We start from the raw sequence: 105935 nt of genomic DNA, 5'->3' as shown, positions 1-105935 counted from the left end.
TAGGACTATGTGGAGAAACTCTACATTAAAAAAAAAAAAAAAGGAAGCTGGGCGGTGGTGGCACATGCCTTTAATCCCAGTACTCAGGAGGCAGAGGCAGGTAGATTCGTGAGTTCGAGACCATCCTGGTCTACAGAGTGACTTCCATGACACCTAGGACTATGTGGAGAAACTCTACATTAAAAAAAAAAAAGAAGAAGAAGCTGGGCGGTGGTGGCGCACGCCTTTAATCTCAGCACTTGGGAGGCAGAGGCAGGCGGATTTCTGAGTTCGAGGCCAGCCTGGTCTACAGAGTGAGTTCCAGGACAGCCAGGACTACACAGAGAAACCCTGTCTTGAAAAAGCAAAAAAAAAAAAAAAAAAAAAGGATAACTAGTATTAGTGAATATTAGTGATTATCCTCAACCTTTCTGCTCAAACTCTAGAAGGAAAAAAATTTGGCAGGACACCCCTCCCCCGTCTAAACAATTATCCACAGTAATGAGACTGCACCATCAGCAATAAACAGATTAAGAATTTAAAGTGTATTGAGGGTTGGGCATATAGCTCAGTGATGAGTGTTTGCCTAACATACACTGGGCTGTGGGTTAAGCTCCCAGGATCACCTTTCCCCAACCGTCAAATCACTAAGTGTAGTATTGCGGGCCTATAATCCCAGCAAATGATAGAGGCAGGAAAACCAGGAGTTCAAGGCTAACCCTAAATACATAAAAAATGCAAGGCTAACCTGGGCTAAATGAAAACCCCATCTTTTTTTTTTTTTTTTTTTTTTTTTAAAGGAAGTTAGGGTTGTATCTGAATTGGGAAATGCTTGCCTACCAACCACAAAGCTCTGGGTTGGGTTAGCAGTACTGAATAAAGTCAGTGTAATGGTGCAAGAGGAAACTTCTAGTTCTGGAAAGTTAGTTGTGCCAAATGATGTTTTGCTGGGGCACACAGGTAAAACGATGTCTTGGTAAAACATAAGACTGTTTCTGGCTGGGCAGAGGTGGCACACGCCTTTAATCCCAGCACTTGGGAGGCAGAGACAGGCGGATTTCTGAGTTCGAGGCCAGCCTGGTCTACAGCGTGAGTTCCAGGACAGCCAGGACTACACAGAGAAACCCTGTCTGGTTCCAGTGAAAGGATGTTTGGATATAGCAGACACTTGTAAAAACTCTTGATGAAGGAGCATAAATATGATCCCACAGACAGTGGGAGAGGAGCTCTGAGCTTTGCTTTGCTCTGCCTCGCTATTCTTTACTAAAGAAAGACATGCACTTGTTTCCCTTACATAGTATTGTTGAGCTCACCTTGTGATAACATTGCCATTGAGAGAAACTCGCCAAACAACTGCTTGTGAGATTCCTATGGCAGCTTGCCGCTTCTGCGGCCTCACCTCAGGCTGGTTGGCAAGCCTGGTGCTTTCTTCAGGATTGAACTACAGCTGTCTGCTGTCTGCTTGCTGAAAGGACTGGTCTGCAGCTGCTGAATTGTACTTGGTGTTTGCTACAGAACTGAACTGCTGCCCAAGAAGATTGAGTTCGCCCCCAAAGAACTATTGCTGAATCAGTCCATTCCCCCATATCCGAATAACTTTTCTCTTCCACTACCTCTGCTGGGTGGTGGGCTAAAGGAGAGGTTGAACCCTTATTAAGAGTGGGTTGCAAAAAATTTATGCCTACAGGCACATGACTGTAATTACAGTACTTAGGAGATATAGTTCAGAAAGTAGAGATTTCAAGTTCAAGACCAGCCTAAACTACATCAGATTCTGTCTCAAAAACAATAAAGGTCCTGTGAAATGACTCAGTGGGTAAAAGTCCTTGCCAAGCAATTGTGCAAGCCTGTAACCTAAGTTTGATCCCAAGAACCCATATAAAGGTGAAAGAAGAGAACCAACTCTACAAAATTGTCCTCTGACCTTCCCTCTCTGTTGTAATGTGTGTCTGTGTGTACCTGCTTGTGTATAGAGGAAAGAAAATACCATGCCCAGTAAGTGCTCAGAATGATAGCAGCCTAGAAAAAAGAAGCCTCACTGAGATTCTCTTGCAGGCCAGCCAGGTGACCAGCACCTCGCCTCCCTTCATGGTTTCCTGGGGTTAGTATTGCAAACAAGAGGCCTAAGCCATCACAGCATTACCATGCCAAAATGCTCCTGCACAAATAGGCTCTCTGCCGGAAAGGGGCAAAACAGAACGCAGTGGCCTCGTTGCTAAGCAACCGACTCAGGAACCAGAGCTGGCTCGCTCTGGCACGCCCCTTCCGCTGACAGGAAGTGATACACACTCCAGGTGGGCAGAACTAAGGAGTGCCACCGCCTCTCTGGGGCGGGGCCTGTTGAGAGGCGGGCCTCCGGGGTAGGACCTGTGGGGGCGTGGCACACTGCCCTCTGGGCCGGGGCGGGCCGGGGCGGGCCGGGGCGCTCTAGGGAGGGGTGCTGCTCTTCAGCGTAGTCTATGCTCCTGTTCCGCCACTGTCCTCCCGAGAGACTTGGGAATGTGGATCCGGGACTCCAGGGACCGCAGTTGAACCGGCCTCTGCAGTCCTATACCACTTGCTGAGGAGCAGGATCTCGCGGACGCGTCCGAGAGCAGGTCAGGATCCGACTGGGTAACTCAACGCGCGAGCTGTTTGGGGCCAGAGCCGTCTGCGTTCGATCGCCGTCAGCTAGTGGGGGCCTGGAGCGGGTCCCGCCTCTCGGAATGCGTCGCACAGCTAAGGTCGGCCCCGCCTGAGTTCCCAGAGTAGCAGAGCACGGGGCCTGGCACCCTCAAGCGTGCGGAACTCGGCCAAACAAATCTGTGCTCCGTCGTGTCTGTTCCCTGGAGGGCGCTGTGGCGACCCGAAGCAACAGGGGTTGACATGCCAGAGGGACCCTGGGCTCCGGTGGACATGTGTTAATCTCGTGCAGTTCCTTATATCCTAACGCTCTTGGGGCCCCGCGTGTTTAGTATCAGTGATAATCAGTTCATGTTCTTCAAGTTCAGAGTCAAGGCAGTAAGGTGGGTAAGGTGAGGAGTGGTGATGGGGATGTCTTCATATTCCACCCTCACAGTTCTTTTAATGCAGCCACCTCCGTCTCCTGCTGCCTTGAATTGGAAGCAATCTTCCTGCCTCGGCCTCTCAAATGCTGGACTTTCAGGTGCTCCGTCATTACACCGAGCTGTTGTTTCTTCTGTACTGGCGTTTTTTTTTTTGTTTGTTTGTTTGTTTTTTTTGTTTTTTTTTTTTTCTCTCACTCCTTCCATTGCCTCCTTGCTCTGCTTTTCTGTTGCTTTATAACTAACGCGACGTTTATTGGTTGAAAACAATCTTTATCCTAGGTGTGGGGGTGCATACCTGTAATCCCAGAAGTTGAGGCTGAGATGTGTGAATTTGGAGTTTGAGGTCAGCCTGGGCTACAATATGAGGTCTTCTCCAAATAAAACAACCTTTATTAATCAACACTTTCTGTGGGTAGGGAAGGAGATGTAGCCCACCTAGGTGATGATGGCCCAATATCTCTTGCCAGGTTGGGGGTTCTAAATCCAAGATAGCTGACTCAAAAGACCAGTGGCAGGAGTCCTGGTTGCCTCTTTTCTGTTGGTTGGTAGCTGCCTTCCCTCGGAAGGAGTTATCTGTAAGGGAAGTGGAGTGATAGAAACCACTGTTCTTATGACCCAGTTTGGGAACTCTAACACCCTCCTCCACATTCTTTGTATATTACTAGGTACAAAGGAAGTAAGTACAGGAGAGCTTATGAAATGTGTGTGTGCATGTGAGTGTGAGTGAAGGTGTACATGAGTTACGAAAGACAAACTTGTAGGGGCTCTCCCTCCTCTATGCTCGTTCCAGAGAGTGCTCTCGTGACGTACGAATCCTCCAGTGCTGGAATTGTGTGTCACCTTCCAGAACCCTACTAACTGACCTAGCTCCCCAACTCTTCTTTTGGGAATGGAGTTTTTTGAGACAAGTTTTGCTTTTATCCCTAGCTAGCCTGGAACTCATGATATAGACCAGGCTGGCCTCAAACTAGAGGTGAGCCTCTTTGTTCTTTCAAGTATTGGGGTCTCAGAAATATGCTACCATGTCCAGCTTGTGAATGTTACAGCTTTTTTTAGAATTAGAATTCATGACTGTTTTGCCTGTGTGTGTGTGTGTGTGTGTGTGTGTGTGTGTGTGTGCGCGTGCGTGCGTGTGTGCGTGCGTGTGTGCGTGTGTGCGTGTGTGCGTGCGCGCGCGCGCGCGCGCGCACCATGGGAATGCTTGGTGCCCATGGAGGTCAGAAAATGGTGTTGGATCCTCCAGAACTGGAGTTAGATGTTGTGACCCACCATGTAAGTGCTGAGGATCGAACCTGTGAGCCACCTTTCAGCCCCTTCTGATTATATTTTAAACCATTTAAACCTTTTAAAATATATTTTATATTTTAAAAGAGGCAACCAGGACTGCAACCAGGTCCTGCCTGTGGGGAAAGGTGCCTACTTCCTCTAATGACAGTTGAAGTTTTCCACCTAACATTCACATGAGCTTTAATTTCTATGAGAATGACTAGTGGGTTGGTCTTGGTATGGGGCTTTTCCCTGGGAAGGGAAGCATTCAGCACCGGGATGACATTGAGCACTTGGAAGAGCAGACTTCCCTGTAGAAAATGGAACCAGTCTTACAGAGAAAAGCATGGTCATGGTAGTAGAAAGGGCATAGGTATTGTCACATCTAATTGACATTCTGTGCTTACAGTTGGCATTTAAAGTCACCTGATCCTGTGAGATTTCTTTAATGAACATACATGTTAGTAAATAACTCGTGTGTGTTTATGAGCACATATGCCAGTGAATAACTCTCCCAAGAGAGGCTGATGACCATATTAAGAACATTCACTCGGTGAGCACTGAAGTCTATTTTCTGCCAGCTACCACTCTGCTTTATCCTTGGGTGGGGCCAGGATTCTTAAATTTCTGGAAATCTCTGGGAGAGGACCCAGAGCAGTGTAAGAGGTGCCTGTAAAGCATCATGGGAAGTGTCCCAGTAGGTTCCGAGCACATCTGGGTTTTGCAGATACAGTAGGAGCAAGTAGAGGGGGAAGGGCAGATGAAGGGACAGGTGCAGAGCCGCAGTATGATGGGACAGGAGGAGGATGACACTGGACAGACAGGAACCAGGGATGGAAAGACCTGATGTTATTCAAGGTGTTGATTTTGTTCTGAAGTGGCAATGAGTCATTCTGGAGTTGTAAGAGGAGTAACATGACCAGCAGATATTTTGGGAACATTTGAGAAAGCTTCAGGATTCACTGTGTGAGGTTTTAAAATCTAATCTATGTGGTCTCTGGGAGGTGGATCTAGGGCTCCTGAGACAGCTCAGGGGGGAAATGCACCTGCCACCAAGCCTGGTGAGCTGACTTTGATCCTTAGATCCCACATGGCATGAGGAGAGAACTTCCAGGTGTACCTTATTCACACATTAAATAAAATGAAATAAAGAGGCGGAGCCAGATTGATGGGTTAGATGAGTTAGAATCTACAGGACCTGAGAAGCATTCCAGAATTTACCATGGATTTTACTTAAAAGTGATCTTGAAAGTGTTCTCAATCTCATTTGTAAACTCCTTCTTGGATCCTAGGTTGTCATGGTATAACACACAGAAAATGCTGACTCCTAGCTAAATAACCAGAAAATCAATCGACACTGCCAGCTGGTGTGACTCATCTCTGAAGTGGAGTATATTTTAGAATGTTCACAAGTTGAACATGCAGGAGAAGTGCTAGCTCATAGGTTTGGTTATCTGTTGACCTTAGTCAGTCTTGGTAATTAATTCACAGAGCTGGTGTTCTCTACTTTCGTGAATGAATCAATAATGTATACATTATGAAAGTTTTTTTTTAAAAAAATGATACAGCAGTCAGGCGTGATAGCACCTGCCTATAATCTAGCATTGAGGAGGTATGGGTATGAGTCTGAGGTCAGTCTCAGCCACTTTGGAAGTTGAAGGCCAGCCTGGATTATGAGACCCTGTGTAAAAAACAAACAAAAAATGGGAAACAACAAAAAAGATAAGAAGTAAATTGAGGCAAAGCTTCAAGCAAATTATTGCAAAATTAGTTAAAATTTACCTTAGTAGGGCTGGGCAGTGGTGGTGCACGCCTTTAATCCCAGCACTTGGGAGGCAGAGGCAGGTGGATTTCTGAGTTCAAGGCCAGCCTGGTCTACAGAGTGAGTTCCAGGACAGCCAGGGCTACACAGAAAAACCCTGTCTCGAAAAACAAAAACAAACAAACAAACAAAAAAAAAAACCCAAAAATTTTTATTTTAGTAGTCTCCCTACTAAATACAGGAATGAAAAGGAATAATACGGATTTATGGGGGAATTGCAGGAAATAAGTCTCATCTAGATGTCAGGGAAAAGTTTGTTCTGTGGGCTAATCTATAAGGCTTACCCGAGGCCATGAGCATCAGGTCTGCTTGTGCTGGGAAACTTTTTGTCTCTTTCAGGGAACCATGACCTTAAAATTTGTTCCCCTTTGAGAACTGGCTGAGGCTCTGTCCTTTGTTTTGAGATTGTGCTTTGTAGAGAGTCAATGGTGGCTTCCCTGTAAACGACTGAACACTAACTATCTTTGTTTCATATCTGCTTGGCTCAGCTAGAAAACCGGGTGCTGCCTAGCTGGTGTTTGTGGGTGTCTCTCAAGTGTCTCCTATCAGAGTGCAGTTGGAGAACAGGGGGCTGTCTGGAGGTGGCACAGGCCACACGGTGTAAAAGACATTCTTTGTTCTTTCCTTTGCTGCTTTTGGTTTTCAAGACAGGGTTTCTGTAACCTTGGCTGTCCTGGAACTCTGAGGCCAGCCTTGAACTCAGAGATCCACCTGCCTCCCAACTGCTGGGATTAAAGGTGTGTTCAGCTACACAGCTTGTTCTTGTTTGTTTGTTTGTTTGTTTTTCCAGATAGGGTTTCTGTGTTTAACAGAACAGGATAGTCCTGGCTATCCTGGAACTTGCTTTGTAGACCAGTCTGCCAGTCTGGCCTTGAACGCACCGAGATCAGCCTGCCTCTCCCTCTGCTGGGAATCAAGGTGTGTACCAGGATACCTAGCCTTGTTCTTGTTTTTTAAGACAAGATCTTGCTATATATACCCCAGGCTGAATTTCAACTCCCTATGATCGAGAGAGAGAGAGAGAGAGAGAGAGAGAGAGAGAGAGAGAGTGTGTGTGTGTGTGTGTTGGGGTCTTTCAATTACTGATGTATACCATCATGCCCAGATGGTAAATATATTTTTAAATTATTTGTGTGTATACTGTTAGGCTCTAGAACAAAGAGACTGAATTATCTTGTGCATCTTTTTGTCCAGAGACTTGCTCCTTATAATCTTGTGCCCATTATGGTTTCAGTGATCTTTGAGTATCCACTGTGTGTGTGGCTTGTGGGATACTGTAGATGTCTTTCTGCCATAAAACAGCTGTTGATCTGGCAGAAGATGAGGATGCACAGGACGCTTTGGATGGGAGATTTGCCTTAGTAATAGGATGCTGGCCTAGCATGTGTGAGGTTACACACCCACGAGCATGTGTGTGTGTGTGTGTGTGTGTGTGTGAGAGAGAGAGAGAGAGAGAGAGAGAGAGAGAGCATGTGTGTGTGTGACCGAGTATGTGTATGTGTCCCTTTACTTTTAGATATCAGTAAATTGGTGTTGCCATTTGTTCTGTCTGACCTAGGATTTCAGATTTCAAACCTTCCATAAGCATGAAGCAAACAGAATCCGATTGGTTTTTTATTTTCTGTTGTCACCGACTTAGAAACATAGAGCACTTGGGGAAAGGGGAAGCATATTTATTTCTTTTCTGCACCTGCCCTGTTTATGAGCTGAAGGAGCTGTTGCACAATTTTATTGTTCTGCCCCACAATCAACCTTTTCACTCAGGTCATGATAGCCTGTGTGCATGGACAGGCGTGGCAGCCCCAGGGACTTGATTGGAAGAGTGAACACTGTCTAGTTTCCTGATAGTCCACGGTGCCAGGGTGTAATCAGCTTCAAAGGCCGGCATCAGAACGATTGTGGTTTGTTTGCCCGCTTACATGATATCTAGCATAGGGTGGGGAGGTTGCTTATTAGATGCTTGTCTAGCGTGAACAAGGCACTGGTCTCAATCCTTAATTCCTAGTATTTCAGTGTGTATTTGTATACATATCTAACTATATATATTGTCTTCTGCATGTTGTGTATATTTGTACATGTTCATGAGTGTGTGCGTTCAGAGGCTACATGGACATCAAGGAATCTTTCTCAGTTCTTCTCTACTGTATTTTTTTAGATTTACTTATTTTCTGTACACGAGTGCTTTGTCTGTGTGTGTGCTTTTGTACCACGTGAGTTCCTGTTGCCCATGGAAGTCAAAAGAGTGTTGGATCCCCTGGGATTGGACTTACAGATGGTTGTGAGCTGTCATTCGTATGCTGGGAGTGGAGCCAGAGTCCTCTGGAAGAGGAGCAGCTAGCACTCTTAACAGTTGAGCCATCTCTCCAGCCCTGACAATAAATTGCTAAGAAATATATTTTAAAACAATTTTTGTGTACATGTAATTGTAGCACTTATTAAAATGGAGGCAAATTTGCATCCTAGTGAGACTGGTGTGCTTCTTTGTTTTTAACCTGTGATATTAAAGTTAAGCTGAGGTCACATGCCTTTAACCCCAGTGCTTCGGAAGTGGAGGCAGGGGCCTGTCTGTGACCTCAAGGCCAACTTGATCTACTTAGTGAGTTCGAGGCCAGACAGGGATGCACAGTGAGATCCTGTCTCAAAAATAAATATAAAAAAAATTTAAAGTAAAGACGAAGGTATAGTATCTGGTTTTCTTGTTTTGTTTTGTTTTGTTTTGTTGAGACAGGGTTTCTCTGTGTAGCCTTGGCTGTCCTGGAACTCAGAAATCCACCTGCCCCTGCCTCCCAAGTGCTGGGACTAAAGGCGTGTGCCACCAGTGCCCGGCAGTGAAGTATCTGTTAATCCTAGCACTCAGGAAGCAGAGGCAAGCAGATCCCTGTGATTTTGAGGCCAGCCTGGTCTACAGTGAATTACAGGACAGTCAGGGTAGACTGTAGAGACTGTCTCAATAAAGATTGAATATTCAATACACCAAACATTGCATCTTCAGAACTCACTGGGTTACATGATATTTTGATTTTGTAAATGCCGTATTTATATTTGCATAAATGCATAATAAAAATGCTAGAAGTATGTTTAGAGCCATCTAAGAAATTATAGAAATTTAGTCCTCATGTGAAACTGGGATTCTTTTGGGATTGTTTGTTTTCACTGTAGGGTCTTAATGTAGCTCTGGCTAGCCCTGAACTTGCTATGTAGCCAAGGCTGATCCCAATCCTTGTGCTTTCTGCCCCTATCTCCCAAGTGCTGGGATTATAGTGTTTACCACTGTACCTGGTCTTGTTTTTCTAATAACCAAATGTCCAGACTCTAGTTGTTAGTGTAGACCCTACCAGTGTCTTAGGGACCGTACCTGGCTCAGTTTCCCTGAGCTGGAATCCGTACCAGGTTTTCTTGGCAGCCAGACCTTGGGAAGCTTTGTCTGGTCCTCCAGGTATTTTTTAATGACTACAGCAAAGGAAAACATTAATACCTCCCTGGCAGTGATGAACACATCTTTGAACCAGTCTCATGATGCCTGTTTGCAAAGCCGAGTGAAATATGAGCTGGCTGGCTTTAGCTTTGTTGCTCTTGAGGTCTTTAATAACTGTCTTCATTTGTTGATGTCTGAGTAGAGTCCTACCAAGAAGGTCCTTAGGGATTTATATTATGGGTGCCATAAAGGAATTTCTCAGCAGTCCTTTCATTTTTCAAAGACTTTCCTTTCCAAGCTCAGCCTGCACTCACCCTTTCTGCAGCAGGGAATTAAATCCAGCGATGAACTCACCAACTGTCCCTTCCGTGTTTAAGCTGTCACCAGGGTCTGGCCTGAGTGATCCTTCCTTGGTGAGCTGTGGTCTTCCGTCTCAGCACTGAGTATCTGTGGGTCCCATTGCTGATGAGTTAGGCTGTATTGTTTTTCTCCACTCTGAAAAGGGAAGTGACTGCAGAGGGTGGCTTTCAAGAAGCCAGTAATTATTCAGGGATAAAGAGCTGTGGCAGGCCAGTGGCTTGGCAGTTCTTGGACTATGTCCCTGAGTTACTACAAAACCCCTCCATTAACGATATCCTTCCATCCACAAGCTAAGCAAAACAAAAGGTTCCTGTCTTTGGAGCAAAACAGCCTCATAGGATGGGGGCCTGGAGGCATTGGCTAAGGCTCCCAGGGCAGCTGCTGATTCCTCCTGAACTCGGGTGAACCTCTGACTCCACCTCCTCATGTGAAGGGTTTCCTTTACTTTTTAAAATTATGTTCTGTTTGGAACTAATTATGTAAACAAAAGATACCATAAAAATAGTGTAGTGGCCGGGCGGTGGTGGCGCACGCCTTTAATCCCAGCACTTGGGAGGCAGAGGCAGGTGGATTTCTGAGTTCGAGGCCAGTCTGGTCAACAGAGTGAGTTCCAGGACAGCCAGAGCTACACAGAAAAACCCTGTCTCGAAAAACCAAAAAAAAAAAAAAAAGCGTAGTGTTGTCTTGACTCTCCTGAACCTCGATGGTAATGTCGTGAGCACGAAACTGGACATCTTGCCTTCTACAGGAAGTCCTCTGTTGTACAGTGTCTGTTAATACAAGGACGGTTATTTCATCAGCCTGCCAGCCTGACTGTAGGTGGTACTGACGTGCCCATCAGGATGCCAGTCTGTACCTCAGGACACAGAGACACTCCCTGTCTCTTAAACATGCCCCTTGTGCCAGGCAGAAGAAGAAGAACTGTCGCTGGCCATTACTGTGCTGCAGCAAACAGTGGAATTGTGTAGTTCACTCTTAGAAACTCAGCCCAGGCAGTGATTCTGGGAGAAACGGGTGTTGAGCACTATTGTCTTGCAGTGAGGGGGAAGAAATGCTTCCTCTCTCCATCTGTCTGGCTCAGGGACATTTTAGGGATAAATAAATGATTTTATTTGATTTAGGCCTAGAGTCTCGCAGTGCTTGGTTCTTTAGTTTTCTCTCAGAAGAGAAACTTAGAAAGAGAGATCGCAGTGGGACTGGAGAGATAGCTTGGCGATGAAGAACACTTGCTGCTCTTGCAGAGGACCTGGGTTCAGTTCCCAGTACCCACATGGCAGCTCACCACCATTGTAACTCCAATTCCAGGGGATCCAATGCCAGCTTCTAGCTGTTGTGGGCATCAAGCAAACACGTGGTATACAGACATGTGTATAATTCATCCAAAATACTTACATATATAAAATTTTAAAAATATATTTTTAGTACTGGGCAGTGGTGACTCACGCCTTTAATCCCGGCGCTTGAGAGGCAGAGGCAGGTGGATTTCTGAGTTTGAGGCCAGCCTGGTCTACAAAGTGAGTTCCAGGACAGCCAGGGTTACACAGAGAAACCCTGTCTCAAAAAACCAAACAAACAAACTATATATATAAAATCGCATCTTTCACCAAGTATTTATCTTTTTACTTTTTATTATCCCAACACTTCTAGGCAGAGGCAGGTGGGCAGGTGGATCTCTGTGAGTTCAAGGCCAGTCTGATCCACAAAGTGAGTTCCAGAACAGCCAGAGCTACATGGTGAGAACCTATCTCTAAAAACAAACAAACCAGCAATTGTTGCTCTTGCAGTGAACCCAGGTTCAGTTCCCAGATCTCCCATGGCAGCTCGCAACTATCGGTAACTCTGGTTCCAAAGACTTGGACGCCCTTTTTTGATCTTGGTGCTCCATGGATATATCCATCCATTCAGATAGATGACACATATCCACATAAAATAAATCTTTAAAAAACCTTTTAAGCCTTAGAAGTTTATTAATAATTAGTAGGCAAGCTAATTAAGCTCTTGTTATCTATCTAGTGTGTGTGTTTAGGTGTAGAGGGGGCATATGTGTCATGGTGCACGTATGGAGGTCAAAAAGCCAAGGTTTGTGAAGTCTGCTCTTTCCTTCCACTTCCCGGATCCAACTCAGTTCTCTTGGGATACTCAAGGAAGTGCCCTTACCCACTGAGCCATCCCACCCACCCTTGAAGTTTTTTTTTACTTTATCATTGAGTACCTCTCAAGGTTTCTGTCCTGGCTCCTTTTCATGGGAAACCTTAAAATTTCCAAAGACATCCCAGGTAGAATTGAATACCTCTCTCCTGTGAGTCATTTGTTATAGACTCCAGTATAAAAACAGCTCTGTGAAGCTAGCCTTTGTCTAGGATGAGAGCTGTGGCCTTTGGGCATGGCCCTCAGTAAACCATGGAGGGCTGTGACCACATGGCTAGTCCAGCAGAACTTAGAACCCCAGGGCTGATATGTTTATATAGACCGTGACTTATTTGCAATAGCTCAAAGTAGAAACACTCAAATATCCCTCAGTGCACATCTGAGCAAACTGCAGATTCCATGGCATGGGCTGCTCAGCCCTGAAAGGAGGAGACTGCCAATCCCTGTGCCTACGTGGGTGGGCCTCATTATACTGAACAGAAAACAGCTTCAAAGTTCACATGCCATGATCCACTAATTCTCTGAAGACAATATTTAGAAATGGAGGGTTCAGCTGGGCATGATGGGCGTGCCTGCCTTTAATGGTAGCACTTTTGGCGGACCAGGAACTCACGGTCACCCTTGACTATACAGGCAGCTCTGGACTAGACTAACTTACTTTAGCACATTTAATTAGAGACAGACAGAGAGAGAGAGAGAGAGAGAGAGAGAGAGAGAGAGAGAGAGAGAGAGATCAGCAAGTAAAAGTTCCTGTCACACAAACCTGGTGACTTGAGTCTAACCTGTACAAGCCATAGGAAGAGAGACCCCCCCCTTTTTTTTTTTTTTTTTTTTTTTTGATTGTTTTTGTTTTTCAAGATAGGGTTTCTCTGTGTAGCCCTGGCTGTCCTGGAACTCGAGATATACCTGCCTCTGCATCCCGAGGGCTAGAACTGAAGGCTTTCGCCACCACTGCCTGACTCCTATTTTTTGGTTTTGGTTTCTTTCCTTTTTTGTTTTGTTTTTAATTAAAATTTATGAGACTGGAGAAATGGCTTAGTGGTTCAAAGCACCAGCTGCTCTTTCAGAAGACCCAGGTTTTATTTCCAGCGCCCACATGGCAGATTACACCCCGCCCCCCCAACTTCAGTTCCAAGGGATCCAATACTGTCTTCTGGTTTCAAGTGTATGTGATGCACACACTACAGGCAGGCAAACACTCATCCACATAAAACGTAGTTTCAACCTTTTTAAAAATGATGTGTGTTAAGTTTCAAATCTGGGACTAGTGGCTGAGGTGCTATCTAACATATTAAACCAAACCTGGCCTCCAGGTTCTCCCAGCATCCCTCAGTCCCTACCTGTTGCAGGGCACGGCTAGCATACCTGCCTTCTACCCTGTTCCCCTTCCCCAAGAGGCTCTTCCCTATGTAACCCAGACATTTCAGTTACCTACCCTTTGGTACCTTTGGCCTTTGGCTGCTGTATTTGGTTCCCCTCTGTCCTCTCTTCCCCTCTCCCACAGGGTTCAGGATCATGACCACTCTGGACTCTCCCTGCTGTCTCCACCTCTGGCTCTCCCACATATCTGTAATAAACTTTCTCCTCCATCATACCTATGAGTGGTGTGTCATTTCCTTTTCTTTTTATTTCCTTTAAAAAACAAACAAACAAACAAACAAAAAAAAAAAACAACTCAGTGTGTATGGGGTTTTTTGCCTGCATGTATAGCTGTGAACCACACACATGCAGTACCCAAGGGGGCCAGAAGAGGGCACTGGATCCCTTGGAACTGGACATACAGTTGTGAGCACCATGCAGGTGCTGGGAATTGGTTCTCTACAGGAGCATCAAGTACCCTTAACTGCTAAGCCATCTTTCTAGGCTAAGAAGCAATTCTTAAATGTTGTCTTTTTGACCTCTACATGCCTGCATTCAGACACACAACAATAATAAATTAACTAAAGAAAACACAGTTCTGATGTATACAAATCTAAATCAAAATTCAACAGTTGTGGATAGGATTCAATTATATATTTATCTAATCCAGCATAAATCCATGGGTTTACATAAATAATTTTAAATTAACGTTTAAAATGGAAATGTCACTGGGCAGATGTGTAGTTGAAGACTGTTTAGAAAATCAGAATCAAAAAAAGATAATCAAACTGTCAGATACAAATTGAGAAATAATTTAGACACAAATAAGGAAATAGAACAAGCATTGAAATGAAGAAGCATAACATTTTTTCCCACCTGCCTTAGCCTGGCTGATGCCTCTGGCTATGTTCTTTCACATGGCCGCCTCACAGTGTTACCATTCTGTGCGTGCGTGTGTGTGTGTGTGTGTGTGTGTGTGTGTGTGTGTGTGTGTATGTGTGTGCATGCGTTTATGTATATGTGCATGCAGAGACCAGAGGTCAGCCTCTAGTGTTGTTCTCCGGGAGCTGTCCTTCTTTTTAAGGTCATGACTGGGACCTGCTGCTCTCCATTTCGACTAGGAGCCTCAGGGCTCCTGACTCCACCTCCCTAGTGTTAGGGTTACAAAGCTTGCTTAGCTAGCATTTTACATGGATTTGGAGGGCAAACTTGGGACCTCATACTTGATTGGCTAGGCCTCTACTGACTGACCTACCTACCCAGTTTCCCCCTCCTCTTTCTTTCTTCCTTCCTTCCTTCTTCTTTTTTTTTTTTTTTTTTTTTTATTTTTTTTTTTAGTTTTTTTCGAGACAGGGTTTCTCTGTATAGCCCTGGCTGTCCTGGAACTCACTCTGTAGACCAGGCTGCCCTCGAACTCAGAAATCCACCTGCCTCTGCCTCCCAAGTGCTGGGATTAAAGGCGTGCACCACCACCACCCGGCTCTTTCTTTCTTTCTCTTTCTTTTTCTACTTTAAGACAGTCTCTCATGAAGCTCACTATGTAGCTCATAGGAAGGCATTATAAAGAGGAATCTGTCCTTGAACTCACAGAGATCCATCTGCCTCTGCTTCCTGAATGCTGGGATTAAAGGCATGTATGTGCCACCACAGGTGGCCTTTTTTTTTTTTTATTTTTCGATAGGGTTTGATGTATTTAGTCAGCCTTACGCTCATTGTGTGGACAAGAACAGCCGTGAACCTCTGCCAAGTGCTGGCATCTCGTGTGTCAGCCACGCCTGACTTCTCTCTTTGAGGAGGAACCATTTCTACAGTCATTTTGTTCCATAATCCCTACTCTGGTGAATATTTGATCCTCTTTGCTTCTGTCTCATCAGGATTTATTGAAAAAGCTGCTTACCCAGTTTTCAGTGGCCTTCCTAAATGCTGCCAAATGCCTTCTAGAGTGCTTTAATAACTGGTAGGGAAGTGTCTAGTTAAATTTGTTATTTGTTATTGTTGCTTTGTTTACAAGGCAATACACAAATAGCTTTCATGTCTGAACCAGTATTCCAAGTCTTGACCACACCCAGCTCGGCATTCACATCTCTGTGGCCACGCTCACACCCAGCTCAGCTCCCAGATGGAGGCTGAGTAACATAGAATCACGACTTTCTCTTTTTGGAGGTCAGGACAGGATTAAAGCTATGGCTTGCAGCATGCTAAACATGTCCTCTGTATCTCTAAGCTACATCTCCAGTGTGCCTGTGAGCTGGTGCTTGCTCTCTCTTTCTCTCTCTCTCTCTCTCTCCTCTCCCAGACCACCTCTGTGTTTCATTTGACTGAAGGCTTCCTGCACAAACCTGCCCTGTGAAGGAAGATGGTGCAGATGCTGAGTTCCTGGCTGCTTCACCTCCACCCTTCAATCACTAGGATTACAGACTCGCACTGTCTTATCTGGGCCATCATTGAGTTATTCAGTTATGTTTATATTTTATAGCTTTCTTAAATTTATATTTTATTTTATTGTGTATTGGTGTTTTGACTGCACATGTGTCTGTGTAGCACAAAAATACAGTGCCCATGGAGGCCAGGACCACAGCTGTGGCTCAGTGGAGCCCACTGGGCCCCTGTACAGGAAACCCTCGCTTCAGTCTCTAGTGTCACAAATAAAACGATAGGGCGTCCTTCCCTCTCCAGCCCTGCATTCCTTGTCACAAGCTTGCCTTTTGGTCCTGGGTTTCTAGGTCTGGTGGGTTCCCAGGTGAGGCTACCCTCACTGTACCCAAGAGTCTAGTGAGAAGGTCCAGCTTCAGCCTGGGAATCTGGAGATGGCTCATGCAGCCTTGCTGCTCCCTGGACGATGGCTATCAGCAGCAAGTGAGTGTGTCCTACTTTCTAGGCCTCTGTTTCCTATCTGTAGAGTGGGATGCCCTGCTGCTGCCGTGTCCCATCACCCGAGGGCAGGACAAAGCATGCAGTTAGCCTGTGTCAGGGACTCTCAGGACTCCTTCAATGCCCAAGCAGAGTAAGGGCTTACTTCCTCTCTGCCACACACACTGCACCAGTGCCTCCTGTAGAAACTGATTTTCACATAAGAATAAACCCTGCAGGCGAGTTGAAGTGCTGTCTTAATTTTTCTTGCTGTATCATCATCATCATCATCATCATCATCATCATCATCATGTGTTCACTTGTGCACCAGCCACAGAGCATGTGTGACAGTCAGAGGATGGGCTCCTCCCACTGTGGTCCAGGGATTGAGCTCAGGTCATCAGGCTTGTGCAGCGAGCAAGAACCTTTACCACAGAGCCACTTCTACAGCTGTATTTATGATTTAAAAAAAATACTTTTAAGTGATGAGCATTGAGCCCCTGGCCTCTTAAATATTAGGCAAATATTCTGCCATTGAGCCACAGCCACAAACCCCACACATTTTCCTTCTTTCTATTGGGGGAGGGGGGACTGTCCTGGAACTCACTCATTAGACCAGGCTAAACTCGACTGTAGAACTCTGCCTGCCTCTGCCTCCTCAGTGCTGGGATTGAAGGGTGAGCCATTGCATCTGTCTCTCTACGAATTTAGTATCTACGGTTTAGTATCTACAAATTTTTAAAGATTTAAAAATTTTACTTTGTGTCTGTGAATGTTTTGTCCGCAAAAACTGTGTGCGCCTGCTGGGTCCTCTGGAACTAGGGTTTAGACCGTTGTAAACCATTGTGTGGGCCAGGAATCAGTTAGGGCAGGCCACCTCTCTAGCCTGTATCAACAAGTTTTAATAGTAAATATATGATTACTGCAGAAACCATACATGCTCTTTTAATGTCACCAGTGTACCAGGTGTGGCACTCACACTTAATCTCCACACTCTGGAGGCGGAGACAGGTGGATTTCTGAGTTTCAGGCCAGCCTAGTCTTTATAGGAGTTTGCAGGATAGCCAGGGCTACATAGAAAGGCCCTTTCTCAACAAAACAAAACAAAAAACAAAAAACAGGGTGAGGAAGGGAGGGGAAAGGATATCAAGGATCAAAGAAAAGAAAGAAACTAGGTCCATCATGTACCTCCATGCCTTATTGTGGTTGATTTTTTTTTCTTGTGTGTGTATGTGCCATAGTGCATGTGGACACGTTTGCAGGAGCTTATCTCTTGTCCTGCTCTGTGAAGCCCAGGGATCAAATTGAGACTGTCAAGCTTGGTGGCAAGGGTCTGCCCGATGGGCCTTCTAGCAACCCCTATTTTTTTCTTTCTGGGATGGTGTCTTGCGTGGCCAGTTTAAAGCCTGGCTTTAAACTTGCTGTATAGGTGAGCGTGACTTTGAACTTGTGATGCCTTTGCTTCTGTGACCCTCCCCTGGATCACAGGCGTATACTTACCATGCCCAGTCCGTGTGGTGCTGTGCTGGGGATCAAACTCAGGGATTCATGCATCCAGGCAAACACCCTGCCGGTTCAGCTCCATGCTTGGCCTTTGAGTACCAATGTGCAACAAGGTCTGGGACAACACTTCGTGCTGGGCACAGGAGGAAGGTGACACGATGGCGGTGAAAGCTGGGTGGTTAACTGGTGGTATGGAGAGCCACTGTCATCTCAGGCACAGGGAGTTCCTGACTTTTTGCCAGATTTTCTTAATTCTACTTGTTGCCAGGAGGCCTTTCTGTCAGCCTCCTCCTCTGTTGCTTTGACTCCTCCTGCTGTTTCTACAGAAAGCTTGGTCTTCAGGGCCCCACAGCTCCTCCCCCAGACATTAATCCTCTGAATTTTGGAGTCAGGGTCTCTCTGTTGAGCAGGCTGGCTCCAAACTTCAGAGTAGTTGGGACTATTGCTGGATGCCTTGGTTCTGCCAAAATAAAATATTTTTATAATTTTCTAGTTTAACTGTCCTCTTTGTTAGCCATTTATTCCTAATAAAAAGGCATCAATAGTACTAAAAGGGAAAAAGAAAACTAAATAAACAAAAATGTTACTTACCTAGGCATAGTAGTGAGTACCTGTTTTCCCCAGCACCTGACAGGCAGAGGCTGGCAAATCTCTGGGTTCCACACCAGCCAGAACCCAGAGTTCTACATAGTGAGAACCAGCGCAAAAAAAAAAAATCACTAATACACATAATATGTTCACATTTAATCTCTTTGGAGTTTATGTTGATTGATTGGGATTTTATTTTATTGAGGATTTTTATTTATTTGTTTTCTGTCAGGATCATGCATAGCTAGCCTAGGCTAGCCTCAAACTCATTTAATAGTGAGGATGACTTAAACCCCTTACCCTCCCGATTCCTCCTCCCAGGCGCTGGGATTACACGTGTGCACTATCACCGCTGACTTTACTGAGAATCTTTAAGCTAGTTTTTCTTGTTTTGTTTTGTCTTTTCAAGACAGGATGTCTCTGTATAACAGCCATGGCTGTCCTGGAACTCACTTTGTAGACCAGGCTGGCACCTACCTTTAGCCCAGTACGCGGCAACAGCAGATGATTCTCTCTGAGTTTGGGGCCAGCCTGGTCTGTATAATGATACCAGGCCAGTTAGTATTTCATGTGAGACCTTGTCTCAAAACTACCACCCACTCCAAAAACAACCAAAGAAACAAATAAGAGGAAAAGAGGGGTCATGCAGTAGCTCAGTGCTATGGCTAGGGTAGACAAGGTCTTAGGGTTCAGTCTCCAGAACCTTTCGTGCGTGTGCACACACACACACACACACTATAGTACTGTACCAATGAGGATATAGGTCTGTACTTAGAGCAACAAAGTTTCCTGAGAATTCCTGCCAAAAAGACCGACTCCAGACACAAGTTGGGTGTGCCGATTCAAGGGAGGCCGTCCCCTCTTCCTCTGTGCACCTCTCCTGGTTGGCAGTAAGGAGATGAGTCCCCACTATGGAGTGAGGAGAAATGTATTCATTCTCTGATTGAATGAGCTGTATTGGCTAAATTGATGGTACCTAATGGGGCTGGACAAACAAGGGCAGGCCCTCAACAGTCCCTCTCCACCTGGCTGCTCCCAGAGACCCTGGAGAACATTAATCATGAGCCCGACTCAGACCCCACCTGAGGGGCTATTAGATAATATGCATCAGGTGGCTGTAGTGTGGATCGCTGTGGCAGGGCCTGCTGCAGCCATGGGTGACCTGAAATGCATTTACTGAAGGCTTTTTAACCCCTTAGGTCTGCCTGGGCTTATGAAGACAAAGACCCCCCAAGACCAATGAGCAGGTGTCCCAGCAGTTGGCCAAGATCGTCTGTTGAGCACGCCCTCAGGTGCCCCACCTACCAGGTAGGTCTGGGAAATGTGAACCTTGAGGACAGATGGGCTGTGTTTTCAAACTCCTAGCACCCTGGCTGACGTCCAGTGTGTGAGGCTTTTTGTTTTTGAGATGAGGTCTTGTTCTGTAGCTACTCTGGCCTTCTACAAGGACAGTCCCCTGCTTCAGCCTCCCCATGCCAATAGTGCAGGTATGAGCCGCCAGGCCTGGCTTGGTGCATGAAGCTTATCTACACAGCACCAAAGATGCTCCGGCTTCTGACAGGTGATGACGGCAGCCAAGCTCAGGCTGGCGTTTCCTGCACAGAGTGTGAGGCTTCCAGGGCTTTAAAGATAGAATCCGAAATGTTAGCATGTGGCATGTAACATTTGGTCCTCTTTGCTTTGCCAAAGACACACTTCAGATGTTCCTTCCCTGTGTTCGTGGTGCTGCTTGCTGAAGCTCTGCTTTTCTCCGGGCCTGCAGCTCACCCGTGGGCCCTGCTGTTGGCCCTTGCCAGGTGCAGTTGCTGACTTTTCCCCTGGTTATCTTTCCCTGTGGCCGGCTGCCCCGCCCCGCCCGTCTCAGGTGCCCGGGCTTAATGAGGTGCTAGGCATGACTCAGTGTTTGATTTTCCTTGTGTCCCGCTCATTACCTTTGATAGGAAAACCTCTTCTGACCTTCAAGAAGAGAGCACTCAGTGCTCAGGAGAGTGTACACAGTCTCGTTTGCGATGAAAGATATAACATGAGAGCACATGATTGAAACCCCCAACAGTGGAGACTGTGAGCTTGAGGCCAGCCTGAGTTGCATAGTGTGACCCTATCTCAGAAAACAAACCAAACAGAACAGAAGCCATGGAACTGGAGAGGTTGGTCAGCTCTTAAGAGCGGTTGCTGTTCTTCCAGAGGACCAAGGTTCAATTCCCAGCTGACACGAGATGTGTGCCACCACTGCCCAGCCCAGTATTAAAATAATTAGTATTATTTTAATATTATTTTAAGTTGGCACTGAGGAGGCACAGGCAGGCGGATCTATGAGTTCAAAGTAAACATAGTCTTCCATAGTGAGTTCCCAGCCAGCCAGGACTAAATAGTGAGACCTTATCTCATGAAAAGAGTTTCATTAAAATTGGAGTCTAGATCTTAAGTTGTTGTGTGTAGCTTCTGCTACCCCACCTAAACTGGGAACAGGCTGAGCTCCCAGCCCCCACCCAGCTTCCTTTGAATTCATGGATAAAAGGCACAGACACACACATTGTTCATTTTCAACTTGCCTTGGCACAATTGCTGGGCTTTATTAAACTCCCAAGGGCAGTGTGCCCTTCTCAACACTCTGAGCTCCGCACCTCCCACCTGCCCTAACTTCAGTGCTCAGTACATCTAGTCCCTGCTAAACAGCCCCGACTGCTCGCCTGTAGGAGTCTCTGTCTCCAGATCTCCCATGGCTGGTCAACTTTTCCATGAGAAGCATGGCGAACTCTGTCTCTCCTCCCTTGTATCGCTCCTCTGCTTACCTCCAGGGCCTAGAAGTCCTGTCTGTTCCCTTTGCTCGGCAGGTGGCTCATGGCTTCTTTACTGACAGATCAGGAATTAATTAGTGAAGACGACCTTAGCATTAGAACCGCCCTACATTATGTGACAGACTTTGGGGGAAACAGCTAAGCCCAAAATGGGGTGAACCAGTAAGTTTTTCTTGGTTACTAACAAGACTGAAAAGCAGATGAAAGCCCCTCCCTTCTCTCTCTGCCCCCCCCCCCCAAAAAAAACCCTCAGGCAGTGATACAGGGGAGCTCTGGCTCTGGAGAGCTCTCTGCACAGCTGCAGGCAGCAGGTCTGAGATTCTCCTGAGGACTTGCTTGGTTTTACCACAGTCATCTTCCCCAGGAGCTGTTTTCTCTTTCTGTAAAGCTCAGAGGAATCCTTCCAGAATCTTACAAATGTCCACTTTGCCTCCCCACCCCTCCTGAAGAGAATGTCTTCGTCTAGGTAGTCCATTTGTGAGGGCGTTGGCTCCGTCAGACCGACACACATCCCCTTTCCCATCTACATGTCTGACTTAGGAGCAGGTGGGACTTGGCTAGGGAAGGACGCTAGTGGACCTTTTTGTGTGAGGAAGTTGCGGTGTCTGGTCAGCTGGAGCTGAAGAATCAGGTGTGATTAACAAAAGACCAAAACCACTAAAGTAAAGTTAATTGTCCCCACTTTGTTTCTGGGGGACAATTGATGCTAGTTAGCTGGAGCTGAGCAATTAGAAGGAATTAAGAAGAGACCAGCCTCATTGAGTTAAAGTCTTCTGGGAAGTGTTACCTCAGGGTCAGCAATCAGAAGCTGGGTTCCAGAGGCAGCCAAGGAAGGTAGTACCTCAGGCTGGTCCTACTGAACTGAGTGGTATAAGAATCATTAAAGTGGAACTGGTTTTGAAGGCATCGAGGTCATGGAGGACAGGTGAGGCTTGGCACTGGAACAGGCCAGGAGAGGCAATCCATGAAAAGTGCGGCAGCCTTAGTGGCAGTTGAAGGCCCAGGACTGAAGGGACCATACAGAGAAGTTGAGGCTCCGCACCCTGAAGTAGCCCCAGAGGTTGTTAGTGAAAGTGCCGCCCCGTTGCCACAGAAGACCCCAGCACCCACAGAAGGCCCCAGCACTTTGGAGATGGCAGATGCAGTGGAGCCTGCCTGAGCTTAGAAGACAAGCTGTGTGCTGCAGAGGACTGCGCTGGGGAAGTGACCCAAGCCCCTTGCAGGAGCCCAGAAGAATGTGAAGGAATCCCAAACATTGGACTTGAGTTATTCACACTGGTAGTTTGGTTTTGCTGTGTTCAGACTGTGACTGTGCCCTGCTTCTTCACTCTTTTGTTTTGTTTGCTCGCTCACTTGCTTGTTTTATTTCATTCTGAGACAGGGTTTCCCTGTAGCCTTGGCTATCCTGGAACTCTGTAGACCAAACTGATTCTGCTGGGATGAAAAATGAGTGCTGCCCCCACCCCCCCCAACACACACACACAGGCACACTCACTTTCTTCCCTCTCAGAGTAAGAGGGCACTTAATTTGGTTTTGATTTTACAGGAGCCCACAGTTGAAAGATCTTTAACTTTTTAAAAAAATGGGATTTTGGAGTGTTTTTTTAGACTTATTTATTCATTATTGCATATGAGCACACTGTCGCTGTCTTCAGACACACCAGAAGAGGGCATCAGATCCCATTACAGACAGTTGTGAGCTACCATGTGGTTGCTGGGAATTGAACTCAGGACCTCTGGAAGAGCAGTCAGTGCTCTTAACCACTGAGCCATCTCTCCAGCCCGTGAAATGTTTTATGTTGTATGTTTTTATTAATGTGTAATATTTGGAGGTGATGAACAAGAAAGGAAAGGCTGTGACTTAACAGCGATGCGTTTGTGTGTCGAGTTGACAAGGAATCAGTTGTCCTGGATAGTTTTATGTCAAGGGGACAAAAACTAGAGTTATTGGAGAAGAAGGATCCTTAATTAAGGAAATGCCTCCTTAAGATTGGGCAAGCACCTGGTACATTTTCTTAGAGACTGATATGGGGGGGCCCAGCCCATTATGGGAGTTGCCATCCCTGGGCAGGTGTCTTGGGTTCTATAAGAAAGCAGGCTGAATGCACCTTTAATCCCAGCACTCGAGGTAAAGTCTAGTAGATCTCTGAGTTCAAGGCCAGTCTGGTCTACAGAGTGGGAGCAAGTTCCAGGACAGCCGGGACTACACAGAAAAAGCATCTCACAAACAAACAAACAAACAAAACAAGGAAAGGAACAAAAAGAAAGAAAGCAGTCTGAGCAAGCCATGGGGAGCAAGCCAGCAAGCAGCACCACTACTCCATGGCCTCTGCATCAGCTCCTGGCTCCCTCAGTGACCGGCTACAGTGCGGAGTTAACTAAGCCCTTGCCTCTCCGTCTTGCTTTTGGCCATAGTGTTTCATCACAGTAGTAGTAACTCTGACTAAGACAAAGACATCATCTCAAGACAAACAAAAACCAGACATGACAGGTGAGATGGCCCCAGGAGTTCGTTCCCCTGAACCCACAGAAGGTAGAAGAGAAGACCTGTCTCCACCGAGTTGTTCTCTGAGCTCCATGCTGTGGCAGGGCTGCATTCAGACACGTACAATAATACTAATTCATAATTTGTTTCCTGTTAGTAAAAGCGGGGTGGGTGGGGGGCGAATAACACTGTAATTTGCCTTGTGCAGCAGCTCACTGCCAGCCTTCCTCATCTCTTTTCTTCAGTGACTACAGCTAAGCTCTGGAATGCGCTCAGCAAGATGGACAACAAGGATTTAGAAGCTGAAATACACCCCTTGAAGAATGAGGACAAAAGGTCACAGGAAAACCTAGGGAACCTACTGAAAAACGACGACAACTTGAAGAGCAAGCCTGCGCCTTCCCGCTTGTCCCGTTGCCGCACGGTGGCATTTTTCCTTTCCCTGTTCATCTGCCTCTTTGTGGTGTTTGTCCTTTCTTTCATCATCCCATGTCCAGACCGACCTTCCTCTCAGGGCACGTGGAGGCTTGACTACAACAATACTGGTGAGCCTGTGGGGGTAGGAGAGGTTGCTTTCCTCATCGGGGTTCCAGACCCTTCCCTTGCCAGTACCATGACATAGCCTAGTCCGGTGGTCTTTGACTGTCAGCCCTAAGTGCCTCCTGGGTTTACCTCTGAACCTGGAGATTTTAGGAGCCTTTAGGGGAACTGGAAGCACTCTTGTGATCAGGTAGGTATGCAAAGGCAGGCTCACAGGCTTTAATGGAAACAGTTCAATGAAACTCAACCTGGCTGAGGGATTAGAGAAGGTGCCATCAGCTGTGAAGAACTGTGCCAGGCGGCTTGAGTGCTCCAGACACGAAAGCTGAAGCAAATTACACTTTATTTCCTGCCCATGAAGTTGGCCTTTATGAAAAAAACAACTGAAAACAGTTTTAACTTTTACTGTTTTTTTGTTTTGTTTTTTATTTAGAGACAAGTTCTCTCTTAGCCTCAGGTTGGCTTTGGATATACTGTATATCTGGGCTGGCCTTGAATTCCTGCCTCCCACCCCAGCTGCTAGGATTACAGGAGTGTGTGTGAGCCAGGGTCAGTAATCAGAAGCTTCACGTGGCCCAGGAGACTGAACCCAGGGCTCCTGGGATGCTGGGAAATCACTCTGCCAACTAAGCAACAGCCCCAGCCCCTGACTCCTGCTCTTTTAACAAATTAATTTATTATTACATTTATTCTTTCATTTGAAATTTAATATTTCAAACTATTCACTTTACTATAGTTATCAAGGGACTTTTTAAAAGATTCACTTATGAGCCGGGCGGTGGTGGTGCACGCCTTTAATCCCAGCACTTGGGAGGCAGAGGCAGGCAGATTTCTGAGTTCTAGGCCAGCCTGGTCTACAGAGTGAGTTCCAGGACAGCCAGGGCTACACAGGGAAACCCTGTCTCCAAAAAACAAACAAACAAAACAAAACAACAAAAAAACCAAGATTCATTTATGTATGTAATCTACACTCTCTTCAGACACACCAGAAGAAGGCATCAGATCCCATTACAGATGGTTGTGAGCCACCATGTGGGTGCTGGGAATTGAACTCAGGATCTCTGGAAGAGCAGTCAGTGCTCTTAACCACTGAGCCATCTTTCCAGCCCTACTTACTTATTTTTTGAGACAAGATCTTTCTTTGTAGCCCTTGCTGACCTGGGACTTTTCTGTGTAGATCAGGCTAGCCTCAAACTCACAGAGGTCTGCCTGCCTCTGAAGAAGCTACTTGGCCTAGTAAGAAAGATCCTGCTTTTATTGGCAACAGGAGACCTCACAGTGGCAAGCTGCACAGTGGGACAGTCAGTCAGAGCATTCAACCTGATCTTCCCAGTGACAGGCAGGGCCCACGGAGCGTAACTTGGAGCTTTCTTTTTCAGTCACGTATGACTTTCTGGCTTTGGGAGACGTAAACAGGGACAAGATTCAGGATGTCCTTTTCCTTTATAAAAATACCAACAGCAGTGATAATCTCACCAGATCCTGTGCTGATGAAGGTAATTCCTATTCTGTCGACTACAGTGGCCACATTGGAAGAGGGCTCTTTGTCCTTGTTTCTCATTTGGGGCATATGATATGGATGATGGGGATTGAGGGAAATGAGATAATACTGTCAGCTCCCTTACTCTACCTAGGGCCACCACCAGTGCCCCAGGCGGCCCGGGGATACGGGTATAATAGAGGAGGTGGGCTGTCATGTGGCTGAGGCACAGAATCAGAAAGACAGGAGGTGGCAGAACACTGAGACTGACCAGTGGCTGCCACCTCTACCCTCCAGGCTTTTCCACTCCCTGTGCCTTTGTGGCTGCTGTGTCAGGGGCCAATGGCAGCGTGCTCTGGGAGAGGCCTGTAACTCAAGATGTCGCCCTCGTAAAGTGTGCCATGCCACAGACACCAGACAGCGAGGTGTCCTCTGCCTGCGTCCTTGTGGGGAGACTTGGTTCTCTCATGGCAGTCAACTTCTTCACAGGTCAGCCACCTGGGGAGGGTTCTTGATGGTTCTCATTGGACGGGTCAGCCCTGGCGCTCACCCAGGGGTTGGTGATTAGGTAGGAACCCTCCAAGTGAGGGTGCGACCATTTGGAAGTCAATGATGTCACTTCTTTCAGTTGCTCTGCCATGTTGCAGCTGTGTCTTTGCATCCACAGTTGCGTCTTGTTATTGATGCTGGCAGAGACAACTAGCGTTGCCTGCTGTGAGATAACAGGAATACCTGTTTGGGCTGTGGAGGCCTTGGCTCCTGAGGGCTTGGAGGGCTGGACTGAGCCAGAGGAAGAAAAAGGCATGCCCACCTAACTTTTATGTGGGCTCCTGGGGATTTGAACTCTGGTCTTCACACTTGCCTGGGGAGTGCTTTAACCACTGAGCCATCTCCCTGCTTTGCTGCTTTTTTAGGGTTTTGCAAAGTCACACTGTGTAGCCCAGGTTGGCCTTCTACTTGCAGCAAGCCTTCCAAATGCTGAAGTTACAGGCATGAGCTGCTTTTCCAAGCGGCTGCCTGGTTGTGCTTGTTCTTTTTTTTGTTTGTTTGTTTTGTTTTTTCGAGACAGGGTTTCTCTGTGTAGCCCTGGCTGTCCTGGAACTCGCTCTTTAGACCAGGCTGGCCTCGAACTCAGAAATCCGCTTGCCTCTGCCTCCCAAGTGCTGGGATGCTTGTTCTTTTTCAACAAGGATCTTGGACTGCTTGTACACTCCTGTGTCTAAGTGGCCTCAGGGTCCCAAGGATGAATGCTCTCCTGTGGGTCTGCCATTCCTTTGTCATGGGATTTGGAGCCACTGTGTGTTTGGTTTTAGGAGAAACCCTGTGGAGCCATCCCAGCAGCTTTAGTGGGAACGCTTCCATCCTGAGCCCTCTGCTCCAGGTGCCTGACGTCGATGGTGATGGTACTCCAGACCTACTGATCCTCTCCCAGGAGGGACAGGAGGTGATCAGCATAGTTCTCAAGTACCCCAGGCCCACTTCCCTCCAAGCCCCTTCTCCGCTTCCTCACCCACTTCTTCCTGGGTGTGTGAGCACCCAGCAGTGGGTCCTCCCGGGGCCCTGTGTCCTGAGGTCCACACACACAACGTACTGTAGGCTCCTCCTCTGCAGGCAAGCTGCCTGGCCTTCCCCATGAATAGCAGAATGCACTTGGCCTATGTGTGGTTGGTGTGAGCTTTGATCCCACAGCCACCCTGCCGCCTTGTGCAGCCATGCAGCACAGTCACAGGTTCTGTGTTGGGCACTCTCTTCAAAGTACCTTTTCCCCAGACCCAGTGAGTGCTGACTGCCTTCTCCTCGAAGCTCCTAAAGTTCCCCTTGCCCTCCCGTGGAGCTGGTTCTGCCTCTCCCCTACTGCCCTTTGCTCTGCAGGTCAGTGGAGCCATCTATTCAGGTAGCACTGGGTACCAGATTGGCCACAGAGGCAACCTTGGTGTGGATGGAGATGGTGCCGCCCTCCTTCATGTGACCAGAACGGGTGCTCAGTATATTCTCCTACCCTGTGGTATGTTGGCTGCCACACTCTTGGGATGCTGGCTTGAACACTAGGTTTGGAGCTAGAGAAAGAAGCATACAAAGCAATTGGTGACTGTCCACCTTGCAGCCATGGTTCATGAGCTGACACTTAATCAGTAGTCAGGAAGCCAAAGGGATAAATCAAGTGTAGCACAACATGGTTCCAGAAGTGGGGCTGATGGATGCGCCTGGTCCCCATGGTGACACTGTCCTTCTGTGTTTTGAATAGCAAATGCCCTCTGTGGCTTCTCTGTGAAGGCTCTCTATGAGAGGATTACTGGGAGAGATGGCCATTTTAAGGAAGACCCCTCCTGGGAGAGCATGCTCAGTCGCTCTGCCCACAGGAGGCTTCTGCACAGGTTTGTTGGCATGTTTGTTTAGCTGTTTTATTGGGTTCTTGTATCTGCCACTGTTCCAACACTTATTCCACCCTAATCCCTTCCAACCCCCAACACTAGGTAGGAGAGAAGGAAGGTTAGAGGGGAAAGGGGCCGTATAACGCTATAGGCTACTTCCTGCTGACTAGGAGCGTTGGGTTCCTTTGGGTAAGTCCAATTTTTATCATCAGAATATCCCACGATCCAACAATAGAAACCAGCAATCCAGTCCATTGCAACAACAGGAACCAGCAGCAACAGGGGAGCAGCAGCCGCCACAGGCCCTCTCGAGGCTCTCCATTTATTCCCTCTCCAGAGTCCCAGAATTAAAGCATCTGCAACTGGCAAAAATCACGCCCCTGCTGGTGTATGAGGCAAATCATAGTCAGCTGCTGGGAAGCAGCCTGTATCCCACACCCGAGATAAAACAGAAAATATTCACACGCCGGGCAGAGGTGGCACACGCCTTTAATCCCTTCACTTGGGAGGCAGAGGCAGGCGGATTTCTGAGTTCGAGGCCAGCCTGGTCTACAGTATGAGTTTCAGGACAGCCAGGACTACAGAGAAACCCTGTCTCAAAAAACCAAAAAAAGAAAAAAATTTTACATAACTGGGTTTTTTAAAAAACCAAAACTTTTCACTGCACAGGTTTGTCTGACACGCAGGCCTTAGTTAGGGACAACCTGGTGTGAGGCACAGGTTTGTCTGACACACAGGCCTTAGTTAGGGACAACCTGGTGTGGGGCACAGGTTTGTCTGACACACAGGCCTTAGTTAGGGACAACCTGGTGTGGGGCACAGGGCAGACAGGCTAGGGCTTTGCAGTACTATGAGGTCTGCATTTGAGTTCATCACTCAGAAATGAGAAACGGGCAAACAAAGGCAGAGAAGGACCTGGCACAGCTGGGTGGCTCCGTGATGGAGTGCTTGCCCAGCACATTTGAGTCGCTGGCTTTCATCCCCCGGCCGTGAAGAAGAATATCAAATGGGAAGATCGTCCCTGCTCCACAAACAGAATCTCATTCTTTCAAGCCCAGGGGCTGAGAAAAGTGGGGACATACTACAGGGGCCTGAGGGAAGCCACCCCCAACAGGCCTGTCTTGAAGGGCCCATCCTAAAGACCACTTAAGTCTGCCTCCCTACACGCCCCCTCCTTGTTTAGCCCTGGAGCAGTTCGCTACCTGATGAATGTCCCAGGGAAATCTGGCCAGGACTTGCTTCTTGTGAGCTCTGAGGCCTGTATGTTGCTGGATGGACAAGATCTTGTGCCCAGGTGGACCCTTGGTGCAACTCAGGTTCTGAGGTATGTGTAGTTACTGCTGAGCTTGAGCAGGGCTACACCCTGCTCAGGGCCTTAGCCTGCCCTTCTGGCTGGCAGGGGTGATGGACCGGGGGTGGGGGTGGGGGTAGGCTAGAAGTCTGGTGTTTTCTCGCCTGTACTGGGATCTGTCCTTTATCCCTGAGGGGCTGCTGAAACTGCTGGTCATGGGTACCAGCCCCTCATCCTGGGTCCAGAAGCATACCACCCTGAAAACTTCATCTCAAATCCCTCTACCAAGACCTTCTATGAGGTCTTCTTCCTTAATCCTTCCAGAAAACCTATCCTTGGCCACTACAAACCAGACACCTTGGCTGTGGTAATTGAAAATGGAACCAGCATTGATAGACAGGTAGGCTGAACTTCACCACTGTGAATTGAGAGTCTCCCTTGTCCGTGGCTCATGAGCGCATAGTGCTGAGCCCGAGACTGCTGCCCTCAGATGGTGAGATGGTTCAAAGAGCTGCCTTTGTGGCTGGCATGGCTGGGCTACATTCCTATGTAAGCTGAGGCTGTCTGCCAATAATGTCCCCACCCTCCTCAGCTCCTACTTCTGGACCTCAGTACTGGGTCTATACTGTGGAACCAGCCCCTCCCAAGCCTGCCTGGGGGCCCACCATCCACAAGCCTGATGACTGCAGACCACCGCTCAGCCTTCTTCTTCTGGGGCCTCCATGACCTGATGAACGCTAATGAGATGGTACGAGGTCGCACGCATGTTGGGATCTGAGGCCAGAGGGACCAGACCCAAATTCCCCTGGAAGCTGCCAGGGCTGGGCCTCCAGAAGTCTGCTGACTTGTTCGGTGGGGGTGCGGGCCAAGGGGGAAGTATCCTGAAGGGCCCTGGGGCTACTGGAGAAGGGTCTTGGAAGTAGGAGCAGACCTCTAATAGGGAGGGCAGGTGCTGATAGACACTAGGCAGGACCAGGTCCAGGTGTGGGGAGGCAGGGGCTTGCAGGCAATCACGGAATGGGAGTTAGCCTTCTGGGGGACACTGATAGACATAGTTGTGAACAAGGTTACTTGCATAGCAGCTTCTGAAGGTAACCTGAGGGCTGCCCAGGAAGATTCCAGGAGTTCAGAGGCCTGCTAAGATGTGGCTGTGGTCCAGATACCTTGCTGTTCTCTCTTCAGGATCCCCATGACATGCAGCACAGCCTGTACATGTTCCACCCGACCCTGCCCGGCATCCTACTGGAGCTAGCCAATGTGTCTGCCAACATCGTGGCCTTTGATGGTGAGCATGGGCTCAGGCACTGGGTCCAGGTCTTCCCCTCCTCATTTGCTCTGGCTGGTCCTGAGCAGCTCTGACTGTCACCAACAGCGATCCTGTTTGAGCCAAGCCGCCACGCTGCCTATGTTCTCCTGACGGGCCCAGCAAGCTCAGACGTGCCTGGCCTAGTCTCTGTGACCAAACACAAAGTGCGAGACCTTGTCCCTGGCAGTAGAGTGATCCACTTGGGTGAAGGCAGCACAGACAGTGACCAGGCTATCCGGGACCGGTTCTCCCGACTCCGGTACCGGAGTGAGGTGTAGACGGTGTCTGCTGGAGCACATGGAGAGACTCCAACTGTGAAGACGAAGCCTCTTGGAAAATTGGCCTGCCCTTGGCCTTCACGCTGACCTCACTGCTTGCCCTGGTGATTCTGGCCCTCTGGGAGCCATGGCCTTACCGGTTCTACCCAAGGATGTAGGGGGGCAGCCTCCTGCCTCCTGCCTATACCATGTCCTCCCTCAAAGGTCTGGTCAAGTAACACTCCGTGGGCCAGCTCGGGCAAGTCAGCCCTGAAGGAGGCTCCTTCATCACTTCCTGTCCCCATACCCTCTCACAGGAAAAGCCACCACTGTGTGGTGTGCTGCTCCCTAGGCCCTCTCTGTCCAGCCTGGCTTTTCCCATGTCTGCACTGTCCCTCAGGGGTCATGAAGCTCAGGGCTGCAGCTGGAACCTGAGGCTCTGAAGCTGTTTCCCCAAAGCAGAAGGGAGTATGTCTCCCGGAAAGTGAGCGACACTGAGTTTGACCCTGCAGAAAGAAGCCTGTCCTGGGCCTCTGGGTGCACTTAAGGGATTTATAAACTGTGGGCCGAGTCAGTCCCTCCCCTCAGTACACTGGATCTGCTGTCTGCACAAATCTCTGCACCCTGGCACGGCGGGCACGTCCCTTTCCCTACTCTGGTGCTTACCTGATGAAGGTCTCACCTTGTGCCTTGTTGCTTCTGAAGCCCAGGGGCAACAGCAGCTTTGCCCAGACCACATCCCTAGCTCTGTAGCCAAAGCAGTCCCATGACCTGGCCGCCATGGAAACCAACACAATAAAGGATTTGCACTGATGGGGAAAACCCCCGTAGCCCAGCCCGAGCCTGCAGTCTCTCTGGATATCTCTCAAAGAAGGGATTATTCTAAGTCATTAGACTCTGGGTTCTGGTCTGGGGTGCGTTGGCTGCCACAGCACAGGAGAGCCTGAGGGCTTCAGGGCTTGGCCTGAGTATCAGTCCTCCTGAGAACACTTTGCAGTTTGCCAAACATAAACATGTTCTCATAACTACACATGCACAGAAGCCCTGAGTGTGCACAGGTGTGCCTGCGGTGTCACATGACGGCTGAGAGTGATGGGTGATGTTTTCAAGGCAGGGAGTTGGTCTCTTAACCCTGCAAAGTAAAGGTAACCCAGCATACATGTGGCCTGGAAGGAAAGGAGATGCGGGAGAGGGGTGTACAGCCAGATTCCTGGAGCCTGGCTCTCCACTGCACAGGATGAGGTGAGGGGTCCAAGGGTCCCTACGCTCTCAGTGCCAGGCTGGATTGTGCCCCACATCTCACTCACCACAGCCCATCTAATGGCTACTGAGGACAGTGACCTGCTTATGGTCATTAAGGGGCTGGATGACCCTCTAGCCTGCCATGGTTTCTTAGGGTCCCAGGGCTTGCTTTGGGTCACGCCTCCTGCATGCACCTGGGCACACCTGCCACAGGAGACACTGGACAGGAGGCAGCATTCTGCCTACCCACAGCTTCTCTCACAGGTTTCGGGCTTTCTGCTACACTCACATACCCGTCCTTGGTGCCCTTTCTCTCGAACTGGGCAGGCGCCGTCCACAGTAACCATTTAAAAAAACACTAATTTATGGGATTGAGTTCAAGTCAGCAGGCTTGACAGCAGGCACCTTTACCCACTGCATCATCCCATTACCTCCATGGTGGCTACTTTTTATACCAGTCTTCACACACAAACACACGCAACCCAATATATGACATATCCACACCACAGACGCCACACATCACATGCAGCCTGCACAGCTGCCACTCCTACTACATAGCACCCACCACGAATTATGCCACAGACACTCAAGCCATAGGCTCAGCCAAGCTAAGCCCACAGAAGACTGGACTATGCAAGGGCCTGAAGCTTTTATTTCTGTAGAAATGGGTTGTGATGGGAGACTAGAGAACTGCCCTGTTGGGAGCTGTATAGAGGTGCCGTCTTTATTTCTAACTCTGGGGTAGGGGTGGCAATGCTGGTGGCACAGGACAGCCTGGACAGGAGATCTGGGAGGCCTACAGTCAGCCCCAGCCCTACAGCTGGGCCAGCAGCGTGGAGTTGCCTTTCTGTAGATCTGATCAGAGGACGGGTGAAGGAGATGCCATGTACAGCAGTAAAATGGCACTTGCAGACATAGTCTCCTAAGAAGCCACTGGGTTCAGCCTGAGGAGTAGGATTACCTAGTGGAGAAGGCCTCCTGACTAGGATGACATGGCCAGAGACTGATAGCTCCTCATGTGTCACTGACTTGACATTCTAGAGTTGAGGATGGCCTCCTAGTCCTGAACTGAAGACTACAGAATACCAGGAACTCTGATTTTACCTTTTTTTCTAGAACAAGGTCTGTCCTGGCAAGGACTAGCCAATGAAATCTTGTCCTAGGAATCAACTGGGCCAATCTCTCCTAGGCAGGGGAGGGCTTACTTAATGGAGGCTAAAGGGCCTCATAGCAAGGCTGGGCCCTCTACACAGATACCAGTGCTGGGGGTATCTCCATATACCCATCAGGGGAATGTGACCCCACAGGGTGTCAGGCAGGTGATGGTAAGATGAGGTGTGCAGCAAGAGCCACCTACTCCTCCCCATCCCCATCGGCACCTGCAGGGGAGCTGGTTGCTGCAGGCTCCCTGGGCGTAGACTGGAGAGCAGGGCTGGGGCTGGACTGCAGAGGCTTCCGCAAGAATGGAAATGGCCTGGGGACAAGAAAGTGCTGAGGACACAGGTCTTTTCCCTGCAGGTTCCTCCCTGCTCAGTGGACATAGGGCAGCAGCTTGGCTTACCAGCGTTTTGTCTCCAGCGGAACCACAGCTTCCTCCAGCAGGCCCTTGTATATGTCAGACTTCAGGAACCTCGGATATGAGTCCTGCAAGAGACAGCGTCCAGTCTTTGACTCTTCACCTCATAGCCAGATCCAGTCAGGCATTGCTGGGACAACCTTCTGCTCATAGGCCCTGTAGGATAGAGTGCTGAGGGCCAACTATCCAATATTAGCTAGCCTAAACCAGGACCTAGAGAGACCTGACACCCATCTGGTGGAGCCACTAGATTGCAAAACATGGGCAAGAGACACCGAGTTCACACAGAGGGATGAGTCAGGCACCTCCAGCCAGGGAGGAGGAGCCAGAGTGCTCCTTTTGCAGAGGAAGGACAAGGATGTGGGATTTCAACGACACCTCTGAACAAGGCTGATGGTTCACACCTGCAATCCCAGCACTGGGGAAGCAAAGGAAGGGAGAGCATAAACTCATGGATAGCCTGGGCTTCATAGACAATAAATAAAAAGTAGCCATGCGCTAAAGGGCAGAGCACTCTGTAGAAAAATCCCGAAAAATTCATTAGAGTCCAGGCAGAGTGGTGTACACCTTTAATCCCAGCACTCAGGACACAGGCAGGCATTTTGAGTTCAAGCCCAGCCTGGTCATAGTGAGTTCCAAGACCTCCAGAACTATGTGGAGAGACCCTGCTCAAACAAAATAAGAGAAAGACCACACCAGAAAGCAGGACACCAAGGTCTGGGGAGATATGGAATGTGACCCTTAAGATGACCAGGCCAAGAGGAAGAGCTCACAAGTGAGGGTTAAGGGACATACAGAGACCTGCTTTTCTTTGTTCTTGTTTTTTGAGACAGGGATTCTCTGTGTAGCCCTGGCTGTCCTGGAACTCACTCTGTAGAGCAGGGTGGTCTAGAACTCAGAGAGATCTGCTTGCCTCAAGTTCTGGGATTAAAGGCATGCGCCACCATGCCTGGCTTTTGTTGTTTGTTAGTTTAGGGTTTTTGTTTTTTTGTTTTTTTAAGAAAACATTTTTTTAGATGGTGTGATAGTGCATGGCTGATATCTTGGCACTTGAGGGTGGAAACAGGAGGACTGAGAGTCAAGGTTAGCAAATTCAGGGCAGGTCTGAACTATGGCAGTTAGTTGCTGTAAGTTGAAACTTATTAAATATGTTGAAATCTATGATTTTTTTTTTTGAGACAGGGTCTCACTCTGTAATCCAGGCTAATCTTGAACTCACACAGATCCACCTGCCTCTGACTCCCTAACAGCAGGATTAAAGGTTTGCACTCCCATGCCCTAAGAATTCTATGAATTTATTATGATATTAAACAACATTAGGAGGCTGAGGCAGGAGGCTTGACACAAAGGTCAAAGGCCAGTCTGGACATTTATACATAGTTTGAGATTTCTGAATAAGACCCTGACTTAGACAAACTGAAAACCCCCATTAACCACTTGGAACAAATACCAAAGATCCAGCTAATTGTTTTAAAACTGATCAGTAGTGTAGAGCTTTGATTCCATCTGTCCCACCATATGACGGGAGGGTACACAAAGGGTGGGGCGGAGAAGGGACAGCCCAGTCGAGACAGTAGGCAATGGTGGGTTCTAAATACCACCACCACACTGGTTTACTGGTACCAGAGCAGCAAGTGACAAAGGCTGTACCCACTCCTGATGAAGCCAAACAGACCAGAAAACAAAAAAACCACCCAGAACTAGAAAAAGAGTGTGTGTGTGTGTGGGGGGAACTGTGATGGCTGAGACACCAGGATGTGATAGGGACCCTGATGGCCGGGACACCAGGATGTGCCTACCTTCTTCATGAGCATGTAGATGTGCAGCTGCGCGGCATCCAGGACATAGCGGTGTGGCTGGCGCAGCCCCTCCAGAGTCCACTCCATCGTCTTGCTGTCAATGTTGACCCAGCGGGCAGCTCCAGGGGCTAGGAACTGCCTGAGATACCAATGCTACAGTGTGACCCACGCTGGACCTAAGTGATGGCTAACTAGCTTCCAATCCACACACTTACTGATACACAGAGTCCACTAAGGTGGGGACCTGGGCTTGTCCGCCAAAGCGCAGCTCCTCACATGCCTCCCAGAAGCTGAGGTTTTCGGCTAAGGACAGAGCAGCAATCAGGGTTAAGGGTTCTCACTGAGCTGGCTAGAGAAAACCTGGGGCAGGGTCCCAGGTAGTAGCCTCCTTCCCTTGGGGGTGCCTACAGCAGGAAGGTACGCTTCTTACCACTGAATTCCTTCTGAAGAAAGTCCATGAAGTGGGTACGCCCCACGGGGTCATCCAGGAGCTCCCGGAAGCTGAAGCTCCATCGTTCAACACGGAGCTTTGTTGGGGCAGCCACGCTGGAAGGGAAGAGGTGAAAGCAAGGGAGAGTGGGCTATTCAACCTGTTAGCAGTCCAGAAGCATTTAACAAAGGCACCAAAAGACTAGGGGCTTACTTGGGGGCATTCATGGCCCAGTAGGTGACATCATCTGTGATCCAGGGGTTGCTGGGCAGGCACCCTGACATGATGGGATCATGTGGCCCATGCTGACTGCTGAACTTAAGGTACCTGGGCATTCCAGAGGGCAGTGCAGGGTGGCCTCAGGGACAAAGCTCTATAAAGGGTCTGGGTTGGGAAGGGACTTTTCCTGCCTCTTACTCACGCCTCGAGGCAGACAGAGGACTTCACCCGGTTCCTGCCCAGTGCCTTCCTGAAGCATTCGATCTAGGACGTCAGAACTTAGTCAGGACCCATGCTGCATGATGGGCACCCCTACCCCGAAAGTCCCTTAGGCCTACCTCACACTTATAGAAATCCGAGCTCTAGGTCTGAAAGACACAGTTGGCTTGGGTTACAAAGCAGCCTCCTGGGATTCAGAAACACCACTGTGTGTCCACCCAGGGCTGAGACCCTGCCCCACCAGATGTAGCAAAGAATGACTCAGACCTGCAGCCTGATTTGTAGGGCCCTCTCCTAGCCCTGGGGGAGGACTCTCACAGATTTTATCCAGGGACTCTGAGGCTGCTCCACGAAACCCTAAAGCTGTCTAGAAAATGCTCACTTGTTATTAACCGATGACTTCAAGTGTTTTTGTTATTGTTGAGACAGTGTTTTCTTTGGTCCGTGCTGGACTTGAATTCACTATGTAGCTGAGGACACCCTCATATTTTATGATCCTTCTGCTTTCACCTCCCAAGTATTATGATTAGATGTGTCTGTCACCATCCTTGGTACTTAAAATATTTTGGTTTTTTTGTTTTTTTTGTTTTTTTTTTTTTTTTTTTTGTGTGTGTGTGTGTGTGTGTGGGAAAGAGTGGGGAGTTGATTGGTTTTTTTTGAAAGAGGGTTTCTCTGTGTAACAGCCTTGGATGTCCTGGAACTTAGACTGGCCTTAAACTCACAGAGATCCACCTCTGCCTCCCTAGTGCTGGGACCAAAGTTGTGTGCCACTAAGCCTGAATGTTTGTTTTGAGACAGAATCTCTTTAGGTGGCTCTGGCTGTTCTGGAACTCACTCTGTAGACCAGGCTGGCCTCGAACTCAGAAATCTGCCTGCCTCTGCCTCCCAAGTGCTGGGATTAAAGGCGTGCGCCACCACCGCCTCAGTGCATGACTGGCCTTTTAAAGACATGTGTATTGAGAAATCCTTCTCTGGGGAGCCTAGTTTAGCTGAGTCACAGCCCCTCTAGACAGGTTTGTATGGCTGGACTGTAGGAGCCACCTGGGAGGCTGGCCAACTATTCCCCTGGGCATGGCGCTGAGGTAGGTGGGTGACGCCTCTGACTTCCAATATCATCCTAGCTCTTTGCTTTTATATACAAAACAGTTAGGGGCTGAAGTTATCAAGACGCTATGAAACAACAGGATCTGTTCTAAAATTTGGGTTTGGGTGGGAGTGGCTGTTTAGAGTAGGGGCATTGCCCCTACTGCTGTGTCAGCCAAAGCCTGTCTGTGCTGGGTCCCACCTTCTCCAGTTTGGAGGTTACCAAAGGCTTTAGAGGGAGGGGCCTATGGACCCAGAGCCCTCAGGCCAAAGCCTTGTGGTCATCACTTCACCTCCCTGGGAACTCTGCTGCTGTTTCAGCCTGGGGGAAGAGGATCCCGCCCTCCCCGGGACAGCCACTTACTTGCACCCAAGGCAGCAGGTGAGAGAAAAGAGGACAGGAGTCACTAAGGGAGCCAGCCTGAGGGTGGGGTCCAAGAGAAGCTGAGACCAGGAACATCGTAAGATAGGGACCTTGGAGAGGCTGCATTGGGTACATTTAGGTGGATCAGATAAAGGGACGAGTGAGTGGTCCAAAGAAACCGGAAGTGTGCTGAGTGGAAGGGTGGGTGTTAGAGTTAGGGTTAAAGCGGCAGCAGTTAGGGTGAGGGGGCGGAGCGTGACGTGCTTACCATCTGCACTTGACTGGGCTTGTAAGAGCCCCTCTCAGGACCCTGCTCCAAAACATTAGGTGCCCCAGGCTGCAGAAGGATGATGAGATGGGGGTGCTGAGCCCCCCACTCCTGCAAACTTCAATACCCTTAACTGTCTGGTATGGGAACTGACATTCCAAGGAACTTGGGAGCTGAACCCTGACCTGGCCTTGAACCCCGCCACCCCCCACCCCACCCCCCACCCCCGCCATCTCTCTGCCCACCCTGACTCAGGTGATCCCTTTGGATAGTAAGCTGACCTCAAGTCATATGCTAGGAACCTCAGTTTCTCAGCACTGCCCCTCCCCCAACCCCATCCTTCTGCTGCAGCTGAGATTAGCCTTCACCTAGTGTCCTGGGACCCTCAGCCCTGCCTTGGCTCTTGTGTGTCTCCCTTAGACAGAGGGGACCTGGCTTATTCCGTGGTCTGAAACTAGAGGCATCCTCAGACCTGACCATGTCACCTCTACATCGTCAACCGAGAAACAAAAACAAGTTCCCTGCCACCCACCTAACCCTGAAATCCACCTTCCCACAGCTTAAGAAAGCAGTTTAAGGGGTCTTTCAGTAAAGCACACAGACCCCTCTAGACTTCCACCACATGAGGACTCACAGGGGGCTTGTTCACCAGCCAGTATGTCTGCTCCTGACACGAAATGACCAGCCTGTCTCCCTTCCGGCGCCGCTTAGCTGCCCTGAGAAGAGTAGGCAGAGGTGAGAGGAAGCTGATCCTAAGCACTCCCCACACTCCACGGCAGTGGAACCTGTGATGTCATGCTCTTAGCCCCAAGGCTTCCGGTGGCCAGCTCAATGAATGTCCTGGGCATTCTGAGCTCAGTGTCCCACCAGCTGTGGAACTCACCGCAGCTGCTCCCGAGCCTGCATCAATACCAGATCCCACGTATGGTTGATCTTCTTGTGCAGCAGGGCATAATGTTCCTGGGGGGCAGCAGGGTATCTAGTGGGTGGAGTTGCTAATCTCCACACAGGCCTACCTCTGGAATATGGACCCCAGCTCCCAGAGACACTGCAGGGAGTTAATGGTGTGTCTCTACCTGGTACAGAAACCAGCCCAACCAATTGGGTCTTTTTTTTTTTTTTTTTTTTTTTTTTGGTTTTTTGAGACAAGGTTTCTTTGTGTAGCCCTGGTTGTCCTGGAACTCACTCTGTAGACCAGGTTGGTCTCAAACTCAGAAATCTGCCTGCCTCTGCCTCCCAAGTGTTGGGATTAAAGGCATGTGTCACCATTGCCCAGCACCCATTGGGTAGTAAACAGGGGCTGCTTCCCCTTCTGGGAACTCTAAGCCTCCCCCTGTAGGGGCTTTCCCAGTGAGGCTGCAGGGAGTGAGCAGGGGTATGTGTGCATTGTCTAGAGGCCTAGGCTGCATGTTCTGGCTCAAGGGGTGAGTCTGTGCTGGACTCAGCCTGCTGGAGGGCTCACCTTCTCGTAGTCTGCTAAGGCCCCTTGCTTTTGGATGTTCTTCTTAGCCAGGTAGATGGCTGGAAGGGTAGGAACATAGTGCAGAGGGCCATGACTGTAAACCCCATGGTCTTGCCCTGGGACCACCGTTCCCAGCCTGGATTTCCGTCCATCCCACTCACCATAATCCAGTTCAGCAGCTGGCCACAGAGTGCTCATCCAAAAGTACGGTGTCTTGTGTTGTGCAGGGAAAATGACGTCCAAGATCTTCCCATTTGCTCTCCCAGGTACCTCCCACCACCAAGTCAAGTGGAACAGGTGCGACGCCCCCACAGTGCGTCTCCCATTATCAGCAAGCAGTTTAGGGCACACCTGGAGCCCTGCAACCTTCCACCTGCTCCCTCCCTCTTGTCTGGGCAAAGAAGGTGCATCCTTATGTGGATGCACTGCCCATTCTTTTTGAAGGGGCGGGGATTGAGATAGAATTTCTCCGTGTAGCCCTGGCTATCCTGGAACTCACTCTGTAGACCAGGCTGGCCTCGAATTCACAGAGATCCGCCTGCCTCTGCCTCCTGAGTGCTGGGATTAAAGGCGTGCGCCACCACTGTCCATTCTTTCTACCTGGAACTTGGGGTCCTGTAAAAGGACTTCCTCCCTGACTCGGAATGCCAGTGGAGCTTGACAATCCAAGGATGGGATCACTGTCTGAGTATGGATTGGCCTGGACTCACACACTGAAGTGCAGGGATCCTATCACTACACACAGCAGATAATTTTTCAAGGATGAGACCTGCTGGGACTCCAGCTGAATGCCTTGTAGACATTGACCTTTGCGTGGATGCTGCAGCAGAAAGTTGAAGTTCCCTCTGTTTGCCTCAGTCTAGATTTTTGTGTGTGTGGGGGGGGGAGAAAGGGCGGGTCCAGTCTAGTGACGTCAGAACGTCCCGCTCCAACACCAGTATACTCCACCCTCCCCTAAGTGGGGGTGCATCCTGCAACCCTGGGCCTGACCTGGAACCTGTAGGGGGTCTCGTCTGGCCTGAGCGTCAGGTCTCGGGAATCACGCAGTGGGTAGATGTAGCCATGCTGAGCCAGGAGTGTGCCCAGGTGCAGGGCTTCTGAGGAGAACGAAAGTGAGCGCTCTGCCAGCCCCCACCCCAAGCCGCGATAAGCCGACTCTCACCCTCCTCCGAGATGCTGAACTTCTGGACCAGCCATTCCACGATGTCCCTGCCTGCACAGGAGAAGCGAAGTGGGCGGAGACCGTGGCGCCCTGCTCCCCCAGGGTGTCCACGAGCCTCACCCGCTACCGCATGGGGAATGACGGTGATCAGAAGGCGCTGGCTCCGCATCTTCACGCCCTGGTCAGGGTCCTGCATACTCACCACCACCCGCTCCATCTGAGAGCGAACGCGGGGGGGCGGGGGTGAGGGTAATAACTCAGATCGCGCACACTTCCCCCCTCCCCCCAGGTTTCCCAGGTCACCGCGCAGGGACAACAGACTCCGGGGAAGTAAAGGCCGGGACCCCAGCCACCCAGTGGAGAACTGGGGTGAACTCCCAGTGGTTTCCTGGGTCTCCCCAGGTCTGTTCACCCCCGTCACCTGTCGCGTTCCACGCCCCCTCTCCTACCCAAACTATGCCCACAGGCCGAGGGCCCACCTTGCTGAGATGCGGTCTCTGCATTCGGGAGCACCCGCCGTGGGGTGTGCAGCCCGCAACCGTGGCCATGGCGGACCTCCGAAGAGGTCCATGGAGAGGCCCCGCCCCATGCGGGCCCCGCCCGCTAAGGTTAACCGTGTGAGCCTCGGGGCACAGGTTCCCGCACCACAGAGACGCCTGAGTCCTCGCAAGCTGTGACTTGGGATAGTCTGCAGTGTGGGTAGCCTGAAACCTCAGATGCCTGCAAGGCAGAGGAGCCTGTCTTAGTCTGGTGGCTTACTTGCCGCAGGGCTTGGTTTTCGAGATGGAACCTGTCACTGACGCTCTGGAATAGGACAGAGTCGTAGACAGATAGATCAGGTTGGAAGCAGCGGTTTAGGGTCTTGGTAGTCACAGCTCCGTTCGTGGGCCATTAAGGAGTGCAGGGGTCAGCAGAATCAGGATTGTGTAGTCAAGGGTGTATCTTGACTTGGCCCAAGAGTATCTTTTCACAGATATGATGTGTATGGCCTGAGTGGAGCCATAGGGTTTGTATGATGTGAACCTCACCTGGCGGGTCATTGATCCATTTATAAAGGTCATGAATGGGTTGTTTCTTCTTTCCTGAAGATAGGGTGCCCTCTTTTTCTTCTCTACTCAAGGAATGCCAGGGGTCATCAGAGGAGCGATTGGCCTTACTGAGACCAGGAAGCTTCAACATGGCATTTGAGTTTATCCAATGAATCAGAGGGGCTGGAAGAGTGTCCTGCCCAGATATGGCACATCACCCAAAGATCCCAACCTTTTCCCAGTCCGACTTCACTTAAACACAAGGTCAGGCTGGTCCCAGGCCAGCTGTCCTCCCTGAATGAGTTGGCATCTCTGGAGGCTGCAGGCTGCTGGCAGCTGAAGCTATCCCCAGTGTCTAACATTACACACTCGCCAAAGGGCACGGATGAGTCTCTGTGGCATCTTGGGCCTCCTTGCAGGACCTTGCTTTGGAAAGGTAGAGGACAGTGTGGTTACTAGCCCAGTACCTTAGCATTAACGGTTGGCCTGCTACACAGCAAAGCAAAGGTGGGCCTGATGCCTGGATACGCCCAGAAATGCAAGACACTCCTCGGCAGTACTTCCTTATTCTGATCCAGGCCTTTGGTTCTGTGGTCCTCAGCTGAAGGCCCAGCTCACCAGTCACCTGATTTGGCTAACCAACATTCCCTTCCATCCCTAGGACTCCTCTGGATGTCAAGATTAAAAAATCCCTCAGCACCTACTTTCTGTTTGTTTCAGTATCACGAACCTGCAGAATTGTCTGCATCCCAGGTCCCCACAGACATCCCCCCCCGCCCCCACATTCACAGTCTGTACCAATAAGCTTTAAGAGATCTTGAGTCTGTGTGGCCCAGACTGCACTTCAGTGTGTGGGTACTAAGAACCAACAGGGTGTGGCCCAGCTGGAGGCTGAAAGGCCCCAGGAGTCCTCTTTGCCCAGACAAGAGGGAGGGAGCAGGTGGAAGGTTGCGGGGCTCCAGGTGTGCCCTAAGCCGCTTGCTGATAATGGGAGTCCAGGGATGTGGGGGCGTCGCACCTGTTCCACTTGGCGTCCCTGGCCAGCCCGCCCCGCCCAGGGGATCCCGGGGGACCCGACTCCACGTGGGGGTGGGGCAGCCCTGGGTCCCTGGCGACGCGTCCGGGCGCCGGGCGCGGCAGGGACGACCGGGTTCCGGCGCGGTGCGGACGACACGCGCGTCTCTGCGGGCTGCGCGGGGTCCGCGGAGCGGCTGGGGGCGCGCGGCGCGGGCGCGGCGCTGGGCGCGGGGGGCGCTCCCGGCCGGGATGAGCTCACCGCAGTCGCGCCGGGGCTGAGCCGAGCGGGCGGCGGCTCCGCGGCGGGCCGCGGCTACCATGCTGGGCCTGGACGCGTGCGAGCTGGGGGCGCAGCTGTTGGAGCTGCTCCGGCTGGCGCTGTGCGCCCGAGGTGAGCGCCCGAGTCGGGCGGCGGCCACGTGCGCCGGGGGCAGCCAGGGAGCGGCGCGGTTGGGGGTCAGTCCCCGCGGCAACTTTGGGGCGCGTGGGGACCTCGTGGCTTGTATGTATTCTGACCGGGCGTGGGACTTTAGTCCACGCAGACCCTTCTGGGGAAGGGAGCCAGGAGGAAAGGAGTGTGTCCAGCCGAGAGGCTGCGGCCTCTCCCGTAGGTGGGGCTGGGGCTTCTTCCGGTGAGAGGCAATCCTAAGGTTGGAGGGCAGTGGGCAGCATCTCAATGAGACCCCTGTCCCTAGACACCCAAAGGGACTATGGAGACCTCTAGTTTGGGGCACCATCGGAGGGATCTAGTATATTATGGGAAGAGCATACAGCTAGAGAACCCCTGGAGTACCCCAGGGCCACTACTTTCAGTAGTAGCTTGTAAGCTAACCAGAAACAAATTGGTCTCTCCAGGGTCTCTTAGGAGCCCTTTCCAGTCATAAGAGCCTCTTTTGAAGAGACCAAGCCTAGAGATTTCTAGGTTCTTGGGGGGGGGGGGGTGTCACTGTGTGCCCATGACAGCGTCTGTGGCTTCTTTAGCTCCACTGGGTAGCAGGAGGAACGCTGGTGAGAGAGTGTGGGTCCCAGCTCAGCACTTGAATGTTGGGGTCAGCAGGTGGCAGGCGCTTACATGCCTTCTCCTACTCACAGTCCTCTCGGCTGACAAGGATGGGGAGCCAACTCCATCAGATGAGGTGCTGGACGAAATTGTACCAGAGTACCAGGCCCCTGGGAAGAAGAGCATGCTGGCCATCTGGCAGCTGGACCCCGGGGACGTGAGCTTGGTCAAGTACAAGCAGGCGCTGCTGGGGCCCCTGCCACCCATTATGGGTATGGCCTGGGGCCTGGATGTGGAGGGCTGCAAACAGGGGGAGGGGACGGTAGGGACAGCAGAGCACCCCGTGGATGCTGTTTCTCCTCAGACCCCAGCCTGCCCAACGTGCAGGTGACTAGGCTGACACTGCTGACGGAGCAGGCTCCAGGGCCTATCATCATGGACCTTACAGGTAACCCCCTCTGCAGACCACAACCCATCTTTGGATGAAGACAATCCTTGGACCCTGTGCTGAATCCTAGTTCCTTGGGTGCATTGCCACAGACTTCATGGGCACCACCAGTCCCCACATAGATGTTTCTGTGGCAGGGTCTTGCGTATGTCTTGGAGATTTAGAGTGTACCTGTTAATTCCCTAACAGGAGACCTGGATGCACTGAAAAGCCAGGTGTTTGTCCTGAAGGAGGGCATTGAATACAAGGTGAAGATCACCTTCAAGGTGAGGGGAGCTGCAGTAGGGGCCAGCCATGTCCCAGCCTTCCAGAGAAGGCCCTTAACCCTCTCCTTTCCCCAGGTCAACAAGGAGATTGTCAGTGGTCTCAAATGTCTGCATCACACCTATCGTCGGGGACTGCGTGGTGAGGCAGTGTGGAGGGCAGGCTGAGTCTGGGGGAGGTGGGCAGAGGGTGGCTTTTGATGACCTTCCTTCCCACAGTGGACAAGGCCACCTTCATGGTGGGAAGCTATGGCCCCAGGGCCCAGGAGTATGAATTTGTGACTCCAGTGGAGGAAGCACCAAGGGGAGCATTGGCCCGTGGCCTCTACGTGGTCAGGTCCCTCTTCACTGATGACGACAGGCTGAACCACCTGTCCTGGGAGTGGTGCCTCCATGTCTGCCAGGACTGGAAGGACTGAACCCCACTTGGGGGTCTGTAGTCCCAATCTCTGTCAGTTGCAGAGACCTGCAAGCATTCCCTAGACCTCTCAGTTGGTGACCAGATGTCCCCCACTCTCTGCTGTGTTCCCCCTGCCTGGTGCCTATTAAATGTTACCTTGTCTTGCTGCCTGCGTGTTGCCTCTTTCTGCCTATCTCCACCCGAGGGGCCTTTCAGACTTTATCTCCTCTGAGACCTAGCCAGGTGCCACGTGGCTGTCCCTGCTTGGTCCCCGAGTCCTTTATCTGCTCCAGCCTTCAGGGCCCAGCACACCATGGATGATCGGTTTCTGCCAGTGTTGCTGCTCCTGCTGGGTGTCTCAGGCTCATGGGGACAGGGAGAGGAGCCTGGGGGTCCCTCAGAGGCGCTCCCTGAGGAGCCCATTGGGGAAGAAGTCCCCAAGGAGGATGGGATCTTGGTCTTGAACCACCGAACCCTGAGCCTGGCACTGCAGGAGCATTCAGCCCTGATGGTGGAGTTTTGTAAGTGTTTGGGCCAGTGGGCTGGAAACCATGGTGGCAGCCTAGGGGTTCAGGCCTCTACTTCCTAGATTTGGCCTTTCGTGTGGGCACCCTGCTCTCTGAGTCCCAGGATCTCTGAGAGGATGCCTGGACTGGAGACTGTGATGTTGACATGGGTTGGCTGTGGTCCAGTCTGAGTGGGAAGGAAGGGTGTTGGTGTAGTGGGTACCCTGAGGACACATGGACACTCAAAGCCCCCATGCTCTGTCAGCCATGACCACATAACTGAGGTTACTATCTTTGGGGCCTCTATTCCAAACAGCTGGTCACTGGTCCTTCTGTGACTTTCTCAAAATCTTTTTAAAAATTTAAAAATTTTAAAAATGTCAAAGCATGCTTAGCTGGTAGGCTTCAGAAAGTAGTTACTTGTAACCCTGGGAGAGAGGAGGCAGGATTCTTCTCTTCTCTACCTGGGATCTGGCACTTATGTGTAGCTGTCATCAGTGTCTAGGGTGGGCCTGAGGGAGGATGTGAACAGAGCATGCTCCCTGTTGGACCCGGGTTGCAGAGGACTGGTGTGCTCACAGTCTCATCCTTCAGATGCCCCATGGTGTGGTCACTGCAAGGCATTAGCTCCTGAGTACAGCAAGGCGGCTGCCCTGCTGGCAGCTGAGTCAGCTGTGGTCACCTTGGCCAAGGTGGATGGGCCTGCAGAACCAGAGCTGACCAAGGAGTTTGCAGTGGAAGGGTACCCTACACTCAAGTTCTTCCAGAATGGAAACCGCACAAACCCAGAAGAATACATAGGTACGAGGTGGGTATGGCTTAGGGTGGGCAAGTACACAGGTGTGGAGTGGGTGTGGCCTAGGGATGGGGCAGATGTCCAGTCTGGAACAGAGATCCCTCTGCAGGGCCCAAGAATGCTGAGAGCATTGCTGAGTGGCTGAGGCGGCGAGTGGGGCCCAGTGCCACACGTCTGGAGGATGAGGAAGGTGTCCAGGCACTGATGGCCAAACGGGATGTAGTGGTCATTGGCTTCTTTCAGGTACAATGGCAGGGCTAGACAGGCTGTGGGAACAGTGCTGGTGGCATCCATGTTTCTCATGGGGCTGGGCCTGTAGGATCTACAGGAAGAGGATGTGGCAACCTTCCTGGCCTTGGCCAAGGATGCTCTGGACATGACCTTTGGCTTCACTGACCAGCCACAACTTTTTGAGAAGTTTGGCCTCACCAAGGATACTGTGGTTCTTTTCAAGAAGGTGAGTTGGGGCTAAGAACAGGGTTGGGGGTCAGAGTCACAGCTCCTGCTAACCTTGCTGGTGTCCAGTTTGATGAGGGTCGTGCCGACTTCCCGGTAGACAAGGAGACTGGCCTGGACCTGGGAGACCTGTCCCGCTTCCTCATCACACACAGCATGCACCTGGTCACAGAATTCAACAGCCAGGCAAGTAAAGCTACAGATCACAGTGAGGTAGAGTACAGGGACCCCTAAGAGGTGGGAAGCTTGGCTGGGGTAGAGAGACCTTGGACTGAGGCCCTTAAACAAAGGTCCCAATAGAAGTCATGAGATTCCCACCCCTCCAGACATCACCGAAGATCTTTGCAGCCAGGATCCTCAACCACCTGCTGCTGTTTGTGAACCAGACACTAGCTCAGCACAGGGAGCTGCTGACAGACTTCAGGGAGGCAGCACCTCCATTCCGGGGACAGGTACTGGGGTCTCAGGAGGAGGGAGGGATGGTGGGGCTGAATGAGACCCCAACTTGGTATTCTTTTTGGTAGGTGTTGTTCGTGGTGGTGGACGTGGCCACTGACAACAGCCATGTGCTGAATTATTTTGGCCTCAAGGCTGAGGAAGCCCCCACCCTGCGTCTGATCAATGTTGAGACTACCAAGAAGTATGCACCTACAGCGGTGACACCCATCACTGCAGCTTCTGTGGCTGCCTTCTGCCAGGCAGTCCTCCGTGGGGAAGTCAAGGTCTGTAGCTGTTCGAGGGGAGGAGGAGCAGCAGTCCTAGGTCTTGGGCCCTGCACGCGACCCCAGTGAAGGCCTGTTTGCTTCCCCAGCACTATCTCCTGAGCCAGGAGGTACCCCCCGATTGGGACCAGAGGCCAGTCAAGACTCTCGTGGGCAAGAATTTCCAGCAGGTTGCCTTTGACGAAACCAAGAATGTGTTTGTCAAGTTCTGTGAGTGCTGAAGAGGGGAGAAGGGGGCAGGGGCAGGGGCAGGGGCAGAGGCAGATCCAGCTATCCAAGCTGACTCCTCCTCTAGATGCCCCATGGTGCAGCCACTGTAAGGAGATGGCTCCAGCCTGGGAGGCACTGGCAGAGAAGTACAGGGATCGTGAGGACATTGTCATTGCTGAGTTGGATGCTACAGCTAACGAGCTGGAGGCCTTCTCTGTGCATGGCTATCCCACTCTCAAATTCTTCCCTGCAGGACCTGACCGAAAGGTGAAGGGATGGAGGTGGGTGGGGAGTGGACTACTACCCAATAGCTGGCTCCTGGCTGGGGCACATGGCCTCAGGTCACCCTCTTTCTTCTCAGATTATAGAATACAAAAGCACCAGGGACCTAGAGACATTCTCTAAGTTCCTGGACAGTGGAGGTAACCTGCCTACGGAGGAACCTGAGGAGCCTACAGTCTCCGCCCCAGTGGGTACTCCATTCAGGACATCAGCCCCTCAACAGGTTCTCTCCTAACAAAGTGGTCAGAGGCAAGTCTGAGCTGGGCTTCTGTATTTTTCTAGGAAGCACAAGCCAATTCCACCTTGGGTCCCAAGGAGGAGCTGTAGCCATCGGGACACTATTCCAGAGAGTGGTGTCCTCAGGTGCTGGAGGGAGTTGTGTGCCATGAATAAACATGTTGTCCCAGACTGTGTGTGGTTCATGAGCAGGGCTGGCTGCTAGTCTGCCTAGCTTGGCCCTGGCCTTTATGGCTTCTCTGGGCAAGAATGGGGAATATGTTCAGAGGCCATCTTGCCTCCTTCACCATTGACTTGAGGGCTGAACAGCCACTGGCCCTGCCCCACTGGCAGCAGATAGTATATCACATATCCATAGGAGGTTCAAAAACGTTTTTATTTCATTATTATCCAAGTACCTTTGAAAAGATAATTGTACAAGTCATCGCATGAAAAATGGGCTCAGGGTATCCCCTGCTGGCCCTGGCCTGAGAAATGTACATATTTACATGGACACTTGGAAGGGACCAGACACGCCCCCCTCTGCTGAACCAAACTGGTGGCTGGAGACAGGCAAAGGGGCCTGAGATACTCAGCCGCCAGATTCACACAGTGGCAGGCAAGAGACAGCTATGTTGAAGGCACTCAGTGACATGTACAATATACAGAGGCCCCCACAGGATCCCCTGCTCCTGGACCTGAGCCCAACCAGGTGCAGTGGATAGGTCCCAGAGAGAGAAGAGGACACTGGGATACAAGCCCAGGGCAAAGTATCCCTAGGTCAGACTGTACTCAGAAGCAAGAGCTGCTGAGGGTCATGAGATGGCTCCTGGTATTGCTTCAGGGGGCAGTGTGGGGATAGGTGGGGCTTTCCTTTTGAACAGCAAAACAGAGAAACCCATGGAACCACTCAGTAGGATGAACCCCCCACCCCCACTTTCCCAGAGCCAGAGGGATGGAGGCTGGCAGACACCGGAGGCCCCCAGCCTCACCCTCTGGAAGAGCTCGTGACACAATCTTGTGTTGTTCCTCACACCAGGCTCCTGAGGACAAGGCTGCCCACTTGGCTGATGGCAGTGCACAGTAGTGACGGTGTGCGCTGGGTGTGCTGCCCAGTGTTCAGTCCACCTTCTCCACCTTGCCGATGATCTTTTCTTCAAAGACAGGCAAGACGGCCTCATCCTCCCGTACTTCCTCAAATACCACACCACAGTCAAACTCGTCACTCACTTTCTTAAAGTAGTATCTAGGGACAGAAAATTGTGGAGACAGTGAGAAAAGCCTGCTCCAAGAGAGGAATGCCTGCCTGTCCTTGACCCCCTAGAAGTTCGACCACCTGAGATTGCAGGCGTCCCCTAGACATCGAGTTGGGCTCTTGGCTGGTGCCTGCTGGGCAGTGTTAACAGCATGTTTGGAATTGTCAAAAACACAACAAAACAGAAAACCCAAGAGCCCCAATCCTGATAGGTTTCTTATTCAAAGAGAGCAGAGGTCTTGGGGCCCCAGCTCTGCCATCCACATGGGCTGACTCCGGTAGGGTTGACAGGTTCTCATGTCACTCAGGTAGCAATAATCTGTTTATTGGAGTTTCTGAGTTGGCTGACATGGAGGGAGAGGTCTAAGGCTAGAACAAAGGGCCAATCTGGCTGAGGCAGGGTCCTGATGCCATCACAGTGGTGAGTAGAATCCATGGCTGAGAGAAGTAGGGTGAAGGGGTAGTCAATGGGACAGAAAGCTTTTCCCTTCTGCACTAAACCAATAGCATACTAGACAAGTCTGCTCTACGGCTGCAGCTTCTCTCACCTGTAGCTCCCCTTCTTGGTTAGCAGCTCCTTGAACTGGCCGAGGGTAACGGCACGGCCCCTCACCAGAGTCCGGTAGGGGATGGGTTCCCCACAGAAATAGTAGGCCACAACGATGCTGTCACATGGTGGTGCACTTCCGCCACCTGCCTTTCTTTGTGATTTTGTCCTGGGGCAGAAATAAAGTGGTAAGTAGTGTGCTCAGGACAAGGTCACAGAGAGAGTACCTCAAAGGTACCATCTACCAGCAGAGGACAAGACACCCCAGGGTTAGCACCTCATTCACCAATGAGGTATTCACAGGCCCTGCCACCCACCTACCCGAAATCTGGGTGCCAGTCCTGTGTGAACCACTCACTAGGAAACGAAATACGGGTCTAGCTCTAAGAACCCACCAGAGCACGACCAGGCCAGGCATACAAAGTCCCATCTCCAAGGTTATAAAGGGAGTCTGTTCCTAGACCCTGTCAAGTTCCAACCTCTACAAACTTCTCTAAGTCTCAAGGATAGACCAATCAGTGCTGCACAGATCTCGAAGGGAAGTGTTCCTAGGGCCAGGATGGCCAGGATCTCCAAAGACAGACTAGAGGTCTGAGCCATTTCCTGCTCAGGTCCTCAAAGTGCTGTGAGGCTGTTCTGCGTCTGCATGACAGGCAATGCTCCTGTGCTCCTGTATCCTTCAATCACCCAGAAGCTTCCACAGCTGGCCTTGCCCATGGCCACAAGGGGGCCATTTTGGCTGTGAGCCCATCTGGCTTCTTGGACTTTTTTCCTGCAATGAGCTTCTGGAGCTCTTTGGGGATTTTCCAGAACAACTGGAGGACCACCTGCAGAGACCCTAACTACAGGCTCTGATGATACCCTCTCTTATGAAGTGAGTGTGATGGAGCTTGGACTGAGTCGGCAGCAAGGCTCATCTTCCTACCTTGAGTAGAAGTACAGGACGGACAGTCAGGAATGTCCCTAACCTACATGTGACATGACAGAGGAGATGCAGAGCCTAAGTCATGGCCGCAGTCACACTGTCCAGATCCTACTAACTCCTGGTGCTATTTCAAGGGGACTGGGACTGTGGACCTGGCGATCCTTAAACCTCGCTGAGAAGCTCAGGAGAGCAAAGACAAGATGAAAGGCAGGCTGTGATACCTGCAGAGCCTAATAATCAAGTCACCACAACAAAGAGGCATGATCTCCATTGGGAGACAGGATGGAGAAGCCCCAGCAGGCCTTTCTGCAGCTCTGGTGCTTCCTGGCTCAGCGACAAAACCTATCAAAATAGGTGGTCCACTTTGGAATTTGGCCTGGGCTGGGCTGGGCTGGGCTGGGCAAAACCAGGAGTACCCACAGGGCGCACATACTCTGTCTCGGAGAGTTCCAAGTCCGACACGGCTGGTACCACACTCAGCACCGGTGCACATGCTGGCCTGACACAGGTGCGTCCCCGCTGCATGACTGCCTGCACATACCTAGGGAACAACCCGCATCAAAGAGGATGCGGCTCAGCCAGTGTTGTGGACAACAGGCACAGAAAGGATGAGCAGCAGGACCGAGCTGTCAAAGAACTCCTGCTCACACATTATCAGAGGCCCTACTGTAGCTATCTAGACGCAGGGTCAATGTCAGTCTGTTCTTTGGAATACACTCTATAGAACTGCTCATCTAGGTGCTATAGGATGTCATTTCACCCCTTGCTCAGATGTCTTCTCCAGGATAAAGGTTCTTAAAGAGGATCTGCCAGGACAGAATGTGGCTTTTTCTTACAGTTTCATCACAAACTTCCTCAAGATGATGTGGATGTCAGACATGAATAGTAGCAGTGGCTCTGCTGTACAGTATCTTAGGGAATTCTTAGTGCCATGACTGAGGCATGTCCCAGGGTCTCTGCAAAGCAGAGCCTTTCTAAGTGACCCTCTCCCCAGGGGTATGCCACTGTGGGCTCCTGACAGTGACTTTACTTTGACCTGCCAATACCTAGGGCTTTTACTCCATCAATCTACACTTGCTTACACAGCTCCAGACCAATAGGTTTAACATGATCAATTTTCTCACACATGAAGATTTTGGAGGCACCAGTTAAGATTTGGTTTGTGTGTGTGTGTGTGTGTGTGTGTGTGTGTGTGTGTATACACGCGTGCGCGCACGAGTACTGGTGATAGTTGTGGTGGTATTATACCCCAAAACATAGACCAGAGGGATTTAGCTGATGCTACTGACAAGAGAAAACCACAGCCTCTGCCATCTTGTGGGGCTTGGCAGGTGCTGGTACCCAATGAACAAATGTAACGTCTCATCACAAGAGAATTCTAATTTGCTCCATAAGAAAATCCTGCCTCCTAGGAACACTTGGATCCTCCGACAGCACTCTGCCCAGACCACTGAGGGCATCAGTCTTAACAGATCCCACATGCTCTGACCCTTGCCAGATACACACAGTATTTCAGCACCAGGAGGAACACTTCCTGTACAATACAGGCAGCACAAGAGCATGATGTTGTTTACAGTAGGTGGCAAAGTAGTCCCTTGTGTTCAAGGCAACTGTAACTTCTTTTGGAACCAAAACTAGTATAGGCTCAGAGCCTGGTGTGAACCCATGGAGATCTCTTGACCAGGGTCATGGTTAAGCTTCCAGGGCAACTACAGCTTGAGCCTGCTAGAGACCAGAAGTGCAGAGCCTGCTAGTCATGAGCCATAGCATCTCAGGGAGTAAGGATCCTGACTCCAGAATCCATACATTCCAAGCTGAATAAAGGAGCTGACAGTTTTAAAAGGGAACGGGTAAGAAACAGATCCTAAGCCCTCACGGACAGTATTACTCATGTGGGAATTGCAATCAGCCAAGATGTCCAGGAAACTGATCCAAAGCCAAGATAAAAGGGTCAGAGAAGACATGTTCTGGCTCCAAGAATGTTGCTACCCAAAAAAGAAATCTCTTGAGTTGGGGCAGAACACACTCCCCAAGAGATAGAACAGGCTTGCTGAGCTGTGGTGATAATGGGGCTGATACTGATGTTCTTCAGGTCGAGGAAGACAGGGAGAAGGACTGGGAGCTGTGGTCTCTCCAGACAAGTCCTACAACTGCCTGCACTTCAGAACTGTCCACTATCTCCCTTGGCTGTGCTCTGTGTGGCTGTCATCAGAGATGGTCAGGAGATCTACCACTAAGCCAGGCATGTCCAGAATGACATCTGACCACGTGCCTGCTAACAACATTCACTTCATAGCCCTCTGTCCTGCAGCAAGGCTACCTCTGGGATTCTCAGTGAAGAAGCAGTTCAACATGGCTATCTTCCCTGAAGAAGTTCAACATGGCTATCTTCCCTCTTTAGGCCTTAGAGCCATGGTAAAGTCACCTTATACCACACAAACCTACCTCTGCTTGGAGGGCAGTTTGTTTGCTCTCTTTTCTTCTTCCTCCAATCGCCTGCGGGCCTCTTCCAGCTGGGTTAGGGGATTAGGGGCTGGATTGGGTGGCATTGTGGGGTCTTGGATGAAAAGATGAGAAGGCTGGACAGAGTTCCGAAGCTGAGCACTAACCCAGGGGTGCACGGCCCCAGGGCGCTCAATGGATAAAGGCCTGGAGCTTTCATGGGCCTGCTGCTTCCTCATCCCAGAAGACCTTGGGGAATAAGGACAAGTGACTCCGTGAGCAGTAGGAGCAACCAAGTGTGTCCACACTCAACTAAAGGAGCCGTGGGGATACACAAGACACATGCCTTCCCTTCCTAAAAACTTTTCTTTTTGTGTATGACTTGAGACTGAACAGGGTTTCTCTGTGTACCCCTGGTTATCCTCAAACTCAGAAATCTGCCTGCCTCTGCCTCCCAAGTGCTGGGATTAAAGGAGTGCGCCACCACTGCCTGGCCCCTTTCTTACTTTTTAAAAAATGTGTTCATTATATTTTGTGTGTGATACAAACATACATGTAGCACAGCCTGTGTAGGGATGTCAGAGGACAATGTAAGGACATTTGTACCATGCGTGCCCCACAGATCAAGCTCTGATTCTTACACTTGGCTTTACCTACTGAGCCATCTTGCTATCTGCCTTTATTTTTGGGAAAGGTCTTCTTCCTAAGCTTCCAGGCTGAGCTGGATGTGATAGCACATGATTATAATTCTGGTACTTGGGAGGTAGAGAAGGGAAAAATCAGAAGTTCAAGGTTAGACTCATCTGCACAGCCAATAGGCCAATAGGGACCAATGATTCCAAAGACAGTCTTTCTGCCTGCAAAAGAACAGGTTCAGGTATCAGGATGCCTACTGCCTAACTTATATTCTCCTGCTCCATAGGAAGGTAGCCTCCTAGCCGCTGTTCCCAAGGGCAGGGAGTGAGCAGGCAGCACATTAGAGTAATCTGGGACTGAGAAAAGGAACCTGTCTCACTCCTGGATTCCCCTTATATGCTCAGATATGAGCCATACAGAGGATCACAAGGATAGCACCTCTCCCTGTGGAGCCAGGAGTCTGTGTAAACACACAAGCAATATGAGACAAATGAGACAAGATGGACGAGAGCTATCTGGAAAGGTCACATTTGAAGCTGAATAGCCTCAAGCCCTCAGGAGTGAAGAAAAGTAGGTATAAAAGACAGAAGGCTCTTCCACAGCTGCCACTTATGTCAGTTCATAGGTGACAAGGAGTGAGGTGAAGTCATCTGACCTTGAAGCCAGAAATAAACTCCTAAAAGCAAGGGTGTTGGCAACAAGACGACAGGTGGCCAGCTGCCCGGGCCAGGACCCTGCAGTGTCCTTACCCATGGCCTGCCTTACGGTGTCTGCTGATTTCCTTTTCGCCCTCAATGATCCACTGCATGATCTTCTGGTTCTTCTCCGCGTCTTCTGTGGTACTGGGTACCTCAGCACTGGCATTCTTCCCAGATTCAGCCTTCTTGGTGTTTCTTTTGGAGGGTGCACTAGCTTTACCACTGAGAGAACAAGACATATGAGGTCACTCTGGTCTTTCTTGCTGCTTCCTAAATCCTCAAGTTCAACAAGGGGGCCTGTAACCCACTCCAAAGGCAGTAGCCTCTGTGAAGGTCAGTTGCCTGCAGTTTGTTTTACTATGGTGGGAGAGCCATGCTGATCAGAGCCCAAGACAAACCTAAAGCCCGCCCCTCCTCATCCAGTCATAGCAAGTCCTGGAGCCTGACTGGCCCCTGACCTGGTGTTGTATGACTTTTACTGGGGAGGATCAGGTCACCACAGGGCCATGGACCCCCTGAACCATGACTTGGATACAAGGACACAGTGGAAACATTAAGAAGGCTAGATCAGGACTCACCCAAAGGCCAAGTCCCCAGCACTGGGGGTGGTGCCTGTGTTCTCTGAATAGGTCCGGGGCTTGGCATGACCATGTGTTTCTGGGCCCCATGAGAAGCTGCTCTGGATCCTGCGGGCAGCTTCAGCCTCTGTTTGTTCCTTAGGTCTAGCTGAATTATGGTGAACATGGTGATGCACATGCCTGTGGTGGTGCAGGCCAGGTGTATCCAGCTTCAACCCTAACTTAGGAACATGCTTCCCATGCCCGGAGGCTGTACCCCCTAGCACTGCAGTCTTGGCCACATGCCCACTGTCAGGAGAGCGGTGGCCTGGGCCAGGTGACTGGCATCCAGGTGTCCTCATGACCCTTTGCACATGCTCATCCAGGATGCTCTCAGGATTCTCCTCATGGGCATCCCGAAGTCCAGAGCAGCCCATGTCTACATAGCGGGGTGGGAAATGGTGCCAAGCTGGGACAGAAGGCAGCTTGTGACTTGCCATGGGGCCAGAAGGCATTTCACCATCCTCCCCTTCTTCCTCCTGTGGAGAAATGGCAGTACTGTCAGAACAAGAACGAGGACAGACCTGGAAGTGAGCCACAGTCTGACAGTCAAGCCAAAGACTGCCTGCGGTGTGGCCAGGTCAAAGAGAGGTGTTGAGTCCTAGATACCCTGTGTTCTCTCTCTTATGTTTCCCTTTCTTTTTTCCCCTCTCTCTTTTGTTCTTGTTCCCCCCCTCCCCCCCTTAGACAGGGTTTCTTTATGTAGCTCTAGCTATCCTGGAACTAGCTCTTGCCTGGCTTTATTTTTTTCTTTTAAGGTCCCGGTCTTGGTGTTTCCCCCACCCCCGCCCTCTGTCTCTCTCCCTCTCCCTGCCCCCCTGCATGCATAAGCTCACTTTGTACATATATGTATATATACACATACACACACACACACACACACACACACACACACACACACACACACGCGCGCACATGTATGCATTCAGGCAGTGACAGGTGAGAGTGCATGATGCTACCCTAGTCTTAACCTGGAATTGTTATTTTGTTTTTGTTTTTCGAGACAAGGTTTCTTTGTGTAGCCCTGGCTACTCTGGAACTTGCTCTGTAGACGACGCTGGCCTTAGACTCAGAGAGCCCCCTGCTTCTGCTTCTTGAGTGCTGAGATTAAAGACCTGTGTAACCACTGCTCAGCTCTGACCTGGAATTTGTAAGGCATCTCACCTAGCACATGGGCTGAAGAGACTATCAGGTACCCTCACATTCCTTAGAAGCAGGGTCTCTTGCTGACCTGGGACTTACGTTTTCTCAAACAGGATGGAAACCAGAAAAGCCCGGTAATCCTCTTCTCCCAGCTGGAGCTATATGCCTATAGGAACACCTAGCTCGATCCATGGGTACAGAATCTGAACTCTAGTCCTGATGAGCATGCCATTTCTTCAGACCTGTTCACAAGTTTTATTTTCACAGGTTTTGAATAAAAATAAAAATGGGTAATTATAGCCAGGCAATGGGGTGCACGCCTTTAATCCCAGCACTCAGGAGGCAAAGGCAGGTGGATCTCTGAGTTTGAGGCCAGCACGGTGAGTTCCAGGACAGTCAGGGCTACACAGAGAAACCTTATCTTGAACCACTCCCCCAAAAGAATAAAATCTATTTTATTGATAAAATGTATCAATGTATGCAAGCTACAAAATTCTATGTATGTGATTACACGGCCATCCACTCAACAGAGACAACAGCTCAGGACAGGATGGCACAACAATAAAGGCTGGAGGATACATGGCAGCCCATCAGGCTGGATGGGTTCTGCCTACAGATTATTTCCTCAGCTGATAATAAAAGAACCACTCAGGGCTTTTCATTTTAGTGTTCTCTGTTAGATCAAAACAATAGCAGCACCATTCTCACCTGTGGCACTGACCTAGCCTCTCTTCTAGAGACCTGTAGTGTTAGCTCTTAGGACACTACTTTACACTATTGCTGCTAGGAACTGGGCCATTCTATCTGGCACTCCACAGAGATGGGGGAGTTTTAAGGCTCAGACATCAAGAAATCACTAACACCTGTTCACCTCTGCCTTGAACTAGTGTTATCCTCTTTGGGAACTGACCAAGAGCTGCTGTCCAGGTGAACTGAACAGGATGTGCATGCCAGCCCTAGAATAAGCAGTTCCTTAGGGAGCTGTTTACAGAGTTATCCACATCACCCATAGCCCACCCTCACAGAAGAGAGGAAACCCTCTGCTCTATACATATGTATATATTCACACACACACACACACACACACACACACACACACACACACACACACACGGTCATTTGGGTCACAATAGGCAAATAAGTTAGGACTTAGCACTTGAAAAAAGTTCAGTGTTTCACATCAATACAGCTCCCATTTTATTTATTTATTTATTTATGAACACTATCAGAATGCTAAAACTATGTGGCTCATAAAATGGCTTCAGTCTGCATACTTTTACTGCCCAGCAGATGCCTGACTGACTGCACACCATGGGGTACCTGTCCTATGCAATAACGTGCCACTCAAAATAACATTAGGCCCATAAACTGATGTCTCACTACAGCTCACCATTGTCCCATGGTTGGATAATGCTGCACTGTCAGCCATCACACAACTGCTAGTGGGTGGGTAGCCATTCCAACACAGGAAAGGCAGCCTGACAGTCTAATAAACATCCCTCCTGTTACCAAAAGGGACACAAGAGAATGCCGCTGGTCTCAGTGACAAAACAATTTAAGAGAAAGAGACCATTCATCTTAAAATATTTTCACATAAACTCCTTGGAAAGTTTTTTTTTTTTTTAAAATAAAATTTGAAAAATTTCTTTTTTTCTTTTGGTTTTTCAAGACAGGGTTTCTCTGTGTAGCCCTGGCTGTCCTGGAACTCACTCTGTAGATAAGGCTGGCCTCGAACTCAGAAATCCTCCTGCTTCTGCCTCCCAAGTGCTGAGATTAAAGGTGTGCGCCACCACTGTCAGCATAAAATTTGAAAAATTTCTAACAATAAATTTTTATTTATTTTATGTGTAAGAGTATTTTGGCTTCATGTATGTATGTATACCATGTGTGTACCTAGTTCCTGCAGAGATCAGAAAAGAGTCCTACATGTTTGTGAGCCATCATGTGTGTTCTGAGAACCAAGTCTAGTTCTCTGCAAGAGAATAAATACTCTGAACTGCTGAACCAACTCTAAAGCCCCTGCCTGTTTTTAATCTCAGCCTCTGGTCTGTAAAGATTATAGCTGGCATGCCATCATCCCCACCTCTAGGGAGCCTGAGAGAGAAAGAGTGGACCTGGAGCGGGGTTCCAAGTTTGAATAGGGCTGGGTTCCATGTGTCAAGTAAATAAAAACATTAGGTGAGCAATGGAGAAATAACTACAGAAGAACACTGAGCTTTGAATATGAAAATTCATATAAATAAAAATGCTTGATCCTATTCAGGCAGTGGTACACACTTGTAATCCGACTTCTGGGAGGCAGACATGAGGAATACTGCTGTAAGAGGTTACCTTGGGCTGCATAGGGAATGTGAGGTCAGCCAGGCTACAGTGCTGTGTGTCATAAAATACTTTGGAGTGAAGGATAACACATATGAGGATTATGGCCCTCCATAAAGAAAGTTTTCTACGGCAGTAGTGGGGAAAAAAAAAAAAAAAACATAAAAATAAAGTGGTTTCTCAGCCAGATGGTGGCAGCGGTGCATGCCTTTAATCCCAGCTCTCGGGAAGCAGGGACAAGTAGATCTCCAAGTTCCAGGCCAGCCTAGTCTACAGAGAGAGTTCCAGGACAACCAGGTATACAGAGAAACTCTGCCCCGAAACAACAAAAGCAGTAGTTTCTCAATAAACCAAAATGAGCTCCGAAGGGGTCACTATAGGCACTCCAGTCTGTAGTGTCCCCTAAGTGAACAGGGAAGGAGCCTGCACCTGCCCAGCTTTCATACCACGGCCCCATTATGCCTTGGCTCAGTTCCTGCTACCTGCCAAGGCTAGGCATTTTGTCAGCTTCCTGTCTTCTCCTAATGTTGGGGGCTCTGGGAACTTCCTCCTTCCTAGGCATTTCCTGCTGGGAAAAGGGATTGCTGGAGGTAAGCACTAGGCTCAATTATTAGTAAAAGAGACAGAACAAGGCGTAGAATATGAAGGAAGGCCAGAGGAACAGTGACAAGCATGCTGAACAGAACACTCAGAATGGAAGCATCCCTAAATGTAGGACTTATAAGCCACAAGAAACAGCAGTCCTAGCACAGTCTACTCACCATGCGTACTCGCTTTAGCCGTTCCTCCAGCTTTTCTTCAGCCTCTCGAGTACGCTGGACAGCCTCTAGACGGTGAATAAGCTCTTCAGCAAATTTCTGTGGCTCTACCCGGATCTCCTTTGGCATTCGGTAAGTGCGCTGTGGAGAAATACAGCAGTTAGTAGATATAGCATCTCTTACCGAGCAGCACAGTAACAGCCTTCTAGTAAGTGATAGGGAAACTTGAACTTATTTAAAGTTTTTAAATAATATATTTACCCACTAAGTAACCTTGCTGGTTATATCTTTTAAAAAAAATTTTTAAAAGATTTTTATATTCATTTTAGGTATTAATGCTCTATCTGAATCTCACCTGTGTGCCAGAAGAAGGCATCAGATTTCATTACAGATGGCTGTAAGCCACCATGTGGTTGCTAGGAATTGAACTCAGGACCTCTGGAAGAATAACCAATACTCTTAACTTCTGAGCCATCTCTCCAGCCCTAGTTATAGCTTTTTTAAAGCAAGTGTTTACTGTTCCTTTTTACTGGGACACTAGCGTCCTCCCTGGCTCCCTCTTCTCTTTTACTGACCTGAGCACTGACCTAAAGAGGTAGACTGCTCCCTAGGCATTCATAATTACATTACTGGGGGCCTGGGCAGGGTCCTGGTATGTATAGGCTGTGGCACCCCTGAGTGTTCAGGTGTACACACACCCAGACAGGTGAAGGTCAACGCCTTGGCCAACATGCTCTACACTGAATACTCCCAGCTTGTCTGTCACAGAGAAACAATCGTGACATAGATGGGGAATAGCTCAGTGCAAACAGCACTAAGAACATAGTATCAAGATGAGTAAGTACAGCATTGGTCACTAGAAGCTCCTAGGGTGAACTTGATAGCCATGGCACTCCCCAGGTTTACACTTCTTCAAAGGAAATCCTGGAGCAATGCCTGGTCCTGATGTACACTGAATGTAAGCCGGGTGGGACTGCACTCAGGAGGGTTGGAACTTTCAGCTCTGTCACAGTGATGGGAGACACAAAATTCATGATACACAGAACAAACATTATCTTCTAACCACAAATGTCTATTTCCTAAAACTGAAGATACAGTCAATAAGTTGAAAGATTCTAACTAGGAAATTCTGATGAGGTGGGGAATGAGAGTGCATACTGTTTATCCCAGCACCCAGGAGGCAGAGGCAGAGGCAGAGACAGGAGGATCTTTGTGCGTTCAAGGCTACTCTAGATTACATAGTAATCTCAGAGTCAGCCAGAGCTGCATAACTGCAGTCTCAAAATAGCAATAAAACAAATCATCCTCCCTATACAGGCTCTGTAAACAGCATGCAGAGAAGGAGTCACGGGTGGAGGACACTGCCACAAGCTCCCCAGCCTCTCCTAGAGGCTGTCCCAAGTCCATGTGCCAGAAGAAGGAATAATTGTTCTATATGTCACCAGTGGTCAATGTTATGCACACTAGCTTAAACGTACAGTCAACAAAGCCTTATTGTCCAAGTTCAGGAAAGTCTATTGTTATCACCCAAGAGGCAAAGCTGGAACAGCTCCTGACCTAAGATGTCCACATGGCAACACCCATTGCTCGGCCAGAAAAGGCACTCATTTCTTAAATCCTTCACCCCCTGATGAAGCATGTGGCTACTGACCATCAGGGAGATATCTCATGTTACAGGGAGGATGTACCTGGAGGACTTCCTGTTATTTTGCATAAGAAGCCTTCTACACTTTGGGAGCTACCCTATACTATCTACTGGGATGGCTATCTCTCACCCCAATATCACTCAGATTGTTTGCTGAGCCCAAAGATAAGCTGTGGTTCTAGGAAGTCCACCAGGTGCCTCTCCCACTGATTGGTGCCATGGTGGAAACCAGTTAGGCACCAGGAGAAAAGACAAGGTGCTGTTGACTATCTGGTACTTACAGGAATGTGAGGTAGAGGTACCCGCCCATTGACTTGGACACTCTCCTGCATCTCCCTTCGGTGCTGCTTACGGATCCTATATGGGGGGATTCCATCCCTGCATAGACAAAAGATGTAGCCATTAGGTCAAGCAGAAACAAGGCATACAGTAGAACATCATATAGTTACCAGCCCATGGTCATTACTGATAGTACATGTACACATGAAACTATATATGCACGGACACAGATATACTTACATACACTACATGACACATGCACATAACTCAGATATGCTAACAAAGCCCAAGAACTCAACCATGGAATGTTCTTCCATCTACTATTTACTAAGCATTTCAACAAAGATCAGCTGCCCTTTGGTTATGGATCTCTGAGTCTACAAAGTCTCAAATTTTGTAGCTAAGAATGATTTTCTAACTAAAATAATTTTTGTTTTACACACACACACACATACACACACACACACACACACACACACACACTCACACACACATCATGTAGTTTATGCACATATGAGTGAGTACATGTGCCATAGTACGTGTGGCGGTCAGAGGACAACTTCGAGCATGTGGATTCTAGGGCCTGATTCTAGGTCACTGTGAGCCTTTTAAAAGACTGAAAGAAACACGTAAGGCAAACTAGAAACAGCCTTTGGTAGCTATAAATCCAAGGACTAAGGTCACTAAAAGGCCAAGCTGTTTTTTGATCATTTAAGACAGATGCTGTATCTAACTGTCAAGCCTCCATCCCATGGTTTTGGAAGCTGCTCTAGAAATAATCATTGCAGTTTCTGGAACTAGCAATCCAGAAAAGACAGGCTGACTAATCAAAGTGCTGGGTGCTCTCACTACAGCCCTCTAGTGACATGAAAACAGGCAGGTGGGGGACTATAATCACCAGGCTGAATGGGATGCATTTTTAAATTATTTTACTAATGAAAGATTCCACAGGGCACTTAAGGGATGTGGTCTGTATACCCTGCCCCGAAGAAGGTGGGAAGCCATCAAGGACAGTAGAACCCCAACAATATTACTCTAGGCAGCAGTAAAAAAACAAAGTGCCAATCAAGGGAGGGTTGCCCCAGCAACCTGCCCAGGCAGTTGGTGTGCCCAGACAAGAGGGTAGTATTACAGTGTTTTTGCTTTTATAAACAAAAAGGGGGCACAGAGGATAGAGGAATGGGAGTTTAAAATTCATATGACTTGGCTTCCCAGGCACTCAGGATAGTAGGTGGCCTAACGCCAACAGCGTTTCGAAACCTGTTTCTTTTATACTTAGATACAACACTTTAAAATCCCCAGCATTTGGGGCTTAGGCTTGTCCTCAAAGTCTACATCTAAGGATGGGTGACATACTAGGAAACACCTTGTTGAACAGTTGTGTAATTCAACTGTGACTTCAATGTAGGAAACTCGTGAGCTTCCCAGCAGATATGGTCAGGTGCACCATTTCATTTCTTTGCCTCAGATGTTTGTTCTAATATAGGTGGTGATTTTGTATCCCAAATTCTTAAATCTCCCAATAAAATCTAAGATGAATAGATTGTCAAAGAAAGCTTGCCTATGCTTGAGTGTGGCCATAGCTCAGGTGACAGAATGCTTGCCTAGCATGTCTGAAGGCATGGGTCTAAGCTCAGCGTTGCATTAACTGGGTAGAGTGGCAGATGCCTGGAACCTCAGCCCCTGGATGGCAAAAGCCAGCCTTGTTTACATGAAACTCTATCTTACCCCTAAAACAAGAAACATTTACATGGAATTTAACTTTCTCCATTTGGATAACATGTTTTCTTAAGGAAATATTTGGGGTTTTCAGAAACAAACTATGATGGAGGTTAAGTTTCATCAATTACAAGGATGAGGAAAATCAGGTTCTACAGACACAGCTTGTTGTCTTCTGATGGGGCTGTGACTGGCAAACACTTTTTAAGTGAGAAGCCACAAAGAACTCCAAAAACTTCAAAAAAGTGTTGCTGGAAATGCCATCATTTAAAGGTTCAAAACTGAAACAAAGCTAAGTGTGGTGGCACACGTTTAATCCCAGCACTAAGGTAGCACTGTGCAGGCAGTAGATTCTGAATTGGAGACCAGCCTTGTCTACATAGTGAGTTGCAAGCCAGCAAGGGCTTTTTAGAGTAAGACCCCATCTCAAAATTAATTAAAAGAGAATAAAATGAGACATTCCTCAGATATAACAAAACCCAAAAAGATACAGGCTACCCTCGTGTTAATATCCCATGGTTATTGTAGTAGAAAATTAAACACCCCAATACATGCAACATGGTACCGGCCAAACTGGCTTCTGAGCAGCAGAAGGTGGCATGTTGTTTGCTTGGTTGGTTGTTTTGGTTTTTTTTAAGACAGGGTTTCTCTGTGTGGAAACCTGGTTGGGCACAATCTATTTTTAAAAGTCAAGAGTTGGAAGAATGTAAAAGGGCAGGCAGATGAAAAGAACCAGCCAGGAAAATGACACATAGTGGGCATGATGGCACATGTCTTTAGTCCCAGCACTCAGGAGGCAGAGGCAGAGGCAGAGGCAGAGGCAGCAAGATCTTCAGTGAGTTGAGGCCAGCCTGGTCTACACAGTGAGTTCAAGGACAGCCAGGGCCACACAAAAAGACCTTATCTCAAAGAAGAGGAACATAAAGGGACCATCCTCTACAGATACACATTCAGTGAGTGTGGTGTCTTAGTCTGGGTTTCCACTGCTGTGAAGAGACATCATAACAAAGACAACTCTTATAAAGAAAAACATGTAATTGGGACTGGCCTACAGGTTCAGAGGTTCAGTCCATTATAATCACGATGAGAAGATGGCAGTGTGCAGGCAGACATGGTGCTGGAAGAGCTGAGTTCTGCATCTTGATCCAAAGGCAGCAGGAGTCTATGTGCCACACTGGGTGAAGCTTGACCATAAGAGACCTCAAAGCTTGCTTCCATAAAGACGCACTTCCTCCAATAAAGCCACATCTACTCTAATAAGGCCGCACCGCCTAACAGTGCCAATTCCTTATGCCCAAGCATTCAGAGTCAAGACAGGCCATACCTATTCAAAGACCAAATGTGGTGACAGTGAAATGGAGGTGAGTGCCTGGCAAGGGGTCCAACTGTGCTAGGGACAGAGGAGATGGTATGGAGATAGGAGGGAACAAGACTAAGGTGAACTACCTCAAGTCATGGATAAATGAGCTTCCAAAACCCTCCTACTGGCTGAGTCTTCCCTCAGCTTTGTTCTTCTGATCTGGTGCTGCTACACCTCTCAATCTGACTTGTTTGCTGAAATGTTAACTTGACTTCTGGAGTGAGTCCTGAAAGCTACTACAGACTTCTTGAATAAAGATAGAATTTCTAGCAGCAAAATTTCAAACCTCTAGCCTTATTTTTTGTAAACACTATACCATACTAAAATAGTATCAACTATTTCAAAAGTGTTTGTGTGTTTGTTTTCCCCTTTCCAGACAAGATTTCTCCATAGTTCTGGATGTCCTGGAACTCTTTGGTAGAACAGGCTGGCTTTAAACTCAAGAGGTCTGCTTGCCTCTACTTCCTGAGTGCTGGAATTAAAGGCATGTACCACTACCACCCAGCTCAAATTTGTCTTTAATACTGACTTAATTATGAATCAATACAACTATAGCCAAACCATATATTTTTTTAAATAATGCCTATAAGAAATACCTTAGCAAAACCAGTGTGGAATTTACTCATGTAACAGGTATTGGGCCCTTCACTATTAGCCAGACAAAATTTTAGACTCAGCAATATCCAAAAGTAAAAATCATTCTGTAATATGCTTACTTTCTTTATTATTGTTGCTTTAAAAATATGCTACTTAAAAAGAACTAACATCTAGGGTTGAGTAGCTAGCATTTAATCAGAATACAGTGTGATGGTTTGTATATGCTTGGCCCATATTACGAGAGGTGTAGTCTTATCGGAGTGGGTGTGTCACTGGCATGGACTTAAGATGCTCACCCTAGATACTTGGAAGTCAGTCTTCCACTAGCAGCCTTTAGATGAAGATGTAGAACTCTCAGCTCTGCCTGCACCATGCCTGCCTAGATGCTGCAAGGCTCCCACCTTGATGATAATGGACTGAACCTATGGACCTGTAAACCAGCCCCAATTAAATGTTATTCTTAAAAGTTGCCTTGGTCATAATTTCTGTTCACAGTAATAAACCCTAAATAACACAGAAGTTGGTACCAGGATTGTGGAAGTGCTGTGATAGGCCTGACCATGCTTTTTGGAAGAATGTGGATTTTGGGACTTTGGATTTGGAAAGCAATAGGATGTTTTAAGTGGGGCTTAATGAGTCATACTAGTAGGAATATGGAAGACTTTGTTGTTGAGTATGTTTTGAACTGTACAGACCTGGCCCGAGAGGTTTCATGTATTTCAATATGTGGAATAGAGACTATTTTTGTGGTATTTTGGTAAAGAATGTGGCTACATTTTGCACTTGTCTGAAAAGTCTTCCTGAGGCTAAGGTAAAGAGATTAACATTAATTGCATTGACAAAGGAAGTCTCAAAAAAGCCCAGCAGAGACTTTGCTCTCTGATTAAGTCTCATGAAGAGCATTTTGAACAAGCATAGCAAGCTTAGAAAGGACAAATGTAAAATATATGGTTTGAGTATTAAAGGGACACCAGGAAGTGAAATGGAGCCTACTCCTGTGTTATAGAAGATTAAGGGAGTGGGACTTTGGGGCAAGATCTTACCCAGCTAAATTTAGATCCAGGCATGGTGGTGCATACCTTTAATCCCATGAGACAGGCATAGAGATCTTTGAGTTCAAAGTCAGTCTACAGAGCACGTTCCAGGACAGCTAAGCTTAGGCAGTGAAGGAGTTAGAAAACAGAAAGCTGGTGATAGTGCAATAGAACAAGGGGGCCATGTTCCAACCCTGGCAAGCAGCAGAACTTGACAGCTTTGGCCACATGGCTCTGGCTTTACAGTCAAGAATAGAAGGGACTACTGGGACAATTGATGCTGGTTAGCTGGAGCTAAGAAATTAGTGGTGATTAAGAAGAGACCAGCACCACTGAGGTGAAATCTTCTAGGAAGTGTTTCTAAGAGCACAAAGAAGCTGTGTTCCAGAGATAGCCAAGGTTTTACCTCGTGCTGCAGCTGTACTTGGTAATGTGTAAGAGTCACCTGGTTTTGAAGGCATGCGGGAGTCATGAAGAGCAGCTGAGGCTTGACTCTGTGAGAGGCCATGGAAGGCCATTGGTGAAGGTGCAGCCTCAATTGCACCTGATGGCCCAGGACTAAAGGGGTTGTGCAAAGGATGTGAGGATTGGCACCATGAAGAAAGCCTAGGAGAGGCGAGTGAAGCCTAGGTGCAGTGGAAGACCCCAGGATATTTGAGATACCAGTATCATGGGATGATGGCCAAGAACAGAAGCAGCAGTGGAATGAATCGACCTGCGCTTAGAGGGCTACAGAGGACAGAGCTGGAGAAGTGATGCCAGCCTTTTGGAGGAGCCCAGAAGATCATGTATGGATCCCAATCATTGAAACAATAAGCTGTAACATTGAAGTTGCCTTGGAGACTCCAAGATGTTTGAGATGCCAGAGTCATGGGCTATCTGCTGAGGAAAGCTGCTAACAGGGAGTGCAAACAGCCCAGGAGAAAGAAGTTTGTTGCAGTCAACAAAGATGAAAAAGGAATTGGAGAGCTAAAGACCACTTTGACATCAGACATTGATATACAGAGTTTGGAAGTTTGCCCAGCTGGTTTCCTGTCCTGCTTTGGGGATTATAGTTAAGTAATTGGGTGAATCTCAGAAGAGACCTTGAACTTTGGACTTTTAATATCCTTGAGATTGCTATAGACTATGGGGACTTTGGAAGTTGGACTTAATGTATTTTGCTTGCATTATGGTATGTTTAGGTATGGCCCCCATAGCCTTATATGTTTGAACAAACCTATAGGGGCCAGGGAGTGGAATGTGATGGTTTGTATATGTTAGACCCAAGAAGTGGCAATATTAGAAAGTGTGGCCCTGTTGGAGTGGGTGTGCCACTGTGGGCATGAAGATGCTTACCCTAGACACCTGGAAATGAGTCTTCTACTAGCAGCCTTCAGATGAAGATGTAAAACTCTTCTGAGAGCTCTGCCTGTACCATGCCTGCCTGGATGCTGCCATGCTCCCACCTTGATGATAATGGGACTGAACCTCTAAACCTGTAAGCCTGCCCCAATTAAATGTTGTTCTTTGTAAGTCTTGCCTTGGTCATGGTATCTGTTCACAGCAGTAAAACCCTAACTAAGACATACAGCTATAGTAAGTACTTTGAAAACTATTCCTTCTAGCCCTAAGACTTTATATAATGCGTAATTAGAAACTGGCTCCTTGGATTTCTGCGTTCGAGGCCAGCCTGGTCTACAAAGTGAGTTCCAGGACAGCCAGGACTAAACAGAGAAACCCTGTCTGGAAAAACCAAAAAAAAAAAAAAAGAAAGAAACTGGCTCCTATTGGTATCAATGTTATTCAATATATGAGGACTATCTAAAATATTTAGGTAATATTCTCCTTTATAATTAAGCCATTACAGTTGGCAAACTGCTAATAGTTTTGTCTTCAGGATACTGCTGCATTTTGATTAAATAGAATGTTTTGTGAAAAGCAACTGAAGCATCTAGATTAGAATACAGGAATGAAATGACTCTATAACCAGACTATGTGACCTGTTGTTCTGCAACTTACTAATTCTTCTTCTTCTTCTTCTTCTTCTTCTTCTTCTTCTTCCTCTTCTTCGTCTTCTTCGACTTCGTATTGTTCTACTTCTTCTTCTTCTTGTTCTTCTGCTTCTTATGCTACTACTCCTTCTTCTGCTTTTTTTTTTTTTTTGGTTTTTCGAGACAGGGTTTCTCTGTGTAGTCCTGGCTGTCCTGGAACTCACTCTGTAGACCAGGCTGGCCTCGAACTCAGAAATCCGCCTGTCCCTGCCTCCCAAGTGCTGGGATTAAAGGCGTGCGCCACCACCGCCGGGCACTAATTCTTCTAAGAAATGTTTACATGAATCAATGACAACAAAATCCAATGACTATACATCCGGTTTAGATCCACTTATCTGGGGAGATAAGATGGCTTAGATGTGAGGTGCTTACATCCCAGCATTCACTAAAAAAAAAAAAAAAAAAAAAAAAAAAAAAAAAAAGACAAAACTGGGCATGGTAGTATATTTCTATAATCCTAATGGTGAAAAGTCTCTGGTGCTCATTGTTCAGCTAGTTTTACTGAATCAGGGCCTCCAGACTCAGTGTCAGCAAATGGGTAGAAGCCCTTTGGAGCACAATAAGTTTGATAACCTAAATTCAATCCCTGGAAACCACAAGGGACAGCAGAGAACTAACTCCCTATAGTTGCCCTCTGACCTTCACATGTGCTATGGCACACACATGCACCCATGTACTCTTTTTTTACACTCACAATAAAATAAATTTTTTAAAAAATTAAGGGGGTTGTGGAATCAGCCTTGTGTTTTAAGAGCTCTTCCAGAGGACCAGGAGATAAGACATTCTGATCTGCCCTGCAAGGTACCAGACACACATGGTACAAATACATACATGTAGAACAACAACAAAATGAATGTATGTATGTATGTATGTATGTATGTATGTATGTATGTATGTATGTATTTTGAGACAGAGTCTTACTATGTAGCTCTAGCTGTCCTGGAACTCACTGTGTAGACTAGGCTGACCTTAAACTCAAGAGATCCACCTGCCTCTGTCTCCCAAGGGCTGGGATTAAAGGTATAGGCTACTATGCCTGGCCAAAATAAATTTTTTTTAAAAAAAAATTACATTTAAATCTGGGCAGAACTGTTGAGCTGAGCCAAGAACCCTTTTGGGGACCATATGCAGTCGTGAATTAAGAGTAGTCTAGTGGCAATCAGAAGACTTAGCTCTGATGACAGGTAATGAGCAAAACCTTGCTCTAACACTAGGTTGCTGTTGGAGGAAGCCCCAGGTATGGGGGTAAACTCAGCCCAAACATGACCCAAGTCAGAACCCCAGGAAACTCCAGGCTGGACAGTCAACTCAACAAATTCAATTACTCAGTTTAATTATTCAATATGTACTAGGGATACAAAAATATGCATATTTAATATGCACCCACAGGGGGTGGTTTATAAAACAAGTCCATCCCACAAGGGCTTTTGGGAATGTGACCACACTTGACAAAACAAGGTCCTAATTGTGAGCACAATATCAGAGAGGTGGAGGCAAAGATCTGTTTCCACAGCTTGGAATTTAGGCCCTCAGGGAACTGGGCCTTAGCACAGAACGCAGGCTCCCCAGCTCCTCCAGACTATTCAAGATATATCAAGAGTCTGTATCATAAAAAGGTCTAGGGCAAAACAACATAAGTAAGAAATCCATTTACATAGACTAATGGCTCCCAGGACTGTCTCTTATTTGTCATCTGGAGAGAAGATTGCCTGTCTGATTGCTCCCTGTATCTGTCTTCACACTGAAACCCACATTCTGTAGCTAGGAGAAATCAAACCTCAAGTTTCTTACATGCAGCTCGAAGTCTGAGTCCATTGCTCTTAAAAGCAGCAGGAAGCCTTGGCCTCCAAGACAGTCGGCTAATACAAACTTCATCTCTAGGTTAGATTCTGTTCCAGGACTTTTAAACAATTTTTGTTGTTGTGCTGGGGACTGAACCAGGGCCTCCACTGAATTATACCTTGGCTTTTGGGTTGGTTTTGAAGAATAACCACTTACAGGGCACTCTGTCATCTTTTTTAGGGTTTTTGTTTTGGCATAGTCTCTTTCTATAGCCTAGGTTAGCCTGGCACTCATGGCAATTCTACTTCAGCTTCCCAGGTGCTGAGATTACAAATATATTCTACCATGGCCAGCTCCATGTCTGCTCCTTAGGAACAACTCAGTCAAGCTCTAAGAGAATCAATCAGTAAGGACCAGTTTGTTAGATCAGCAAAGAACACTGAAACACACAGCAAGCATGGGACTTACACGCTACTGTCCGTAAGGGATAGAGTGTCAGCATCACTGGACAGGCTCTGCTGCTCACTGTCATTGGCACTGGTGGCTGGGGCCAGGGCATAGCCAGAGTTGACGTAGTAGGGATTGACGGGCTCCCTCCAAGATCCATACCTGTGAATAAGAAAGGCACGTGAGTGGCAGCAGAGAAATTATTCTCCTGTTTTAATATACACTGTTAGAGTTATCTAAAAACAGAGTGGAAAGTCATGTGCCTCCATCTCCATCCCTTTCCTCCTCCTCTCATTCCACCCTTCCCAATTCCAAGGGATGGGACGAAAGAGGGTCTAAACTCTTTCTAGATGTTTCCTATTTTTTAAAAGGCATTAAGTACATACACAGAATATCATTTGGGTAGCAGACAAATGCTCCATCTTTCTACTAAAGAGCACAAGAAGAAAGAAACTATCATCCTTGTTACAACTGTTTTTCTGGATCAGCCAGCCAGAGCCACCAGGACTCTAATTCAGGTCCTTGGGTGTCAGGCATCATGATGCTCCATGGACATAACACACAAATGAAATCTGCTGCTGGGTAGGTTTGGAGAGAAAGGTCAAAGCCCCATTGCTAGAAGTAGCAGAGTCCGTTGGCATGTGATTAGCCAAAAACAAGAAACATAACCTACATTTTCTGTAAGGGCACTTTTGTATCCTTGTTTGTTTCTCTCTTCATCTCTTTATAGCATTTGGCCCTTGCCTACTACGTGATTTGTTATGTTTTGGGGTTTTTATTTTGTTGTTGTTTTAACACTTTACCAGTTTTCAAATTAAAAGAAAAAAATTAGCTGGGCATTGTGGTATGTGCCTTTAATCACACAACTTGGGAGGCAGAGGCAGGTGGATCTCTTGTGAGTTTAAACCCAGCCTGGTCTACAGAGTGAGGGCTACACAGAGAAACACTGTCTCAAAAACAAACAATTGCCTTTAATCCCAGTACTATGGAGGTAAGTTCAAGGCAAGCCTGGCAAGCTCTGTAGAGAGCTAGTTCCAGGATAGTCAGGGCTACACAAAGAAACCATGTCTCAGTCAGGTGGTGGTGACACACATCTCTGAAGCAGAGGGACATGGATCTCTGTAAGTTTGAGGCCAGCCTAGTTTACAGAGCAAGTTCTAGGACAGTTATGGCTACACAGAGAAACCCCATCTCAAAAACAAACAAACAAAAAGAAAGCCTGTTTCAAAAAACAAAACCAAAATGTTATTTTACATTTGTGTTTGGGTGTTTGGCCTACATGCATTTTCCTATACTACATGAATGCCTAGTGCCCATGGAATCCAGGAAAGGAAAGAAAAAAAAAAAAAAAAGAGTGCTGGATTTCCTGGAGCTGGAATTATAGGCAGTAGTGAGTTACAGTTTAGGTGCTAGGAACACAGCCAAGGTTGCTCTTAGCCACTGAGCCATCTATCTCTCTAGTCTTCCAGACATTTTTACTGTGTGTGTGTGTGTCTGTATGTGTGTATAATACACTCGTACATGCAAATACACTTATGTATATATACTCATATATTAATATCTATACAATATAAATAATGCATACAAAATATTTTCTCCATAAATATTCTTTTTCTTACAATCAAGGCTCTCTTACTTTGGCCACTTGAATGCATGACCCTGCCTTAGTTTCCCTGAGTAGTGGGGATTACAGGACTGTATCACCATGTAACTCTTTGTATTGTGCGCACACAAGCCTTTTCATCTTAGGTCATAAACATATTCTTCTATTATTCTTTAAAACAATTAAAAGATTTTCTTGAGGCAGAGATTTAGCTCTGGCTGACTAATTTGCAGTGATATTATCTCTGCTTTCCCAAGTACATGACCTATCATACCCAGCTTCCAGTAATTTTCTGCTGTGTTTTAAGAAGAGTATCACTATGCAGTCCAGGCTGGCTCATTGCCTCTGCCTTATCTCTTCAAATACTAGGATTACATTTATGTGTTACCACCTAGGCTTCCAATAGCAACCTTGAGAGTGTTCTTCAGCAGACAATCCATCTTATTTTGAGACAGGTTCTCTCACTGGGTCTTAGGGCTTGATGATAAGGCTAGAACAACTACCCAGCAAATCCCAAGGATCCTGTCTTCATCTGCCCTGTGTTGATTATTACATCCGGCTTTTAACATGGGTGCCAGAAATCAGACTCATGTCCTCACACTTGCGTAACAAGCCTTTAATTGACTGAATTAGTTGATCCTCTGACCCCACAATGGATGGCCAATTGGTAGCACTAACATGATCAGTAATTAAATGCTACTTTTAGCCACATTCTAACCTGACTTTTAACACAGGAATTGGATTCCATGGTGCTGTGCTAAGGGATAACCTTGTAGCAGCTGAACATCCATAGCAGTGGTTCTCAACTTGTGGGTCGAGACCCCTTTGGGGGTGTATGTCAAATATCCCTTTCACAGAGGTCACATATCAATATCCTGCATACCAGATATTTACAACATAATCCAAACAGTAGCAAAATTACAGTTATGACGCTGCAACAAAAACAATTTATGGTTGGAGTCACTATAACATAAAGAACATATTAAAGGGTCACAGGGAGGCTGGAGAGGTGGCTCAGCAGTTAAGAGCACTGACTGCTCTTCCAGAGATCCTGAGTTCAATTCCCAGCAACTACATGGTGGCTCACAACCATCTGTGATGGGATCCGATGCCCTCTTCTGGTGTGTGTCTGAAGGCAGCTACAGCATTCATATACATAAAATAATATTTTTTAAAAAGGGTCACAGTATTAGGAAGGTTGAGAACCACTGATCTATATACAGTCTCCTGACAACTCTCTTCTCTAAAATGGCTAAGCATGGTGGTACATTCCCCTTTAACCTCAGCACTTGGGAGGCAAAAGTAGGCAGGTGAATTCTGGGTCTGTATAGAGCAGTAGCTCCTTTTTTTTTTTCTTTCTTTCTTTCTTTTAAGAGTTATTCATTTATATCATGTGAGTACACTGTGGCTGTCTTCAGACACACCAGAGGATGGCATCAGATCCCCATCACAGATGCTTGTGAGCCACCATGTGGTTGCTGAGAATTTCAGGACCTCTGCAAGAGCAGCCAGGAGAGCAGTGGTTCTTAACCTCCATGCTGTGACTCTTTAAGTTCCTCATGCTGTGGTGACCCTCAGCCATAAAACTATTTCCATTGCTACTTCAAAACTGTAATTTTGCTACTGTTATGAATTGTAAATATTTTTTGAGACAGAGGTTTGCCAAAAGGATTGTGACTCAACTTGAAAACCAATGATGTAGGAGTTCCAGGCCAGCCAGGGCTATACAGTGACAGCCTTCAATAGCACTACTCACTGTACAAGTCAGCAAATCAGGAATAACAAAAATGGAGCTCTTTGAGAGGCTTGTCTGTTTGGATCTTAGATCCTAGTAACCCTAGGAGCCCTTCCTACTAAGCAGCAACCCCCGTGCAGCAGGATACTTATCTGCTACACTGAATTCTCAGCGGAGCTCTAAATATATAAATCCTTTAGATAATCATTAAGCTTTAAGAGTCTCATTTCTACCAGGTATTGCAAGGATGGCAGATATTGTCTGGGGTTCAGCCGAGTTTTGTGGCACACTGGCGTCTCGTGGGTGCCAGGGCCTGTGCATCTAGCTAGCCAGAGCCCTGGTCAGAGCCGAGGAGCAGTGGGAACATGGTGGCTGCCCAGGAACAAGCCAGACCGGGAGCAGTTTTCTAAATAGTTCCCCTACAGTCATAGACTGTACTTGACTCCCAGACACTCTGTACTGTACTCTCAGTGTAAGAGAAGAATACCCAAATTGTTTCTAAGGGAATAGGCCTCCTTTGATCATCAATGTGCCCTGACCCACCTACAAGTGTGCAGCGGTGGTTAGGTGTTATAGGTGTACATCATTATAGTCAGCTCACTGCACTTTTCAAAGTTCTCAAAGTAAAAATTTAATGGAACCCACACAAACATGTCCAACTTATTCTTGGCAAAAGTACAAAAGCAAATTGATAGAGAAAAGGCAATATTTTCAATAAATGGTGCTATGGCACAAAGACATGCACAGACCTAAAGAATGAACTTTAGCCAGGTGGTGGTGGTGGCGCACGCCTTTAATCCCAGCACTTGGGAGGCAGAGGCAGGCAGATGTCTGAGTTCAAGGCCAGCCTGGTCTACAGAGTGAGTTCCAGGACAGCCAGGGCTACACAGAGAAACCCTGTCTCAAAAAAAAAAAAAAAAAAAAGAATGAACTTTGATCTATATCTCACACTTTGAACCAAGTCAAATTCTGTAGCTCTTGGATGTTTTAGCCTGAGCTACAGTGATTCCAGCACTCTATTCACTTGGCCTCTGCCCACCTTGGCTCAGCAACATTCCCTGATACAGTATCCTGAGCACTCAGTGTTTCTTTGCCAGCCCTGTAACACCAAATATTGGCTGGCATTCAGGCTATTGTAAGAGGTACTTTGGTCACCTATGGCCAACCCAGAGTGAACACATATGCACTCATATATGCATTTGTACCATGCGTATGACTAGTGCCTACAGAGGCAAGAAGAAGGTACTGTATCTCCTGAAATTGAAGGTACTGGCAGTTATGAACTGCCTGATCTGAGTGCTGGGAACCAAACCCACATTTGACACAGGAGTGGCATCTCAATACTTGGTTCATGTGTCTCTCCCAGCTAGAAGCTGCTTGGTGACTAAATGCTCTTCAGGCTTCCTAGGATATCTTCTAACATGGGTCAATGAAAACACTTATCTTAGGGCTAGGGAGACAGTTCACTTATAAAACAACTTCTGTGCAAGCATGAGGACCTGAGTTCATCATACATAAAAACCAGGTATGAACTGGGCATTGAGGCATATGCTTCAGTCACAGCACTCAGAAGAGAGACAGGAGGATCTTTGTGAGTTCAAGGCTAGCCTAGTCTACATAATGAGTTCCAGGGCAGCCAGGACTACAAAGAGTCAGTCTCAGTCTCTCCCTCTATCTCCTTCCCTCCCTCCCTCTCCACCTAGTTGGTTTGAATAGGTATGGCCCCCATAGAGTTATGTGTTTGAATGCTCAACTATAGGGAGTGGCACTGTTAGGAGATGTGACCTTGTTAGTGTGTCACCGTGGAGGCAGGGTTTTGAGGTCTTAAAGGCTCAGCTAAGCTCAGTGTGAAACCCAGAGTCTCCTCCTTGCTGTCTCAGGATCAAGATTTAGAACTCTCAGTCTCTGCTCAAGCACCATGTTTGCTCCATGCTTCTCACCATAATAACAGACTTGAACCTCTAAAACTGTAAGCCAGCCTCAATTAAATGTTTTCCTTTATAAGAGCTGCTGTGGTCATGGTGTCTCTTCACATCAATAAAACCCTAAGAGGGAGAGAGCCAGTGCCTGCCTCCCCCAACCCCTTCATTTTTTTGAGGCAGGATTTCTCTGTGTAGCCCCTGGCTATCCCCAAACTTACAGATCCATCTGCCCCGGCTTCCCAAGTGCTAAGATTAAAGGTGTGTACCATCACCACCCAGTTCTAGAAAAAGAAAGCAAGCAAGCAAAAGTAGAGCTTACAACCAACCTTTTCAGCACTTCCTTTAATGGACAAGCAGGACTGGGATGTGGCTAAGTGCCAGGGGACTTAGACATATGAAGAGATGCATATATATATATATTTAAAATTACTTATGCATATGGATGTTTTTCCTGTGTGTAAGTCTATGTACCACATGTATATGTCTGTTGTCTGTAGAATTCAGAAAGGGTTATTGATTCCCTGGGACTGGAGTTACAGACAGCTGTGACTTGCTATGTAGATGCAGGGAGTTGAACCAGGATCCTCCAGAAGAGCAGCCAATACTCTTTTTTTTAACAGCTGAGCCATCTCTCTAGCTCCTTTTTTATTTTGTTTGAGATAAGGCTTCAATATACAGTCAAATCAGCCTTAAACCCGTATTTATTCTTCTGTCTCAGCCTCCTAAGAGATATATGTATACACCAGGCCCAGCTTGAAGCACTGGTTTTTGTTGTTGCTGTTTGTTTTGGTTTTGTTCTTTTGTTCCAGTTCTTTCTTTCCAGTACTGAGTGATCACTTGACTGCCTCAGCCTCCTGAGAAAGCAATCCATAGGTGGGCAGGGGCTCTACTGGCTTTAATTTGTTATGGCAGATGATGAAAAACTCCAGAGAAGCAGAGGCCTTGAGCGCCTATGATGGCAGCCTTGTCCTAAACTCTGCCTACCTTGCTGCCCAGAATGAGCATAAGTCAAGAACCAACAAATGTATCATCTCCCAGGGCTTGTTCCTATTGTCCCAGCTCCCTGCCCTTGATCCTAGAGACAAATCTGTCTTAAGCCAGGTGGGACATTCTGGGCTGAACAGATGGCTGTGGGCTAGAGGAGAAGGTCTGTGTAACTCTTAGGACCACCTCACCCCAGTCTAGTGTCTTTGGTCACCTAAGTCCCAGAGATACAACTCAAATTGGATGAATTCATTCAATAGTTGTTGGCTCTTTATGACGTCTCTGGAGCTCAGACAGCAGTGGTGAGGACAGTGTCTTAGCAGAGTGCAAAAGCCAGCCTTGATGCCTAACATGGAACAGGCAAATAGACTTGACCATGCCCCACTACCTGCAGGCCATTGTCTCCAGTCCTGTCCCTGAAGCGCATCATTCCTATCTGAACCTAGATCTATACTTGACTTTGGTAAAAGACTACCTTCAGCTACATTCCCACCCTCAACACCAGCCTGCATCTTGCTCTGAGAACAGCAAACAGCAAGTATAAGGTACACATGCAGGAGTAATGAATACTCCTCTTCTAGGCTCAGAACCATTAATCCCAGAGTCTCAGTCCCCTCCCAAATGCAGTGACAGGAGCCCACCCTGCTAACATCCATGCAATGACTCAGACAAGCTGTGACCCCAGAACAACAAAGATCAACAAAAATCAGTCTCTGGTACTACATCTATGGTCTCAAATAGATGAAGGCAATTGACATCAAAGACCAGAAGGCATGATAGCAAATCATTAATGTCCTAACACTGTCCACTCGTGAATGACAGCTTGCCACCAATGCTCAGATTCACACCCATTCACAGAAAAGAGCATGCTGTTGCCAGGTGTGTTGGTACATGCCTTTAGTCTTTAATCTCAGCATGTGGCAAGCAGAAGCTGTCTACAGATTGAGTTCCAGGACATCCAGAACTACAGAGAAAACCTGTCCATTTAAAAAAAAAAAAAGCATGTTGTTTGCTATCCAGATGCTGTCCACCCATGGATGACAACTGTTATTTATCCATGTTATAATGCATACCCACTCATGGAAGGTGGTGATGTCTGGGTTCTGACTGCGTCCATCTCATTAGCTCACCATGACAGTGACACCAGTTTATCTTTCATTCCACATTCCCTATGTCCCTTTGGAGACAAGAGACTAGTTTCCCAAGATAGCTCCTCTTCCAAGAATTTATCTTCTCATATAAGGCTTTAGAACTACAGAAGAGCCGGGGAGTGGTGGCGCACGCCTTTAATCCCAGCACTTGGTAGCCAGAGACAGGTGGATCTCTGAGTTCGAGGCTAGCCTGGTCTACAGAGTGTGTTCCAGGACAGCCAGGACTACACAGAGAAACCCTGTCTCGAAAAACCAAAAAGAAAACAAACAAACAACAACAACAAAAAAAAAAACCAAAAAACAAAAACCTACAGAAGAGCCAGTGAAGATAATACTAGAAGGATGAGAAGAAACATCTTACTCTAAATTACCATCTGTATAAAATGGCTCACACACAAGATCTTTCACATATCCTATGAGATGCAATCCACAATACCTACCAGCAGCTGGCAAAATCCCCTCATCTCCTCTATGTAAAATCAGGAATCGGCCTCTTCCTCCCCTGTGAGGATCACAGTCACCAGAACCCTTCAACAGTACACCAGTCAATCAGATGTTAGAACCTTGGGAACAGATGCAGGTGACCTTAGAGTCTGAAGCGGCCTGCCATTCACTGTAGACCCACTTTGCAGCTTCTGATTGAGCTGGGAACCACCTAACTGAGCAGGGTAAAGAGAGTACAAGGCTCCCACGATCTGCAAATGCAGTAGATGGGATGATGTCATCACACTTGCCCTCCAGAGGTGACCTTAAAGAATTCTGACTGAAATTTCTTGTTACCACTAAGTCACCATTTTCCTCATAAAGCAGAAATGATGAAGGTCAGCCAGGCATGGGAGCACAGGCCTTAACCCTAGCACTTGGGAAGCAGAGGCAGGGTGAGCTCTGAGAGCTCGAGGCCAGCTTGATCTAAACAGTGATTCTAGGCCAGCTAGAGTTGTGGAAAGACCCTATCTAAAACTGAAAAAGAAAGGGAGGAAAGGAGGGACAATAGTTTCTTTGCAGGATGTCTGAGCTCTTAGTGAACAGTACTCAATGCTTGGAGAGGGTTCAGCACAGAAAGCAGAACTTCAATGTAAACGACACAGTCTCTGACCCTGGATCCCGCACATGAGTTGGAAGGAGAAAAGGGTGATGTTGGCTACAGGCCACAGATAAATAACATAAATGTGCAACCAATTCAAGATTCTGAAGTATGAACAACAGATGTACAGGATGCAAGCACTGGGGACTCTGCCATGGCTCTACAGAGTACAAAGTGTGCAAGTGAGGGCTGGCCAGATCTGGTATCATGTCCTCTCCAGCCCGATCCTACACATCCCAGTGTCATTCCAGTCAGCACATGTTTAAAGTGACTGTTAAAGGACAAGCAAGGTACCTTAGATGGTAAAAGTGCCTCATGCCAAATCCGACGACCTGAGTTCCATCACTGGACATAAGTGGTGGGAGAGAACTACTGAAAATTGTCCTTTTATGCCACACACATATTATGAATGGCGTGTGTGTGTGTGTGTGTGTGTGTGTGTGTGTGTGTACACACGAACACACATACACACACTACTGAAATCACAAGTAGTGGATGATACAGATTTTAATCCCACTATTGAACTAAAAACTAGACTACGTACTAAGAAAAATCTAGAGGAATCCATATGATGTTGTCTCTGGGTGGCAGAAAGATAGACACCTCTGTTTACTAAGCGTTCTCTTTTCTGCAGCAAATCTATCTATTCCATGTATCTCTTAACATCAAAGTGAAAACTATGGACTAATGGATGCAAAGAGGAATCTGAAGTGAGAAAGCTCTGCAAAACTACACATAGGACTTGCTAGCCAGGGCTCAAAAGCAGTGAGGTCCTAAACTAGAAAGCCCTTTCTTTTCTGCTTGCACTTGAGTGACTGCACAGCTTCTAGCACTTTCTTCAAGGTCCTTACCTGAGAGCCTGGATTCATATAAATGGTTTCAGAATACTTCTGTTAAGTCACAAATCTGATAAAGAAACACTCTATCTGATGAAGTGACATTTAAATAGTAGGATTAAATAAATGGAATAGCTGAGTGTTGATATAAACTTGTAATCTCAGCACGTAAGAGGCTGAGGTAGGAGGATAGCAAACCTTGTCTTAAGAGGGGGAAGGTGTCATGTAATATATAATAATATAATATTGTTGTCTGGCAATGTCAGCCCCTCACTCTAGCCATGACCTAATAAGCAGGTATTTCAGAGGACTGTTGGTTCCAAAGACATGCCAATTCTCCTTCACAAACTCAAGATGGTCAAATAAGCACTGTAAAGTAGCCAACACCAAAGAGCTTCAACTTTGGAACACATGCAGGTGCTGTGTCCATACCTTTTTTCCTTTTTTCTTGTTTTATTTTTAAGGCAGGGCCTCACTGTGTAGACCTGGCTAGCCTAGAACTCATTATGTAGAACAGGCTGGCTTTGAACTTACAGAGATCCATTTGGATCTGCCTCCAAACTGCTGGGACTAAAGACCCAGCAGTTACCACACCCAGCTTTCATCCAGTCTTAAGCTTCTTTGGGATGTAGAGAAAGATCTGTGTCTATCATGAATACAAAGAGCCATGCAGGACTTTCAGATGGGTGGTACCTCCATCTAGCATACTCACCTTAAAGAAGAGAGAGAGAGAGAGAGAGTGAGTGTGTGTGTGGTGTAAAATACAACTTGTTAAAACTATAAACATTTGCATTTATGAACTTAGGGTGCCTATTCATAGGCACTAGGGAGACGGTTCAGTGTAAAAAGTCTGACATTTAAGTAATCCAGTTCAGATCTCCATGAAAGAAATTTAGAAAGAGGGGAGATGGAGATGGAGATGGAGAGATGGCTCTGTGGTTAGAAGTGCTCACTATTCTTGAAGAGAACCTGAGTTTGGTTCTCAGCATCCACATGGCAGAACAAAGCCAATCCCATTTGAGGGAATTTCTAACAACCTCTTCTGACCTTCAATGGCTCCTGTACACGTATAGTATATATACATACAATCAAAAGTGCCTTAATCAGCTTAGGTTCAGACATAAATACGAAACATTCGACCCTCCCTAGCTTCTGCTTATCTAGCTATATCCTTTTACCCAAGCTGCTCATTTAGCTTACCCCTCACCTAAACTAGAAGTTTAAAATAGGAAATTATTAACAGCCAAGCTTGTCTTACAGATATGACAAGTCATGTATCTGGTAAGCTTTAAAATAAACAGAATGTAAAACAGAGATGAATCCATCCATGATCTGTTGAAAACTATATGTAGGTGACAGAGGGAAAGAAAAGACATAGATGACATTAAGATGTACTCTCCTGACTATTCAGCCAATGAGAAAAAAGAGGAAGGAACCTCTGTTTAGGGTATAAAAACCCCACTCTGAGCTGACACTGACACCTGACTTTGCAAAGTTTTAAAACTGCCTTGCTTTCACTAAGGTGTCTTCACACCTAATAGGGCATGTAAATGTCAGGGGGATGGGATCTACCCCCGGCCCCACCCTGGTCCCCATAATCCTAGTGCATGGGAAGTAGAGCACGCATTAACAGAATCGGCAAATAATGGGTTCAAGTAAGAGATCTGCCTCAATTTATCTGAGAGAAAAGATATCTGACAATCTCTGGTCTCCACAGGTACACCTGTACATACACGAAAAAATTGAATATACACATACAGTGTACATATGTACATATACACAATAAAGAAACAACATTTTAAAAATGGATAGCCATAACTGGGCAGTGGTGACACATACCTTTAATTCTAGCACTCGGGAAACAGAAATAGGTGTATCTCTGAGTTAAGAAACCAATTTTCCTCCTTTCTGAGATTTTTTTAGATAGTCTCATAGCCTTGGCTGGCATAGAACTTGACATACACACACACACACACACACACACACACACACACACACACACACACACTAGACTGGCCTCAAACTCAGAGATTGGTTGCTTCCACCTCCGAACTGCTGGGATTAAGTGTATACAATACCATGGCCAGGTCCAATTTTCTTATGATGAGCAAAGGTCCTCAAGAGGATCAGGTATAAAACTCTGAGCTGTACAAGAATGGGAAACACCCACATACAAGCCAAGATTTTAGCTATGTCTCCTGTAAGAAAATCTGCTACACAGAACACTATGTACCTGAGAAGGATGCAATTTTCACTCATAATGAACTTGTAAGACAAATGACCTTCTACCATCATCAACATGCTACATGGGTGTCACACCTGACATTCTCTAATTAGCTAGTCCACATGTCTTTTCCTCTTAATTTTCGTGTTAAAAAATGTTTTAAGGCCTATGTGTGATGATGTACACCAGTAATTCCAGTATTCAAGAGGAAGAGGGAGGATGACTTCTACAAGATCAAGGCCAGCCTGGGATACATAGTGAGTTTCAAGCTAGCCAAGACTACACTATCCCCCAGAAAGGGGTGGAAAGGCATCATTTCCTAAGACCCAGGATCTATAATGCATGGGCTCTTTAAATTAAACAACAACAAAACAAAAACAAAAAACAGGGAGATGGGAAGGAACAAAAGTATACACAAAATGACATCAGAGAGAAGAAATTATCAAAAAGAACACATAACTAACTAAAAGATAGGTTTCTTCTTCACACTGAAAAAAAACTTCAAAGAGAAAAACCTGCAGTACTGTGAGAGAACACTAACAACAATGAAAACAGACAAAGACATCCTCAAGGTAAGGTAGGCAATGTAACTCAGTGGTAGAGTGTCTACCTACCTTGAATAAAGCCCCAGATTCAATACCCAACACCTTAAAGAAAACAAGAAAGCCAAGGGTGGTAGCTGACACTTGTTAATACCAACATCAGCACTCAGGAGGTGGAAGCAGGAGGATCTCTGTTAAGTATAAGGCCAGCCTGGACTATACCTCAAGTCCTAGGTTAATCTGGGATACACAGCAAGACCTTATCTCAAATAAAAGCCATCCTGAAAAAGAAGCCATAGTCACAGAAAGGGTCACCAGTTGAGTTCACCTTCAGCATAAAGGTATAATGCACTTGAGAGACATGCCACCCAATTAAATCCTACCCAACTAGGCTCCGCAAAGTGTGTTTGACAACTGTATACAAGTACAGCAACTGCTGGGCGGTGGTGGCGCACGCCTTTAATCCCAGCACTTGGGAGGCAGAGGCAGGCGGATTTCTGAGTTCGAGGCCAGCCTGGTCTACAGAGTGAGTTCCAGGACAGCCAGGGCTACACAGAGAAACCCTGTCTCGAAAAACCAAAATAAATAAATAAATAAATAAATAAATAAATAAATAAGAACAGCAACTACTATCATATATACTACTAACCCAATACCCAGTAGTACCATAGCACTCAACCACACCATTGAGCATATCACAGTGTCTCAGGAACACAGCATCCAGGACCACCCATACTGCTGACACCATGCACCCCATACCACAAAGACTGAACATCATACACACCACCAAGCACAAGGCAACATAGCACCTAGTACTATAGTACTCAGAATCACAATATGCCTAAGGGATAACTCTTTCAGTTAGAGTAGAATCACAGAAAGTTTTGGGAAACGTGTTCAGGAAAAACTAGTTTAGCACTCATGTATCACAATGTATAGCATACTTCAAGTTGGTAAAGATTCCTGCAGCGGCTAAAAAATGGCTCAGTAGTTACAAGTACTTGTTCTTGCAAATAACCTAGTTTCAATCTCCATCCAAAGGTACAAGACACCCATATCTATCTATCTATCTATCTATCTATCTATCTATCTATCTATCTATCTATCCATCTATCTATCTAAAATTAAATTTTAAAAAGAGGGGCTGGAAAAATGCTCTTGCAGGGGGTCCTAAGTCTAGTCCCAGCCCCCATGTCAAGTGGCTCAAAACCACCTGTAACTTTAGCTCTAGAGATCTGAAACCAGGTGTTCATGCATATATACACACAATTTTAAATGAATAAAATTAAAAAATCTTAGGGACTAGAGAAATGGCTCAGAAGTGAAGAGCATTGGCTGCTTTTTTCAGAGACCCTAGGGCTATAGTCACAGCATCAACATGGTCACTACAATCATCTATAACTCCAATTCAGGGGAATCTCTTCTAGCCTCTGCAGGTACCAGGCATATATATGGTGCACAAGTATATATGTAGGCAAAACACCCATACACATAAAATATTTTTTTAATTAAAAAAAAACCTAGGGGCTGGAGAGATGGCTCAACAGTTAAGAGCACTGACTGCTCTTCCAGAGGTCCTGGGTTCAATTCCCAGCAACCAAATGGCAGCTCAAAACCATCTGTAATAAGATCCAATGCCCTTTTTTGGTATGTCTGAAGACAGCAACAGTGTACTCACATAGATAAAATAAATAAATCTTAAAAAGTGATTTGACCACTGGGGAACAGGAATGCAAACATACAGGACTTATTTCAGACTGACCATGAAGAAACTTACAGAGCATGCCAGCCCCAGTCTAAATAAGGAGATTTCAAGAGAACTCACCTGGGGGTGTGGTGGGGGAGGGAACAGGGGTCAGTGGCACCCTAACTGAAAATATCATTCAGTGGAGCCCATTTACTTGGGACAGAAAGGACACTCTGTACGTCAGCACCTTCTAATAGAATTTTTAATAGAATTTTCTATAGAGTATCCAAATAAACAACTATCAGGTCTTTATCCAAAATGTTTCATCCAATTGTAAATAACCATGGTAGCATGTTTAGAAATTCTTCAGAGTTGATGGACTTTAACCTAACTATATCTTCTATCTTAACCTCAATTCAGTCTCTTGATAGATGAACAAATATAAACAGTTCAGCCAATAGCCAGGCAGCACAGCTTTATCAACATAGCAAGAACACGACAAGTTTCAGCCACGGTTGAACAATGTTTTAATGACTCATAATAAACAATGGGTCTGTTAATCTTTGTTATCATTGCTGGAATATAGTTTATCTCCCAAGAGAAAGGCTAGCAAATTTAAGTGTCGCAGGCTTTAAGGATTATGCAGAGAAATTAAAAAAAAAAAAAAATCCTTCAGTTTAGAACCTACAAGAGCCTGTATTATCTTGATTAATGTACTTTTTGCATGGTATGAGCTAGTTATTGCTACATAAATTTATAATATATCCTGTTTTATTTTTTCCAAGAACATAATGTTAGTGTGCTTTGTTGTTTTTATTTTATGTGTATGGGTGTTTTGTCTGTGTGCTAGTTGTGAGCCTGGTGACCATGAAGACCAGAAAAGAGAATTGGATGCCCTGGAACTGGAGTTCCAGAGGTTGTGAGCTACTATTAGAGTGATGGGGAGGAACCTGGATCTTCTGTAAGAGCAAGCAGTATTCTCAATCACTGAGTCCTCTCTCCAGACTCATGTCAGTATGTTTAATGTCAGAATATACATTTTGTAAGGGCTAGAGAAATAAATGATGGCTCGGCAGTTAAAGAGTGCTGCTCTTACAGAAGATTCAAGCATGGTTCCCAGCACCAATATTCAATAGCTCACAACTGCCTGGAACTCTAGCTCCAAAGATTCTGAGACTCTCTCTGGCCTCAACAGGCACTTATACTCATGTAACATTAACTGACATCGACGCCTACCCATAGACCATATGTAGACCATAAATAAAAATATATCTTTTTAAAAAATCTATATATTAACATATATATACATATATATATACATATATATATATATATACACCACACACACACACACACACACACATATAGTGTGTCAAGTACTGGATGCCTTACTTTTAACTTTATTTATTTAGAGACAGCTCTCACTACATAGACCAAGTTGGTCTTAAACTTACAAAAAAGATCGACCTGCCTCTGCTTCCCTAGGGTGGGGATTAAAGGTATATACTACTCACTACCTTACAAGTTAATTCTTTAAATTATTTGTTCGTTCGTTCTTCGTTTTTGTTTGTTTGTTTTGAGACAGGGTATCTCTATGTAGCCCTGGCTATCCGGGAAGTCAGTCTGTAGACCAAGCTGGCCTTGAAATCAGAGACCTGCTTCTGTCTCCCAGGCGTGTGCCACCAATGCCCATCTAATTCTTTTATTTTTTAAACTTAAAACCAAACAAAAACACAAAACAAATGCATCTTTTTTTTTTAATTTATTTTATTTATGAGTACACTGTCCCTGTCTTCAGACACACCAGAAGAGGGAATAAGATCCCATTACAGATGGTTGTGAACCATGTGGTTGCTAGGAATTGAACCCTTAGCCTCTGGAAGAACAGCTAATGCTCTTAACTGCTGAGTCATCTCTCCAGCCCCCTATTTTTGCCTTTCTGAGACAGGGGTCTCACTCTGTTGACTAGGCTGGTCTTAAACTGGAAGCCCTCATTCTCCCAAGTACTAGGATGGCATTAAAGTTATAAGCCACCATGCTTAAGTAGCCTTTATTTTATTTCATATATATGGGTATTTTGCCTGAATGTATGTCTGAGCACCATGCGCATGTCTGAGAAATAGAGAAAGAAGCCCATGTAGCCAACAGTACAGAAGAGCATCCCTGGAGAACTAGCCCTGATGAAGGATGGGAGAAAGTTATCGCTCTATAGAGATACATCAATATCTGCCTGAGAAAATGTGCCCAGCAGACTAGAGTCAGTAACAATCTGGAGAAAATCACTACCTCCACTACCGCTGCTAATGCCACAGCGCAGGGAGTGGGGGTGGGGCGGCATTTATAGTATTTAAAAGGGAACAGAGCTCAAAAGAGGACCACAGTAGTCAGAACTTCCCTGGCTGATAGGAGATGAGGACAGCTCCACCCAGCTAAGAGACATGCAGCACAGGGTTGATCACTGCCCAACCAAACGAGCTGCACTCACTTTCTAGACTTATCAATGACTTATAGAAGCCTGGGACTGCAGTAGAGCGATGGGGAAGACTGGGACTTTGACTCAAGCACTAAATGTCTAGCTCCACAGAAACACGGTTAAATGGTAAGAGGCTGTCTATGTTCAATGTTAAAATGGTTGCCTATCCCACAGAAGTGACTGAAGAGACACCCTGAATGTTCCTGCAGATCACATACTTTTTGGAATTCATAACTCAAGGGTTATATGACGCACGTGGTATGTTCTTACTGGTGAGATATAGTGGGCAAAGCAAAGCTAGTTTCCTCCCATACAAAAGCACAGACCCTTAGACTAGACAGGGCTGAAGGAATAACTGTCAATGTCAGACTAACTTGCTTTCCACCAACTCCCACAACTCAGCCACAAGCAAGAGCTGAAGGGTAAAAATATATATGAATGAGAATGAAATCTGGATTGTAGAAAGATTGGCAAAGCCGGAAGGCACAGACCAAACTTGAATTCTCACGACCAACTAGCATACTGACACAAAGACACAAGCAGAATCACCAGGCATCTGACCTACAGGTACAGCTTAATTTCAAGAGACCATACTGATGCCACAATGAAATGTACACATGCCAGAAACCTGTGCCAAATATATAAATTCTGCTCTTTTCAAACACTGCTGTAAGAGCCCAGGTAGTATAGTCCACAGAGACAGCTACCATAAAGTGTTCAGTCTTGTCTTGCCTGCAAGTGCTTCCCATTCACAAACCCACCAAACCAGTACCACCAGCATCACACAGCCTGGGTGCTCAGGACTGGAGCTGATCCCAATCTCTTTGTCCGACTCCCGACCCATAGTATTTCATGGATGCCACGGAGTTCTGTCAGACTGTGGAGTTTTGTATGACTATTGCAGGAAAGCCCACCTTTTGACATGTACAGATAGTACAGTGGGTAAATTACGGTTCACAAAAATCTCTGCAGCATTGGTAGAAAGAATGGTATATTTAAGATTTACTCTAATGGGGCTGAAGAGATGGCTCAGTGGTTAAGAGCACAGCCTACTCTTCTAGGGGACCTGGGTTCGATTCCCTACATTCACGTAGTAGCTCATGTGGTAGAACCGGGGCTGCAGCTAAATTGATGTAGGTGGCTGAGTAGGGTTGGGCTGCTGCAAAGACTAAGTTGAGGCAGAGGAAGGAAGACCGAGTGTTAGGATCCTCAATGTGTCATCCACCATCACCCAAGGGGCTGAAACCCATAGGCATCTGGTGGGAATCTCTGTACCGCCCACATATTATCTATGGCTTCTCTACAACATCCTCATTCTGCAGAATACTTACAAAAAAGTAAAAAGCACAGTTGGAAGGTAGTCAATTTTACAACTATAGCCTGTGAACTTATTAAGCTAGGGTTTCTTTTTCTTTCTTTTTCTTTTTGGTTTTGATACAGCATTTTTCTGTGTAGCCCTGGCTGTTTTGGAACTTGCTTTGTAGACCAGGCTTCCCTTGACTCATGTAGATCCGCCTGCCTCTAGTGCTGAGATGGACCAAAGGCATGTGGCACCAAACCAGGCTTAAGCTGAGGTTTCTAAAAATTCACTATGAACCTAACTCTTTCATATTATTAATTTATTTGTGGAGATGTATAAATGTGTGGGGGTGAGTGTGTGCCATGGTGTGTTTGCAGATATCAGAAAACTTGTTTGAGAGACAGAGGCAGGCGGATTTCTGAGTTTGAGGCCAGCCTGGTCTACAGAGTGAGTTCCAGGACAGCCAGGGCTACACAGAGAAACCCTGTCTTGAAAAACCAAAAAAAAAAAAAATAAAAAAATAAAAAAATAAAAGAAAAAGAAAAAAGAAAACTTGTGAAAGTCATTTCTCTCTTTTTACTAAGTAGATCCTAGGAATCGAACTCAGATCCTCAGGCTCAGAGCAGGCTCTTTTAAACTACTGAGTCATCTCACCAGCTCCAAACAAAACTTTCTTTCTCCTCTTTAAAGCATGCTCTCTCATCCAGAGCATGATGACCCACACCTTTAATCCCAGCACTCAGGAGTCTGAGACAGACAGATCTCTGAGACTTCGAGGATAGCATGGTCTACAGAGCTCCAGTTAATTTCAGGACAGTCAGGGTTCTGTTATACAGAGAATCCCTGTCTCAAAAATAAAAAGAAACAAAAGACAGAATCTCTAAGTAAACCAGGCTGGCCTTGAACTCAGGGATTCTTTTGTCATTGCTGGGATTAAAGGTGTGAGTACTTCAAAACAACTTAAAGGGAAAAGGTAGTTCTACCTAGTTCAGAAATAATTTTTATATTTTTCATTGGATATTTACAAACAAAAAATATTTCTTGAGGACTACTGAGATGACTCAGTGAGTAAAAGTGCTTGTTGAACAAGCCTGGCAATCTGAGTTCAGTCAATCCCTGGGATCCACTTGTGGTGGTTTGAATAGGCTTGGCCCCCATAGGCTCATGTATATGAATGCTTGGCCCACCTGGAATGGCACTACTAGGAGGTTTGGCCTTGTTGGATTAGGTGTGGCCTTGTTGGAGAGGGTGTATCACTGTGGGGGTGGGCTTTGAGGTCTCCTAGGTTTTATCCTTCTGCCCCGTGTGGAACCACCATAATCTTCTCCTGCCTTCAGATTAAGATGGAGAACCCTCAGCTTGTTCTCTAGAACCATGTCAGCCTGCACACTGCCATGCTTCTCACCATGATGATAATGGACTGAACCAGTGAAACTGTAAGCCACCCCAACTAAATATTTTCCTTTATAAGAGTTACCTTGCCGGGCGGTGGTGGCGCACGCCTTTAATCCCAGCACTTGGGAGGCAGAGGCAGGCGGATTTCTGAGTTCGAGGCCAGCCTGGTCTACAGAGTGAGTTCCAGACAGCCAGAACTACAGAGAAACTCTGTCTTGAAAAACCAAAAAAAAAAAAAAAAAAAGAGTTACCTTGGTCATGGTGTCTCTTCACAGCAATGAAACCGTGAGACACCATACAAGGCTAAAAGAATGGACTCCACAAAAAATTGTTCTCTGACATACATACATACACACACACCATGGTATGTGTACATTCACACACAAATAATATACAAAATTGGGGAAAAGAATACCTCAGCAATTAACAGAATGTACTGCTCTTGCAGAAGACAAAAAGTTTGATTCTTAGCATCCATGTTGGGCACCTCAACAGCTTGTAATTCCATCTCTCTCAGGAATATATATTTCTGGCCTCAGTGGGTCCCTGCACTTGTGTGTGTGTATGTGTACTTGCAAGCATGTATGTGTTTATCTTCATGTGTGCACGCATGCACACACATATACACACTTAAAAATAACCTTTTAAATTTCTCAAGCTGTATGTGATGATTCACACCTGTAATCCCAGTACGTAAGAGGTAGAGGCAGGAAAACTGGGAGTTTAAAGTAATCCTCAGCTATAGAACAGGTTTGAGGACAATCTGGACTACTTAAGACAATGTTTTGTTTTTAAAAACTTTTTGGATCAGGGAGCTAAAGAAAAGGCTCAGTGGTCATGAGCACTGGCTGCTCTTCTAGAGGACCCAGGTTCAAGTCCCAGCAACCACATGGCAGTTCATAACTGCTCTAGGTCCAGGGGATCTGACAACATCACACCAATGCACATTAAATTAAATAAATTATTTTAAACTTAACAACAGGGCTTCTCACTGGCTTCCTTACCAGACATTTCTTAATAGTAATGGGGAAGAAATATAAGTTCCAAAAGGACCAGGAAGTTACCCAGATACCAAGGGTGAGAACTCTCAAGGTTTCCCCCCAAGAATCTAAATCTGTATGTTAAAACTGTCTAGGAGCCTCCAGTTTTCTCATTCTGAAGTCATGTAATAAGAATTCACTCTACACAAGCAGCTAGACATCTGTTGCACAGCAACAGGGACTTGCTCTCTCCCTTAGCCCCATGCCCAAGGCCACAGCGAGAGTATACAAGAGGGCTACAAGGAAGTCAGACTAAATGATGAATTTTCAGTCACAAATGGCCATGAAGAAATAGTACCATAGGTCAAGTCAGTCTAAGACATCCTGTGTCTGTGTCTTCAAACGCAGGCTCAACAGACTACACCCTCCTCTGAAACTAAATAGATGTTCTCTCACAGCTTCCTGGCCTTTTGGCTAACATCAAGTGAAACCAGATGTTCTCACTGGAGCCTCTGACTCCCTCAAATCATGACCCAAAGTTAACCTTTAGAGCTATGCACCTACTGGGTGTTTTCTCTTACAATTTCTTTTTTCTGCTAGTTGATGGAGACATACCCTCCCAGCATTTGGGAGACAAAGGCAGGTGGATCTCTAGGAGTCCAAGGACAGCCTGGTCTACTGGCAGATGCCATGCAGAAGAGCTGCAGTAGACAGCTTCCTGGGAACAGTCCACTGTTTTGCATGGCTGCCAGGGGTGAACTCTGGAAAGCACTGCCCCAGGGGCTTTGTCCCAGGATTGCTTTTTGCTGCTGATCTGCTTCTCATGGCTGTATTCCTCACTGTTCTGACATGGCCTGACTGGTCAAAGAAAAACCCTTTCTGCCTATACTCTGTTATGATTGCTTCCTGGGTGTTAGCCCACTCTGTTGAGCAAATTTCCAGCAGATCAATATAAAAATGACCTTTTTAAAAAAAATTTTTTTTATTATATACACAGTGTTCTGCCTGCATGCCAGAAGAGGGCATTGGATCCCATCATCACAGACTGTTGTGAGCTACCATGTGGGTTGCTGGGAATTGAACTCAGGACCTCTGGAAGAGCAGTCAGTGCTCTTAACCACTGAGCCATCTCTCCAGCCCCAAGATGAACTCTTATAAAATAATATTGCTCAGATGAATTAATGATTTTACAGCATTCTTGATTTGATTTAGATAGTTTTAGAAAGAGTAATTGATAGAAAGTTTAAGGAGTTGTTTTGCCAGAAAGGTGTAATAAAGTTAGACTCAAGAACAGATTGTGCCCCTCCTCATTCAATAGTAAGTAAAGGCTGCATAGGGTGGAAAAGTAGACAGTGATTTTTCATTGAGTTACAAGCACATACATTGCACTAGAAAGAAAATATTCATTCTAGGTTAGGTCCAGGGATTAGGCCGCAGGTGTGCATCAGGATGAGTATGGTCATGGACAAGGAGTGGGTAAGTCTAGTATGAGTGTAAGAACAGAGAATGGATGATTAGCTAGACTTCAAAAATAAGACTAAGATAGATGACCTGTTTCTTGGTAAAAATTTTGTTAATCTATGACATAAAAACTATTGCTTTGAACTTATAATGAGTTTACTGAATGATAGATAAAACTACTGTTTTGCACTTTTCAGTAATCCTGCTGTAACTCCTCTTGTATAACATTTAATGTTTTTTTTATTTTATCTGCTTTTTAATGAGGAAATTCTTCCTTTTACATAAAGAACTTTGTTTTGAGGGTATAAACAAGCTAAGAGAAAAAATAAAGTTGTTAGCACTTGCTTGTTAGGAGTTTTGCTCTATCCACTAACTATGTATGTCTTAGGGTTTTACTGCTGTGAACAAACACATTTAATTGGGGCTGGCTTACAAGTTCAGAGGTTCAGTCCATTATCATCAAAGTAGAAGCATGGCAGCATCCAGGCAGGCATGGTACAGGAGGAGCTGAGAGTTCTACATCTTCATCAGAAGGAAGTCAGGAACAGACTGGGCATCCTCAGGCAGCTAGGAGGAAGATCTCCAAGCCCACCCCACAGTGACACACTTCCTCCAACAAGGCCATACCTTCTAACAGTGCCACTCCCTGGGACGAGCATATGCACACCATCACAATGCATATGTAAAATGGTTAGAACTTGCTCACTAGAGCTTTGCTCTGTCCAAGTGTGTGTATAATATACATAAATATGTATATATGTGTATATGTAAATGGTTAGAGCTTGCTTACTAGAACTTTGCTCTATCCATCAAGTGTGTGTGTAATATATATAAATATGTATATACGTGTTTATATAAATGGTTAGAGCTTGTTCACTAGAGCTTTGATCTATTCGCCCAAAGTGTGAATGTGTGTCGCCCAAAGTGTGAATGTGTGTCTGTCTGTCTGTCTGTCTGAATGTGTACATATAAAGTTGTTAGAGCTTGCTTATTGGAGCTTGCTTGTAGGAGCCTGATATGTTTCAGCCACTAAGTTTGTATGTGTTAATGTATGAATTTTTTCTCTTTTCTTTCTCACTGTCCCCCAAACAGCTTAAAGAATTTGAAATTTCTTGCCAGTCACAGAGATTAGCAGCCCCAGATAATTAGGTTTTGCTCCATGGCAGCACTACCAGGGCTGACCCCTGCCCCCAACAGCTATTAGCACCAACCCCAATTGGCTTAACCCTTTGGTTGTAGAAGCTGGCCTTCAACAAGTACAGAGCAAGTTCCAGGGTTGCCAAGAATATACAGAGAAACTGTCTCAAAAATTTATTTTCTTTCTTTTTTTGTTGTTAAGCCATCACCAGAAACAATAAATTGACTGACAGGCTTAATAGTTCCTCTAGCAAGAGGGCTGGAGAATAAAGAAAAAAAAAATTTTTTTTGAGACAAGTTTTCTCTGTGTAGCCTTGGCTATCCTGGAACTCACTCTGTAGACCAGGCTAGCCTCGAACTTAGAAATCTGCCTGCCTCTGCCTCCCAAGTGCTAGGATTAAAGGCGTGCGCCACCACTGTCCATTCTTTCTACCTGGAACTTGGGGTCCTGTAAAAGGACTTCCTCCCTGACTCGGAATGCCAGTGGAGCTTGACAATCCAAGGATGAGATCACTGTCTGAGTATGGATTGGCCTGGACTCACACACTGAAGTGCAGGGATCCTATCACTACACACAGCAGATAATTTTTCAAGGATGAGACCTGCTGGGACTCCAGCTGAATGCCTTGTAGACATTGACCTTTGTGTGGATGCTGCAGCTAGGGCTAGAGAATAAGAGCTAGTTACCATGTCTAAAAGATCCTCTTGTTTTCTAAGTGGAGAGGGGTGTGGCAGGAACCCAGCTACACCACACTGCTCTTGCTGACAACACCATCTGAAGTCCTCTCCATGTCAATGGCAGCAGCAACCAAACCTGACCAGAAGTATACCACTGTGTTGGCCTCAGGAAGATATTAGGGAAAGATCCAGGAGGCTCTATCTGTGCACAGGGAAGGACACAGCTAGCAAGAATGATTAAGAGTAGCAGACATAAATGTAAAATCATTTCGGGAGTTAAGGGTTAAAACCAGCAGTCAAGTGGCATGCAGGGCTTACTTCAGACCTGATCATTAAGACTTGTCAAGAAACCCAACCAAAATCAAATGACATTGTGAGCCAGGATCACCAACCAAGCAGAGTAAAACCCAAATCTGCCGGTTAGTATGTCACAATCCCTGGGCCTGAGTGCCAAACCACTCAGCAAACTGCCAGGACCCTGCTAATTCGTGCCTGTTAAAACTGTGGGGCTATAGAGCAGGTACATCCAAGCGCACCTTCCTCCATGTAAGACACATTCATACACTTATGCCCACACACAAACACAAAACATAAGATAATAAGTCTAAAAAAAAAGATAATAAGTCTAAAAATGAAAATAAAAACAACAAAAAAAAAAAAAACACCATCATTTATGACATTCAAACCTTGGAGAAATAGATCATTAGGTAAAGGAGCTGACTTAGCTGCCAAGCCTGCCAATCTGACTTCAAACCCTAGTATTCACATGGTGGAAGGAGAGAAGAGCCTCTTGCAAGTTGTCCTCTGACCTTCACATGTGCTCTGTAGTACATGCACACATATACAAACACAATGTAAAAAAGGCAAACTGTGGGTAGTGTGGGTATGGAGGCACTCTTCTAATCCCAATATGTGGGAAACGGAGATAGGACTGCTGTGTTAAAGACCAGTGTGAGCTAAGAGTAAGAGCCCATCTCAAGGAGAAAAACGGGATCCAATGTGGTGACAAACACCTTTAATCCCAGAACTTTAATCCCAGAAGAGCCAAGTGGATTTCTGTGAGTTCAAGGCCAAACTGGTCTACCTAGTGAGTTCTAGGTTGGCCAGGCATACAAGGCGAGTGAGTCCCTGTAAAAGAAAGGGAGGGAGGAAGGAAAGGAAACATAAAGTAAAAAGTGTCTGGGAAGATGATCCAGGGTCAAGAGCCCATAACTGAAGTTCAGTTCCCAGCACCCAAGTAAGGTGGCCCATAGAACTTCCTGTAACTCTATCTCCAGAGTTTCCAATTCCCTCTTCCAGCTTTGTAGACACTGTGCTCCCCTCCATAAACACACACAAATGAACAAATAAATCTTTTAAAAAAAAATTTTCCTAGGTTTTCAAGACAGGGTTTCTGTGTAGCCCTGGCTATCCTAGAACCCACTCTGTAAACCAAGTTGGCCTTGTACTCACAGAGATTCACCCGCTTCTGTTTCCATTGCCTAGTGCTACGAGTGCCTGGCTAAATCTTAAAACTTCAAAAAGCAACAAACAACAAAAAAAGAGGTCAGATGTGGTGGCATACTAAAAACTCAAGGTTTGGGAGGTAGAGACAGAAGAGAAAGAAGTGCAGGACCAGCCTTTGCTACATAGCAATGTGGTTGCACATACCCTTGATCTCAAGCATTCTCGAGGCAAAGCCAGGCAGATTTCTGTAAGTTCAAAGCCAGCCTGATCTATACAGTCAGTTTTCTGGGATAACTAAGGCTACACAAAGAAACCCTGTCTCAAAACACAAAACAAGCCGGGCGGTGGTGGCGCACACCTTTAATCTCAGCACTTGGGAGGCAGAGGCAGGCGGATTTCTAAGTTCGAGGCTAGCCTGGTCTACAGAGTGAGTTCCAGGAGAGCCAGGGCTACACAGAGAAACCCTGTCTCGAAAACAAAAACAAAAAAACAAAACAAAAAAAAAAAAACAAAAACAAACAAACAAAAAAAACACAAAACAAGACAAAAAGGAGGGTGGGGCAAATGCTCACATGAAAAGACGCTGCATGAGAATAGTGAATGCAAAAACCAATCAAGAATGGTCTTGTTTTCATGTGAGCCTATCATGCCTTTTCAGATCTGACAGAATCCTCAAATCATCTATGAAAATCACCAAGCACATGCATTAACACAAGAGGACAGCAATGGCAACTTCTGCCAAGGCAGAACAGCCACCAACAAGAGCACGGCAGAGCACCCAAACCACAGAGACACCAAACAAGAAAGCCAGTGACCCAAATCTGTTGGTATCATCTCTACTACATCTGGCTCTTTGCATTATCACCCAGGAAGATTTAGTTCCAGGGCCTCCTTCCTAGTAACATTTGCTAGTCATCTATTCAGCATCAACTTCTTTTCCCAACTCCCATCAGCCCCAATCTTCTTTTAGAGGACTCCTCCCCCACTACCTGTCCCACTACTGGGGAACAGCCATGCTGTCTGGCTTTCCTTATAGGATGGCTCTACTTAGCTTAAGTGCAATAGCCCATTGTCAGGCTCTAAGTCAGTGGTTCTCAATCTTCCTAATCCGCGACCTCATATTGTATTGGCTCCAACCATAAAATTATCTCTGCTGCTACTTAACTGTAATCTTGTTATTGTTATGAATCATAATGTAAATGTCTGTATTTTCTGGCAGTCTTAGGTGACCCCTGTGAAGAGGTCATTCAACAACCCCCAAAGGGGTCACGACCCACAAGTTGAGAATGCTTTAAGCATTCAAGTATCGGCAGGACATAGCAGCAAAATTGCTCCCGACTATGAGCCAGTGAAGAACGTTCCTTCACTGGTGTGGGAAAGTCTAGTAAGCAAGGGTAGTTAAGAGCACAAGTTCTGGCCAGGCCGGGCCAGGCGGTGGTGGCGCACGCCTTTAATCCCAGCACTTGGGAGGCAGAGGCAGGCGGATTTCTGAGTTCAAGGACAGCCTGGTCTACAGAGTGAGTTCCAGGATAGCCAGGGCTACAGAGGGAAAAAAAAAAAAAAGCACAAGTTCACAGAGGCGGCCACCTCACCTCCACCACAACGGACCCAACCAAGTGGGTAGTCAAAAAAAGCAGGCTCATTAAACTGTAAAGAAAAGTGCTAGTCAGGTGTAGTAGCACACGCCTTTAGTCATAGCAGTCAGGAGGCAAAAGCAGAGGAGGAAGAGGAATTTCTGAGAGTTTGAGGTCTACAAAGAGTACTAAATTTGCCAGGGCTAAATAGTGAGGCCCTGTCTCAAAAAGAAAAAAGGAGGAAGAAGAGAAGAGGAAGAAGAGGAAAGAAGAAAAAGATAAAAAAAAAATGGTGTTGGATTTCTAATCAAAGCACATGAAAGACTTATCAATTGAGTCAAAAATTAATCTCAGTAGACTGGATTTTCTTACTCCCAACCTAGTGCATCCTAACTACAGCCCACTGCTTGACAGGCAGAACATATTCTTCCTGTAAGAAAGTTGGGAGGAGGGGATAAATGATTGGCAAGCACTTGCCTCTAATGCATGAAGTCTTGAATAAAATCATTAACACTGAAAACAAAAAACATGAAGAAAAAAAAAAGCCAAAAGACATGTTGAAAATGAGGTGTGAAAAAAATTTAAAAAAGAGAATGGAAACTGCCTATAACCTGAGCACGTGGAAGGCAGAGTTCAAGGCCATCCTCAGCTACACAGCAAATCAGAGGGATACAGGAGATCCTGTGTCAAAAATTAAACATGCTAAGAATGTACTTCAATTGGTCAAATGTCTGTCAACATCCATGGCTTTAGGTTTAATCCTCAGCATAAATTGTTGGTGCATGACTGTGATCCCAGAATTCACAAGGTGGACGCAGGAGACTCAGAAGCTCAAGTCATTCTCTGTTATATAGGGAAATTTTTAGGCCTACCTGGGATGCATAAGACCCTGTTTCACAGCAGCTGGCTACTGATAATGAATAAAAACTGTATATGTTGAACTTTGTCTCTTAAACTACCCCCCCCCCACCCCAAGGTTTCTCTGTATAGCCCTGGCTGTCCTGGAACTCACTCTGTAGACCAGGCTGGCCTCAAACTCAGAAATCCGCCTGCCTCTGCCTCCCAAGTGCTGGGATTAAAGGCGTGCGCCACCACCGCCCCAGCTCTCTTTTAAACTTAAAGAAGTATTAATTCTGTAGTTTTGTAAGTGACCAATTTTGATTTCTTTGTGGTCACAGTAAGCTTAAAGAACAGCCTCAGTCCATCCATGTCCATGTACAAACTGCCCCCAGCCCCCCAGGATTTCTCTGTATAGCCTGGTTGTCCTGGAACTAGCTCAGTAAACTAGGCTGGCCTCGATCTCAGAGATCCGCCTGCCTCTGCTCCCAAGTGCTGGGTGGGATTAAAGGCGTGGGCCACCACATCTGACTGCTGCTCTTCTTTATAGGTCAATGAACCTCCTTCCTTCAGAACCCACTTGATGTAACCCCTAAGCCACTACACCCAGCTCAGTCCTGGCTCTAAACATCAACTATCTCAACATTCCGAAATGGTTTTCAGGTTGGGAACAAAGGTAAGTTAGGTCTCTAATCATCAGCTCTAGGGAAATAAGCAAAAAAACACAAACTCTGCTCACAAGTGCAATAAGCACCAACCCAGCCAACCAAGCCTCCTGTAACCACGATGATACTGAATTAAAAAAAAACAGTAAAGCTTGGTCTGGCAAGACAACTCAGCAGGTAAAGGGGTCTGTCACCAAGACTAGTGACCGCATTCAATCCCAAGAATTCACAGGGTAAAAATGCCTTCTATAAGTAGTTCTCTTACCACACATGCACACATAAGCCACATATGAGCCTGAAGGCAGTGCCTCCCCCACACCACCATATAAGGTGGATGGACATGGACACATGGACACACACACACACCACAAGTAAGTGTATTATAGAGAAAGGTGATGAAACAAGTTTCAAAGTCATGCTCATGTCTGGAGAGTGCCGCTGCACTGCTCTTCAAGCTGCGTACGTCAGAACAGACAATCAGAGTACTTTCCGCTGATCACACCATGGAGGGAAAAGGTTCAATGCTGGAACTCCAAGCACGGCCAGCAGGAGTTTTCTGAATCCTCCAACAACTGACTACACAGAAACTGCCTCACTACTGTCTCATCCTCCAGAAAGAATCCAAAATACTGATTGAAAAATTAGCAAGGGGGAGGGGGAATTAGAGTGATGGCTTAGACCTGCTGCCCTTCTAAAGGGCTGGGGTTGATTCCCAGCACCTACGTGGTGGCTCACAACCATCTGTTAACTCAAGCCTCAGGGGATCTGACACCGTCTTCTGACTTCTGTGGACAGTAGGCACACACATACATACATACAAAACACTCATACACATAAAAAAATTAAATGAGTCTAAAATAAAAATAAATTAGAATTCTCTATGCATCTGAATGTATTTCTCTCTCATTATTAAGGGTTAAAGTCCTTCTATGCAAGAAGACATGAATTTTGTGCTCAAGGGTAAAGTTTAAACATTATGATTTCTAAGAATTCTCATGCTTCTAATAATTCACAAAGCCATATGTTTATAATTCACAAAGCCCTATATTTAGTAGTACATGTGTTACTAAAGAGGGAACTCAGAGTCTCCTGCATGCTATGCAGAACTCTACTAAGCCTCTACACCTTCTCATTTTGAATCTGTACAAGTTGCCCAGACTGACACACAATTTTTCCATTCTCCTGCCTCAGCTTCCCAAGTAGGTGGGATTACACCTGGCAAATCTTGTTTGTTGCATTCTCAATGCTACAAAATATAAGACGGTATCTGTGACAAGTATGAAAGTATCTAAGTAGGAAATAAAATCATAATTCAGCAGCAGCAGCAGCAGCAGCAGAGATTTCAGCTGGGGTTAAAAACAAGGCCACCTGTTACCAATACCTTTCCCTTGCTCCTTTGCCAGGTCTCTGAGCTGTGTACAGAAAATGGACACCCTGTGCCGAACTCACCTGAGCTCTCTGCCTTCGTTGTACCGTCTACTTGAGTGGGCCCTCGGGGCAGCAGTCTCCAATAGCAGCTTCTGGGTGAGCCTGCTGGGGGGGACAGGGTCTCGGCCATCATCCTCATCTGCATCTTGGTCACATTTCCATTCTTCATCTTCATTCAAAGTGGGCAGATATCCAGACATGCCCTTCCCTGTCCCAGACCCTGAGCTCTGGTCACTGCAGACCTTCGGACTCTCTGAGCCTGTCCTTGTGTATTCCAAATAAATGTCAGACTTTAGGAAGGAAGGGTAGGTATTCTCCTCCATGGTGGACTGGATTTCCGTCTGTGCCTGGTCAAACATGGCAGGATCGATCTGCTGCTTCATGACACAGTCCTTTATGAAGCTCTTAGTGGCTGGCTTCGTTTGTCTGGACACAATGCCATTGCTATCCAGGATGTACTTTCGGTAGATAGCTCTTGCAAGCTTCAGCCTCTTTTCCTCATTTGAGTCACAAGGCTCAAGCTTCCTGAAACCACTGCAGGCAAACCAGAAGTCCAGCAGGTCGGCACAGCCCTCCTGCTTCAGGAAAGTCCTGAACAGGCTGATCCCATCTTGGTCATCCAGTAAGGAATGCAGTGACTCAGCCCACCTCAAGTATGGTGGGGTGGGGGAGGCACTGCCCTCAGGCTCATATCCCAGATCCAGATCTGAACGTCTTGGGGTGGCTGTTGAGGTCTCACTTTTAATGCTGGTACCTTTCCCAGAGCAGAAACTGTGGTTGACAGACCTCGAATCAGTAGATACCAGTTCTCCCTCTTCTCCAGGCACTGGGGGTCGGGGGGCATCTTCGGTGAAACTTGCTCCGAGGTCCAAGGGGAAACCCTGCTCCTGGACATTCATTTTGGGACTCTGCATCAGTGAACAATGAGCGATGCACCCTAATACCTCAGTACTTACAGCTCCCAAGGGAATCAATCTCTCCTGTTAAAACCATTAAGAGGACAAGGATTAGGAAAGGTGGTCTATGGAAACACCAGAGGTTCTCTTGAGATGTGCAGGGATGCCCTCCCACTCCCACTTGGAGCAGAGACTCAGTGCAGACTTCCAGCAGAGACATATTTCGGCTACAATTTTTGCTCTATCATTAAGGCAATTTCTGGAACTTTTACAAGAATGCCTCTCACACTAAGTGAAAGCCTGGATCATGGAAGACATCTCTCCTTCAAGGGATGCCTTCAATGGTAAGGCCTGAAGATCACTATCCTGGCTGAAGAAATGAATGTCAGAGGGACGGGAAAGTTAGAAAAAAAGGAAGGGTGCCTCTGTCCCCAGTCCCCAGCATCAGTGCACTGCTCCCTTATACATGAGGACAATCACCTCATTTGCCCTAGTGACACTCAGAAACTAAGAGGCACACTACAGATCCTCATGTAGTCAGGTATATGACAAGTTTAACAGTCTCTGTATTTCCTGTCTATTACTTTCCATACTTGACATGTCTCATGAGCAACCACATAGCAAGATGACCTTCCAGCTCTCAACAGCTAAGAGATCAAGTGATCAACAGGCTGGCTACCTTCCACACTTTGGACCAGTGATGGAAGGACACAGTCCACATTCAGAGGCATCTATGCATTATCAACACAGACAACTTTAGAGATTCAGAAAGCTATACTTGGCTGCTAAGTTCTCTCTGATAGCATACGGTGACTTTGGACAGAAAAGGTACAGAAAAAAATCAGTTACAAGTATAAGTATGCTTTTTGATTAAGAAGCATACAGGAAATATGGTTTAGCTCCACCAATGAAAACCCTACCACCTATACTCTTAGAGGTTAAGAACTATAGTTTTTGTTGCTATTCAGGGTGTGCAAAAGGGACCAAATTTGTTCATATTTGGATAGGAAGCTCTGCTATGATCTTTGGTCCTTTCTGATACATCCCACAGACCTCCAGCGGTGCCTCTCAACATACCCAAGGGAGAAGAGATAGCAACACAGCCCCAAATGGTCCCAGCTAAAAGTGAGCTAGAGAGAGGTATATGTCAGGGTCAGATAACTAGAACAAAATAAATCCAAAAAACAAAAAAAAAGGCATGGTGGTTCATGACTGAAATCTCAGCACTCAGGAGGCTGAGGCAAGAAGAGGATCATCCTGAGTCAACGCTAGCCTGGGCTATAAAATGAAAACCTGTCTCAATAAATAAATAAAGCCAGTGGCACAAATCTATAATCCCAGCACTTGGAAAAATGAGGGAAAATTCAAGACCTGATCAAGAGTTCAGGGTCAGCCGAATGGTGGATGGTCCCAGCCTTTGGGAGGCAGAGAGAGGTGGATCTCTGAATTCAAGGCCAACCTGATCTACAGAGCAGCCAGAGTTCCAGAACAGCCAAAACTATAGAGAGAAACGGTGTCTCAAAAATAAAACAAAAGAGTTCAAGGTCATAGTAGAGTGTCACCTAGCAAGCTTGAGGCCTGTGTTTCATGCCCAGATCCCCAACACTGCATAAAACTGAGAGTGGTGATGCACATCTCTGTAGGGAGGTAGAGGCAGAAGGATGAGGAGTTAGTTCAAGGTTATTCTTAGCTACATGAGTTAGAGGGCAGTCTGGGGTATAAGAGACCTTGTCACAAAACAAAAAACAACATGATGCACATCAACAACCAAAGAGGGAGTGTCTGTCCTTGGTCACCATTTTACAGGGCTGAGCCCTGACTTCCATAAAATCCATCTTTTGCTCATTCTCACACAATACACACTTTACCGGCTAACAATGTTGATGGTTAGATTACTAATGGCTCTAAGGAAGAGGCATGAAGTATGACATTTCTGCAGCTAATGACTTCTTAGGTAAGCTATAATCTCAGCCTCAGCAGGACCAGCCTGTTTCTTAAGGTCACAGGCCCTATGACTGTGGTCTCCTGCTGCTCTTGGACCTCTCTTTAACTTCAGTCACTTTCTGGGAGTTCTGTCTACATGCGGTAAGCACCTTGGACATCTGAAACACCACACCAGCCCTTCATGTCTACTATGCTCTTATCTAGGATATCATCACAGGAAAGAGGGGCCTGTACTCCTGGCCACCTATTCCTGAACATGAACATTCCCACAAATTACTAACATTGAAACAGTCCAATTTCCAATAATCCCTGGACTCCCACAGAGGACACCTAACATTTAAGGCACACAGAAAGACCACACATAAAGCAGCTATGGTAATTCAGTAAGAGTTTAAAGCCCATAGCACAAAATCCAGCCTCAAATCTGCAGCCAACACCTATAAAGGGACTCCGTAATATACAGGTAATATACAAGTCTGATAATATATAAAATTCCCTTTGACACTGTCAAAACACATAACCCTGGTGTACTTGTATATATTGCTTATACTCAAATATAACTTCCAAGCTTATGATTTAGGTTGAATGTGGAAGTAATACTATGACTAGCATTTTACTAACAAGCCATTAATTAGATTCTTAAAAGGTCAGGGCTCTCATTTCACATCTAGTCCAGTCCCCTATCACATAAAATCTTAACGGACAATAGAACCCACTTTGTTTCTCTGGAAAATGTAGGACAAGTCAATACTGCTGAAAAATCAGACAAAATCCTTGTGCTTCATATACTTTCTCGACCCTAAAGTGAAGCTCTAAACCTGAAACCAGCTACTGCCTCTCTCAAATAGAGTCAGACTCCATGTTCTCCAAAACAGGCTGTGAGTAAAGGAACATGTCAAAGTTAAAGGGAGGAGTACACATGAAATGACGACTCTTTACAAGTTATCTTGAAGATGGGCTGAGGAAAATCCTTACTTTTTTTTCTTTCTGTATTATTTATGCCCAACTAAAAATGTGTGCTCCGGATTTTGGTTTGGAGGGATTTTGTTTTGTTTCGGGGGAGGGTTGAGTAATGAACACCAGAACAAGTGGGTATCTGGCAAGCCAAACCACAACATAGAGTGCCTCCTTGGATTGCTCGTACTCGTTTTCTTTACTTTTTCATAGGGATCAGGGGATGACTCGAAGGGAGGACACACACATAGTCTAGCACCAGCATCTCCTCAGCACCAACTCACCCACATCCTAAGCGTGTGCCAGACCCATGAACAAGTACACTACACTCAGCAGACACAAACCCAACTGTAGATCATTCTTAGGATCCTTGGTTTTCCTTACTCCCTTGTCCTGTTCACACAGGCCTTTGCTTTCCCCACGCCCTACTATCATTCTTCCCTGGCACATCGGCCCCCCCAAAGCCCTTCTCCCCACATGTCTAGCATGTTATGCAGTCCCCCACGCCTCTACTCATACATCAGAGCCTGCCACCTCTCCTGCTCAGCGTCCCCTTGGAGCTCTGGTCTCCCTGCGCCGGGCACAACCTCGCACATCGCGGGCCGCGCTCCGACACGCCTCCCGCCCGTAACCCGCGCGCCCCTCTCTTCCGGGTCCGCGTACGCCGGCCTAGCGCGGCCTACTCCCGCAGCCCCGGGCAGCAGGCCTCCGCGCCACAGGAGCGCGCCCGCCGGCTCCCACTACTCACCAGCGCGCGGCGGCTGTGGAGGCGCGGCCCGGGGCCTGGCTCCCGGCCCGGCGAGGCCCATGCGATCAGCGGCGGCTCAGCGGGCGGGCCACGGCGGGGGCGCGGCCCTGGAGGGCCCCCATCGCGGCGGCGGCGACGGCTCGGCGACCCGTGGCCCGAAGGCGGCGCGAGGCAGGCCGCAGAGAGCCGCCAAGACCCGCTGTTCACTCTCACCAGCCCTCTCTGGAAAGAGGCTCCAGCCCGACCCCAGCAGGCTCCTGCGGCGGCGGCGGCTGCCGCAACGGCCGCAAGCGCTTCCCTGAGCCGGGAGCCTGAGCCCAGAGCCCTGAAGCCCAGGCCCGAGCGCCCCCGCCGGCGCCGCCCGGAAGTGCGGGGGCGGGGCCGTGGTGTGGGGCGGGACTACTGCGGAGGCTGGATCTCGGTGTGGAGGCAGAACTACGGTGTGGGGCGGAGCTTCTAACTTGGGGCGGGGTGGGAGGCTGAGGACGAGAAGAGTAAGGGGCAGGGTCTTGAGCGAGAGGCGGGGCTGCGGCGTACTCAGGATTGGAAGGAAACAACTGCGATGGTGGAGGCGGGGCGTGAACTAGGAGCAACGCCGGAACCTAGTAGCGGAGGATGCCCAATGGGGCAGCGTCTACTGCTCGTCCCGAAAGGTGGCATGGGAAACAGACCTGAGCGCGCTTAACAACCACAGCCATCACCAAACCCTAGGCCAGTACACTGAAGGCAGACCGTCCATGTCTGGTCGCAAACGCTACTGAGAGGGCTTCTGGGTATCCGGACGCCCTCCACACAAACACACACATAATACATACAGTTTCCAAGGCATCTCTTGCTGAGTCTGCAAGCGCAACGAGCCAACTCCATGTTGCCCCACCACAGGCTTATGGACACGAGGCCACAACATCAGTAACATAGATGCTCAGCTCTCTAATTGGCAGGCCTCAACCCTCAGTCAGCTACATTCCCAAGGAGAAGGATGTGAACACAGGAATTACTGCACTTAAGAATGTCATCTACCGCTGGGCGGTGGTGGTGCACGCCTTTAATCCCAGCACTTGGGAGGCAGAGGCAGGCAGATTTCTGAGTTTGAGGCCAGCCTGGTCTACAGAGTGAGTTCCAGAACAGCCAAAGCTACACAGAGAAACCTTGTCTCAAAAAAAACCAAAAAAAAAGAAAGAAAGAAAGAAAAGAAAAGAAAGAAAGAAAGTCATCTACCAGTCAAATCAGGACCACAGAGCACAGCCCCTGACAGCTCTTAGGTAGTCCATTTTGCAAACAAGAGGTTGCAACCTAGGCTCAGTACACACCCACCCCTCAGGCCTCACCTTGGCCAGAGGACTCCTGGTACCAGTTAGTATTCTGTCTAATACTAACAGTACCCACATCCTTTCAGAGCCTCTCCTGTTATCTTCCCATACCACCCTATCCAGGCTGCACCTGCACTTGCTTTTATACTGCTGCTGCTAATGCCACTACCATGTTTTTATTCTGGATATTGTTCTCCCTCATTGCTTGGTCCCTTATCCTTCATGGCTCCCAGGCAAAAGCAGTAGTATTGGCTTAGGACTCTGAACCCATAGACCATCTTTCACCCAGCTGCCTGAGGTGATCCTAACCTTGCCACCTGTCTCTTGAAAGGACTTAGCATAGTGCTGAGGCCCAGGATTGCTATGTATGGAGAAGGAAGCACTTGAACTATAGCTACTAGGGTGACCTAGCCTGCCAAATCCCCCCCCCCCCGCCCCCCGCTAGACCCATCACTGAGCCTCAGGGCTGGGGCTGCAGCATAGACAATGCTAAACCAACACAGCCTCACTCAAATCCCAGGACAGGTTTCATGTTCACATCTGTCCAACTAATGCAGCCCCAGGTCCCACGGCCTCTGGGCACTGGAGACTCCTAGCAGCCCCGTCCCAGACCATTCAGCCTCATATCCTTAGAAGAAACAATCATGGCCACTGAGTGAGCAGTGGATAGC

At 47.1% G+C, this 105935-nt stretch overlaps 5 protein-coding genes across 10 annotated transcripts; 3 read left to right on the top strand and 2 right to left on the bottom strand.

Moving 5' to 3' along the window:
* Positions 1–2264: 2264 nt before the first annotated feature.
* Fam234a (family with sequence similarity 234 member A) lies at positions 2265–31701 on the top strand. Of its 2 annotated transcripts, none has more exons than XM_034506522.2 (13): positions 2265–2576; positions 19537–19645; positions 23866–24165; positions 25540–25656; positions 25938–26129; positions 26954–27084; positions 27513–27645; positions 27886–28015; positions 29196–29336; positions 29628–29703; positions 29896–30051; positions 30486–30588; positions 30676–31701. In XM_034506522.2, the coding sequence occupies exons 3-13, from the start codon at positions 23901–23903 to the stop codon at positions 30885–30887; spliced, it is 1656 nt and encodes a 551-aa protein (XP_034362413.1). In that variant the 5' UTR covers positions 2265–2576; positions 19537–19645; positions 23866–23900; the 3' UTR covers positions 30888–31701. The 2 variants fall into 2 exon arrangements, with proteins under 2 accessions (XP_034362413.1, XP_034362414.1); XM_034506523.2 differs by lacking the exon at positions 2265–2576 and adding an exon at positions 2822–2984.
* Positions 31702–32742: 1041 nt separating this feature from the next.
* Rgs11 (regulator of G protein signaling 11) lies at positions 32743–42468 on the bottom strand. 2 transcript variants are annotated; one of them, XM_034507175.2, is made up of 18 exons: positions 41170–42464; positions 40811–40907; positions 40691–40741; positions 40519–40625; positions 39690–39741; positions 39529–39587; positions 38950–39026; positions 38701–38782; positions 38067–38135; positions 36471–36494; positions 36335–36396; positions 36127–36240; positions 35914–36029; positions 35699–35786; positions 35484–35622; positions 33670–33752; positions 33488–33582; positions 32743–33069 (listed from the first exon to the last, which is right to left on the bottom strand). In XM_034507175.2, exons 1-18 carry the CDS (start codon positions 41236–41238, stop codon positions 32759–32761), a joined length of 1695 nt encoding a protein of 564 aa, XP_034363066.1. In that variant the 5' UTR covers positions 41239–42464; the 3' UTR covers positions 32743–32758. The 2 variants fall into 2 exon arrangements, with proteins under 2 accessions (XP_034363066.1, XP_034363067.1); XM_034507176.2 differs by lacking the exon at positions 36127–36240 and having other exon boundaries at positions 41170–42468.
* Positions 42469–42963: 495 nt separating this feature from the next.
* Positions 42964–45013, top strand: Arhgdig (Rho GDP dissociation inhibitor gamma). Of its 2 annotated transcripts, none has more exons than XM_034506458.2 (6): positions 42964–43126; positions 43828–44007; positions 44100–44183; positions 44373–44431; positions 44525–44588; positions 44666–45013. In XM_034506458.2, exons 1-6 carry the CDS (start codon positions 43054–43056, stop codon positions 44863–44865), a joined length of 660 nt encoding a protein of 219 aa, XP_034362349.1. In that variant the 5' UTR covers positions 42964–43053; the 3' UTR covers positions 44866–45013. The 2 variants fall into 2 exon arrangements, with proteins under 2 accessions (XP_034362349.1, XP_034362348.1); XM_034506457.2 differs by having other exon boundaries at positions 42965–43126; positions 44373–44449.
* Positions 45014–45021: 8 nt separating this feature from the next.
* Positions 45022–48224, top strand: Pdia2 (protein disulfide isomerase family A member 2). 2 transcript variants are annotated; one of them, XM_034507314.2, is made up of 11 exons: positions 45022–45367; positions 45947–46153; positions 46258–46391; positions 46468–46605; positions 46674–46790; positions 46931–47056; positions 47129–47326; positions 47416–47536; positions 47622–47803; positions 47898–48005; positions 48101–48224. In XM_034507314.2, exons 1-11 carry the CDS (start codon positions 45160–45162, stop codon positions 48143–48145), a joined length of 1584 nt encoding a protein of 527 aa, XP_034363205.1. In that variant the 5' UTR covers positions 45022–45159; the 3' UTR covers positions 48146–48224. The 2 variants fall into 2 exon arrangements, with proteins under 2 accessions (XP_034363205.1, XP_076793235.1); XM_076937120.1 differs by lacking the exon at positions 48101–48224 and having other exon boundaries at positions 47898–48094.
* Positions 48225–48412: 188 nt separating this feature from the next.
* Positions 48413–104330, bottom strand: Axin1 (axin 1). 2 transcript variants are annotated; one of them, XM_034504973.2, is made up of 11 exons: positions 103955–104330; positions 99434–100392; positions 70292–70432; positions 61301–61397; positions 59378–59515; positions 55116–55633; positions 54589–54759; positions 53207–53452; positions 51195–51302; positions 49838–50005; positions 48413–49280 (listed from the first exon to the last, which is right to left on the bottom strand). In XM_034504973.2, the coding sequence occupies exons 2-11, from the start codon at positions 100324–100326 to the stop codon at positions 49154–49156; spliced, it is 2607 nt and encodes an 868-aa protein (XP_034360864.1). In that variant the 5' UTR covers positions 100327–100392; positions 103955–104330; the 3' UTR covers positions 48413–49153. The 2 variants fall into 2 exon arrangements, with proteins under 2 accessions (XP_034360864.1, XP_034360865.1); XM_034504974.2 differs by lacking the exon at positions 51195–51302 and having other exon boundaries at positions 103955–104329.
* Between the last annotated feature and the right edge of the window lie 1605 nt (positions 104331–105935).

The sequence above is a fragment of the Arvicanthis niloticus genome, chromosome 6, assembly GCF_011762505.2.
Source record: "Arvicanthis niloticus isolate mArvNil1 chromosome 6, mArvNil1.pat.X, whole genome shotgun sequence".
Classification (NCBI taxonomy): domain Eukaryota; kingdom Metazoa; phylum Chordata; class Mammalia; order Rodentia; family Muridae; genus Arvicanthis; species Arvicanthis niloticus.
This window is presented reverse-complemented; position numbering and strand designations above follow the sequence as displayed.

Bases quoted from the DNA above. Each gene is read 5' to 3' on its own strand.
- Fam234a (XM_034506522.2), top strand. From the start codon at position 23,901: ATGGACAACAAGGATTTAGAAGCTGAAATACACCCCTTGAAGAATGAG. The intron at 27,646-27,885 runs GTATGTTGGCTG...TGTTTTGAATAG, and splicing joins GTATATTCTCCTACCCTGTG to CAAATGCCCTCTGTGGCTTC. The intron at 29,337-29,627 runs GTATGTGTAGTT...TAATCCTTCCAG, and splicing joins GGTGCAACTCAGGTTCTGAG to AAAACCTATCCTTGGCCACT.
- Rgs11 (XM_034507175.2), bottom strand. From the start codon at position 41,238: ATGGCCACGGTTGCGGGCTGCACACCCCACGGCGGGTGCTCCCGAATG. The intron at 39,588-39,689 runs GTGAGTGGGATG...CTACCCTTCCAG, and splicing joins AGCTGCTGAACTGGATTATG to CCATCTACCTGGCTAAGAAG. The intron at 39,027-39,528 runs GTGAGCCCTCCA...GCTGCCCCCCAG, and splicing joins CCTTAGCAGACTACGAGAAG to GAACATTATGCCCTGCTGCA.
- Arhgdig (XM_034506457.2), top strand. From the start codon at position 43,054: ATGCTGGGCCTGGACGCGTGCGAGCTGGGGGCGCAGCTGTTGGAGCTG. The intron at 43,127-43,827 runs GTGAGCGCCCGA...TCCTACTCACAG, and splicing joins GCTGGCGCTGTGCGCCCGAG to TCCTCTCGGCTGACAAGGAT. The intron at 44,589-44,665 runs GTGAGGCAGTGT...TCCTTCCCACAG, and splicing joins CTATCGTCGGGGACTGCGTG to TGGACAAGGCCACCTTCATG.
- Pdia2 (XM_076937120.1), top strand. From the start codon at position 45,160: ATGGATGATCGGTTTCTGCCAGTGTTGCTGCTCCTGCTGGGTGTCTCA. The intron at 46,154-46,257 runs GTACGAGGTGGG...ATCCCTCTGCAG, and splicing joins AAACCCAGAAGAATACATAG to GGCCCAAGAATGCTGAGAGC. The intron at 46,392-46,467 runs GTACAATGGCAG...CTGGGCCTGTAG, and splicing joins TGGTCATTGGCTTCTTTCAG to GATCTACAGGAAGAGGATGT.
- Axin1 (XM_034504973.2), bottom strand. From the start codon at position 100,326: ATGCAGAGTCCCAAAATGAATGTCCAGGAGCAGGGTTTCCCCTTGGAC. The intron at 54,760-55,115 runs GTGAGTCCTGAT...TTGTTCTCTCAG, and splicing joins GCTGGGGACTTGGCCTTTGG to TGGTAAAGCTAGTGCACCCT. The intron at 50,006-51,194 runs GTATGTGCGCCC...TTTCTGCCCCAG, and splicing joins TTGGAACTCTCCGAGACAGA to GACAAAATCACAAAGAAAGG.